Consider the following 144,179-nt stretch of genomic DNA (forward strand, 5'->3'; position numbering starts at 1 on the left):
TATTTATTTTTCACACAAATCTGAGAACTGACTGGACTCAGCTGGGCGGTTCTTGCTCAGGGTCTCTCATTAGTGACAGTCAAATGGAATCATCTCAGAAGCATCTCAGTCACAGGCCTGACAGTCGAAGCCAGCTGCCCTCTGACCTCTATTAGGACCAACAGTGGGAATATTTACGTGTGGCCTTTTCACACTCCTTGGCTTCCTCACAGCATAGCATCTGGGTTCCAAGAGCAAGTGACCAAAAAGAGACAGAGACAGAGAGAAAGAGGGACAGAGACCGGCAGAGAGAGGGGTCACGTGAAAGTTCTGTCATGTCACCTTTTATTGCGCAGCCTTGGAACTCAGGCAGCGTCACCCCAGCCACATTTGTTTGATCAGTTGCAAGCCATACAGGTCAATGGATGGTCAAGGGGAATGAGACTCTATCTCCTGAAGGGAGGAGTGTCAAAGAGTTGATATGCGTGCTTAAAGTCACAGCCACTCAGAATAATCCTGCAAGTTAAACATCATTATGCTCCATTGATAAATGAGGAGATTGAGGTTTAGTACAATTATGTAACTCACCCAAGAAAGTCTCAGTTTCCCTTTGAAGTTTTTACTTAAAAGTAGAGGAGTGATCTCTTTGTCAGAAAATTCTTCAGTCTGGTGAGGAAAAACAACCCCGCTTTGAGAAATATCCCCCATACTAGAGAGATACAGCTGTACCCAAGAAGGTCTCCAAGTCTTAGTGGAGACATAGCCTTGTCCTCAAGGAACCCCAGCCGGAGGGGAGATATAGCCCTGTCCTCAGGGAGCCCCAGTATGAGGGGGGACACAGCCCTTTCCTTGGGGACCCCCAGGCTGAGGGAAGACACAGCCCCATCCTCGGGGGGCCCCATTCTGAGGGGAGACACAGCCCTGACTCAGGGAGCCCCAGTCTGATGGAGGACTCTGAGTCATTTATCTTCAGGGATTCTATGGTCCTATCAGAATGGATTGACCCTTCATCATGAACTACCTGATTAGAACGCATTAAACTTGGTTTTTGTACCTAGTATTGGACTATGGAGATTGTGTCTACCAATTCTGTTTGTTGGAAAGTTTTAAATAATTTAATGAAGAAAAACTTTCATACATCGACCCCTCTAAAACTTTCCTACCAAGATTTTAGCTCTAATATACTGGAAAGAGACTTGGATTGGGAGCCAGGTGATGGAGTTTTACTCCTAGCCCTGCCAAAACTAAGCAGAATGTTTTATCTCTCCAGACCTCATCTTCTCCATCATACCATGGCCATGGTAATCCTGGCATGGTCATCAGTGACATCTTGAAGACACATTCCCTGTATGAAATGTATAGCTGAGTCAGGATTAGAACCCAGGCCCACAGCCCAGGGATGTTGAGGAATGTCCCTACAGGAGGGTCAGTTCAAATAGGTGGAAGACCCACTGGGTTTCTGAAGGATGGGCAAGTCAGGATGGGAGCTCGGTAAGGAAGAGCAAATTCACACCCCTCAGGGAGATGCCAGAACCCCATGTTTTCCTTCATTTCCTCCTACTCCTACTTGGACCCTAGGAGCTTCTGCACTTCTGTGGCAGGTAGAGAGGAGGGTCATATGGACTTTTAGACAGGCCTTTGAGGCTGGGAGCCATAAGGAGCTAGGAAGGAACCAGAGTTCTTTATAAGGCACTTATTAACTCAGTATTTCCACTCTCTCACTCTAAGCTGGAGACAAGTCTGCATTCCATGGAAGTCTCAAAGAGCTGTTACGAGAATAAAATAACTTGCATAGCTATATACTTACCCAGTAGGAAGAATTTTTTTTTTTAATATTGATAGCAAAATTTGGAGTATTATTTCCATTTTTCAGAGGGGAAAACTGAGAGTCTGGAAGATGCTGAGACCTGTGTAGTAGTATCAGAGAGCAATCAGGATTTTCATTGTTCATTTATTCAGCAGCTACATGTTGCAGGCATGATAGTGGACCATGGCACGAATTAGAGGCCTAGTTCTTGCTCTCTTGGGGTGACAGTTTGAAGTGAAAAGACACAGTTTAAACAGGTGGTCACAAGTGCACTAAGTATTTTACACAAGAACTGTAAAAGGAGCTGCAGAAGAGCACAAGAAAAGAGCCCACCGTGTCCAGAGGGTGAGGGAAGCTGCCTGGAAGAAGGATGTGCAGGCTTGTATTTCCAGGAAGAACTAGAATAATCCAACTCACTGACTTGGGAAAATATCCACTGTTTACCTGTGTACTCTAGACCTGGGGCCAGAGGCAATCTTCTCCCTTTGGGAACAGAGACATGTTAGGATGGGTGGGCCTGGGAAGCTGAACTCATCACAGGGGAGAGGCTGCTCTTAGGCCCTTGTGCAGAGTCTGGGCCCTGAAGGTGAGTCAGGACAGCAAAGCTTTCCAAATCATTGTGGATCAGTTAATGGAGATATTAACTGACACCTCCCCTTAGCCCTGTTCTGGGTGGGAAGGAACTCCCCTCACCTTCCAGACTAGCACACTCACCAGCAGCTCAGACATGGTTGGCATTTTCCCTAAGATCATTTATTCATTCCATGCTGTTCTCTCAGGGTCTTCCTATCAGTGCCTTAGCTTCTTTATCTATAAAATTAAAATAATGACAGTCCCTACATAATAGATTGTTCAAGGATTAAAAGGGTTAATATAGGTAAAGTGGTTAGAACAGCGCCTGGCATGTGGTAAATGCTCAGCAAAGATTATATGTTATCATCATCAGTAACAAGTTGTCCCACAGACAGGGGCAGGGTCACTCTCTCTGTTGAGACTTTTGCAAAAGTGCATGTGTAGTTTTTGGTAATAATGAAGACAGTGATGATGCTGTAAAAAGTGGTTGCAATGGTGATAATAGTCCCCACAGTGACAATGATGATGATGGTGATGATGATGGTAATAATTATGGTGATGGTGATGGTGAAGATGATGATGGTAATAGTGATGGTGATGATGACAGTGAAGATGACAATGGTAATGATGGTGATAGTGATGGTAAAGATGATAATGATGATGCTGGTAATAATTATACTGATGGTGATGGTGAAGATGATGATGATGATGGTAATTGTGATGGTGATGATGATGGTGAAGATGATGATGATGGCAATAGTGATGGTGATGGTGAAGATGACAATGATGATGGTTGTAGTGATGGTGAAGACGATGATGATGATGGTGATGGTGAAGATGATGGTAATAATTATGGTGATGGTGATGGTGAAGATGATGGTAGTAATAATGATGGTTACAGTGATGGTGAAGATAACAATGATGATGATGATGGTAATGTTGATGGTGATGGTGAAAATGACAATGATTGTTATAATGGTGATGTGATGGTGAAGATGATGATGATGATATAAGCAATGATGAAGACTCTCTGTGGTGATGATTGATACATAGCAAGGAGCAGGTTGTGGACAAGTAGTTTTCATCATTGTCTTTCTATGACAGCCATGGGGAAGGCAGAAATATCTACCACTCATTTCCAGAGAAGGATCAAATTGTAGGTATTTCTCCTTCCTTTTTTCTGCCTTTCTTTGTTTCAAATGAAGAGACATTAATGAAGAAATTTATGGAGGAATGGGCAGGATTAAGAGAATTACTAAGGAAGAGTGAAGTATCCAGGTACTGGCAACAACAGGAAGCGGTTACTACACCTATGTCCACACGGAAAAGGGAAGGGGGAAATAGCATTGCTGGAGGCATTGGGATATAGAGCCAGGAAAAAGAGCCTAGGGCCAGCCACTGCCAAAGATGCTCAGCTGAAGCAGGGAGGGAGCTGGGAAGAAATACCCCACCTCTGTCTCCCCTGCCCTTTGATTTCCTGCCAAGCTTCCCAATTGGACACCAAGGACAGGGAGGCCTGGATGGTACTTTTTGTACCAGGCTCAGAAAGTAAAGGGATTCCTGGTGCAGCTTGGAGGGGCATGTGCTTCCCTCCTGGGTTCCAGTTTTCTTGGTGAGTCCCCCAGGGACATGACCCATGTCTCATTCCTCTTGGTGCCCCCTACCCATCCCAGGCTGAATCTGATAACTAGCACACAGTGCATGTTTTCTGGATGCATACAAGACCTTGTTCCAGACAGGTAGCTCACAGAGCCTCATCTTCACAAGTAAAAGAAATGTCACCCTCTCTTCTAGTGGCTGGTTCTATTTCTTTCATGACTCAGTTTAGACATCTTGATTTTTTACCTGAATCACTCTAACTGAAATTGAAATTTCTCTACTCTCCCATTCTGTGGTGGAGATAAGGCAGTGGCACTCACCTTTCTCTGGAGCCCCTATGCTGGTGCAGGGGCTGGATTGAGGCATCACCCCTGCTCTGTCAATGTGTGACTGAGGATGCTGTGGCACTGTCTGAATATTAACTATCAGTGACTGGGAGATACTTGTTGGGAAAAAACAAACAAACAAACAAACTTCTGTTCCTGTAAAGCATTGAAGAATAAATAACCCTAAAGGGTCTACTTGAGCCATGCTTCCAGGGAAATTGAATTATTTCAGCAGAGCCAGTCCTACCTGAGTCCGCTACAAGAGAGCAGACCTTTCTCCAAAGCAGCCCTGCCCCTTTCACTGGGCAGTCTCCAAGTGCACAGATACCACACCCCCTTTCCTGCCCCTACCATGAAGAACAGACTGGGTCAGCGAGGTCTCAGACTGAAGGCAAACTGGGGCTGAAACTATTAGTGTCACTTAAAATTCACTCTCCCCCTTTCCCATTGTTCTAATACTTTTGCTCCTTAATTGGATACATGATCATCGTAAATTCAAAATAAAGACCATTTTTCCGGGCTGGGCGCCGTGGCTCACACCTGTAATCCCAGCACTTTGGGAGGCCCAGGCGGGTGGATCACCTGAGGTCAGGAGTTCAAGACCAGACTGGCCAACATAGTGAAATCCCATCTCTACTAAAAATACACACACAAAAAAATTAGCTGGGCGTGGTGGTGGGCACCTGTAATCTCAGCCACTGAGAAGGCTGAGGCAGGAGAATTACTTGAACCTGGGAGCTGGAGGTTGCAGTGAGCCAAGATAGCACCATTGCACTCCAGCCTGGGCCACAGAGCAAGACTCCATCTCAAAATCAATCAATCAATCAATCAATCAATCAAACAAACCATCTTTCCTGGCCTTCATTGCAACTAGGTATGAACTTTGTGATCAAGTTTTGGTCAATGGGATGTGAGTAGAAATAAAGTGTGCAACTTCTGGAAAATGTCTTTAAAAGAAAAAGAGCATGCTCTTCTTCTTCCCTTCCCTTGACTTGCTAGATAGAAGGTAGACATAATGGATGGGGCTCCAGCCACCATCTTGGATGAGGAGGTAATGTTGAAAATAGAGGCCACGGATGGTGGAGGAACAAGATAGATGGAGCTTGAATACCGCTGTAACACTGCAGCAGTCTAGAATTGACTCCTTCTGGATTTCTTACAAGTGAGAGAGAAATAAACTTATATCTTATTTAAGCCACAGCTATTTTGCTCATTTGTTTGTTTTCCATTACTACAGGCTAAACCTAATTCTAGTTGACATATTTATGGACTAAATCCAGTCGCCAGGTATATTTTGTTTGCCTACACAGTAACATTTAAATATTTTAAATTCAAGCCCAGCATTTTAAAATGAACAGGATTTTTTAAACATAAAAATTTGAATTATGACTTCTAAAATAATGGAAGATCTGACACCCTTGGGCCTCTAATTTCAGCCCAGAAAACCTGGAAGAAGCTGAATAGCACCTGCCCCTTTCAGCTGGGGCAAGGATCTTTCTGTTCAATAGTCTCTCCTGAGCCCACTTCATTCTGCATTCCTGCCTGGCCCCTGCTGGCCCTGAGTTTGAGTTCCTGGGACAGTTGTTCCTGTCATCCATACTCAGTTTCCTGGGAACCCCACAGCCCCCTGGAGAGCCCTTCTTTCTGCCTTCTCTGCATGAGCTATGGGGAGCCTGGCCTCCCTTACATCCCTTCTGGAACCATCCTGAGTCTCACTCTCTGGCACAGCCACGGAGTGGGAGTGTTCTCCCACAAGGAATTCTATCTGAAGACAAAAGCAAGGTGGAGGACAGACAGCATCCTGGAACCACAGAATTTACAAGTGAACCAAAGCCATGTCTGCACTGGGCAGTGATTTGTCCTAGGCCATGCAGCAAGTCTGCAGCAAAGCAGAAGAGAGAGTTGAGTTTCCTGAGTCCCTGGCCCAGTGCACCAAACTTCTTTGCAAGTTTGTGTAGAAAAACTTCCCTGGAAAAAGACAGTTTTTCTGTTATCCTCAAATTAAAAAAAATAAATAAATAAAAAGTCCTACTGTGTCCAAATCCAGGCTGTGGTGGGAGTGTGTGGGCAGAAACCTGCATATTTTGGTGAATACAGCCCATCTGCCTCCCTCTTCTGGACCCTAACCTCCAAAATGCCTGTGATAGGGACAGAGGCCTCCACCTCATGGTGAGAGCGGCTCTATTCCAGCATCAGGCTAGGAGTTTCTTCTCATAGAGGTCATAAGTCGTCATTCTTCTTTGTTTTGGTATCCCTGCTGCTAGCAAAGCACCTAGTACCTAAAAGAGGCTAAATAAATATTTGTTTAATGAATGAATGAATGAAATAGCAAAAGCTCAGGGCCATATGTGATGAGCTCCAGGTGGCTGGCACAGTCACAAAACCTCACCTTCCCCTCCCAGCTTCCTGTCCTTAGGAGTCAAATCACCAAACACTCCCATATGAGGGGTTCTGAGCCAGCTGGTTCCAACCCCTGTCCTTCCCTCCCCTCTGTGGACCGCTTCTATGCTTCAAGAGAGAGCCCAAAGGTAACTTCCTAAGTGGCTGTAGAAGCCTCCCCGCAGCATGCAGCCCCACAGCCCATGGTCTCTGCTGGGCCACAGGGGCTGACAGGCACGGTGCCTCAGTGCCACAGAGATCAGGAGGAAATTGTCCCACTATTAGGACCCATGATTTGTCTCTACAAGCAGCAAAGTTAACTAGAACAGCTACTTAATAAGAGAAATGTGCAGCATCTCTGTTATTTTTAATTCCTCGCCCACATGAATGCATTATTGGTTTACGTTAAAACTAATTCATACCCCAGTCCTGATGTCCTTATCTCAGGGTTGCCAGCTTCAGGCTGGAGGTGAAGGAACTTCTGCTGCTGATTTCCTAGCCCTTCAAATCATCTCTAAGTACATTAGAGTCACATAAAAAGGACATGTAATGAGACAGCCCTACTTTGCTTTGATACTTTTAATTACCAGCCTGAGAAAGGCAGGGGAGAGGGGAGAGGCCCAGGAGAGATGCCTGGAACCTGATAATGCATGCATTTTGCCTGGTGACATACACATGTTGCCTAGTGATACACACCTGTTGCCTGGTGATGCACACATGTGGCCTGGTGATACACACAGGTGGCCTGCTGCAGAAACAAAGTCAAAACCAGCCAACTCTTCCCTGGGAAACTTCCCTGCCTCATGAGCACTGATAGTTGGCATCAGCAGAGAGATAGGAGAGCACACAGAAGAGACATGGCATATGCCAACTCAAGGCACAAAGGAAAAGGTTACCTTTTTAGCATCAAGATTCCTTCTCCCCACAGCATGCTGTGGATTCCTTAATGGAACTTCCTTGGTGGCAAGATGCCAAACAGGGGCTTTCTTCTTCCTCGTGCAATCATTCAACATTTGTTGAATTAGTCATTCAACAAATACCTTTTGAGCACCTACTATATGCCAGGCAGTGTTCTAGTTATTGATGATACATCAGTGAACAAAAGCAGCATCAATCCTGGCCCTCATGGAGCATCCATTCCAGCAGAGAACGATGGACATAAACAATAAGCATAATAAATAAGTGCACTGCAGAGTTTGTTAATGTTCAGGGACAATTATCCATGGCCTTTTGAAATTCTGCACATCTCATTCTGATTTATCCTTTGCAGGATGTTTGCTACAAAAACACCCTTGAAAGCTAGAGATAGTATTGCCCTTTGCAGCAGAAGGCGAACGTACTTACTATCCAATTTATAAACCATTGTCTCTTCTGAAGCAAAGGGGAGGCATGCTTATTATCTGTCATGCAAGATTCAGACTCCCCAAGCTTGGGTTTCTTTCCTATAACCTAACCCACTGCAGATGGCACCCGATCTTTTTCACATCATCCTGTGGGGATTGAGGCTCATTTGAGGAATTGGTATGAGGACCATATTAGATAAGGTAGGATTAAATTTGTCCCTGACTTTAGTAAAGTATCTGATAAATAATGCTGCCTCTGCCCTCAGAATCATTCAGGTCAGCTTCAACTCATTGCCCAGGGTCATTTTAGATGATATGATTGCCCTAGACTTTGTCCTGGCAGGTGAAGGTAGAGTCTGTGCAATGGTTAATACTTCCTGTTGCACCAGGTGGGCCCCTGAAAGGAAGAGGCGGCATTTTGGCAGAACTTACATAGACAGGGCTAATATCTGAGTGTCCCTGAAGGTTTTCCTGACTGGGCTTCCTGAGGTGGCCGCTGATGACACTCATCTCCCATCACAATGACTCCACATCTCCCAGCCTTGTGCTTAAGATTTTTCTCACTTCCCTTGGGATGCTGCTTTCATCGCCCTAATTAGGTTGCAAGCCCAGGGCAGGTACCAGGTCTCTGAGGGTCTCCAGTCTGTCATACACCTGGCAGAGTGCTCTGCTCATCACAAACCATCAATAAATTCTCAGTGACAACAACAACAAGACTCCTACCCAATGCCAAGCATGGTGCCTGTCCTTAAGTCACATAACCTGTGGATGGGTTGGCGAGGAAGAGGGAGTCATGCTGGGGCTGGGCTGTTGGGGCCACAGTGTCCTTCTCTGTCCCCTCCAAGCTTTTCCTCCCTCTAGTTCAGCCTGCCCAGGCCATCCCACTCCCCAGGTGCAAGTCATACCCATTTCCCCCACCCTTTTTGGTGAATGGAGGAGCTATTTCCCCACCCAGAACTCAGCCCTCCTCCCCTACACCCAAGCATCCCAGGAGAGAAGGAGGTGGGGAAGCTGGTTAAGTACTTTCCACGTCTGCATCCTGCTCCCCCAGCCTCCGCGACTATTATTGGTAAGTGAACGAATTTTCTCTCCTGACATCTGTAGCTCTTAGCAGTGAATATATTTGAAAAACCCTTTATGATTGCTTGAAATCGTCCCTGCAATTTGATTCCTGATATTTCTCTTTACTCAGTGAATGATTCTTTTAACTCATTATACCTTATACTGCAGGCCTGCCCATCTCCCACACCGACACATACCACGGTGATATTTATCCGCCTTCTCTCACAACCTGCAGAGAAGTGTCCCTAGCAAGCCCCAGTGGAGGGCCTTCCTGCCCCACCTCCACCCTCCCCATCTGTCTCCACTGCTTCCCCAGCCTGCAGACACCCCCTTCTCTAAGCTTCACACCCCACCAGGGGCTTTGGGAACACGACCATTTCTCAGGGGAGAGGGGTCTTTTCCTCATCCACCTACGGCGAGCCTCGCATACCACCACCTGCTTGTTCTCATGATTATTTCCAATTCCTTCCAGAACACTTAGCGTTCCGGCCTCAGCATGTAAAACTTTTCCTCCAGGGGAAAAATAAGGTTCGGGGATTAGAAATAATACCAGCGACCATAACAATACAAATTAAAATGGGTCTCAGCATACTCAGTGGCTGGTGGTGGGTGGGGGTGCCGAATGTCACAGAGAGCCTCACTGGACCATAAAGATGTGGCTGCAATGGACCTTCCTGCAGTGGGAGGCAGGGCAGAGGAGGGAGAGGAGCAGGTGGGAAAGGCTCTAAAGGCACAAAAATGTGGTTGGATCTCAGGTGAATCCTGCAGATGTCTCATGACTCCAATGCAGCACGTGTCCAACCACAGTGTTGAGAGAGCAAATACACCCCCAGTGGGGCCTTTCCTGCTCTCTTCTCACCACCAGGCATCCAGGATCCCCCTGGATTAGACCCAGATAATATGCCTGTTCAGTGGCACCTATCACTATGCCTCCTATTTATTTATTTATTTATGTTGCAGATATGTGTCAGGAACTATGCCTGGGGCTAGGAGGACAAAGAGGAATACGCCGGGTCCCTGCACAGTCTAGCATGGGAGATAGAGACAGAAACAGCCATGCCAGAACACAGCCTCAGCTGCTGGAGATGGAGTAGCCTGGAGGTCAAGAGCCCAGATCCTGGAGTCAGGCTGTCTGGGTTTGAATCTCAGTCTTACTACTTATTAATCGTGGGACTTCAGGCTAGTCTTTTCTGTGCCTCAACTTCCCCTTCTATAAAATGGGGATATTAAGAGTATCTACCTCATACGGCTGATGTGAGTTAATATATGAAAAGCTTTTAGGACAATGCCTGGCAGATGGTAAGCGCTATATATGTCAGCTATCCCTATTAAAAGGAGGGATTTATTCCGTTTCCCAGTACCTTTCCTTGACAGAGGTTTTATTATATTGATCATTATTTGTCCTTAAAGCTTTTGGTTCTCAGGACAAAGGGAGACCAAATAATCTCCCTCCATTTCACAAAAGGAAGAGCTGAGACTGGCTCTGGAGAGGTTGGTAAAACGAGCCGGGGAGGAAAGAAGTATCCTCAAAGATAGATTGAATCAGAGAGGCAGGGAGTGCCTTCTGCTGAACACACAGGGCGATCAGTGCCCCTTGATCTTGAGCAACTCAAATTCAGGGAGCAAGGCTCTGTTTAGACCTATGGCTCAGGAAGGGCTGTGGGATCAGGTTTCCTCCAGAGAGGCTCCTGGGGTAAGTTGACAAGAGGCCAAGCCAGGCTAAGAACAGACCCTTTTCCAGGCAGCTGCTCTGCCCCTAAAGGTCCATTTGCTCTCACTGCCTGGTAGGTCTTTCCAGGTGCTTTGTTCACTGGACTGATGTGAGGGTCCATGCTGCACCTGGAGCCTCCCCACCTGGGCTGGAAGGTTCAGAGGCTGGGCCATAATTTCCAACCAAACTGGAAGGTCCCACGGCTAGAGCAGGATCTCCAGGTGTCTGTGGGTCTCTTTGCCCTCAAAATTGGCTCTGCCAAGAGGGCTCCTGTCAGACTGGGAGGGGGTGTGGGAAGTGATTCAGATGCTGTGAATCATGGGAACCTGCCCTGAGGCTAGGAGTGTCCTGTCTTCCCTGATGGGATGCAGATACACACTGTGTTCTCACAATGAAACCACGCAGCCCTGCCCTCCAGACCCCACCTCCACATCCACAGGACCCCCCCGGGCTCATCCACAAGAGAATGTGGGCACAGCTGAGATGATGTTCTTCTCAGAAAGGTCCACAGAAAGGAGCCAGAGGGTGCCCCATCTCTATCCATCATGCAGGGAGGGCTCTCTATGAAATGCAGTGAAAGCTCCAGATATTGATTGTTTGGTATGGCTCTTAAAGCAGTTTACATCTATGAAGCAGAAGCTTTTGCTTCTGTCCTACATGCTAGTCAGGATGGGTCTTACTTTCACCATTTCACGGGTAAGGAAACTGAGACTTAGACAGGTGGAGAGGCTTACCAAGTGCACACAGCCAGTAAGGGTAGCACAGACTCTCCAGCCATGGTCTCTCAACTCCAAATCTAGTGCTCTTCCACAGCCCTCACTGTGCTGTGTGTGTGATCCCTGCTTGCATTTGGGTTTTTATCTGGGAAAGAAGAGCTCTCAGCTCACAAGCGAAGAGCCGAGGGAGGCAGGCCCAATAGGAGGGGGCGTAGGGGCATCCATATCTCTAGAAGTCAGAGGCATTCAGGTATCCCTTTCCTGGTCTGGTTTGATCCCAGTCGAGCTGCCTGGGGGGCGGAGTTGTAGGGTGAGTGCACATGAGCTTTCTGGCAGACGGTGGTGAGTGAGCAGCAGCAGGAGGACACGGCCCAGTGCGGTGGGGCTGCCGGAACCATTACTACAGTGATTAATTAGGCTCCTTCCACGTGGAGCTGCTGGGTTCCCAGGGCTGCCTGTCAAAACTGCAGGGCTCAGCAAACTGCAGGATACCAAACTGGAACCACCATCCAGATCTGCTAGCCTGGGGAGGGAGAGTGGTCCCTGACATGCTGTAGTTCTGCTCCCAGGACGGGCTCAGGCCCACCCCTGCCTGGGTGTGGGAATGATGGGAGTGGGTCATTTATTGCTTACACCAGAGCGTTTAAGGACTTCACCAACTACTATTTATCGAAGACCTGCTATGTGCATCCACTAACTTTCATCACTTACCATGTGTGATGGTAAGAAGCTGCGATGAAGAAACTGAGGCTCAGAGGAGTGAAGAAGTTGCCTGAGGCCAGCAGTGTACACGAGGGGATAGGGTAGGGATCTGTCCTTCTAATAGTACTAAGACTCCCACAGCAGCTTTATCAAGCCTTGGATAGGGGAGAAGTACCCACAGCCTTCAACCTAGGGAGCCCTAAGACCAAGATCTCTTGCCCTCAGAATCCCTCTCTCTCCATTAGGTAAATCATTGAAGGGTCACCACAGACTCAATAATCTCACTCATCCTTATATTCTGCCATCCAAGGTGCATGTGCTTTTCCTCTCTGGGGCCAGAAGAGGGTGGGATAAGTGAAAGAGTTGTATTGGCACCTTCACCCAAGCACAGGCACATGGAAAGTCTCATTTGCAAGTGTCCACATTCATCTTCTCCAGATGCAAGCTTGAAATATCTAAGTAACAGATCGTCATCTTGGCTTTCATATCCCCATGCTCTACTTTAACAAACTGAGGTGCTCAGTGGTTTTAGGACCATGAATTAAAGTCAAGTTGAAAATAAAGGCTAAGAGTGTCCATGAAGTGTCACCACCAGTAGATCACTTGTCCTTCTTCATGGTGTCTGGGCTCATGCCAGCATCTACCAGTCAACCATGAGCATGAGTGTTGGGCGCCACTTGCAAGGGGCCAGCAAATGTGTATGAAATGCAAATATGTATGAGGTTGTCCCACCAAGCCCTCACATCTGTGGTGAAGTAGCTTCTACACCCCCAAAGATGAGCTGCAGGGATGTGATGTGGACCCCAAGTTTCTGAGGACAGAAAAAGGTGAAGAGAAATTGAACAGGAAGAAGGTTGTATTAGTGTTCTCAGGCAGCCATAACAAAATGCTATAGGGAGATGGTTTTCTGTTTAAAACACAGAAATTTATTTTCTTACAGTTCTGGAGGCTGAAAGTTCAAGATCAAGGTGCCAGCAGGGCTGGTTCCCTCTTAGGCCTCTCTCTTTGGCTTACACTGCTTCTTCACAGGGTTGTCTCACTGTGCACGTGGGCTCCTGGTATCTCTCTGTGTCCTCTTAAGCTCCTCTTCTTATAAGGAAATCAAATTGGATTAGGCCCCACACTAACAGCCTCAGTTTAACTTAATCACCTCTCTAAGGACCCTATTTGCTAGTCTAGTGACATTCTGATGTACTGGGGGTTAGGGCTTCAGCATATGAATTTTGGGGGGATATAATCCAGCTCAGTGTTCCACCCTCTGGAACTCCCAAATTCATGTCACATGCAAAATACATTTACCCCCATCCCAACAGTCCAAAAGTCTTAACCCATTCCAGTACCAACTCTAAGCTGCAGCCTTGTGACCAGGGCTCCAAATGGCTGAGGATGGGTAAAGATGGAGAAGCAGTCAAAGGGAGGTTGAGGGGTCTCACAAGGCTGAAGCTCCATAAAGTAGAGTCTAACCCTCGGGTGGGACTGGCAAGGATGTCCCCAAAGTAAATGGCCTGACCCCAAGATCTCACTGGGCTAGTACTATCCTCATCGAGGAGGACCAAGTTAGTGAGGATGGGGTAGGATGAGAAGCTATGAGGATGAGGATGGACAGGTTGTGCAAGGCTTTGGGTATAAGAGAACTGTCTGCTCTGCCTCCCTATGGGAGCAGTCTGTGTGTGTGTGTGTGTGTGTGTGTGTGTGTGTGTGTGTGTGTGTGTTTAAATGCTATAATCAGTTTGCATTCCCTGTGTGTGCAGCTCAAAGACCCAGGGGCCAGGGCAATAGATCTATTGATTAACATTTTCATTCAGTTCAAGATACGGAATGTGGGTCACTTTTGAGAAACATCTTGCTGGAGGCAGGTGCCTTTACCCCGAATGTTACTGGGCAGCTCTGTGCTGTGATCTCTGGAAGAAGGTATAGACCCAACTAGGAGGGCTGGGAGGGACCTGACCCTATGGATCTTTCCAGAATAGAGGGAGACACCCTAGGACTTTGAGCCCATAGACATATGGCTTCCAGGGTGGGGGATGTTTTTAATTTATCTCTGGAAAGCATTTAGAGTCCAGCTCTGCCAACCCTAGCCTTGAGTAAATGGTGACCGTGAAGGCCCTCAGAGTGGCAAGCCCCTCAATCTGTGGTTTTCAAACATAAGCACCACCAGAGGAATTTGTTGTAATGATAGACATCAAGGCTTTTGTCTTGAGATCTCCAGGAGTGAGGTCCAGGATTCTGCATTTTGACAAGCAGTTCAGGGAGATTTTATGCCCCACTCCCAACTGGCACTTGAGAAAAAGCCTGGGTCCTCCACAGGCTTGTTCCCTTAGCAGGGTGACCAGCTGGAGAAGCCGGGCCCTAGAACAGGTGCTGAGGCTGCCTAGCTGCACCATACTCTGGTCACCCCATATGTCCTTCCAGGAGAGAGAGACCCCTCTGGGGTAACATTAACCATTCCTGATACACCAGAGGTAACACCTTCCTACACCTCTGTCAGTGCCTTACAGCCAAAGCTCCCCAGGAACCTATAGTTAGACAAGTTGGGTGTATTACTTGATGCATTCAGAACATGAAAAATGGAGACTCATGAGACATCTCAGTTAAGAGGCTAGAGCTAGGAAGAAGCTATTATAGGATCTGGCTTTGGTTAGCTGACTTGGGGAGAGTCCAAGAAAGCAGACGTCTGCCCTGGATTGAGTGCTGTCAGAAAGCAGGGACAAGTCTGTGATTGGGTATCTCAATAAGTTTGATCTGTGGGGAGGACAGACTAGAGTGAGGCTAACACTGCAATTGGTAGAGAGGCGGCAGTCACTCACATTAGCTGGAGGAGGGGCTGGTTGGTATTTTACGGTTTAGATAATGTTCATGTTTTGCCTGTGTTCAGACATGATTATGGAATAGATTTGTTTCTGCCTTGATCCATTCTTGTCACAGGTTGCTTTGTCTGATGTTGATGTTTTACTATGAAATTGTTTATGTTCAACAGAAGAATGCCATGGCCAGCTCGTGGACATCAGGGGCTGCTTTTCTCTTCCTCACCACCCTATTTTTTCCCTGCCCGGGGAAATTGGGCTGTTAGTGCACTGTCCAGAAGAAAGACAACCGCCAATAAAACTTACCTTTTATCTCCCGCCTCCCATCTACTCTGATTCCCTGTGTAGCTCCAGGTGTTCCTCCACCAATACCAAGCATGAGGTCTGCTCCCTTCTCAGTGATGTATTCCCCTCCCACCTCTGTATTCACTGCTCTTCCCACTCAAAGACATGTCCTAGGGCCGGCAGGTGGCTCACACCTGTAATCCCAACACTTTGGGAGGCCAAGGCAGGTGGATCACCTGAGGTCAGGAGTTCGAGAGCAGCCTGGCCAACATGGCAAAACCCCACCTGTACTAAAAATACAAAAATTAGCCAGGAGTGGTGGCAGGTGCCTGCAATCCCAGCTACTCAGGAGGCTGAGGCAGGAGAATCACTTGAACCTGGCAGGTGGAGGTTGCAGTGAGCCAAGATCATGCCATTGCACTCCAGCCTGGGCAAAAAGAGTGAAACTCCATCTCAAAAAAAAAAAAAAAAGACACGTCCTGTACAAGGAGACAGCCCCTGTCTGTTCCTTTCATTCCTGATTTCACGTTGCTTCTCTGCTGCTGTACTCCCTATGTTGGTATGACTGTCTCCAATGACAGCCCCTATGTTGCTCTCATCCTGCAGTCCTTGGCCCAGCCAGAGCCTTCCAGAAGGGTAAGGAGGGCATTAGATGATGTGTAAGATGTTGAGGTTGATGGTGTTTTTAGTGTTGATTTCAGTGACAGTGGCCATAGCAGTAGCGATCACTTTAATAGTGGCAGTGATAGTGATGGGGGGGTGCATTAAGGATGATGGTGACAATGGTGATGGTGACGCCATTGCTGGTGGTTGTGGTGGCAGTGGGAGTGATGGCGGGGATGGTGGTAATAGAATTTGTGGCCACCACAGTGATGGGGATGGCAATAGTGATGGTTATCAAAAATTTCATTTATAGATTGAAATTCTTAAGATCCTTTCACAGTGTTCATGGAATAATCTCAGAGTTTATTAGGTTATTCTACTTCTTTCTTCAGGCAAGAAAATTCTAAATCAACTTTCTCACATTGCTCACAGGCAGACAGTAATGCAAAATTAAGCTGGTATGACAGATCTCCTGTGGAGTCTACTTCCACATCTGCAGCTCCACACTTGCCCCATTTCCAGGCCCATGAAAGGAGATGCAGGTGGCCACTGAATTTCTGGCAGTGCCTTCAGGCACTCACTGATGGGTGCTAATAACTGTGAGGCACCTGGGGAGACTCAAGAGGCCTGTCTGTGACAAGGCCTGTCATATGCAGCTATGGACAAGGATGAACACAAGATAAATGACCTGGAGCCCCACAGCTAAAGCTGACTCATTGGGTAGGTATACACTGTGCTGATAGGCTAGACCAGAGAACTCAGAAGCCAAGATGCAAGAAGTTTTGAGGAGCTGTATGCGAATGAGCAGCCAGGAGTGAAGGTAGGGCTGACAACCCGGGATGCACGAGACTGAGGCTTCCAGGGAAGTCGGTCATTAACACAACGCCTGAGGAAAAGGGCCCTGAAACCAGGTCAAAGCTGCCCCCGACAATGGACTGTTACACTTGCCCTACTACAGGAGCACCCTGTGACTGGCTTCTTGGGGCAGGAAAAGCCTGGGCCTGAAGCAAAGGCTGTTACACTCCGCCCTGGGGGAAGCCTGAATCATACCCCCCACAGTCTCCATGACTTCGTCCCTCCTTGAGACACTCAGGACTCAGAGCCACAGAGTTCAGGAGCTTGAGGTTTGCAGAGATCCCCAGGGAACTCTTGAATTCTATGGTGGCCTTTGAGATATTTACCATCCAGGGAATCTGTCACATAAATTCCCCAAATAGAGACTGTGTTCTGACCCAGTCATGAAAACATAAACCACTCTAGATATTTCCAACAGTAATAATTTAATATAGGAAATTGGTTACCCAAGCGGTGGAAGAGCTGAGAAGCCAAAAAAGGGTCAGCAAAGCAACCAGCTGTTAGCAAGAACAGAAAGCCAATGTGACCCTTAGGGCTGGCTGGAGGGACAAGAGGAGGTACTGTTTCCAGAAGCCAGATGCCAAGTCTGTTTGGCAGAAGCTGGAACTGTGTTGGGTACTCAGCCACCTTGAAAACACTCATTAAAGCAGGAAGACAGTGGGAGAAATACTCTAGCTTCTCACCTTTTCTTCCCTGCAATCTCCCATTATTTCTCTCATTATCTGACCCCAGCAAGAAGCCAGTTGGCAAGGAAGGCTGGGAAATGTAGTGCGCAGAAGGGCAGGTACTATGGTTTGAATGTTTTTGTTCTCTACAAAATTCCAGTTGAAACTTAATCTCCAGTGCAACATTATTGGGAGGTGTGGCCTTTGGGAGGGGTTGAGTCAGGAGGGCTTCACCTTTGTGAATGGCATTAGGTGCCCTTATAAAAGGACTTGACAAAGGAAGTTTATCTCTCTTGCCCTTCCACCTTCTGCCATGTGAGGATAGTGTTCCTACTCTCTGGAGGATACGGTGTTCAAGGAGCCATCTTGGAAACAGAAACCAAACCCTTACTAGACAATCAACCTACTGGTTCTTTGATCTTGGACTTCCCAACCTCCAGAACTGTGAGAAATAAATTTCTATTGGTCATAAATTACCCACTCTGTGGTATTCTGTTAGAGCAACACTCAGGGACTAAGACAGCAGGAAATAGATTCTTAAAGCAAAGAGGCATTGACTACCATATGTTCCAGCCTTGGGAAGTTGAACTATGTTGGGATCTCAGAGGGTCAATGACTAACACTCCTTTTTCCACACCTAGTTCAGGGCTTTCTAAGAAATGGATAGAGGAGTCAGGCAGATGGAGACCAAAATATTACCTTTAGTCTATTGAAACTGTGGAGAATCTGGCATTAGGGTCTCTCAGCAAGGTGGGCTTGCTAACACCTTATTCCTGAATTTGACAGGTTCATTAAGTCTCAGACAGGGCTAGAAGTCAGCAGTCCCAGCCCTGTGGTGGGGAGGAGCAGAAAATACGTGCCTTCTGTCAGCAGAGAGATCTCCAGAGTGGAGTACACTCAGGTCCTCTCCCAAATTTCCACTCAGACAAGTCACCTCCTCCCTAGGATGGCCATGAGGGAAGCAATGAAGGAGGATAAGTTTGTTGCTCTGATGGAGGCCCCTCCACTTGGAACCAGAGACAGGGTGACATGAAACCCTAGAGTCTCCTCTTGGGAGTGCAAAATCACCTCTACAGCATCTCTGCCAATTGGCTCCTCAGCCTCTCTTGAAGATCGTCAGTGATGGAGACTCAGCACCATCCAAAGTAGCCCTTTCTATCTTCATACAGTTCTGTTGGTTAAAATGTTCTTTATGTTAATCTAAATTGTTCCTACAATGTCTACTTCTCCCTCTGGGGCTTCACATAATACATCTGATCCTTCTTCAAGGAGGTTACTTAAAGAAGGCAAGTATATCATATTGAGATTTAACTTCTCCAAGTTAAATACTTCCAGTCCCTTTTATTTGATCCTATATGTCCAAGGTTTTCCAAATGTTCAGCACCTGCTCACCTCTTTCTGGGCAAATTAAATTGGCTGAGTCAATTTCAAGGCATGGCACCCAACCAGCCACACTAAGAAATCACCTCTGTCATCACTGCCATACAAGTGACTACTGTGGACACTTCCCTGAATGGGGATTTTATATTTACCATTGATAATATTACTCAGTGGCATAGGCACAATTGTCCCCCATTTGGAATTGGGGAAACTGAGGTTCGGAGAAGTTGTGACCTGCCCAGGACCACAGAATTAGCCAATGACTCACGACTGTCTCAGGCCATGTTTGTTCTGCTATGACCCACTGTTTTCAACACTAAGAGGTAAAGCAATGAGCAGCTGTCATGTTCACAACTACACCAAATGTCCTGCTTGTGGTCAGGTTCCAGGCCATGCTGAGGTTCAACGGGAGTGGGGGCTGGGCAGAGAGCTGAAAGAACACTCCAGCGGCTGTAAGCACGTGCAATGTAGTTTTATCCAGCAGCTCTCTCATCAGCAGCTTATGCTCACTAGCCCTCTCACACTGTCCACCTTGTCTCAACTGTCTGCTCCGGCTGTGCGGCTCCTCTCAGCAGCCAGCTCTGCGGCTCCTGCTGCCCCCACGCCTTCAGCTGCACTCCCTGGCTTGCGAGGCCAGCTCTGTCAGGGTCTGCAGCTTAACTCTTTCTATCTGGGCACAAGTGAGTTCCTGGCTACCCCCTGCCCCACCTTCAAGGCAACAGGCTCTCCCTTACAGGGGTTGGTAGTGTTACTCTCTCTCTGGGCACACACATGAGCCATGCCATGCCATACAGTGCCGAACCTAGCCCCGTGCGCAGCGTCAGCAGGGCAGTTATACCTTCTACAGACAGTAATGGCGTAGAGCCAAGGGATGGCCTTGCCGCGTTATGGCAACATGGCTGTGATAACAAGTGGAGTTCCATACCTGTGCTCTGAACTCGCTGAGTCACTCTGGATGTTTACCTTGGCCTATCCTTGATCAAAGCATAGCCATGTTCCTTACAGCGACCCACTTACAGACAGTGAAGTTGATGAGGCCCAGTAGAGAAGTGAGATCCTGTGGCTCTCCATCCACAGGGCTTGAGAGGAAGACAAGGGCAGGGGAGCCAGAGGGATCCTGAGCCCAAGGGCCCTTCTCCACCTAGACGTAGGCACTATGCCTTTTCGGCCCCGCAGTGACCCTGCCTTCTTGACTGGTGGAAATGACTCAGATCCAGGACACCTGGCCCAGCATCTTCCTCCCCCAACAAACCCAGAGGAGGGAGGCACACAGAGCAGCAGCATCTCCTGGCTTCTCACCAACCGGAAACCCCGAAACGCACAGCCATAGTTTTATCATGTTTATTTTAATATGTTTTAGGCAAATAGCTTCAATAGAAATGCTCATCTCTGAGTGCAGCTGAATAAAGCCCTCAGCTTTTCCCAGTGTTTGAGACAGAAAGGAAATCACATGTTAATAATTCATCAGAGGTCTTTGTGTGTGTCTGTGTGTGTGTGTCTGTGTGTGTCTAAGGCTACTGAGAACAAGTCTCATATTTCTCATTTATAGGTCTCCGATATCATCCGACAGAAATCCATTCTTAAGTGAAATATTGATAGGTTTATTCTGCCGTCTTAAGCGTGCCTCCTAAATTGTTGTAATTAAGGCTAGCAAAGAGGTGTGGCAGCAGAGAGGGCAGAGCAGGGATGCTGACGCTAGACCTGAGAATGCATACACACACACAAATCACACACGCTCACACAAACTGGCTGGAGATTAACAGTCAGCTACCCTGAACAGAGCTGATGGCTGGACTCCCAAAGAAGAATCACAAAAAGGCAGCTTAGACTCCTGCTCCCAAATTGAAGCCTCTTCTCCATCCAAATCCACTTTGGATCTAAACCCTGTCACCCAACCCATTATAGTGGTCGCATGATAATTTCAGTGGCCACAATCTGTTTGTCACTTGTGGACCAGCACTTCAGAAGACTCTGAGAACCGGGTCTTTAAGACAAGGAGATGCACATAGGGAAAAAGCTACAGTCCCTGTCCCCAGGAAAGCCACCCCAGGTGGTCTGCCCATGAGCCCTGCAGCCTTGGGGGTGAGAGTGTTGGTGACTGTGGTTGGAGTGAGTCTTGGAGGGCAGTAAGGGATGGGAGACAAGGGACTGGGGAATGGAGCCTCAAGGAGATGTGGGCAGGCCAGGAAAGACAGGAATTAGTAACACAGGAACACACAGCAGGGAGTAAAAGAGATTCCTGTTTTCAAACTCTGGTTTACTGCTCCGCAGCTCAGAGGGAAGAAAGGGCCTGAGAGCGTGTGTGAGTATTCCAGGGGGACTGGCTCTGCTTGTTTGGAGCCTGAAGAGTTGTTTCTTTCATGTTCCTCTTCTATCTCCTTCTGACTATGTGTTCCTCCTTCTCTCCCTCTTCCTTCCTTTCTCCTTCTCTCCATCCCTTTCTCCCCCCTCCTTCTTCTTCTTCCCATCATCCTACCTTCTTTTTTTATTATTTCTTTCCCAGGAAGAATCAGAAGCAACTGGTAAACATTTATCAGAGAGGCTTTAATTAAAACATGAAACACTCAGCTGCAGCCCAAGCTCCTTTCCTGCACTCTGTCCTCTCAGCAGTTAATTATTTAAAGTAAAGTAATGCGGGTCCTGTTCTGTATATGAGATACCATACTAATGGAAGGTAATCATGCTATAGCACTGGCTCAGGGGAAACCTCAGTGGGCTGTTCCCTGGAGGACTCATTTGATACACCTGCTCAGGTATCCCTTTCCTTCTAAGTCCCTAAGTGGAAGCAAGATGCCAGAGCACCCTTCTCCTAAAGACCCTTTCTCCCTACCTGAGAACTCTCCTTCTTAATTAGGAAATGCAAGAACTATAGAAGGAGTGGAGATAATTGGATCAAAGTGTGGTGATGGGGAAAGTATTCTTTCTAGATGACAGTGGCAAAAAGTGGGGAGAAATGGAACCTGCTTGTGGCGTGAAAATGGGGGCAGAATGTTATTATTGGTAAAATGTTTTCAGCAGCCAACACAACAGGACACACGCCAGAAGGGGAGGCTGTTGCTTTTCAGATTAGGGGGTTGGAATGAGAAATCGGCTCAGGGTAGTAAAAGAAATCAGACTTGGAGTAAAGTCTCCAGAGGAGCTGTGAGTGCTGATCATATGCATTCATTCATTCATCCATTTATTTATTCATTCATCAACTGTTTGTTATACATGAGCAATGTGCCAAGCACTGTGTAAGGCACTGGGGCCAAAGCTGCAAATGAACAGTCCCTGGCCTAAAGGAACAACCCAAGATCATAGCACCTGCATACAGCCTTGGTCTCTAGTCTATCTCCCTGAGACAGACACATGTCCTCAGCACTGCTATGGTGCAAAGGTCATCAGAGAATGACAGTTGTGGGAGACATAGGGGTGGGCAGGACAAGATGGTTCCTTAGAACCATTCATCCTAAGACAGAGAGGTGCACAGATGGCAGGGTGTCACACCTAGAAGGCCTTCAACACCACTGGGTTAGTCCAAATGTCTTGGAAGACTGAACTCAGAGACAGGATGACACAAAGCCACACAGCTGGTCTATGACCAAACCGAGATCAATCAGGACAAGCCCTACAGACAAGAATTAAGGGGCAACATCACACAGAAGATATTGTCCACAATAATATACCTCTCAGATGCCCAGGAAGACCAGGTTCCCATATGTGCCCAGCACCTGGCAGGATGCCAGGCACATAGCAGGTGCTCACTCAGAGCTTACAGGGCATAAGGAGAGTGTCTGAGCCAGGCCACCTCCCTGGCCAACCTAGCTACATGCTTGGAGGCAGACCTGGAACCAGAAACTGTGGCATAGAGAGCATAGAGACGTTAAAGAAAAATGCACGTACCTAGTCCTCAATCCTCTGCCTGTGCGCGCGCGCGCGTGTGTGTGTGTGTGTGTGATCTTTGAAAAATATGACTACGTTTTTGGGGGAGTGGGGTGGGAAAGATTGACCTTACTTATGGTGCAGAGCACATGGAAGCGTGGGAGATTTGGATCCAATTCTCATTTCAAACTCTTAGTTGCTGTGCAATCTTGTGCAAGTTACTAAACATTTTGAGCCTTGTTTGCCTCATTTGTAAAATGGGCATAATAAACTCTATTGTCTCCAGAAGGCACGAGGAGTAGGGTGTGTGAAGAGCTGTGGGTGTTGTGCTGACCCACACAAGGAGACTGATAAAAGGTATCATGGCAGTTATCACCTTGGGCTGCTAGGACAAGAGCCAAGCTTCTTCTGAATAGGCACCACTCGAGTTGTAACAGGTGACCCAGGAGTTTCACAGACAGTGGGCAGACTGTCTGCGTTTTTCTTTTGTTTCTTTTTTTTCTACCGAGAATTCACAAATGCAATCATTTGCTTGAGGATAACTGGGAGTGAACTCACATTTCCCAGCATGAGGCATAAAAAGTGAAAAATGCAAGAGGAAAAGAAACATCATACCCTTCAGTTTCCAATTTGCACAGCACATTCCCACCTCTATCATCTCTATACTCCAGCTTTCTAGCCTCCATCTCCCAAAGAGCCAAGAAGGCATGGTGCAGGGTCTGTGGATCCCCGAAAGGATATGTTGTCTTTCTGTTCATTTTTCTGAAGACAGTCTGTAGCTTTCCTGAAGACTCCCCATCCTCAAGGAATCCTCAGCCTGAACAAAGAAGACACAGCCCTGCATCAGGGAGCCCTAGCCTGAGGGGGAAGCACAGCCCTGCATCAGGGAGCCCCAGTCTGAGGGGGAAGCACAGCCCTGCCCTCAGGGAGCCCCAGTCTGAGGCCAAGCAATGTGTGCCCACTAGGCCGTGGGCACTGGAGAGAGATATGACAAAGGCAGGGTCCAAGCGGAGGACTCAGGGCCAGGCCTGCACCCGCGCTCCCCGCCCTCCTCTGCAGCCCTCCAAACCTGAAGGCATGTGCTAAATTCAGGCAGCACATAGTTGCAGACCCTCAGCAAGCAATTAGTATTCTAAACATGAAATTAATTTGTCCTACAAATATGAGAACCTAGTAATTTGTTTCACTTTTATTTTATTGTCAGATAGGATTCATTTTCTACATGATTTTATGGTTGGATAGGATTCATTAAAAATTTTTCTCCAACTACTTCTCTTTAAAAAAAAAAAACAATCCCTTTTCTGTGCAGCCAGAGGATGAGCTGGCCTTAGCTTATCCTTTTAATACTCCAAATAAGTGCCCATTTCCACGCAAGGTCCCTTGCTATAGCCCCAGGTTGTGCACCTCAGTTTCACTTTAATTTCCAACTCTGAAGAGCCCGCTACCAAAATGGAGATAAATCTTTCTGGAAGCTCCTGCAATGGGACCTTTGATAATGGAGCGGTCAGGACAGTTATGGCTCCGATGCTTCTCTGTGTTATTTACTGACAGCGTGATCCTCACTCAGTAACAACTATCATTTATTTAGCGCCCACCTGGGCTAGATGCTGGGCTGGGTCACTTAAATTCATTACCTGCTCTCCCTTCAACCTCTGCCTGTGCCCTCCTTACCATCAGATCACTGCAAACAGACCCCCGAAGGGTAGGCTCAGCCCCGTCTGAATAGAACCCAAAAATGCCAACCCTAGCCTATCTTCCAAAGCTGCTTCAGCTTTCACCATAGTCTCTGCTTTGTCTGGTGTCCTGCTCACTGACCTCAGCTGTACTCTCAGAACTAGGCCCCTGCATATCTCTACTTTTATTATATAAGCAGGCACTTGGGCTTGATCTCCCTCATCAGACTAGATAATGAGGCTGTACATCCTCCATCAGATCGGCACAGGCTAGCTCTCCCTCTCAGACTGGGTGAGGTGAGACTAGACTCTCCCTGAGGCCAGGGAGTGTCTCCCTGCTCAGACAAGGATCGTACTACCAAGACTGGCAGGATCAGAGTGTCAGGGTCACTCCTTCCCACACAGGGCAGTTCACCTTGTCACATTTTCTCACTGTATGACTTCTCTTTTTATAGCACAGACCCCAACCATAATTAATCATCTGCATAATTGTCTATTTAGCATCTATCTTCCCCTCTGGGCTATAAGGTTTGGGCAGACACAGACAAGACTGGCCTGCTCACTGCCATATCTCAGCACCTGTCACACTCTCTGGCACAAAGACGTCCCCAGTAACTGTCTGATAAATGGACAAATAAAAGAATGAAGTGCTCCAGACACACACACTGTCATAGAGGACCCAGGGCTCAGAACTCACATGTCTGTCAGGGCTAGATAAGTTTCCTAAAGAATGCTGGATTATCTCATAGGGTTCTCCCAACAGCTCTATGAGATGGGCACTCAAAGGCAAGGCAGTGGAAGGGTAAGAAGCAAGACCACCTGGATCTGGAGCTCACTTTTGCTCCTCACCAGCTTGTGATCTTGGGGAAGTTTTTAAATTGCTCCATCTGTACAAATGGGAATAATAATAATAGATGTGCCTTAATTTCATGGGCCAGACCCACTCTAGCCTCAGGGTCTTTGCATTCTTTAGGACAGGGACCCAGAGCACTCAAGTTATGACCATGATGTGTTATAAACACACCTTTGCCACCAGTCACTTCCACCGTGGACAACACCTAGACAGTGGGTGTTTCTACCTGATCCAGGGTTAAAGAATAAGGGACTAGCTTAGTCTATGTCCTTTGAGAAACAGATGCCAAGAATATAAGAGAGAATAACATAGACGTGGATTGCATAATACATGTAAAGCACTCAGAACAGTGCTTAGCACACAGTAGGCATTCAACTAGTGTTAGCTACTATTACTACCATTATTAGCATCACCTTTGTGCAGACGTGGAAACTAAGGCTTCAAGAGGCTAATTAACTTGCCCAAGGTTCCAGGGCTAATCGATGGGCAAGCAGGGCTATGAATTTTGAGTTTGGACTCCTGGTCTGGAACTCTAGTGGCCATCAGACTTCCTTCTCTTCTAGGACAGAGCAGTTGGGCAATGCTCATTAAGAAGCATTGGAAGGGGTCTTAGGAGGAAACAAGCCACTTCTGATGTTACAGCCTTGGAGAAATTAACCAACAAGGGCTAAATTCTGCTTCTGATGGGCAAGAGGAGGATCGATAAGAAGAAAACCATGAAAAGGCTGAGTCCTGGCCTCCAGGAAAGACTACTGTGCTTTAGGCTGAGAATGATGTCCCAGGATTGCCACAAGACCCTACAGGATCTGGCCCCCTCAACTCTCTGAACTCATCTACTATGACTCTCTGCCTTAATTCCATGGGCCAGACCCACTCCAGCCTCAGGGTCTTTGCATTCTTTAGGACAGGGACCTGGCAATCAAGTTACGATCATCATGAGTTATAAACACATGTTTGCTACCAGTCACTTCCATCTTGGACAATGCCTAGACAGTGAGCATCTCTGCCTGATCCAGGGGTTGGAGAATAAGGGACTGGATTAGTCTATGTCCCCTGAGAAATATATGCCAGGAATACAAGGCAGAAGATATGCCTGTGAGTAAAAACAGGGAAAAGGCTGGAAGACGCTGGGAGAACTGTCAAATTACAGTGCTGGTCTGACCCCTGTAGAGGAGAGTGGGAAGGAAGGAAGATTGAGTGAAAAAAATCTTAGTCTCAATGCAGTTTGAAGAAAGTTAGACTAGTGGGGTAAGGCCAGTGTGGGTTGTCAGGGGAGACAGTTAAACCAAAGCCAAAGTCTCCCCTTCCCCATCTGGCAGGAATGGGTCTGCCTTAAGGTTCTAGCCATTGTCCCATTCAGTCAGTGGCTGGAAGCAGCCAGGGAGAAGCATGGCCTTAGCTCCAACATGGCAGTGGGTTCAGAGCTCAGCAGCTGGGGCTGTCAGGCAGTTATGCTCCCTGCAGAAGATCTGGGAGGTGCAATTTCATGACTGCCACAGGCCAGACCCCTGCCTCTGAGAAGCCCATCTCAGAAGTTTTGTCATCCAACACACTCCCTGCCTCCAGTGCCCTGTCAAGCGAGGTGGCCTGAGATTCCCTCCCTGAGGCACCACCAGGCATCAATGCTAGAGATAGGATGAACACACTGGGCCATCTGTTTCTGGCCACAGGTCAGCCTCCAAGGGCCTCGCTAAAAAAACTCAGTGTCACCCCAGCGGATGGCTGGGGCTTCCGCCTCCAGAGACAATGGTCCCTAGGCCTGGGTTCTGTTTTCAAGTTTCCTTTAGGAGACCTTTCTGTCAGGTCTTCTGTGGCACAGGCCCAATCAGTTTACCACGATGGGGAAATATCAGGGTCCGGGTGCCGAGAACTCAGCAGGTCTCAGCGTCAGTCAGCATCTGCTGCGACCAGCCTATCCTCTCTCCACAGGGAGGTTTCAGTACCTCCTCACTGGTCACTGTGAGGCTTAAACAGGAGAAGGCGGCTGAAAATAATCAGCTAAGAGACAGGCTCCCCACAGACCCTCCTGCAAGGGGGCCTCCCTGCCTGCTTCTCTCACATCTCTGATCTGATGCTCTCCGGCAGACATGCTGCCTCTGATGCCAACGCAATTTGCTGGTTACATAACATGCGTCTTCACTGGTGGCAAGTCTCACTCACTGGAGAGGTTCCAAATTAATAATCTATTATTCATGCCATCCACAGTCTCTCTCCACAGACAACCTCAAAAGGAAAGAAAAGCTATATGCAAAGAAAAAGAGAGGGGAAGGCCATCCTTGGAACCAAGCAGGGCCCGAGAGCTAATATCTTCTGAAGGCATAGAGACCAGGACAGGTGCTCGGCAGGGGCCACTGACCTCACAGAGCCCTTCAAGTGTCTCAGAGGGGTTTCTGTTCTTTGTTTTTTTGAGACCCAACATCATCAGCAGAAGAATCAGGGAGGGAAGCAGCTCTTGGAGCCTGAGGAGCTCCTGGGGGATCTCAGAACCAGGCTAGGTCGATTAAGCCTCTCTGACCTGTGACATCACTACAGCTCCCACGTGAAGACCCCTTCCTAGATACTGAGGTGGGGCTGGTAGACAAGAAATATAAACAGGGAGGAGACAGACCCACAGACTCCCACAGTCTCCCAGTCTACCTGATTTCTACCATGGTCTGTGGAACTGTCTCCTCCCTGTTTATATTTCTTGTCCACCAGCTCCAATCTACGGTGCCCCGGTCCAAGGGGAGACACACTCCTGTCCTCAGAGAGACCCAGTCTGAGGTGAGACGCAACTCCGTCCTCAGGGAGCCCCAGTCTGAGGGGAGGCGCAGCCCCATCCTAAGGAAGCCCCAGTCTGAGGGAATGAAAAAGCCTTTGCAAAATTATAACTGAGGAAATGATGACAGTGAAAGAAATCATGCCTAACTGACTCCATCTTGCTTCTAGCCTTTAAGCTGTCCTTGTTCATTGCTGGGCGTAGGCCGAACTAACTTTGGGAAGGAGTTCAGTTCATGGTTTGACTCTGAAACAAAATTGAAAACAGCCCTTTCCCGAAAAGACCCCCTTTTGCCTGGGGACCACTTTTGCACCACTAAAAAATTAGCTACAAGATTAGAAATTATAATTTAGGGGTCCTTCAGCCTCTGGCTCCAAGAGTCTAAACCTCCCCACATTGCTCCTGGGGATAACATTGCTATTGTAAAACCTAAGATCAGTGCTTGAGATACTTTGCAGACCCTGCACTCAATGAATCAGTTGACAAGCAGTTCTGCCATCCCGCAGCAACAGAAGACAGCAGTAAAACTTCATTTCAACCCCTTATGATTCTATCTCCAACCTGACCAATCAGCACTCCCCACTTTCCAAGCCCCTACCCGCCAAATTATCTTTAAAGACTCCGATCCCTGAATGCTAGGGGAGACTTATTTGAGTAATAATATAACTCTGGCCTGCCGCACAGCCAGCTCTTTTTCCATTGCAATTCCCTTGTCTTGATAAATTGGTTCTGTCTGGGCAAGGTGAACCCCTTGGGCAGCTATAGGGAGATGCGGCCCTGTCATCAGGGAGCCCCAGTCTGAGGGAGACACAGCCCCGTCCTCAGGGGTCCCCAGTCTGAGGGAGATGCAGCTCTGTCCTCAGGGAGCCCCAGTCTGAGGGGAGACACAGCCCTGTCCTCAGGGATCCCCAGTCTGAGGGAGACACAGCCCCATCCTCAGGGGCCCCCAGTCTGAAGGAGACACAGTTCCATCCTCAGGAAGCCCCAGTTTTAGGGGACACACAGCCCCATCCTCAGGGAGCCCCAGTCTGAGGGAGACACAGCCTCATCCTCAGGGAGCCCCAGCCTGAGGGGACACACAGTCCCAACCTCAGGGATCCCCAGTCTGTTAAGAGATAAAACTCCTTCCCTCAGGAGGCTCCTATTCTAAAGAAAGAAACACAGAACCTATTCCCTCAGACTCTGAAGACACATTTTTCTGTGTGCAACAGGGAAAAGATTTCTATTAATCTTATGTTAGACTTTTATAAATCTTAGATTATATTTCTATCTAACCTTAGCTAGAAGAGAAGGGTGAAAAGCTGGAAAAGACATCTAGAATACTCCTTTTAAAGTTTCAGGGAAAATCTTAAGGACTCATTTGTAAGTATTACAGTTTCACATAGTGGAAAATGATGGAAAATGATGCTATAGTTTTCAGCTGAACATGGCAAATGGAACACATTCATTTTTTAGCTCTGATCTCTCTCAAAAGTCTAAAATGTGAGTAAAGGAAGACATAAATATAATAGAGATAATTATTAACTTTATGGAATTAAAAATAGTCCAAAAAAGAAAATGTTATCATCTATGGTTGTTTTCTAAACAGTATTTATGGAATCATAAATGCTAAAGTGAACATTAAATACTAATTTTTTTATCACAAAAATTGTGGTAAAGCCATATTGGGAGACTCTTGGGAAGCACACTTATGTTGTCAGAGGCATGATAGGAGGACGGATATAAGAATGCTAAAAGCTCAAATGCCATGGTAGGCAATCATCAGAGAAGGTCTGAAAGTAAAACACCAAGAAAGAGCCAATAACATGGAAATGAATACCAGAGGAAGGAGCTAAAGAGTGGAAGGGTTGCTCCTGAGGAGGAGAATTCTGGATGGGAAGGTTGCAGCTGAGCACTGGTCTTTTACATTTGAAAACCATTTGACTTAAATATATGTAAAACTGTGATTAAAATTAAAATGAATGTGTTCGTTCATGAAAGGAAGATGCTGTCAAGTCTTTGCTACCTGGAGGACAATAGGTGCCATGTTGTTAACCAATCAGTGGATAATATATCAGAACAGCGTCAGAGGAGGGAGACCAGCTGGGTGCTGTTGCCACTGTCCTAGTGAGAGGTAATGAGAATCTCATGGCTGGTCCTGCCTGAGCATGACAGAGCAGCGTCCAGAGAAGCTGACTCCAGCCTAGAAACGGGAGCCACAGACATTCTTAAAGTGAAAAATCCACTGGGTCCAGTATGACCTCCTGACAATCTAGGCTTTTAATATCATCAGGAAGCAAATTTCTTTTCTTTTGTTCAGCCCTTTACAGTTTACAAAGCCCTTTCACATACATCATGTGAAATGTCAGCTTTGGGCCCTGTCTTAGTCCTTTTGTGCTGCTATAACAAAATACCTAAGATTGGATAGTTAGTTTATCAACAAGAGAAGTTTATTGCTCACAGGTCTAGAGGCCGGGTAGTCCAAGATCAAAGTGTGAGCAGATTCAGTGTCTGGTGGGGGCTGGCTCTCTGCTCCACAGACGGCATCTTCTACCTGTCCTCACATGGTTGGAAGAGGGAAACAAGCTCCCTCAGGCCTTTTTCATGAGGGCACTCATCCCATTCATGAGGGCAGAGCCTTTCTGATCTAATCATCCCCTAAAGAAACCCCTCTTAATACTATGATACTGGGGATTAGATTTCAATATACGAATTTGGGAGGGACACATTCAGACCACTGCAGGCCCTGTCAGTCCTACAATATTCTCCTTTTTCAGCCTTAAAAATAGGGCTTAGAAAATAAACCAGTTAAAGGATAAAAATAGGTATGTCTATGGCTCTTAAACCTGGTGACATTTTGGGATCACCTAAACAGCTTAAAAAATATTCATGCCTGAACCCTACACAACTGAATTTGACATTTTGTGATGGTTTGAAGTCCCTTCAGATGATTCTTGTGTCCCGCATGAGGCTGCCTCTTTTACTCCTTAGCTAATCCAACCTCACATCCCAGTACTCAACACACATTTTTCCATAGACATCAGGGAAGGCTAGGTAATCTGCAAGAACAAGAACCACCAAGATTTCGTGGCTTAAAGACAAAGATTGATTCATCACTCACCCGAAGTCCACTGTGGGTCCAGCAACTTTCCAGGGCAGCTGTTCTCCACATGATGGCTCAATGTCCTTGATCCTTCCTCTCAACCTACACGTCCACGGTGGTCATGGATGCAGAAAAAAGCACTGAAGACACTTGCACTTCCAATCAAACGCTTCAGCCTGTAGGTGAAACACATCACTTCCAATTGGAACCTGTTGGCCACATGTAGTCATATCACCCCACATGATAGCAAGTGTGGGAGTGGGGGAAGTACTTCTCTCAAGTGCCCCAAAATAGAGGAAAGCTGGGTATAGATAAACACTAGTAACATCTACAAGCCTCTTCATGCCACCTGTGCTATGCTTGCTGCTCCCTACATGGCAATCGCCTGTCCTCTCCATTCTCCCTATCCTTACTACTCTTTAATGCCTGGCTGAAACCTCAGCCCCTCTTTGAAGTATTCAACCAAATCTTTCTGCACTGATCCCCTCGACCTGCCATTAACAGTTCTCATTATCTGTGGGGTACATTTTGGCACTTGTAGTTCATTAAGCATTTTCAGTCTTTACATTTCTTCTATTGATAATAACTTAATCTCATGCATTTGGGGCAAAGTAGCAAGAGGTACTGTTGTTCTCACCAAAAGAGACGAATGTATCAGAAAAGTGGGAGGGATGGGCACCTAGGGAGTGAGCTCTGTGACTTCTGAGCATTTGCATATCTCCAAAATGGAGAGCTAGAGGAGGTGAAAGTGGACCTGGGAACTTTGAAGATGTTGTTTTCGAAAGTTCGTTATCCTGAGAAGCTTAGGCTAAAAAATTGTACACCAGTAAAGAGAATTGGGCATTTCCACAGGAGAAGGATGACCTTAGAACTACTAATTGTCTTAATGAAGGAATAAGAAATATTTCAAAAAGCCACAGGTTGCATGGAAAGCCCATCACTTAGCCCAGGACTTAAAAATACATGCACAAAAGATGGGAGGTGAAGGACATTACTTCTCCTGAGCTCCCATTGCACCCGGAACAGATGGGGTCCCTGCAGTTTCCATAGACTCTTGTACCTTTCTGCTGACATTGCCACTTATTTATTTTTATTTAACAGACATATAACATTTACTATGTAGCAGGCACTATTACATGTTCCTTATAAACATTAACTCATTTAACCTCATTACAACCATATGTGGGTTATAGTCCCCCTTATTCCCTTTACAAATGAGAAAACCAAGTTTAAGTATATTGCACAAGATTACTGCTAGCAAAAGGCAGAGCCATGAACCCCTTCAGAACAAGGGCATATATTTATATGCCCAGAAACTAACAATAGCAAGCACATAGGAAACATTTAAGTGCCTTTCAAATAAATGAATGTGGTCTTGTTTCCCTCTGAAGCCAGACTACCTGGGTTCAAGTCCTTCTACCACTTGCTAACTGTTTGAACCTGGGCAGGTTATTCACTTCTCTGCACCTCTGCCTTCTCACCTGTATTACAGGGGATAATAAGAGGCCTCACCGGGTTGTTGTGAGGATTAAGAAAATTAAAAATATATATAGTACATCTAAAAGTTTAGCACCATCCTGGAACAAAGGAAACACTCAGGAAAATGTTAGTTATTATCATTTCACATGTTATATCTTAGCTCATCAAACTACAAACTTCTGTAAATCCATAGTAACCATTTACTTTCATACCTGAAACTAGAATGTGGTAGGCATCCTAAATATTATCCTAAAATTTGGATATTGCTATTACTGCTACATAACAAAATTCAGCAACTTAAAACAACACACATTTATTTTCCTACAGTTCTTGTGGGTCAGGAATGCAAGCCCAGCTTAACCTGGTCTTCTGCTCATGGTGTCTAACAAGTATGTAATCAAGATGTTAGCCAGGGCTGTTGTCTCATCTGAAGGCTCAATTGAGAAAGGACCTGATTCCAAGTTCACTCTGTGATTATTGGCAGGATTCTGTTTTTTCATGGCTGTTGGACTAAGAGTCTCAACTCCTTGCTGCCCATTGTGTGGTGGTGGCCCTCGGCTTCTTCCCACATGGGCCCTTATAGCTCATTCCATCATAGCAAGTTCATCAAGACCCAGGAAGAGTGAGAGAATGCAAACAAGAAGAAAGTCGTAATTATTTTGTAACCAAATCATGGAATTAACACCCCATCACTTTTCTCATATTCTATTAGTTAGAAGCAAGCCATTCTCTAGGTTCTGCTCACACTTAAGGGAGGGGTTTACACAAGGGCATGGATACCAGGAGGTGAAATTAGAGGCCTATGTCAGAAGCTGCTGACCACAGGGCTCAAATATCCAAGAGGCAGCTCTGCTTTAGATGACAGTGGGCAAGGTAGAGACGTTGATGTTTGGGGTTCTGATTCTACTTCTGCCTCTAGGGTCTTTTCAAATCCTCCTGGGGCCTCAGTTTTCACTCCTGTAAAATGAGCAGCCTAGACTAGGAGATGCCTCTGGTGCCTTTTATCCAGCACGCTGGAGTTCTAGGTTTAAAAAAAAAAATTACCAGATCTTAATTCAACTAAGCTCATGAAGTTAGATTGCTCTACACTCTTGGAAAGCTGCCAGGTACACAATTATCTGAGTCCCTTCTTGATGGAGGTGAAAGGTGAATCTCTGCCTTCCTCTCCACTAGCCATGCTGCCCAACCATACCAGCACTGGTGGAAGGAAGGAAGTAGGGCAGGCAGAGTCCTCGGGAAAGGGAAGGTCCCAAGTGTTTCCATTTACCTTCCTCCTACCTCCTGGCCCTGAATTGCTCTGGAGGCTATTTGATGCAGGCTGGCATCAAACCCTCGGTGAGATGAAAGGCCCTTTCGAGGTGCATAATTCAGAGCAGCAAGTCCTGCACAGAGCATGTGATTAGAATAAATGTGTGTCCCTGAGGCTGAAAACGGCTCTGCAGCATGGCAAGCTCCTGCACACTCCCCTTGTAATTCTTCTTATCTCCCCTCCCACCACTCATTTCCTTCCCTCTGATGGCTCAGCAGCAGCCCACCCAGTGAGCCCTCCTTTCAAATAGCACCCTCTGTTCCTTACAGAAAGAGTACAGGAAGCCAGAAAAACATGACGGGAGATCAGAAGTTTGGAGAGCCTAGTGTGGGTCCAGCCTGTGACCTTAATCTGTGCCATGGCCCTAAGTGAGTCCCTTCCCCTCTTGAGCCTCAGTTTCTTCATTTATTTTGTAAAGAATTTGGATTAGATGACTCTCAATATCTCATCCAGCTCTTAAATCCTGTGGTTCTTACATTCCCTAAACACTGAGCAGGGAAATTGGGGGTCACTAGATGAGTTATGGTATGTTTGACCATGAGTAACTGCTATGGTTGAAATGATGGTGTTCGCTCCAAAATTTATGTTAAAACTTTATCCCCAGTGCAACAGTATTAAAAGGTGTGGCCTGTAGGAGATGATTGGATCACAAGGGCTCTACTCTTATGAATGGGATTAGGTATATTTATACAAGAGCTTGATGGAGGGAGTTCATCCATTTTCACCCTTTCCATCCCTTCTGCCATGTGAAGACCAGTGTCCTTCCCCTCCAGAGGATATAGCAAAAAAAAGAGTCATCTTGGAAGTGGAGAGCAGTCCTCACCAGATACCCACACCTGCCACTGCCTTGATCAGAATTCCTCCAGAATTCTGAGAAAATAAATGTCTGTTCTCTATGAATTACTGAGCTTCAGCGTGTTTTGTTATATCAGCAAAAATGAACTAAGACAGTAATAGAATCCCGAATAAAAGGGGACTTCTGCACATTTATCCCACTTAATAAACAATACAGAGATAGGAAGTTGTAGTTTTGAGGTAATCATTCAGCAGTGTTACTTTTCCATTGTCCTTTGCTGCCAACCACTGTGAGAGCCACCTCTCTCAGCATCAGATCCTCGCACCATGGGGCAAACACAGGAGGCAGAGTGGTGGGCTCTCTTTGATGATGCTCCTTAACAGGGAGGAAAGCTTTTCCCAAACACTCTCATGTTCTATCATGGGTGGGATTTTGTCCCCCAAAAGGAAATGTGGAAGTGCATGACAATGTGACGTTATTTGGAAATAGGATCATTCATCACAGATATAATGAGGAGTTAAGAGGAAGCCATACTGGTGTAGGGTGGGTCCCTAATCCAATATGACTGGTGTCCTTATAAGAAGAAGAGAGAGACACAGAGAGGAGATGGCCATGTGAAGATGGAGAAATGCAGAGAACACCACGTGACAAAGAGGCAGAGGCTGCAGTTCTGCAGCAGCAAGCCAAGAGCTGCCAAGGATTGCCAGAGACACCAGAAGCAAAGAGAAAGCGATAGGACAGATTCTCCCCTGAAGCCTCCAAGAAAGAATGGCCTCGTGGACACCTTTTTCACACTTCTAGCATCTAGACCTGAGAGAATAAATTTCTGTTGCTTTAAGTCACCCAGGTTGTGCTACTTTCTTATGGCAGCCCTAGAAAACTAATCCACGCCCCTTCTGCTAAAACTGAGTTACATGTCCACAACTATCAGTAAATCACCCATTGGTATTGCCACGGTCAGTTGTGGCTCATCTTGTGAGGCTGAGCTCATTGCTTCCAGGACAAAACCAGATTCTACGGACTACAAAAAAAATTAGGGAGTGACTATCAGGTTGCTGAGTCTAATATACACATTTGAAAAGTGAAAAAAAAATAGGCTCAGAGAAGAGAAGCATCCTGCTTTAGCTTCTCCCCGTCTGTGATGCAGTGCCTCCTCACTGCATGTGTGCAGTTGTTCCATGTGTGGACTCTTGCCCACTCTTAGTCTATGCTATGTGATTCTGGCTTGCACAGATTAGAGTAAATTGCTAAACAATGATTGATGAGAGACAAAGTAAGAAAAGGGCATTTTCCAAGGCTTTCAGCAGCCCAGCTCACACAGGAGATTAAAAGTAGAGCTGCTGGGTCTGGGTATGACTCAGTCTGGATGAGAAATGGGACTGGAAAGAAACAGCCTGAATACTGCTTCCTTAGAGGCCAGGGGTCACAGCAAAGGCTGAGGTTGGACAGGGGGTTAAAATGGGAAGGGACAGAAGAAGAACATGACACCTGAGGAGGAAAGCATGCCCGGCCTAGCCTGCAGAAGGCATGCTCTTGGAGTCCTGAGCTGACGTGGAAGGCTTCCTCATAGAGACTCTATAGATAAACACAGGCATGTCTAGGGAAAAAAAAAAAAAACAACCAGATATATTGCTGCCAAGAATGTCTCACGAGCACCTAACACTCAGATCGACACGTATGTCCTCCAAATGCTCTTCACTGTGTGCTTTCTGTCTTATCAAAAAGTGTTTGCATCGGCTCAGTTCTCCAAGCCACAGTCATGGGAGTCATCCTTGCTGCTTCCCCCGCCCCCTCCTTAACCAATCACTCACAAGCTCTCCCTCCTAAATACTCCCCAAACCCATGCACCTCTCCCAGTCTCTCTACCTCCATCATCCTTGCTTGTAGAGATTACCGCAGTGGTCTCCTTATTCATCTGTTGCCTTTAATGTCCCTTCCTCCCTTGCCCATATCTATCCCTACAGCTGGAATGGTCTTCCTGAAACCCAGATCTGATCACCTCACTGCTTAATGACAGTCAGTGGCTCCCCATGTCTTTTGCATTAATGTCCAATCTTCCTGACTTGCATGCAAGGACCCTCATGACATTCCTCCTACTTCCCTCCAAGCCTTCTCTCTCACCTCATTTCCCCTGGACCCCAGCTTTAATTCTTCATGCTTCGTAAAATAACTCTCCCACTTCCTGCAGCAAACACACTCTCTTAAGCACCAGCGCCCATCTCCCCACCATTCCCACCCCCTCCATTCCCCGGGCCCAAGTCTAGATTGAGCCTCTTGGCCCTCAGATTCATTTTGCACTCTCCCTGGTCTGCTCTGTGTTGTGGCGGGTGGGAGGGCCTGGCTGACCCCTGTAGGTGGCAGTTCCCAGCCTCCTCTGTCACAGGGCTCCTGGCTGGGTTCAGCCGGTGGGAGGCACTGGCAGACAAGAGGCAGTGGCAGGAGAAAAGGAAAAGAGAGGATCTTTCCTCTTTCTCTGCCTCAGGGGATATCAGCAGCAGTGTCTCATCCAGCCTCCCACTGGACACGACCACTGTGGCTCTACTTTCCACTAGGGGACTCTATGATCTCATGACACTGCTTCCTGTCCTTGTGGCTCTAGCTGAGGTACAGTAACTGCTTCCTGGAGTTGTTAATTTCTAAGACAACCGGCCCCTTCCATCACCTGTGAGCCAATTTCCAGCATTAAGTCACTTCGGTTATAAATACACTATGTGACTTTTGTTTTCCTGGATTTTCCTAACTGACATGGGCCTTCTCTATCATCAGCTCCCTGTCCTTCCCCTAAGGCATCCCTGTTCATCCTGAATTGTAAGGGCTGGTTTGCTTGTGTCTACTCCCTTGTGATCTGAGTGTTCTATGAGGGCAAAGGCCATGTCTGCTGGCTTACCATGGAACCCCATCATACTCCTAAACTACCTGGACACAGTCAGTATCCAATGAACACTTGAATGAGTCAGTGAATAACAGAATGAATGAATCAACTTTGTAGCTAAGTTTCTTGCCTATTCCTCCAACTGCCCAAATCTACTTTGATTTTCTCCGTCTTTTAAACCTCCCTTCCCCAAGAAAATAACCTTCGCTGTTTTGTCCTTACCCTGTAGATTCCCCCTTTCCATTACTTTATTAAGTACAAGTAATACGGGGTAAACCATCCAAAGGTCTCTGCCCACACAGGCTTCCCATTTCCATGGCATATCTCCTGGGTAGGGGCCTCAGCCAGGGCTGCTGACCAGAAGAGAAAGAGAGTTACAAGGCACAAGGATCTGCACAAAGCTGCCTGACAGAATTCTAGCTGGGGCTTTGGCTGTGGTTCCCACATGGAGCTTCCTCCTGGCATCATGGGGTGTGAATCTGCAGACAGCTCCACGAGAAGGAAGGCCTTTGCACCATTTCCCCTTCCCAGTGTTCTGAGCCCCTAGTCGCTTCCCTGCAACCCAGCTTTGCTGGAGTGAGGTGAGAATATGAAGAAAAGAAGACACTTGGCTTTGTTCCCAAGTATGGGCTGGGTGGAAGGGTTATGTCTAGTTTGGCAGCCTAGCATGGGAGGGGACAGGGTGCCCGGTGGAGGGTGGGAAGCATAGGCAATGAACCAGGACAACTGCTGTGGTCTGAGTCGCTGTTTTCCCTCTCTCCTTCCGAAGCCCACACATCACATTTCAATTATCTCAGAGGATCTGTGCAGCAGCGGGAGACGGGCCGCAGGGATGCAGAGCATCCAGCCACGGCCTCCCCGGCACCACAAGCTGATTAGAAATCAACACGAGGGCAATACACAGCAGTGGCTTTCTCACCTTATGCAGCAGAATCTGTTTCTAGGTCCAGGCTAAAAGCCAGCAGGCAAGACAGAAGGGCACTGAGACACTTAGGCAAAGGCTCAGGGGCCGGGCACCTTGGGGTCATTTTGTCATCCCTCTGTCTCCAAGAAAAACTTCCAAGATTCCAGTCTGGGCACTCTTTTGACTCCATTTGCATAATGAGACACCCTAAACAGTAAAGTGCAGGTCACCACTTATCTCAATAACATAAGAGGATTAAATGGAAGAGGAATCTGGATTGGTGCAAGCGTTGGAAGAAACCTCTCCCCTGTGCCAGCCAGAAATCTGTCTTGGAGTCCCGGATCTTCACACGACATGATGACGAAAGGCTAGGACAGAGGGAGCTCTCAACAGTGTGGGTTGGGGATGGGTGGGATGAGGGGAACACAAGGTCAATGCTGCTGGGGATATAATAACAACGAACACTTACCCTTACTGAGAATGTCCTAGGCACCAGGCCCTATGCTAGGCACTTTTAGTCATTATGATGTTAAATCCTTATAATAAGCCTCTGAAGTAGCTACTATTGTCCTCGTATTGCAAAAGAGGGGAACCAAGGCTCAGAGAGGCTTGGTAGGCTCACACGGCTAGGTGTGAGTGGCCCAGTCAGACCTGGAAACCAAGATTCCAAAACCCATCACTCTTGCAGTAACATCTGTGCCCTGTCCCCCAATGCAGAGCCATCACCACGGTGCTGCGACCAGGTAAGGCTGGGGCCACAGCTCACCAATGGCAGGCGGAAGGGTGGCTCTAAAGTGGATGACGTTGGGTGGGGGGACCCCATGGCTCTGGTTCCATCTGCCTAGAGGCCTTTGCTTAAGGCAGCTGGAAGCCCAATCATCTCACCTCATGCTGCTAACACGTTTCTGGTTATTAACAGGGACAGCGGTCCAGTTTCCCCTCTGTCCCTGAAGTTTCACAGTGTCTAAGTGCCTGGGCACAGCCACTGCCTTAGCTCAAATCCTGGCCATCTTTCACGTGGCCCATCTGAGCAGCCTCCTGCCCCATAATTCTTCCCGAGGCAAAGCTCATCATGTCACCTCTCTTAAACTAACTCTTTCAGGACCACTTTTGCATGGGGAGTAAGTTCAGATTGCTTAATTTGACTTTTCCAAGCTGGCCCCAACCTGCCTCCCAGGGTCCTGTCTCTCCCACATCCTCTGCACTCCAGAGACCTCAGAGGCCTGGCTGTTATCCTGGGTGTGCCTTGCATTGCCACACTTCCTTGCCTATGCTGGTGCTCCAGCTTTCCTGCTCCTGATTATTCCCCTTGGCAAAATGTCACCTTTCCTGCCCAATTCAAACGTCATATGCCTTATGAAGCTTCTCCTCTGTGGCAACTCCTCCCCTAAAGACTTCTTCTGAGTTTGTGATGAAGATGAGGATAATGACAAAAGTAGGAAGAGCTAATACTGAGGAATGCTCACTCTGTGCCAGGCACTTTTCAAGTATTACCTTGTTTAATTCTCATAACAACCCGAGGAGATGAATGCCATCATTATCTTCATTTCATAGATAGAAAATGGAGGCCCAGAGAGGTTAAGTAACTTGCCCATAGTCATGCAGCTTATAAGTGGAGAGGATCAAGGATTCAACCACAGCCATGCAGTTCCAGAGCCTGTGCCCTTAAGCAATCCCTGAGGCTCCTACACACAAAGAACACCCATGGGGTGCAGATCCAAAGGTTCCTCTACAGAAGCATTGCTCATCTTATTTGAGAAGCCATGAGTCGCCTGTCTCCCCTGATCATCTGTGAGCTCCTTGAGGGCAAGGTCTGTCTTAGGAATCTGTCTTGTGTCTAGCACAGCACCAAGGACAACGATGAGCAAGGCCTTTGCAGGAGAGAACAAATGAATGACATGTGATGATAATCATTTAAAGCCTCATTCTAAGTCATCACAGCAGAGTGATAAAGGCCCCAAAATGATGACCCATTGGTGAGATGAGGCAATTCTATGCTGTCTCCCAGGCGGAAATGTGGGAAAAGAGTCCAGGAAACATGTCCTCTATGAAGGGCCCTTAATGAGACTCTGTGCACACAGGGAGAGGGAGGTCATGTGTCCTTTCACAGTCCTTTGGGCCAATGGTTTAGGGCAGGGGCAGAGCACACCTTTTCATTTTTCCTAAGTACCCAAGTCTCAGGTAATACCTCATGGACTGTACTGTTTATGGGCTCACCAAGTCCCATGAGACACGACCAGTCATCTGCCCCTTCTCTCACCCACACGCTTTACTGCAGAGATGGAGGCAGAGTTGGGATTTACATAAATCACAGGGAGAAGGTGATGGGTAACAGTGCCATTATCCACTGAGATTCAGCTTGCCCCACCCTGAGCCTGAAATCCACATACCCCACGAGACCTCCTATAGAGTCCCCATCTCAGTTCAGTTCACCACCCATCTGGCTATCCAAATGAGGAACCTCCTGCTCTCCAACACCACCCCCCTCCCTCTCGCCCCCACACGCAGCCAGTCCCCTGGTCCTGTCACTCCATTTCCCAAATATTGCTGAACCCATCCCTCTTCCTCACTGCCATGATCCCAGCTCAAATCTCACCACTTCTGGTCTAGAACTGGAAAGCCCTTTCCTTCTACTTATTATTTAGCTCCCACGGAGCACATTATAATTTAGAAATGGGATCATACCACTTCCTGTTTAAAAACTTCCAGTGGATGTCATATGTCACTGTCCTTTGGGCCAATGGTTTAGGACAGGGGCAGGGCACACCTGCTGGGCCCTCTCCTGTGTCTCTATCACATTTTTATATTAAAAACTGAAAAAAGAATCGAACCAAAGCACAGTCCTTTAAATGAAATACGTTTAGCTTCACAACAACCATGCCTGCAGCCTCTTCCCACCTCTCTCACCACCTTCCACCATCCCTGCAACAGCACACCATGCTGTTGTCAGGCCTGGGGCCTTTGCCAGGCTTTCTGCCCAAAGTACCTCCCATCTCCACCCTCACCCTTCCTCACTCGGCAGGCTCCCCTCCCTGTGGAAGACATGGATCAGCTCCTCCAGGAAGCCTTCCACAAGCCACTCTGTCTTCAAACTCCCCCTACCCTGAAATCTGGCCACCTGCCCCAACATACTCCCATATAAAAATTGCTCATGAGACTCGGCACATTTCACTGAAATCATTTCATTGCACATGTTTCCCCACTGAGCTGGTTCAGGGCAGAACCCTTCTCTTATTAATGTTCCCATGTTCTGTCCCTAGTACAGCACCTGGAATGGGACCTAATGGGGGCTCAGTGAATGTGTCTTGAATTGAACTGAAGTCATCTTTGAATCATCCATCTGTAAATAGTCTAACCCCTGAGCCTACTCACCGGGCTGCCATGAGACGAGAGAGATACTGCTTGTGAAGTGCTTAGCATGAGCTCAATGGATGTTCACTATTAACATAATCATTATTACTATAATCCAGTACCCTCCAGGCTGGGCATTAGGAGACACAGATTCTAGTCCCAGACCTGATGTTAACTATCAGGGTGACCCTGGGCAAGTCAATTATCTTTTCTGAATTCGTCCTCAATAAATTTTATTTTCCTTCCTTGCTTCACCTCCACTATTGAACAATTCTCTATAGAATCTCTACCTCTCCCTTACTTCAGCATAGACAATTCAGAACTTGCAGATAACTCACAGTATATCTGCACTTATGAACACTGCATTTATGAATATCCCAACACATAAGCAATCACGTTGAGACCCACCACATGGGGTAACCTCTTCCCTCCCGTTCCCTGCTGGGCCCTCTCCCGTGTCTCTATCACATTTTTATATTAAAAAGTAAAAAAAGAATTGAACAAAGGACGGTCCTTTAAATGAAATACGTTTAGCTTTACAACAAACAAGTTACATTTTTCTTATTTTCTCATTTCCTTGTGGACTGGTAAAGCTTCATTGTGAATGAATAACCACCAGCCTGGATCCATACTTGGAAACAAAGCACTGTGGTGCCCACTGTGGGATCTCCACAGGAAACAGAAGCACCTCTCAGTTACCAAATCCCACTGGCCCACCCAGCCTCAGCCCCACCCCTAACCGTGGGGAAACAGCGACTTTCATCAGGAGAGAGGGGGCAGGATCTTATCAAAAACAGCACTGCAGCCAGGCCCAGTGGCTCATGCCTTTAATCTCAGCACTTTGGGGGGCAAAGCAGGAGGATCACTTGAGCCTAGGAGTTCAAGACCAGCCTGGGCAACATAGTGACCCCGTCTTTACAGAGGAAATTTTTTTTTAATTAGCTGGACATGGTGGCATGGACCTGTAGTCCCAGCTACTTTGGAGGCTGAAGTGGGAGGATCACTTGAGCCCAGGAAGTCGAGGCTGCAGTGAGCTATGATCACATCACTGTACTTCAGCCTGGGTGACAGAGCAAGACCCAGTCTCAAAACAAAACAAAACAAAACAAAACAAAACAAAACACAGCATTGCAATTGCAGGTTGCAGGTCTGTATCAAAGCAACCTGCCCTTTCTGAAAATCTCTAAACTGTGTCAGTCTATAAAAAAGAAAACCACTGTTTCTGTAACTCCAATTATACTATTACTCCCTTCCCTTCTGAAGGGATCCCCCTCACAAAAGCTACTTTAAGATTTGAAGCCATTTCCTTCCAAAAGGAGCAGGAAGAAGGTAGGGAACTACATTACCCAGAAACCCTGTGGCAGAACCTGGGCTATCTCACGGCTTTCACTCCTACCGGCAGTAGCCTGAGCTGCTGAGTAGGCAGAGAGAATCTCCTGTGAGTTCTAAAGACCAATCAGAGCATGAAACTGAGGGTGATGTTCCCATCTGTCTCACCAAGAAACTCGGGGTGGGTGTGAGGAAGATAAGACAAAAGTGTTGAATTTTTCTAAGGCTGTTTTAGAAAAGAAGACTTGAGCAAAAAAACACAGTCTGCTGGTAACTAGTCCCTTAACCATAGCCTGGTGGAAGCAGTGTAGAGCCCAGACTAACACAGCCACCTCTTCCACCCACAGAGGGTACTGTTTGTCTTATTTCTTTATCCCTAAGGCTGAGAGAAAAACGATCTCTGTGATCAGAGAACCCTTGATCTGATGGGGGAGACGCAGCCCTTCTCCTCAGAGAACTCCCCATCTGACAGAATTATAACCCCTGACTTTCAAGAGCCTCCAGTCTAATGGGGGTGACAGAGCTCCTGCCCCCAGGGAGCTCCCATTCTGATGGGAGAGGCAGAGGGCCCATCTTCAAAGAGCACCCAACTGATGGGGGAGCTCAGAGTTCAGTTCTCTGCCACAGTGTCCTCTGCAGCCAGCTGGAGCCGGTTGTGCAGCTGTGAGAGACACAGGTGACTTGGCACTTGTCCTTGTCTTCGCCCTACTGAGCCTGAGGCTGGGCTGGCTCTGGAGATGAATGGGCGGTCCACACACCAGGGAGAAGAGCTTTGAGGATGCAGACAGACCCAAATATTGCAGAACTTTGCAGCCTGAGCAGGTGGCCCACCAAGGGCGAACTTCTCCAGAACTCTTATTGGCCAGAAACCTTTATTCTTAGCCCTCTTTCCACCCCAGAATGCTGTTCTCTATTTTCTTTCCTCTTTCAGAAACTGGCCCAGCTTGCCCTGTTCAGGCAGCTGTCAGGGGTTACTGTCCCACATCTGCCTGTCGCGTTCTGCATAAGGCTGCGTAGGGCTGCCACAGACACATACATTTCCTCTTTTGACATCCTTTCCTCTCTCAGGGGTTTGTTGGGTCCTTTAATTCTTTCAGAAGTCCCTGCACTCCTCAAAAGTTGGGCCTGTGTCTCTGCCTTTCAGTTTCTTTTGTTCCTATCTGACCAGGGGATCCCTAAATGCAGGATCTTTGGGGTCTCCACAAGGGTGGAGCTGTCACCTCCAGAGGATTTGAAATTAGAAAACCTGTATTTGAACCCCATCCCTGCCACCCAAAAGCTGTGTTACTTTAGCTAAGACACTTCACTTCTCTGAGCCGGTTTCCTCAAAAATGGGGACAATAACATTCTTCCCAACTCAAATGGTAGCAAAGTTGTTTAACTGATTAAGAGCTCTGCAAGCATTAATTACCATTAAGGTTGGGCACAATCAACACCTGGGAACATCATTTCTAACGTATAAAAAAAGATAAAAGTGAGACTTCTCAGTTGACAGTCAGGATGGGGTTCCTGGAAGCCCTTCCTTCTCAACTTCCCCCACCTCCTATCCTCCTAAAGACCTCACAGCCTCCAACACGCATAGTCATAAAGTTAGAACATCACTCAACAACAAAGCCCAATTCTGAAGCTCATATCATTAGAAATGCATTCAACTGCAATTAGCAGGAAACCCAATCAGATGATTTAAATTAAAAGATGGTTATTGTTCTTTGATAACAAGTAATCTGGAGGTAGGTGTTGCTGGTATTGATTTATCACTCAGTGATGCCAGAGACCTCAGCCTTTTCTACCATTCCATTCCATCACCACCCAAAAGCTGGCTTTCTTCCTTGTGCTTGGAGTATCATGGTCACAAGATGGTTTCTGTAGCTCCAGGTATCACATCACATTCAAGGAAGGAAGGAAGAGGTCAGGGGAAGGACAGGACCATCTGGTTGTCAGGGCAAACGCTGTAGGGCCATGACCTCTACAGCAGATAGACCTCATCTTTCTAGGAGTGTCAGATGGGACTGCAGAAATGTACTGTGCCTAGCCTTTTGGACAAGCAGCTTCACCCTCCTGCAACTTGCTGCTCACTCGGTTCAGGTTTCCAAAAGATCACCTGTGCAGATATGTGCTCATCAAGTATAGAATCTTTATCCCTCACCAGACGGAGAGGGTGGAGGGAAGGTGGAAGGACTCCACCTCCTGGTGGCATTCAAGCTTCGCTCAAACACTGGAGGTGGAATCTCTGGAAACAGAACTATGCCCATCAGAGGTTGCCAGCTTAGTTACTATAATGACTGTTTACCTCGCCTTCCTCTCACTGTTCTTCTCTACAGCAATATGACTAGAAGCACATGCTGTGCTAGGCAGAGATTATTAGAGATGCAAGACCATAAAAAGGCCCCCTCTGTGCCAACTGTCTCTTCCACAGAGGCTCCAGTGCACACATTTGAAAATGGCAGCACTAGGTTCTTAATATTTCACCTCCATTTGCTGCCTTTTATAGCAAGAACAGGAGGTGATTGGTGGTGAGATGAGCATCATGCTGGGAGTCCAGTCCCGGTCCTATGGCTGACCTCATTGTGTGGCTTTGGGCGAGTCACTCTCTCAGCCTCCTCTTCTATAAAGTGGAAATGATAATCATATGCACCCTGGAGAATTACATGCTTTAAAACGATCTCACTGGCTGCTGTGTAAGCAACAGACTCGAAAGGCAAGATTTGCCATGGAGTGGATATGGATTGTGAGAAAAAGATAATTAAGATTATGCCAATATTTTTTCCCTAAATATCTGGGTGAATAGAAAGGTATTTCCTCACTGTGATATACTCTCCGCAGGAGGAAAGAAAGGGGCAGAGAACTACTCATAAACCACGGTGTCAGGGTCCGGGAGCAGGTGGGGCATGTGACATTACTGGTCTCCAGTAGCACAGTAAGAACCACCACCACACCTCACATCCTTGAGACGGCCCTTATGTTCTGGCGAACCAAAGGCTGAAGGCCCCTGAATGTAAAAGCTGGGAGGGCCACCTTCCTCATTATCACCTGGGATGCTTGGCAAAGATGGAGTACCCAAGCCTATCTGTACACCTTCTGAATTAGAACATCACCCAAGCCCATCCGTACACCTGAATTAGAACATCAGTGTCTGGGGCTGGAAATCTACCTGTAACAAGTTCTCTGGATGAATCTTGTGTCTCCGAAGTCGATGTTCCCTGGCTCTAGCCTTCAATTTGCAGATAAAGAAACAGCTCTTAACCTCCAGGCCAGGTCTCTTCCATTATATCAAGCTTCTAGGGTCCTCAGTGGCTCAGCTGACATCACCCTTCACCATGGCTTCCCCAGCTCTCTATCTCTTCTCACAAATAGGGTATCAGTCACAAGGGGGCCCAGAGAGGACGCGTGGTCCTCCACCCCCACTGCTGGGAGATGTCCTCACAGGTGGTCAGTGTGTCACTCCCGGGGGTAAAGGATGAAGACAGCTGGACTGATGGGAGAGCCTGTGGCTGGATGGCTGTGAGGCAGTGTTCAGCTAGGCACAGAAATACAGTAGCAGATGTGAGATTGGGGTCCCCACACTCCTGACACTGCCTCTGCCAGGTGAGTTACTCAGACTGGAAGAAAGTGTTGCTGCTGGTTCCCTCCATAAAGCTACCCCATAGCACACTCAACATTAACCCAAATGGAGAAAGGCTGAGACCAGGCTCTGATGAAGCCATCTCACTGATTAAAGACTCAGTTTTGTGGCAAAACCACCAGCAGCTACCCCCCTGAATCCCAGCACTGGGGATGAATTGGCAACTTTCTTATAAGGCCTTAAGCCAAACATGGCAGCCAGCAGCGGGCAGCACATGGCAATTCCAGCAGCGGGCAGCACATGGCAATTCCAGCAGCGTTATGCTTGACTGACTCTCCCTTCCTAAAGCCCCAGTCTCCAAGGAACATTGATGACAGAGAGTGCTAGCAGAGGCCCTGCAGTCAGATGATTTAGCAAACCCACCTATTTTGTTAATGTCTAAGAATTATAGTGAGAAAAATCAGCCAGAGTTATACCTGGCCCCTTGGATTTTCATTAAACCCTATGAGTTTCATTATACTGACAGGCAAAACTTTCATCCTCTGCCTCTGAATTGTGGCCATCCAGTTACCCACCTGTCCTCCCCTATAAAGGCCCAGGTAAAGGAGGCCTCTGCAGCAATGGGAGGACTTTGTATCACTACCTAGCTCCAGGAGAGCTCTTCAACTAGAAGGTGTGGGTGTCACATTCCACCTGGGAAGGGATGAGTCCCCAACAGCCAGGAAGTTCCCTGTCTTTAATCACACTAAGGTTTCATGCACACCTTCACGTGGTTGCCCTTATGCACACACACAACTGAACACAGACTCAGATTAACACATACGTACGCATTCCAAACAGGAGCTCATATGAATAAATACATGAAACACATGAAATGAAAGTAGCCATCATCATAAGTGCTTACAATATGTTAGGCAACATATGAAAGGCAAGGTAAGTGTTAACTTCCTTTAACTCTCACAAGAACCCTTTAAGATAGGTGCCATTGTTATTGTTATCTCCATTTCACAGATGAGGAAGCCTATTGGGGGTTCCAGCTGTAAATGGTAGAGCCAAGATTCTAGTGTGTCTCTGCGGCCTGTACTCTCAACCTTCCAGGTTCCCACTAGGACACATGCCATTCCCTGCACATGTCCCACATGTATGGTGCTCCCACACCCAACTCTTCATGACCCCACACATGCATACCTGACTAAATGTACTGTGTTCTTTGGGGACATGCACCAAGTCAGCAGCGTTCAGTGTTTCTCTGACCCTCCCTGGAAGGGAATGGCAGTGCCTTCCAATGCTGTTTTAAGGCTCATTGGTTCCCCTCCAGTCCTCAGACCTCGAGAAATTGCCCATTTGTCTTATTCAAATGCAGGCAAATTGCTGAGATGGGATAAGTCCTTGTTGAAGCTTCTTGGTGATAGGCAGATCAGGAACAGAAGCATGAACTTTAAATCATCTTATCTAAGTCCACAACATTTAATAAATCTGTGGTCAGGAGCTTTTTCACTTGCTGCTGCCAGTTAAAGAAAAGGGCAGTTTTACAGCTAAGCCCTAATATGCTGGCTCATAAAGAAATCACTCCTTGTTCTGACTTATCAGCCTCCATTATCACTGCCTTAAGCAGAAACACACTGTTATGTTCTGCTGCTAACACCATTAGCTCAACGTGCACTAAAAATACCAAAAGCACCAAGGGACTTCCAGTCTCTAGCAAGTTCCTGGGGTGCAAAGTCCCTCCAGATAGGGTGAGAACCGCATGGAAAGAAGTGGGCACCGTGTGGGCAAGGGCAACTGCCTGGACATGTCAAGCACTTCTCTGGAGGGTAGACATTAGCTTCCTTACCTCCAGGCTACAGAGACGACTCTTGGGCTCAAGCCCGGGCAGGTGCAAGGAGCAGCGCTATTATTCACCCCTCTGGGGCCAAACATGGCTTCATGAGTATTAGGAACATAAACTTGGGTTTGAAATCTGATTCAGAATATGGTGACTGTGGCCTTAGACAAGTCAACTTTCTAGGCCTCAGTATCCCAATCTGTGAAATGTGGATGATAAAAAATAGCACCTGTTTTGAGTTACTGAAAGAATCAAATAAAAAATGAGTTTACTCTTAGGATTTTTGTTCTAGAAAACATTTCAGTGACATGAGTTGGTGCATGACCATCAGCTCCCTCCTTTCTTGCTTCAGCAGCCAGGAAGCCACCTGTTCTAGAGTCTGTATCTATAAGATGCAGCCTGGATCCCTGAGTCATTAGTTGGAAGAGAACTTCTCTGGAGAGTCAATAGACCAAGAACAGACTTTAAATGAACCCAAAAGAAACATTTATGTATTAAGCTACTGAAATTTCAGAGTTCATTACTGCAACCTAGCTTAGCTTAACTTGACTAATATACCATGTGTTCCAGACGACACTGTTACAAGTTGGAATAGGGTTATCCAACCCATACTGGACTACGGTGGAGTGAAGAATAAGCTATTATGGTGTTAAGTCACTGAGATTTTAAGCTTTAGTATCTTATTGTATCAGAGCCTCCTAACTTATTAATAAATCAACTGGAAATGCACCTTAAAACTGAGGATCCCTTACAAATAAGAAAATTGAATAGTGAAAGATAAAAACAGACACAAATATTATCAGTAAGTTTCTGTGTGAGTGCAAGTAACAGCAAATCAAACTAACAGTGACTAAAACCATGAGGACACTTAAAGTTTACTTCACAAGAAGTCAGAGTTAGGCAGTTCAACTATTAGGTCAGCAGGTCCATGATGTCGTCAGAGACCCAGACTCTCCCTCCTTCCTCTGTGAGTCCTCAGCTTCCTGGTTTTCATCCGTATTGTCTTATGATCAAATGATGGTGCCACAGCTCTAACTATCATATCCTTACATAACCACTTTTTTATCAGGAAGGGAGGCAGGAAAAAAGAGCATTTCTCCTTGAGTGGCTCTGTCTTACCAGAGAAGAAAGCCTTTCTTAGACAACCCCAGGGAACTTCCCCTTAGACATCTTACTGGCCACAACTGATTGGTAAACCAAAGAAAAGAGATTTACCATGTCATTGGGATCATTACCAAATGAGAAAAGTCAGGATTCTCTTAGCAAGAAATGAAGGTAACAGCCATTAGATTGGGCAGATTATCAATAGTGTCTGCCCCATATATAAATTTGTCTCATTGCCTAACACCATGGTATTAAAAAGGAAAAAAATTGGTAAGATAATGGTTAGAATACCACTGTCTCCCTCTGGCCAATCCATATTCTTCCTTTTCTTCGAGTCCCTTTTTTCCAGTTAACTGAGGCTCAGAGAGAAGGACTTGTCCGAGGTCTCCCTCCTGCTGATTGATAAGAGAGCTCAATCTTCAAGCCAGATCCCTTCACTCTCGGACCAAGGTTGGGTCCATGCTAATATTTCTCACTGTGAGTTTCAGAGAACATTTTTCACGATGTGCTCTGTAAATCAAAAAGGGTTGAGCAATCAAGTAACTTTTTAAAAATACTACCTACTTGATGTCTATCTTGGTGATTCATTATGCCCACTAGTATATTAAAGTCTCTGAGAAGTCCTGCAGCAAAGGACACATCTTATAACATTTAACCTTGTAGTTCCCAAAATGTATTTGAGCATGGAATTGTCACTTCACGGCACCTGTTAACATCTCATGGGACTAGTGTTTTGGAGAACACCTTTTGGAAATGCTGTCCTAAATAAGGCAGCTTCCAGCCACCCCACCTCATAGCGCAACCACTGTGCTGAACAAATCCATCTGTGGAGACAGGGGTAATTAGTTCAGCATATGCTGCTGTGCTTCTACTGCATTATGGTTCACGTTCCACTCAGGCGGTGGATTTTTTCCCTAGTTAATGAAGAGGTTTATTTTTGTGTGTTCATTTAGGGATTGTAATCACTTTCAAGAAAGAACAAGAGTGCATCGCTGGAAAGAATGAGCATAGCATTGGGAGGTTAGGGAGAAATCCACTTAGATGTATCTCTGGCCCAGAGAATGCTGGCAATGGCAGTCTGCAGAGCTTTACCATGATCATCGAGCACACAGCACCTCTGCAGACATCATCCCATCACTCTAAAAGCATTTGGGCAGGGCCTTAACTACCTCGTTCCATCTGGCCAAGATTCTCCCAACCACTGCCTATATGACCTTGGAAGATTCCCTTCTCTTGGGTCTAAGTTTCCTTGTCATCTATTGATAAGGACATTGATATACTTTAAATACTTGTCCCCTCCAGATTTCTGTTGAAATGTGATCCCTAATGTTAAGAGGTGGGGCTTAGTGGGAGGTGTTTGGGTCATGGGGACAGGTTCTTCATGAATGACTTGATGCCTTCCCCACAGTAATGAGTGAGTTCTACTAGTTCATGGGAGAGCTGGTTATTTAAAAGAGCCTGGCACCTCCACCCCTCTCTCTTGCTCCGTCTCTCATGATGTGACATGCTGGCTCCCCTTCTCCTTCGATTATGATTGGAAGCTCCCTGAAACCCACACCAGAAGCAGATGCCAGTGCCATGCTTCTCATACAGCCTGCAGAAATATGAGCCAAATAAATCTCTTTTTCTTTACAAATTACCCAGCCTCAACTATTCCTTTATAGCAGTGCAAAATCGACTGATATAGGCACTGAGACTTGGAATGCTTAAAGGTCCTGGGCTTGGGGTCTAGGTCTTGGATTGTGGACTTCTTTCCCTCCCACAAGGCTGCCTCCTCAGGAACAGTAGGAGGCATGAAGCGCCTGGTATTCCATGATCACTTAGATTTTATTTTTTTTAAGAGACAGGTTCTCATTCTGTCACCCATGCTGTAATGAACTGGCACAATTATAGCTCACTGCAGCCTTGAATTCTTGGGTTCAAGCAATCCTCACGCCTCAGCCTCCCTAGTAGCTAGGACTACAGGCATGTACCACCATGCCTGGCTAATTTTTTAGTTTTTTTGTAGAGACAAAATCTCACTATGTTGCCCAGGCTGATCTTGAACTCCTGGCCTCAAGCAATTCTCCTGCCTCAGCCTCTCAAAGTGCTGGGATTATAGGTGTGAGCCACTGCACTTGGCCAAGATTTTTAAATCTTTTGTTGAAGTAATCACACTGAGAAGTGCACACAACGGAAGTATTCATCTCAGTGAAAGTTTACAAACTGAACACGTCAGAGTAACTAGCACTTCTTAAGATAAGAACATACCTTACTAGCACCTTAGAAGGCCCCTTGGCCAGGCGTGGTGGTAATCCCAGCACTTTGGGAGGCCGAGGCAGGTGGATCACGAGGTCAGATTGAGATCATCCTGGCCAACATGGTGAAACCCCATCTCTACTAAAAATACAAAAATTAGCTGGTTGTGGTGGCGCGTGCCTGTAATCCCAGCTACTCAGCAGGAAAACGGCTTGAACCCAGGAGGCAGAGGTTGCAGTGAGCCAAAAAAGCCCCCTCGCGCTGCCTTCCAGTTACTACACTCCCGGGGGAGCCACCATCTGCCGTCTAATGCCACAGATTCATTTTGTCTGTTACTGAACTTTATATAAATGGAATCAAACAATGTATACATATTATTCATGTCTGGCTTCTTTTGCTCAAGTATGTTTATGTGATCCTTTCATGTTGTTGAGTGTAATTGCGGGTCATTAATTCTCATTGCTGTGTAGTATTCTTTTGTGTGAATATGCCACTTTTGATTTTTCTATTCTACTCTTGACAGACACGTTTATTCAGGTAGTTTCCAGTTTGGTGCTATTAAATATAGCGCTTCTATGAATATTCTAGCACCTGTCTTTCAGAGAATCATGTGGACACCCTTCTATTGGCGTGTTATACCTAGGAGTAGAAATATTGGACCATAGGATATACTTTGGTAATATTTCCAAACAGTTGTCCAAAGTGGCTTTATCAATGTATTAGCACAGTGGCTGTGTAGAAGAGTTCAGTTGTTCCACATCTTCCTCAGCACCCAGTATTTTTCATCTCCTTTACTTTGGTCTTCCTGGTGAGTGGGTAGCGGCATCCCACTGTGGTTTTAACAGGCATTTTCCTTCAGACTAATGATGTGAGCACCTTTTCATGTGTATTGGCCATTTGGTTATTCATTTTCAAGTAATGTACAAGGCTTTTCTTCATTTTTCTCTTGAATTGTCCTTTTCTTATTAATACTCTATAATATAAACACAGGGTCCTGGTAACCTCCTACCCACCCACCCCGACACACCCCACTCTATTTGACTAACAGAAACAAGATAGTATGAAATCAAGTCCTAGGTGAGCAAAGAATGCTCCCTAGATGTGGGGTGCTTCCAGCAGGAGCTGAAATCTACTCCTCAGCTCCTAACATCCCTCCTTTTCTCAGGGCCAGACTGACAGATGAGACAGAGTGAGATGTCGTTTTCACACAGTGAGTAACTGCTAAGTCTACACTATGTTCTGAGCACTGCTCTGGGGGTGGGAAATTCTGCAGTGGACAAGACAAGACAGACCAGTCCTTGGAAACTCAGATGGTCAATTAAGCACGAGAATAGCACTCCATCCTTTCGCCGTTGCAGCTGGGCTGAACTTCCTCACCCAAGACTCTCGGGGTGATGAGTGCCCTGGCTAGTAACAACAATAATAATAAGCTACTGACACTTACTGAGCACTTCCTATGTCCCAGGTGTTATGCTAAGTACTTCCATGTGTTAAGCCCATGGCTCTCAAATTTTAATGCACAACTGCATTGTCTAGGGGGTGTATTAAACACAGACTGCTGCTGGGCCCTGCCGGTTTCCGACTCAAGGGGCCTGGGAATTTTCCTTTCTAACAGATTCCCAGATAATGCTAATGGTGCAACCATTTAAGTCACTATGTCAGAGCAACCCTATGGGGCAGGGACTATTATAATCTCCATTACCCTGTGATGCCACTGAGGCACAAACAAGCTAGGCAATATCTATGCCTCTGGCCACACTGCTAATAATCAGTGGAACTGGTATTAGAATCAAGGCAGCATGACTTCACAGAGCACACACTTGTCTATTAACTACACCACACTATGCCCCAAGTAGCTTGCTTTTAAAGGCTCTCATAAACAGTTCAGCTTAACTGCTGAAATAAGAGCGGTGTAGCCTATAGCCTCTATTTCCATTAGATAAATCTGTCCTTCTCTGAGCACCCGTGGATGAGCTATATATCTGTTCTCATCCTGCAGAGAGGTACCAACTACTGTGACAGGTGGATAAGCAGTGGAGGACAGGGACATACGTTAGGGTTTGCAGCTTAAAAATCTATATTTGAATCCCAACTCCAGGCCTTACTTACTACCTTTGAAACCTTGGAAAGTCCTTAAGGTAACTGAGCTTCATTTTCTTCATTATTGTTGCAAGAAAAATATATAAAGTAATTGAAAACCCCAACTGATGATAGCTGTTTTATCCTACCAGCTGGAAGGGCATAATTCCCCTGCAGGCAAATGGCTCTTTGTTTAACAGAATCTCCTGGTGTAGCACAGCGAGTATGAATGGAGAGGCCCTGAAAGCTCAGACTACATCAAGTCAGAGGCAGGAGGGTTTAGGGGAAACTGTGCGAGGGAAGCAAAAGGCAGGACAGGAGACAAGGGCCGGGGCCAGGGATCTGGGAGAGGCAAAGAGAAGTAATTCAAAGGCACACTGGGAGGATGGGATGTTCCATGGGGGTGGTGGACAGGGAGACCAGACAGAGGCACTTAAGAAAACTGGTATTTAAAATCCAATTCTAAGTAATCTGCTTTCTGATGGTATGACGTCACCACCCCTTCCTCCCCCATTACCTCCAAATTCTGCTACTACACGGTCGTGTGTTTCTGTATTTAGCAAATAAGCGAATAAATGGGGTTAAACATAAAGACAATATGCCCACCACGAGGAATGCAAACAGACCTCCATGTGGATGACCCACCGTGGCAACAAGACAGCACACAACTTAAAAAAAAAATAGCATTTGTGCCTCAGACTGCGGAGCCCCTGAGAGCAGGATCCAAGCCAAAGACCCCTTTCTGCCCGAAACCTGAACTAGTGAGTTGGCGTGAAGGAGGATGGCGATTCCTGCCTTATGAGCAGGGTGGACATTGAGCCCCGGCCCATGGCTCTGTGCTGGAAACACGGGTGTGCTGGCTGAGTAGGTAGTCATGGAGGTTTCTAATATGTGTTATTCCATGGAGTCCACAAAGTAGATCTGGGAAGTTTCTCTAGATGGATGTTATCAGCTAAGAAATAAATAATCCACCTAATAAGTGAAGAAAGAATAATAAAATGAAAATAGCACCATCTGGCAACCCCTGTGAATTAATGAATTCAGACATTGCTCCTTGAGCTGCTAACATTACAAAAAGTGAAACAATCAGACTTTTGTGCCTTTTGACCTAAGAATACACCAACACCCATGAGAGAGTGAGTAGTTTTGCCAAGAGAGAATCAGGGGGAGAGAGGAATGAGACAGGAAGGGAGGGAGAGAGAAAAAGAAAGAAAAACAGAAAGAAGGACAGAGGGAGGGAGAAAGAGAGAGAGAGAAAGCTGAATCTACTCAAGCCTGTGGGTCCAGCTGCAATCTACAGGAAATACAGAGGACACACGAGTATGTTAAAGGACACCAAAGGAATGCAACCAGCAAAGACCAAAAAATGGAAAACTATGGCACAAACAGCCCAATTTCATCCATAAGTTGCAAGGAGGAAAAAAAATGATGGGAGGAACTATAGATTAATAAACACTTAAAGATATATCAACCACTCAAAATGTGTGGACCTTATTCAAATTCTGACTTAAACAAATAAATGATTTAAAAAAAAAAATGTCATGGAGGCTCTTCTTCTGCCTCAAAGTAGAACATTATCTAACCCACGTTGGATTAGGTTTAGGTCCAGAGAGCGGTAGAAAAAATTCTTCCTCAACTCCTGGGGTTGTGTTCATTCCTAGTCCTCGTGCTTGTGACGAATAAACACCTTGGTTGTAGGATTTGGCTCTGTTGTCTGATGAAGGTCTTATACACTTTCCCATCCATCCCTTCACTGGGCCTTCTCAGGCAACCAGATAGATTGAGGAAGAGAGAGTTGGGAAGGGAAAAGAATATGTCTTTAGGGGAAGAAGCCTATTTTAGGGGTGAGGAGAAAAGGATAACTTCCTAGAATGGTGGGGCTAAACTGAAATGCCTGACACCACCCCCTGCTCCCATGTCAGCAGGGAGATGTAGAAATCATTGAGACCTAAACTGTGGCAGCCACCTTGTCAGGAGCTGAGAGAGGCGCTGATAGCCACAGGTGATCTGCAGGATGTCAGTCAGGCTAATGATGGTATCAAGTGCTCCTTACCATCAGAACACAAAGCTCCTGGGTCAGAAGGAACAGAATCAAAGTCATGTTGCCAGGAGAAATGTTTTTTGTTCTTATGAGGCTGGACTTTGCTCTCCTGGGAGAAAACCGCTAACGTTTTCTTAGTGGGGTATGTTTGTATTTTTGATAGCTAGTGAGGAAATCAGCCATAGCACTCACTGGTGGGACTAACCTGGAATCCCAGAAGAAAAAGAGGTGGAGGGGGAGGTAGCTGAATCTGCTGAAGCCTATAGACCCAGATTCTAATTTGTAGAAATACAGAAGACAGAGAAATATGTTAAAGACTACCATACTATAAGGATGCAAGCAACAAAAAGCCAAGCACTGGAAAACTGCAAAGAACAGGAATTCAATTCATCGATAAGTTACAAGGGGAAAAAAAGGGTGGGAAGACATAGATTTTTTTTTTAATTAGCCAGGCCTGGTGGCATACCCCTGTAGTCCCAGCTACTGGGGAGGCTGAGGTGGGAGGATTGCTTGTGCCCAAGAGGTCAAGGTTGTAGTGAGCCATGATCATACCACTACACTCCAGCTTGGGTAACAGAGTGAGATCTCCATCTCTAAAAAGTAAGTAAAATAAAAATAAAAAAAAAAAAGACTTGGAAGACATGTCATCTTCTCTCACTGAACCAGACAGCACCCTTCCTGCTCTCAGCTGGCATAGCTTGAGCAGAGGAGATGTTCTGAGGACAGAGCTAAGTTAGCTAGACAGAAGGGGAGACTGAGACTGGGGATGGGATATCCTCTTCCTTCTGGAAGAAGGGAGACAGCTCTCCATGGAGGAGGTAGGAAAATGACCTGGGGGCTTAAAAGAGGAGGCCACTGCAGGAGGAGGTCAGGAAACTCAAGAGAGGCCTCTGGGGAGATGTGGCAACCATGTGAAGAAACTCCTTTTACAGATGTCAATTTGAAAAGAGCTTCTACCCCTTGAACAGAGAGAGCAGCTACTGAGTTGATGAATGAACAGCCTCTTTTCTTCTCACCTTCTCTGCTCTGACCCTTTAGGGAAAGACTTGTATCAATAGGAACCTAGTCAGGTTCTGCCCTCATGGGAAGTGAGTACTAAAATGTGCCACAGGCCTAAGGTCTGCACAGATCCCATTTGGGAGAAGGTGCTTAAAGATGTGGCTCCTGCCCCCACAGTGTCCTGTCTATACCTTCATAGTACTGCAGAGTGGACCTGATGAGGAACATGAGGAGGAGGAGGACACTCCAGACAAGGACACAAACCCCTCCCCATGATGTTGCCAAGCAGAGCATGGAGGTCCCTATGGCTGACCAAATGGGGTCACCACCGATTAATGGCAGCCCCAGAAAGACCTAGAGGAGGGAAGGCAGGAACTGAAATACATCCCCATGCTTGAGAGCTGGGAAAACTGAAGGCCATAATCTCTCCCCTAGAGATTATTAAGAAATAGTTCTGAGTGTCTTAGTCCATTTTGTGTCATTGTAACAGAATACCACAAATTAGGTAATTTATAAAGAACAGATTTATTTCTTACAGTTCTGCAGGCTGGGAAGTCCAAGGCTAAAGGATCTGTATCTGGTGAGGGCCTTCTTGCTGTGTCATCCTATAGTGGAAGGTGGAAAGGCAAGAGAGCAAGAGGGGGGCAAACCCACTTTTGTGACGAGCCTACTCTCATGATAATGGCATTAATCCACTCATGAGAATCAGATGGCCTGACCACCTCTTGCTAGGCCCTGCCTCCCAACACTGTTGTATTGGGAATTAAGTTTTCAATACATGAACTTTGGAAGACACATTCAAACCATAGCACTGAATAACAGAAAATGAGAGGATGCTGATTCTCCCAGATTAAACTAGTAACATGGTGATAGACTCTCAAAGCCCCTCAGTAGTGCTGCAAGCATGGTCTTGCATGTAGACCTGGTTCCCTGTCACTGATTTGTACAAGAGGTTTGCATGTAGTCTCTTGTGGAGGTACAAAGGTGCTCCTTCTTCCAGGTGGACCCAGTCTGGATCAAAGAAACCCCACTTTTACTTTCAGCTGATGCCTCTGTGCAGTTCAAAAGGCATATAACTGTATGTAGCCCTCTGGGTAAAGGTAATATGTATCTCCCATGGAGGAAGGTGGGGGTTAGAGAAAGGGCCCATGTACCTAAGGGATTAGAAGGCTAATCCCACAGGCTCTGGCCAGTGATCCTCCCTGTGAGTCCTCTGCCTTCAGGGGCTTCCTGACATTACTGTATTTCTTTTCTGAAGCTCAGTGATCTCGGATTTGTTTGAGCAGAAATGGAGACAATGAAGCCAAGCAAAAGATATAGGCATGTTTACTTGGGGAGTAAAGGGAATAAACTGGTACCAGGGATCTGGCAGGATCTGATGGGGCTTCCACCTAAAGCCATTTATCTGGATTTCTGTCCAGCCTCTCCTGCTGCCCTTCCCTCTACTCCCACTCCTGGGAATCTGGGCTGTGCAAATAAACCCAACCCTGACTGGGCTGGAAGCAAGTAAGTGACAGGGAATCAGTGAAAAGGGAAAGAGGCTTCCCGTCTGTCTCCTGGGGCCCTGTGGCTGGAGAAGCTGAGGGTGGGGAGATTGGATCACTTCCGCCATGAGGGCTTCAGCTGCATCCTGTTCTCACAGCCCCCTCCCTCCATCCTGCCCCTTCCAATTTATCTCCGAAGCTGTGTGCATGTCATCTCTAATGGCTAACATTTATTGAGCACCTGCTATGTGTGTTCTGGGCACCAGGCCAAATGCTTTACACACTCTAGCAGACCGGGCTCTGAGCTGCAAGCAACAGAAACCAACTCTGGCTGATTTAAACCTAAAAATAATTTACTAAAAACATCTTTGGTTTCTCATAGAATCTCTAAAGGGCCTAAATACCAGGTTCGGGGCTACACACTCAAGAATAACACCCAAAGTGATGCTGCTGCAAAGATGGTCCGCATTTGAACACCCCTGCTGCTGGGCTGGCCCTGGGCTTGGAGCTTGCCAGCTGGATGCTGGCCGCCAAATTAGCAGCACAGCCACTGCTGTCCTGGGAACTCTTAAAATGGTTGCAGCAGCCAGAGATAATTCTTTAGGATCCCCCTGAGTCTTGGGCAGGTGCATCCGAATGGCAGAGCCAAGTCTTCCACAGTAGAAGGTAGGCTCTGCCACACACTCTGATCCCAACATAGGGAGAAATCTCCAGACACAGGGAGACAGTGAAGTTGGCCACAAAGACAGACACCTGTCTACTGCACATGCTTGTTCTTGTTTCTCTCATTTAAATCCTGACGGTGGATATGTCATCCTCACTCATCAGAACAGGTACATGAGGGTCAGAAATATTAGCCAAGGATACACAGCTAGTCAGTAGCAGAAAGCCCAGGAGGATTGAGGGCTAACTGACTCCAGAGAGACCATCTCCTAACCCTAACTCTCTTAAGCCTCCCATCTGCAGCACTGCCAGACAGAAAGGAGTAGTCTGCAGGAGAAAAATAAAGCAAGACAGAGAGCGAGAGACAGAAGGTGTGTGTGTGTGTGTGTGTGTGTGTGTGTGTGTGTGTCTGTGAATGTGTGCATGTATGTGTGTGTGAATTATATGTGTGTCTACGTGAGTCTGTGCATATATGGCTTCCCTGCATTCCCCTGTTTACATTTGCAACCCATGCCCCTGAGTGAGTGTATAAGTGTATGTGAATTGTATATGTGTGTTTGCATATGTCAGTAGGAGTGTGTGTGTGTAAATTGTGTGTGCGTGTTTGGGGAGAAGGGGTGGGTTCAGGACCTCCCCCTGACCCTGTCCATTTAGGATATCAGGAGCTGACTGTAACAGCCATGCCATATCTACCCATTCCAGGGATAAGAGCACGTCTGTACCTAAAGGGACTCCCTAACTCCGGACTTTACGAAGTTGACCAAAAGGATCTATAAAGAGAACTGAATGCAGGGCTGGCATTCTAAATCCTTAATACCCTAGTTGCTACTGGCTCTCACCACAACCACACAGCTCCACTCCACATGCTGCTCTGATGCCCATTCTCTCATCAGCAGCCCTGACAGTGTGCAGTATGGGCTGGATATATAGAAACCACACAAACTCTGAAGGAAACATGGGGTCTTTGAAATCAGTCCATTGGACCGTGAGTTTCATGTCTCTCTTGTTCATCCAAAGGCCCAGGGCTGCCCCGTGCTGGCACGTGGCAGGTGCTCAGTTGAATGAATAAATGAGTGGGCGAGTCAGTGAATGAATGAATTAATAGGCCTTCTCACTGACAAAGTCACAGTGCCCTGGACCAGCATCACCAGGTGGGTCACCTCCATGATCCTGGTCTGCCTTGACCCCTCTGTTTTCCAGTCCCCACACGATCCAACGGAGGCTTTGTTCATCTCTTGCTTCCTCTAGCTTTTTCCCACGTCCTGGTATTTGCTTATTCATTTGCTTAAAGCACTCTTCCAGAGTATGAAATCTGTCCCCATTAGTTTCTACAGGAAGGCTTTGATTCCCTCCAACATGTTCTGGAAATGCTGGATGAGTAGTAGAGCAACTCACCACACCTCAAGGAAGATTCCCTGGATGTGCAGCCAGGGAGCAGAGATAGGAGACAGAAAGAGGCTGGATCTGTGGATAGCACAGTGCAGCCCCCCAAAGCCTGGACTCAGGGGACTGCAAAGCCCACACAACAACAGGACTGGGCCATAACTAAGCTGCCATTTTCCTGACTGCACAGTATTTGCACACACAGCAGTCAAGATAGCTAGAAGACTAATATTATGTTTGATGCTCAGATGACCTGCTGCAGAACCCAGGATCTCAACTCAAGACCTGGAGGAGAATCCAGTCTTTCAATGAAAGAAGTTACCTGCTTATTGCATCCCATAATGAGGCAGAGTCCTTGCTCTCTGTTGCCCAGGCATCTCAACCCAGGGCTCTGAGGCTTCGGTTTGTGCATCTGGCCCCCTGCACGTCTGGAGTGTTGGAATTCACAAAGTGCAGCGGCAGCTTCTGCGGGCCCTGCCTGGAGGAAGCCTCAAGAGGGAAGCACTGTTCCAGCCTCAGAGCCTGCATGTCTGAGCTCAGTGCAGTTCGAAGGCACCAGCACATGCTGGGTTCATCTCCCCTCTGCCCGGTCCCTCTCTGGTTATTCTTTCTCTTCTCTTTGCCAGCCCAAGCCTCCTCTGGCAGGAGAGAGGGAGAACTGTGTTGCCGGCAGGGAATTGAAAGGGAGAGGATGTCCCAGAGGAGCTGACAGCTCAAGACTGTCGCTCACCACAGCAGGGAAGGTTGCCTTCTCCTGGCCAGTTTTGTTTTCTCCTCTTCCAGCCCTCATGCCTGTTCGCCGGGTGGGCGGGGGGAAGTGTTAGTGTCAAGGCTCAGGCGTGTCATGTCCCTTGCTGCCAGCAGGCCTCCCAGTTCCTACCAAAGGGCTGCTGGCGGGGAAAGGCCACCTCAGCTGAGGCGTGCCTAGGTGAGGGATCCCTGTGAAGAGCCAGTGACATCCTCCTGGCCTGACTTCAAGTCCTCAGGGAGCCACAGCACAGCTCCCTCTCCTCCCACGGATGCTGGCTTCCCTGCATTGCCCTGTTTACATTTGCAACCCATGCCTCTGAGCTCCCGGCCCTCCCAGAGGTTACAGGACTCCGCAATAAAGGTGGTGACAAAAGAAGAATAAAGCAGGCCGAGGGAGCCAGAGCTACAGAAAGTGCCGCTTTACCCAGGGCTGTCAGGGAAGCCTCTCTGTGGAGGTGACACTTCAGCCTGGAGACCTGCAGGAGGGGAGGGGTGAGCTGGGCGGACACCTGGGAAAGCTCACTCCACAGGGAACGGTGTGTATCACCCCTGCAGGGAGGGGTCCAGCTGGTTGGAAGAGAGCAAGGAGGCTGTGTGGAGTAGCGGGGACAAGGGAGAAGCTGAGGAAATGAGAGCAGAGCAGGGCTGAGCAGGTCAGTTGCAGTTTCCAAAAAATCCCTTTTAGGCATTTAAGTATCATTAAATTCTCACTCAGACACTCTGAGATAAGTATAATTATTATCCCCATTTTCCAGATGAGGAAACTGAGGAGGCGAGAGGTTACATGATTTCCCACAGATCACAGAGCCAGGATTCAAGCAGTTCTTGCCTGTGGTCTGCACACCAAACTGCTTTGCTACGTCACCCGTAGTAGTAACTCATCCACCTGAGAGTTGGGCAGACACGAATCCCAGTGCCGGACAGCAGCGCAGGATCTCTATGGCCCCGGCAGGTGAATTCTCCTCCGTGTGCTTCTGTCTCCTCACACCCTGCACCTCACAGGGTCATAGTGAAGGAGGAAGCAGAGATGAGCAGACATGGCTTCATGCGGTCTGGGGGTCATCCTTCCCTTCCCCACCCCGTTTCAGGCAGATGGGGGCAGATTCCAGAAACCAGGAGTAAGGAAGTTCAGTCTGAAATCTGACGGGGAGTGGGCAGCTCAGCTACAGAAACCACAGGGCATGAAGGTGAGGGTTCTGGTGGAGGGTGTGACTTCCCAGGGTGCCGAGGGGGTGGGTTCCAGAAGGCCTTAGGCCTGGTTCTTCATGGGAAAGGCTTAGCTCTGAAAGGCAGAACACCCACAGATAAGAGGAAGGAAGAGTGGGTCAAGTAAAGGATTTTCAAATGAAAGGAGACTTGAAGCAGTGGAGAGAGTGGGAGGGAGATGGGGAGTGTTAGAGACGGTGATAGCAGGTGGGTGCTCTCAGGGCCAGTGTTTGAAATAACCAGGCATGGCCCTTGGTTGGCTGTCCATGCCCCAGGTGCAACTACACTCACTGTTTGCAGAGCTTGGCCCTGTGTGTCATTATTTGCAGAGCTTGGAGCTGTTTGCAAAGCTTGTCATTGCCTGTGTCACCATTTGTAGACCATGGCACTGTTTGTCATTCTGTGGAGTTTAGTTGTATTTGCAGAGCTTGGTATTATTGGGAGAGGCTAGTACTGTTTGTGTCACTGTTTGCAGTACTTGTCGCTGTGTCTGTTGGTGTTACGATGTCGACAGAGCCCATTCCTCCCTATTTCTCTGTTTGCTGAGCCCGTCAGTGCTGATGTTACTGTCTCTGTGGATGTTCGGGGTCTGTCACTGTCAGAGGTATGGTCTGCAGTGCCCTTCACTTCCTGGGTCCCTGTGTGCAGAGCCTGTCATGGCTGGAGTTATGGTGTCTGTGCTGTCAGTGTTACGAATGCAGAGGCAGTCTCTCTGTGCAACTCTGTGCTGAGGCTTCTCACTGTTAGTGTCGCTGTCTGCGTCATGATTTGCAGAACCCATTGCTGCCTGTGCCTCTGTTGGCAGGGTCTCTCACTGTCTATGACACAATAGTGAAACATGATATCACAGGAGAATATTCTTCACAACCATATCTGAAGCCTATCTCTGATCCCCAGCAGTCACTGCACCCCCCAACTGGGACACATACACCACCTTGCCCCATGCTCCCCTGCCCTCTGACCATTTTTGAATACTGGCCTCTGGGGTCTCATAAGACCTAACACCCTGCCTCTGCTCCCTGCCACACTTAATGGGCCTCACACCCTGCTTCCTGGAGCTTGATTTCACTGCGGAGTCCAGGCCTCATGGATGGCTCTAGACCAAGAGCACAAGCAGATTTACAAAACGATCGGTGTTGGCAGGAAGGGGAAAAAATGACACAGAAAGAGAGAAGCCATCAGGAAAGAGGAAAGGGTTTTGCTTCTTCATCTGACGGGTCTTGAAGGCTGTCTTCGGGAGGGAGGTGGCTTCTTATGGCAGAGGGTGTAATTAATTAAGGGCGAGGTGCAGTGAGCTCAGGCAGCTGGTGCAAGTGATAAAGTGGCATTGTGCAGCGAGTCCCCGGTGGTGACAGAGATAAGGGCCCTATCACAGGCATGAGGCTTGCTGGTCGCAGTGTGGGGAAGGGGCAGGGGTGCTTCTGGAGGGAAGGGCAGGAACTGGCCAAAACACATTTATGGGTGAAGCTCTGCCTCCTTCAGACCACAGCACCTTGAAGTTTAATCCCCTGGTGGGAAAGCCGAAAATACCCATTATGCTGCTGCTCATTTCTTGTAGAGAGAAATATAGAAAATGAGAGCATGTGTTGAAGAAAAAAAATCAAAAGGAATGGTTAAAAGAAAGTTTTAAATAACATTTTTAAAAGCATAAGAAACCCATAGACTATTTTAAAAAAATAAAGAAAATCCTCATTGAAAGCCAGGAAAAAATGTGTGCTGAGGATCAAAAAGACTGGTTTCTGGAAGGGAAAAAAAAAAAAACCTTCTGCATGGCTAACTAGCAGAGAAAAAGAAGCCGTGTAAAGATGTGAAGGGAAAGGCATCCTGTAAGTGTATATAATCTATATTATATATTCATATTTTATTATTCATTATTTATTACAAGAAAAGAGTGCATGGCAGGTCAGATGTACATTTGAAGTCAAACATCCAGGAAAAGCATCTGAGAATCCCCTTGCGAGGAACTCCAAAGCCAGTAATAACAGTTCCTTTAAATAACTTCAAAGTCAGGGAACCAGGTGAAGAATAAGTGGGAGCCCTCAGTGATCACAGTGCAAAAGGTGCACAAAGAATGAAAAGAGGCTGGTGTACAGGCTCAGCCAAATCTGCCAGGGAAGATGGCCCTGAAATCTCCACTCCCAAAATGCCTTTTGATGATGAGAGTTGAATGTACAAGATCAAATATTGATGATAACGGTAACTCCTTACATGTACATATTGATTTATGGTTTGCTTTTTTGTTGTTATTGTTTTACTCACATTATCTCATTTAATCTCATCATAACATAGTCTCTAAGATGGGTAGGAAAGGAATTTTTAGTAGCCCCATTTCATAGATGCGAAAATTATGATCAAAATTGGTTATGAAGTACTATGGTTTGAATGTCTCCTCCAAAACTCACATTGAAATTTAATTGCCTGGCTGGGTGTGGTGGCTCACACCTGTAATCCCAGCACTATGGGATGCCAAGGCAGGTGGATCACCTGAGGTCAGGAGTTCGATACCAGCCTGGCCAACATGGTGAAACCCCCATCTCTACTAAAAATACAAAATTAGCTGGGCATGGTGGCATATGCCTGTAATCCCAGCTACTTGGGAGGCTGAGGCAGGAGAATTGCTTGAACCCAGGAGGCAGAGGTTGCAGTGAACTGAGAAAATGCCACTGCACTCCAGCCTGGGCAACAAGAGCAAAACTCCATCTCAAAAAAAAAAAAAAAAAAAGAAAGAAAGAAAAGAAATTTAATTGCCATTGTGACAGAATTAAGAGGTGAGTCACTTAAGAGGTGATTGGGCCATGAGGGATCCACCCTCATGAATGTATCAGTGCCATTATTGTGACAGTGAGTTACTAATAAAAAGGGTGGGTTTACTATTCTAATGTCCTCCCTCTATTTGATACACTCTCACACTTTCTTGCCATGTGATGTCTTCCACAATGTTATGACACAGCACTAAGGCCTTTACCAGATGCCAGTGCCATGCTTTTGGACTTTCCAGCCTCCAGAACCAGGAGCCAAATAAATTTCTGTTTTAGTTACCCAGTCTGTGGTATTCTGTTATGGCAGCAGAAAATAGACTAAGAAATAAGGCAAGAACCTTCAGCTAAATCATGTCAGCATTGGAACAGGATCCTAAAACCCGGAGTCTTTATGCAATATCATGCTATCTCAATTTGGATTCCTGCAGAAGCTGAGCCTGAGGCAATGATGTGGGTGCAATATTATTTATTTGGGAGGTGAAGAAAGCACTGAAAGAGGAATGGGACAGTGGGACAGGGAAAGGGAGAAACCAAAACAGAGTGAGTGATCAGGCTGGCTAACACCTGGTTCCTAAGGCTTAGTCCTGCAGAGACCTTGGAGCAACAGCATAGCACTGACTGTATGAGTTTTCCTCCTTGAGGGGAACCCAAATTCTGAATTTCATCCAGAAATCAGCATACATAGGTCACCAGGACCTGTTGGAATTCACTTGAACCTCCTGAATAAACTCAAGGGTGAACTGTGAAACTGATATCCATGATAAGTTACTTGTTGTTCCAAATACCACTATGGTTTTTGGGCTGGTAGACTGCCAACCATGCCTGCTCCTAGTAAGTGGATCCTTGAAATAGGTATAATCTGTAAGATAGATATAATAATTATTCTGTAAGATGGGGATTATTGAGCCCACATTTGACAGATAGAGAAACTGAGGTTCCAGGACATTAAATAAGTTGCCCAAGATCACAAAGTTATTAAGCAGGGAAAGCTAGATTTGAGCTCTGAACTTCTAACTCTAAAATCTATCCCACCTGTGTTAGTGAAGGTTCTCCGGAGAAACAGAATCAATAGGAAGTATAGATAGGTATAGATATAGAGAGATTAATTACAGGAATTGGCTCACACAATTATGGAGTCTGAGAAGTGCCACAGTCTGCCCATCTGCAAGCTGGAGAACCAGGCAAGCCAGTGGTGTAATGCATTGGCTTAAAGTGAGTGGCTTAAAGTCTGAAGGCCTGAGAACCGAGGGAGACAATGATATAAATCCTGGTCTGAGTCCTGAGGCCCAAGAGCCAGGAGCACTGAAGTCCAAGGACAGGAAAAGATGGATGTTCCATCTCAAACAGGGAGCAAACTTTCCCTTCCTCCACCTTTTCTTGTTTGTCTGTTTGTTTGTTTGTTTGTTTGTTTTCCTCTCTGGACTGTCAATAGATTGGTTGATGCCCATCCGCATTGGGGAGGGCAGATCTTCTTTACTTGGTCTATCATTTCAAATGCTGATCTCTTCCAGACTTATCCTCACTGACATACCCAGAAAGAACATTTTATCAGCTATCTGGGCATTCCTTAGCCCAGTCATGTTGACACATAATGTTAACCATCACACTGGCTTTTCCTATAACTTGCAGAGGTGGTCTTTGGAAACACGAAACAGTACATTTTACCCCATCCTCTATCAATCCACTACCCACTGAAGAAGAGAAAGTGGGAAAGAATAGAAATTGGTTAAAATGCAATTTAGGTCTGTTCCGGGGAGACAGATGCCCATTGAATTTGAGGGGATTTCAAAGAGGGAAGTAAGAAGGGAATGTGAAGCCTGTCTCAAGCCTTTAAGGATGGCTTCCCTGATACCTGTTCATGACAGAGCTGTGGCCTGGAGAACTGTGGGCCTGCAATAGAGTGGGGACTCTAATGGCGTAAGTGTGCGTCTGGGGGTGAGGTCCCGGTGGGCATGAGCATCATTTACATGCAGTGGGGCCAGTGGAGCTGGCCCATACAGCAGCTCAGATGGAGAGAAGGCTTGGAATCTGAAGCCAGATAAGAGAGGTAGAAACAATTCTTGGAGTGTCTTGGGGCTGAGTCCTCTCACGCCCACTACTGCCTGCTATACCTCCAGCTCCACAGCCCCACCAAGGCCCTTCTGCCTCTCCTACTTTGAATTCCTCTTTTTTTAGAGCAGTAAGCCCGGCACTGAGACGCAATAATTGGGGATCTTTTGCTCCACACAGTCTCTGCCACGCTTGCTCCCAGGGGTGCACAATTGCTTTCTACTGCCAGGCACATGGGGTTTGACCTTTTTCATTTATTTGAACATTTACCTTCCAAATAGGAGAATGGGGTGGAGTGTGGGGGGAGAAAGAGAGAGACAGAGACAGGCTGATAGAGCAGGAGACCTACAGGGAGAGGAACTGAAAGTAAGATCAGAGCACTTAGAAAGAAAGAGGCAGGCAGGCTCTGGGAAGAAAAACAGGAAGCGGGAAAAAAAAACACTTAACCATGTAAGACTGAGGCATCTGGAGCCCAGAGGAGCTGGAAGGAGACACAGAGCCAGGGAGAGATCGAGAGGATAGACAAGGAGATAACAGAGAGGAGAGCAGACAGATGCAGAAAGAGAGCACACATGGGAATCCAAGCAAACTGGGGAGAGAGAATGAAGAGGTGGGAATGCAGAGTGAGATGCTCTCCCAGCTCTCAGAGTCCTGCAGTACCTGCACACCTACCAGCCCAGAATGTTAATTACACGCTGTCTTTAACAGCCTCCACTGCTGAGTCCCTGAAAGGGGGAGCTGGGATGCAAACCTGCAGGTAGCACTTAGCAGCCCCTTAGCCAACCCAGGGGCAGGAAGCAGAACCTTTCGGTATGATCACAGAGAGAGAGGCGTAGGACAGACAGTCTTGTGTGTCCCGCAGGAGTGCCCAGTGTCCCTCATAGACCTCAAGAGCCAGAAGAGAGGCTGACCAGCTGGGCTGGGGAATGCCTGGATAGAGAAAGCACGGAGAAAAAGGACCCTGGGGAAGAGGAAACTTGGGAGGAAGAGAGGGAGGGAGGGAGGGAAGAGGTACTAAGAGATGAAAGATCCCTCAGGCCTCCCCACCCCCACCTCACTTTTTGCAGACAATAATCCCCTTCTGCCCCTTCTGTCCTGAGATGAGGCAACCCCTCCCCCAACTCCACCCACAGCATCCTTTCAAGTTCATCAGCACCATCTATCACCACAGCCGAAAAGGTCTCAGTGCCTATTCCTGCTCCCTGAACCCTGACCCAGCCCTGGCTTTCCAGCCAGCTACAAGTGAGAAAAACTTGCTCTTCTCTTCAAGAGCATTATAAAAACTGAGAATGCAACTTTCTCCTGAGTAATGCGATCTGTCTCTTTATGTCTAGCCCTTTCACCCACCCCACCATCTCTGTGCTTTGCCTCTCCAGATCCTCCAGCCAAGATCCATCTTCAGATCAGGCATCCAAGTCAGATGGAGGAGGCCAGGCCTTGGCTGTGTGATCCAGGAGCTCCAACCTCAGCTGTTTGCTTCCCTCTTGGGAAAGTACTGAATGGGCAAGCTCCTATTTCCCTCAGCCTCCACCCCCGCCCACATTACCCAGGAAAGTCCTCATATCCATGCCCTCCTCCTCCCTCTCCAGCCAGCCACCCTGCCAGCCACTGCTCAGATGGGAAAAGGAGGTTGGGACGTTCCTGAGTAGTTAATAATAAGGGGCTGTGATGGGAAATCCTTTGCCTAGATCCAGGTCACAGAGAGGCACTAGGCTCTTGAGGTCCCCAGAGACCTCTAGTGAGGTGACAGCTCAGTGGACGTGAGCTTTTCTGGCCCTCCATTCACTGGGGCCCAGGCTTCAGTGGCTTCTCTGAGATGCTGATGTGTTCTCAGCACTTTAGCAAGAAATGCTCCACGCACAGGCTTTCTGCGGCTCTCTTCTTCCCACCCCACCGCTGCATCCATTTGTGTCTTCACATAAGCGCACTCCACCCGGAATCACTAGGCTAGGCCTGCACATGTGGGCACATGGACATATGCCAAACACATAATACACAGGCATGCATGAGTGCCTGCAGACAGAAATGCCTGCGAAAGGGAGTATTCAAGCACACAGGCCCCCACATAGGCAGACAGCGCAGCGCTCCATAAATACGAATCAAATTAAATATGCACAAGCACACCCATGGCAAGTCATCAGGCCTCTCTGCTCTGCCCAAGGCAAGGGTGTTTGGGCTGAGCAGCCTCTGCACAGCTAAGGAGCCTTTGATTTGACAAAGAAATTGCATTTCTTTCACATTAAAAAAGGCTTTGAAGATTCAAAGCCTCAGGCCAGAAAGCAGTGACCACCTGGGGAACAGGGACAACAGGTCAAGCTTTCCTCTCCCTGCTCCTGTCACTGAGAGACCATCTTCCTCCCTGGGGCCCTGAAGGGCATTGAAAGTCATGATTTCATGAGGCTGAAACAGGATCAGTTGTTCCACAAGCCCTGCTGCCAGGCAGTGGAGAGGCTGCCCGGAGGCCCCCCAGAGCTACAGCATGGCGTCAAGCCTGTCTGGGGTCCTTCCATCTCCCTTTTGGGCACCTCGTCATTCTTTCCTTTCAGTGGCCTCCCAAGAGGCCATCGGGCTAACACCCTGGTGTGTTAATGATGTGACCTTTCTTGTCTTCTTGGGATTTTCCTGTAGTCAAAAAAAGGAACGTGTCACTGGGACAGGAAAGACATCCAGGCAGCCTCCTGCTCTGCCAGTAAGTAGACAGGGCCGTACAGGAGAGGCTGGAGACCCAGGAGAGTCAGGATAAGCTGTTTTTCTGCCCCTCTCATCACCTTCCTCTCCTGCATGACAATAATGCTTCTTAAAGGACAGAACTTGTGAGAACAGTTGCTGCTCGGGTCTTAATCCTGTTCTCTCAGCTCAGAGCATTCCTCAGGCAGGGGAGGCCTCAGTGTGTAATCCAGGCGTTCTGACCTCAGCTGTTTGCTCCCCTCTTGGGAAAGGTGCTGAATGGGCAAAGTCCTATTTCCCTCAGCCTTTGTTGGTCTCCAAGACACACCACAGCCCATCCTTACACTCCATGATACCTGCGGATCCCTGCTTAAAAGCCTCCCACGTTAACTTTAAATGCAGTTAAATCTTTTGAAATGAGCAATTTTCTGCAAAGGTCACCGTAATGCTCAGAGTTCTATGCTGCCAGGAGACCCTGGGAAGGCAATGAGGCAGTCCCAGAGTGGGGAGGGAGGGAAGTGGGGAGAAATGAGAAGACAGGTCTCTGGACCACAGCCCCTGCAACACCCCCACCTGGGCCTCCTCCCCTCAGATGAACATCCTACACAAAAAAACCCATGGGTTGTCAGGCTTGAGAACAACCCCAGAGATTGCCCAAGCCTCTGTTTCACAGATGAGAAAACAGAAGTCCAGAGAGGTGACATAACTTGTCTGGGGATGCACAACCAGTCAGGGTCAGAGCTGAGGCCTAAACCTCCTTGCCCCTATCCCAGTGTTCTTTAAATATTAACTTTCAAAACACAGCAATACTGCTCCTTAATTCTGGAAGGTGATTATTTATACACAGCTCATGTCCAGGCTGTTGCCTCTGCTTGGAATGCCCTCTCCTCAACACTGTCCCCAACATTTTTCTCTGGCAAGCTTCTATTCGTATTCCAAAGTCCAACTGGCATGTCACCTGCTCCCTGATTTCTCTCTCCACCCACCCCCTCAACTTCAACAGACTGAATTACTCCTTGCCTGGGTCTCCACACCCTTCATATGCTTCTGCTGGGCACATAACGACTTACATGTCTGTTTCTTTCCTTGGTCCATGGCCTCCTTCCAAGAGGGTAATTATAGCAGAGTCTAGCCCAGTGTGTAGTCCAATTGACATTGCTAATTGGGGATCAGTTGCCTATGTCCATGAATGTGTGGAGGAAGGCAATAGGTGGAGAAGGGGCCTCAGGACTCAAGGTCAACTTGCTAGAAATACGGCTTGGGCTGGAGATGGTAATCCTGGGTATGCGGCTTTCTCTCCAGATATATTTGTGTCTATGAAGACCCCAAGTGCTACCCACGAGGGCAGAACAGATCCAAGGAAGGGGCATGTTCCACAGGAGGTATCAGGTGACCTGAAGGGGCCCCCACTTCACTGTTCTTTGTCGGGATGGGGTTGAGGCAAAAGCAGCTCCTAGCCTGAGCCCCTGACCCATGCCTGGCCAATATGGGAGGTCAAGCAGGCCTGCTCCACTCCTCTTTCTTTCCCCAGATGGGCCATCGATTTCTCACACACCCCAAGTGAGTGTTGAGGTGGCTCTGCCCCTTTGACAACAGGTGCAGCCCAGCTCCTGAAGCAAGAAACCTAGGCCAAACATCAGGCTTGGGATTTGGGTTTGGGATAGGGTTTGAGTAGGGTTTGAGAGATGAGGTTAAGGGTGAGATTTGAGAGGCTGGGTACTACTACTTGTAGGGAGCTTTCAGATTGGTGAAGAAGAAAGAACCCTGCCCTAAGGGAGCTCAAGGGAAAAAATACATGAATGCAGGCCGTTAGGGCCCACTGGGACACAGGGCTGAGCTATGCCTGGAGAGGAATGGGTAGGGAAGGAGAAACAGAGGGTGGGGAAAGAGGAGGAGGTGACTGGTGATGCTCTGGCCTGCCCGCTGCAGCTGGATGTGAGTCCAGCAATGTGAATTCTCTCTCCAAAAGCTCCTGGAGACACTGAGTTGTATGGCTCTCTGTGTGTCCCTGTATGTGAGTGTTTCTGTTTGGCAGAAGTCGGGGAGGTAGGATGGAAATGGGACAGGACATTCAGAGATGAGCGACTAATTTCCTGTTAATGGCTGGTTGCTTGGCAACCCAGCTTCTCTCTGCCTGTTGCCCTCAAAATTGGACTGCAGGAATTTTTAGTGTTAAAGCGCCTCCCATGGAAACTCAATTCTGTGAGAGGCGGGTCCTGTCGTCACTGCCCTGCCCTGCCCTGCCCTGCCCCGCTGGGTAGGAGAGCAGGGCACCGGACACACAAAAACCAAAGCCTGCCACAGCCTCTCATTCTGTCTTTTGTGCCATCCTCTCCATGAACAATCACGCATACACATGTGCTTACACACACACATGTTTATATAAGCACATGTGCACACACACAAACACACTAATCTGTGGCTCACACACATAATAGTAAACTGTTACTATCTCTGAGGGCCTACCATATGACAAATACTTTGCTTCAAGTTTTATATTCTCTTCATATTCTCTGTTCTTCTTCCCTGCGGCCTTATGAACTATAAAATCATAACACTTATAAAAAGAAACCAGGAAATCATGTCCAGGGACCAGCGTACTCATGTGCAGTTGTTACAGAAATTCAAGTGTGAGGGGGGACCATCTTTCCAAGGATGGCCTCCCTTCAAGTCCTTCATTCTTACCCCCAACAAATCCACTGAGAATAATTCCATCTGGAGAGAGAGAGAGAGAGAGAGAGAGAGAGCTAAGCATAGGAGTCCCTTTCTTCTTTCCAACCAACCAGGACCTCTAGGGATGCCTGTTCTCTGCCGTCCCCCACCTGAGTTTGGGGACCTCAGACAGGAGCCTGAGCTGGTCTGAGCTTTGGCATAAGTGGCAGAGATTTAATACCACATATCCAGCATCTGGTCTTTCAGAATGACAATTTCTTCAGAGTGGAAATATGCCACCTAAACAAACAAAAAAGTATTTCTCAGCCTTCCCTGAAGATGGCGGTGACCAGTGAAATATAAGGGGAAGTCACTGGGTGGGGATTTTGGAAAGGATTTGTAAAGGGAGGTTTCTCAGCTGATAGATACCCTTTTGCCTTCCCCAATGTGTCCTGCTTTCTGTCTAGAAGGTCAACAAGATGGCTGGAATTCTAGTGGCCATCTTAAGTCATGGGGTGACCTTGAGATACAGAAAGACACATAGAGGCTGGGACGTGGATGGTACCAAGGAGCCCTCTTGACAGGCCTGGATTGCCAACCCAGACTTCTTTTACATGAGAGAAGAGCAAACTTGAATTATATTGGCCAGGAGCCTACTCAATATTTGGCCTTTCTGTCCTGCAACTGAACCTAATACTAACAGATACAGCAGGTGTCCAAAAACAGAAAGTATTGAGGCCCCCGGTGCTCAGAGATCCCTGGAAAGAGTGACTGAGCTGAGATAACCCACAGCCCCACCTTGAATCCAAGACCTTCCATCGGAAGCCAGGGCCTGCCTGTCACTATCTTCCAGGAAAGCTGTCTCGGTCACTTCCCCGGGCCTCAGGCTTTCTCAACACAAATATCACCATCTCCGTAACACCCTCTCCCAAAATAATGCTTGTAGCTCCCCACCTCCCTCCCTCGTGAGACCTGAAGCCTGAAGAAGCCTCCCTAGACAGTTTGTAAAGGCAAAGAATGGCACAAGTGCGAATGATGATTTCATCAAGAGTCTGCAGGGCACAAGGCTGTGCCAGTCCTTTTCTGGAAGGTCAAGGATAGGAAGAGAGGTTAAGGAAATGCCAGAGGCTCTGAGTCTGGCTGAGCCAGGGAACGAGAACCAGGATCAGTCCATAAACAAGCAGGAAGTAGCCCCTTTTGTTTTGAGCTCAGGCCTGTACCAGGGAAGCTGAGTCACTTAGGGGTAGGGAATGGAGGCAGGGAGAGGGCAGAGCCCCCAGACTCGTGGTTAGGACCCCTAAGTGCAAAATCCCAGTTCTGGCTCCAACTTGCCCAGAAAATAAGTGTTTTTGGCTAGGTGAGCTATGAAGCCGCTTTCACCCCACGGGTCTGGCGCCATGGTCCCTAGTTTAAAGAGTTTGTTATCCGGTACACAGACCCCGTCTCACTCACTGTTCTCCACACCCTCTTCGGTGTTCCCCAAACCTCTAAATGAGCCCTTGTGTCCACACTTTAGCATAAGCTGGACCCTCCTCCTGGATTCCTGCCCCTCCAGCACACCTTATTCCCTCCCCTTACGAAGGTCTCTGTCTAAATGTTACCCTCTCAAAGACACCTTTCCTGGTCACCCTGTCGTAGGTAGCACCCTGATCACTCATCTTCATTGGTTTTCTTCACTTAATATTTGCTTGTTTGTCGGTTTGGATATGGTGTTTCTCTCTGATATGGTTTAGATCTGTGTCCCCATCAAATTTCGTGTTGAATTGCAATCCCCAATGTTGGAGGTGGGGCCTGGTGGGAGGTGATTGGATCATGAGGGCAGAGTTCTCATTAACAGCTTAGCACCATCCCCTTGGTGCTGTCCTGGAGATAGTGAGTGAGTTCCTGTGAGGTCTGGTTGTTTAAAAGGTGTGTAGCACCTCCCTGCTCTCTCTTGCCCCTGCTCCCACCGTGTGAGATACCTGCTCCCCATTCACCTTCCCCCATGATTGCAAGGTTCCTGGGGCCTCCCCAGAAACCAAGCAGATTCCGGCACCGTGCTTCCTGTACAGCCTGCACAACTGTGAGCCAATTAAACCTCTTCTCTTTATAAATTACCCAGTCTCAGGTATCCTTTTATAGCAATGCAAGAATGGCCTAATACCCTCTCCCACGAGAATATTAACTCCATAAAGACAGAGATTTTGTCTGTTTTGGTGCACTGCTGAATCCTCAGCATGTAAAATAGCACATAGTAGACATTTTAATAAATAGTTAACTGACAAACAGAATGAGTGACTACACGTGCAAGTGTATGTACATTTCTTCATTCACATGCATATACATATATACATACTTCCATGCACGCATCCCACACCTACACACACACACACACACACACACATATAGCTTTTTGCATATGTGGAAATTCTAATACACTGTTTCAGGACCTCTTAGAATTACACAAGCTAGAAAGGCAATGCCAGAGTCTCATTCCTAGCAGACGTCAGTCTGCATAAAAAAGCATGTGGGGTATGGCAATGAAATTTAATGTTCAAATCGCATAATCAAATATTTTTATTTATATGCCTTTTATACTCCCTATATAATAAAAGTATTTTCATGGGTGCTTTTCTAATTCAGTGTGTAGCTCCCTCCTACTTCTGGTTTTACATGAGGCTCTTTTAACAATACTCTGGGGAAACACCCAGCAAGAGAGGGATGGGCGATTTACTCTTGAGTGGTTTATAACACCATGTAACCAATGGCAACCCTCATGGGCTACTCCCCATCTCCCCCTAGTTGTTGGAGATGGGAGGGAGCATGCGCTGGGCTAGAGTAGTCAAAAGAGTTGAACAAAACATGCTGTTAGCACGTAAATCACCTTCATCTCCCCCTCCCTTTCTTATTTATGCTACATAATAGAGTAATTAGTTCATATTTACTAACAGTAAAAGAGAACCAGCTCAAAATGGTGAAGTTTCTTAGAGGTACAACTTTTCTGTTTCATGGGTAAATATTGGTATTGTGTACAGAATGTAGTAATTTATCTATCTCGAATGCTCATTAACAGCTGTTAAACTTTATTATTTATTAATAGGTGAATAATTTATTTAATTTTAAAAAATCAAATATAGAACTACTAATGGATTAAATTTAAATAATTAAGTCTGATATAAGCAGACAGGGATTCCAGTAGAGAACTGTGTTCTGCAAAGTGTTCTGTATAAGATACAAGAATCCTGTGTATGGACAGACTTCTAGCTGTACATGGAATATACACTTATGTATTCATGAATGAGAATCAGGGCAGCAGTAGACACAACAAGCAGAGGTAAGGTTAGTCTGATTCCACTTAGAGAGTGACTTCAAACCCTGTAGATCAACACTTGCATCTCTCCTGGACAGGCACATTTGCACGCCTGGCTACCCCCAAAGAGGGAAGCCTAGGGCAGTTCACACACAGAAAGTAAGAGAGAGAGAGATACAAGCGACCTTCGTCATGGGATCACATTCAGTTCTGCTTGCAGCTCCAACCTTCCCACAGCTGGCACTAACCCCTGGGATTTAGCATATTAACTTCTCAGAGCTGACCTTTATGAACTTGACCTTTTGCCTGCTAAACCTGTGGAGCCAGCCAGTTCCACAAAGAGTTTTAGAGCCATCTCAGCCATTCTGATGATAGCTCCTGATACCAGTCATCTTGGTCTGTTCAAGCTACTATAACAAAATACCTTAGACTGGGTGATTTATAAACAGTAAATTTATTTATCACAGTTCTGGAGGCTGGGAAGTCCAAGATCAAGGAGCTGGCAGATTTGGTGTCTGGTGAGGGTCTGCCGCTTGGTTCATAGACGACGCCTTTTGGCTGTGCCCTTACAGGATAGAAGAGATGAGGGAGTTCTCTGGGGTCTCTTTTATAAGTGCACTTATCTCATTTATAAGAGCTCCAACCCCATGACCTAATCGCTTCCCAAAGGCCTCACCACCACTTTGGGGGATAGTGTTTGAACATATGAATTTGGGATGTGGGACACAAACTGAGGCCATAGCACCAGTGCGTCTCACATTTCCATGTGCACACAAGTTACTTGAGGATCTTGTTAAAATGCATATTCAGATTAGCAAGACTGGGTTGGGTCCGAATCTGCATTACTGACAAGCGGATGCTGTTAGAAATGACCCAGGGCCTTACTTATAACAGAAGGGCCTTAGGCTACAGAAGCCCTTTCTTTTCCCTGGAGTTTCCACTCTCCCTGCTACACATTCTCCAACCCCAGGTCCTCTTGCAGCTCTAGCCATTGGGCTTGGAGCTCATGTGGCTGGTTGTGGTGGGATGAGCTGAACTGTCTCAATCTCTCAATTGATGCTGAGTGCCAGAGCCTTTACCAACGGCTGAGTATGCAGCTGGGCAACCTGGGTGGGATCCTGCCCCATGGAACACGCATGATCTTAGGGAGGAAGCCATGGACCAGTCCCCATATGATTCCTGTTAAGGAAGAAGATGTGCAGGGGTCTGGGGGTTAACACTTTAATACTCCTAGCATCATGCTAAGCACTCATCAGGGGCTCACTAAATAGTTACAGAATATAGAACATGATTAAAACATGTTCTAGAGCCAGAGTGCCCAGGTTCAAACCCTCTAATTCCCAGCTGTGTGACAATGAGTCACTTACTTAACATCTCTTGGTGGCCATGTCTTCATCTGTCAACCTGGGAAAATATCCGCCTCAAAAGTTGATAAACTTTGAATGAGATACTATGTTAAATATAGGTGTGTGTCTAGAAACTGCTTAGCATACAAATTCAGTGGTACCTACTATTATTCATTATTATAGGCTATCTGGTGAGTGGGATCAAACCGTCTTCACATCTAAACAGTTCTCTATGAGCTTCACCCATCCCTGACTCTAAAATCCAATCACCATTTTCATAAGAAGATAAACTAAGACAGTGCAGGAAGCCTTTCCATTACCTAGCTCTCCGTCCCTGGAAGCCTTAGCAGTTGACTAGCTCTGCCCATCTTCAGTGCAATCAACACAGCAGCCGTGGTCCTGAATTCCTGAATGAGCACAATATGCTTCCTTGAATCTCTAAGAGACATTAAATTGCATCCGACAGGGTTTTGATGTTCTCTGGGTTTTGCTGAATCATATTTATTTGAAAACTCATTGCGTGATACCTACAGTGAGTCTCTGCTAAACAGCATGAACAGGGTTGAGGAGTCAGAAAGACCCAAGGCCAAATCCTGGTTTCATCCCTCCCATGAGGATCACACCTACAGCAGAGCATGGTCCCTCCCATGAGGATCACACCTACAGCAGAGCATGGTCCCTCCCATGAGGATCACACCTACAGCAGAGGATGGCACGCTGCTCTCGGGAGTCAGAACCCCTGACTCCAATTCCAGATCTACCGTTAGCAAAGTTCATGTCTCTGGCAGATTGGCGAACCTTTCTGAGCTTCAGCTTCCTGATTTCGGTTGAGTGAATAATGGTATCTGCTCCCAGGGTTCTTGAGAATAAAATGAGATGATGCAGGGAAAGCATTTGGTTAGCCAATGGGGACTGGCATCCAATATGCTGTTATACAGTCCCTCTACTGCCTCCTCCAGTTCAGGACAACACTGGTCTGGGGGACTTCAGGACCTGGAGGAGGGGGATGGAGGTGTTACGGGAAAGGGCAATCAAGCAGGCCTTTACCCTGACCCCTGTTGCTCTAAGCATTTGCTGCAGGTATGAAAAAGTTTAAAGAGGTAGAAAGTGCCAGCCCTTGAGAGGTGTTGATGGACTATGAGAGAGGCCCTGTTAAATGAGCCCCTTGAGGAATAGCCTTGGGGAGACCCTTTGCAGCAGGAAATTCACCACTCCTAGTCCCAGCACCTACTAATGGGAGATTGTCAGGGACTGGGAAGAGGAAGATTTATTCTGGGTTGAAAATTACATCCCTCACTGTTGCACTATTTCTTTACCTCCCTTGAAATGTGAAAGCCAGATTCAACAAACTCTGTGGCCTCAGGAACTCAGACGTCCAATTTACAATAAATGGAGACCAAGAGCTTCAGAAGGAAAAAAATGTTGGGAAAATTGTCACTTAAGGATAAAGCCTTAGGGACAATCCAGAGGAGACATATCCCTGACAGAGAAGAACTGAAAGGATTCAGAGGCTGACTCCTATGTGTCTGCTCAAGGGGTCCCCTACATCCAAGTGACTAGAAGCTAAGGGGCCTCCAACACTGTTCCCTTCATACTGATAATTGTGACAGGTAACATGGATGTGGAGCCTATGATATGCCAGGCACTGTACTGAGTGCTTTACACTCACCACCCCATGTACTCCTCAAACAATCTTGGCAGGGTTGGCATTACCACCGTCGCCATTATACAGGTGAGGAAACTGATTCCCAGAGTAATGTGCCCACCTAGGAGGTGACAAGCGCAGCTGGTTGCTCTGAAGCACAGCAATGCTGCCTCCTGGGGCTGGCCCCACTTCGCTGTGAACTTCAGGAGAGCCCCAGGCTGGGGCCGGAGGAAGCCCCTCCAAGCACTGCCAGCCTGGCTGCTGTTATTCGCACAAGCTGCCTTCCGTTTCAACCATAGTTTACACAAATCCCTCCCATGAAGCTTTGAATTTACCAAATTAGTAAATTAGAGAAGAGATATGGCCTTCATTTCACTGATTATATAATCTAAAAACAAACAAACAAAAAACCATCCAAAACCCTTACAGCCAACAAATATATGTCTTCTACTTAGGCAAAAATAAAGGGAGTAGTAAGACAGTCCCCAATTCCATCAATTGGGTAAATAAAGAGAATCATTAATTGACTGTTAAGAAGTTGGTTAAAGGAAAATTGAACACAGAGGTGCCTGAGTAACTGGGTATGCAGTTATTTTGTCTTTGCTTTTTCAAGAACATTAACATCTTTCCTATCAATTATTTTTAAATTTAGGTCTGATTGAGACTCTTTGAGTTGTGATACATCTAATAGTTCCCTTGGGCCTCTGTCCTCCCACCCCAAGTCTCAAAACATAAGATCATATAAAAGTGCTTAATAAATGCTTGCTGATCTAACAGTCAATTCGGCTTGAAAATGTGTCTCCCAGCTATGGTCCAGCATTCATCAGGGACCCAAGAAACCTGCAAGCACAGAATATTTGAACTGGAAGAGACCTTAGAAATTGCTTTGCCCCACTCCTTGATTTTACTCCAAAGGGTCTGCACAAGAGGAATGAGAGAAACCTGCCTGGAGCACGTGGTTGGTTAAGACTGAGACAGGCCAGGAACCCAGGCCCTCTCCCTCCCAGGCCACGTTGGCTTAGGGCCTCCTGTATGCCCGGTGTTTTTCCCTCCTTTAGTCTTCACAGCAAATCTGTGAGGTAGGTCCTTTTTTTTTTCCTTCCCTTCCCTTTTTTTAGATGAGTAAACAAAAGCTCAGAGAAGTTAGGTGGCTTGCCCCCAATCACACAGCAAGTAAGTGGCTGAGCTGGGATCTGATGCCTCCTTTGAAGCCCCTCCTGCTAGCTCAAGGATCTTGACGAAACATGGAATCTAAAGCTTTCTTCTGAGAAGGTGAGTTTAGTAGGAAGAGCTTTGGATTTGCTAGTCAGGGGACCTAGACTGTGACTTTCCAGAGGCAGACCTCAGGCTGTCTAGTTTAGCACATTGCCTGGTATTAGCAGTTGTTCAATTAACATTTGATGGTTAAAATAATTACTGTATATATCTGGCAAAGGACTTATATGCAGGACACACACACACATACAACCCCTAAAACTTAACAATAAGGAGATAAATAATTCTCTTTTTTAAAAGTAGACAAAAGATTTTAACAGATAGTTCACCAAAAGCCAGTGCAAATGGCCCATAAGCATATGGAAAAAGTTCTCAGCATCAACTGACCACCAGAGAAATGCAAATTAAATTGATAATGAACTATCGTTACACACTCACCAATTTAAAAATGTAAAAGGCTGATGACAGACGGTACTGATGAGTATGTGGAACAACTGGAATTCTACCGTGTTCATGAGAATAGAAAATGGTATAGCCACTTTGGAGAAGAGTCTGCAAGTTGCTTATAAAACTAAATACACATCAACCTTATGACCCAACAATTCCGTTCCTGGGTATTTACCCAAGAGAAATGAAAACACACATCCTCAGAAAGACTTGTACAAAACTGTTCATAGCAGTGTTATTCTTAATCACCCCAAACTGGAAACAACCCAAATATGTATTAGCAGTAGAATGGATGACCAAATTTTAACACATACATACAAGAGATGCTATTCTACAACAAAAAGGGAGGAACTCTTGAAACATACAATACGAATTAATCTCTAAAACATTATGTTGAGTTAAACAAGCATTTCCCAAAAAGGGATATAATGAATCATTCCATTTATATGAAGTTCTAGGATAAGTAAATTTAATTTATGGTGCAAAACATCAGAACAGTGGTTGCCTGAAAGTTGAAGGCAGGAATTAACTGAGAAGGGACACAAAGGAACTTTCTGGAGTGATGGAATGTTTGGTATCTTGATAAGGATCTGGGCTGCACAGCAGTATGCTTTTGCCAGTGATATGATATGCAGGCCAAAGTGTTTGAGGCTGAACCGCGCTGATGTCATAACTTACTTTGAAGAGCATGAAAAATAAGATAGATTAATAGATGAATAAGGGATGGATTGATGGAAAGATCTGCGATAAAACAAAGAGAGCAAAATGCAAATTGTAATGGGTATATGAGTGTTCACTGTGCAACTCTTCTGTACTTTAAAATTTTTATAGACAATTTTGGGCAGAAAAAAATGAATAAAACTTGGATTCCACAGCTGGCTTAGCACGCATGCCTTCCAAGGACCTATGTGGACCCTCCTGCCCACCTCTGCAGCCTCATTTCTCATCAGCCCACACCTTGCGCTCCATACTCTGGCCACAAGGACGTTCTTTCACTTCCTCAAACCCACCATGTATGTACTACCTCAGGCCACTACCTTTGCATATCCTATCTCCTCTGGGAGGCTCTCCCTTCCTTTTCTCCCAGATAATGCCTCCGACTTCAGAGTTCAGTTCAAATAGTCTTTCTCGGAGTACCTTCTCTCTCCATTCCCCACCACCACAAGCTTAGGTCCATGGCTTTAGTTCTTGAAGAAACATGTTCCTTTCTGTCACAGCACTTGCTGTTCAACCCTTAGTGTGACTGTTCTGTTTAGAGCCACAGCCTCCACAAGACTGACAGCTTCATGGTGGCAGAACTGTGACCATTTGGGCTCAGCAAGGCACACCCCCACCCAGCACAGTGCTTGGTCATGACTGTGCCCACGTAGTAACTGCAGAATGAATGGATATTCCTAACTAGCCTGTAGCCCTGGGGACACAGTCCTCCCTGCTCCATTTTCTCAGCTATCAAATGAGAAAATTAGTGAGGAGCAGCCTTCCTCTTTATTTATTAATTTATTTTTTTTTGGCACAAGACCAATTCAGAACAAATATTCAGAAACAGCATGTTTAATTCAAAATGAAAACAACTTTACTGCATCTTACAGAAAATATAATGTATATTCCTTCCACTAAGATTATCCACTTTGTCGAATAAAAGAATTTCAATGAGAAAATTGGTGCTGCCTTTTAGCCATTAAAATGTTCCCATTTGGGCATTTCGAAAAGCAGCAACAAGAATAAGAGGCAGCTTTCTAATCTTTCACCCCTTAAGATTCAGAAAGTGTTAGAATCACAAAGCTCATTCACACCTGTTATCTCATTTCATCTTCTAAGTAGGTGATGTATTTGTAGATGGTGAAAGTGTGGCTCAGAGAGGTAAAGTGACTTGCCCAAAATCACACAGCAAGTTGATGAGAGAATACATTTTAATTAATTAACTCAATCTAATGGAATAATTTCTGGGCACGTATCCACCTGTTCTGTGTGTGGTACTATGCCAGGTGCTGGGACTACAGTGACAATAAGACGCAGCTACCTGCTCTTTCCCAGTTTGGAGTCCTCTGCCTTGATGGTCAGATCTTCTCTCTGGAGACAGTAAGGAGAACCAATCAACCCAGGTTTCTTGGTCTCAGTTCATCAGAAGTAGAGTCAGAGACAATGATGTCAGGACAACTAGTTGATTTGGGAAGTCACCCCCAAGAAGTACCTATAGGGATGAAAGAAAATAAGAAAGGGAAAAAAGCCAGTACAGGGAGCAGATTACTGTTGTGGGTAACTGGGGCTCAGTCCCACTGGGAATCTCTCAGAGACTGCGTAGAACACATTCCAGAGCTGGCTATTTATGCACCAACTGCCATTTAGTATTGTTCGGGAGCCACTCCTCAGGGTAATTCCCTGGTACTTCTGTCATGTGGGAGGGCACAGGCATGCTCCAGTAACCAGAGAAAGCCCTCAGGCAGTGTGCACAGGAGCTTTCACAAACAAAGGAGCCATCATTTTGTTTGGAAACAGAATTTAAAAGGGCACACTAAGAGGACAGAGGAGGGCACCAAATGCAACTGCTGGGTCAGGACAGGGTGAACCCCCCGGAGTCCTAGAGGGGCCCCCTATGGGTGCCACGACTGCATGGTACTCAGCCCCTGCTGCCGCGGCACAGGCTCTAGGCACCAGCCCTGGTGGACTGAGGGTCTCTCAGCCTGGCTCCTGAGGGACCCCATCACCAACCTCATTTTTAGGAAGCATCAAAAAGTCTACATGAGGCCGGGCGCGGTGGCTCACGCTTGTAATCCCAGCACTTTGGGAGGCCGAGGCGGGCGGATCACGAGGTCAGGAGATCGAGACCACGGTGAAACCCCGTCTCTACTAAAAATACAAAAAATTAGCCGGGCGTGGTGGCGGGCGCCTGGAGTCCCAGCTACTCGGAGAGGCTGAGGCAGGAGAATGGCGTGAACCCGGGAGGCGGAGCTTGCAGTGAGCTGAGATTGCGCCACTGCACTCCAGCCCGGGCAACAGAGCGAGACTCCGTCTCAAAAAAAAAAAAAAAAAGTCTACATGAAAGCAATTCAAAAAGTCTTCTTCCTGCCTCGAAGCTGGTTGCTCTGGGGGCTTTTCTCTCAAATCCTGCTATTCCTTGGGAAGAGAAAGGCTGCTGAGGTGTTTGGGGGAAATAAAGTTGCCGTGGATCTTTGGCAGTGTTGAGGTGATCCCTGTGACACAAACCGTGAATGATGCCCAGTGTCCATTCTCTCCTTGTTTTTAGTATCACTCAAGCTTTAGCAGAGCTTATAGCTTCCCTGATGCAGACTACATTTCCAAGATGCCCCGACAATGAGAACTGGCCATGTGACTAAGTTCTGGCCAATGGGATGTGAGTGAAAGTGTGGGCAGAAGCAATCTCCAGGCCATATCCTTAAAAAAAGAAAAAGGAGAATACTCTTCATTCTTTCCTGACCTCCCACCAGCTGGAGATTGGCCACCACTGGAGCAGCCCTCGTGCAGCCTGCAACGGAAGGCCTGTGCTGACAGTGGCAGAGCAGCACCCCCAGTCTGGGGTGGATAACCCAGACTACCCACCTGCCTCTAGCTTATCACAAAAGAGAGTGGTAAACTCCCCTGTGTGTCAGCTGCTGTCTTTTGAGCCTCTATTACAGCAGCTTCACCTGTTCCCTAACTCAGCTATCCTAAAGGACACTACCTGCTCTAAAGGCAGCTATACCCCACATGGGACCACTTCACTCAGACTAGCCCTTGCCCCCACCTCCCAGGGCAGGCCCAGCAGGTGGGACCAGGTGGGACCACTTCACCCAGACCTGCCTCCGCCCCTGCCTCCCAGGGCAGGCCCAGCAGGTCCTAAGGCTATTGCTCCGATTCCCAAAGTGTGCCCTTGATTTACCCCCTACCCCAGCCCCCAAACTCCCCATGGGGTGGCGCACCTTTGCCCTGGGAAGATCTTGATTCTGGGCTCATAGAAACCTATCATCTTATCATCTTCAGGGACTTTCAGTGAGCAGAAACCACAGAGATGGCTGGGCTAGTGTGCTGTAGGGAAGCCAGGAAGGCAGAGGAGGTTGGAGGGCAGGGAGAGTGAAGAGCTCCTCCGTGGCGCCCCCACATGAAAAAGGGATGAGTTTGCAGCAAGAAGGATAGAGGAAGGCTGATCAGACCTAAACAGAGATCTCCTAAGAGTGGGGATCAGGTGGCCGGGCGTGGTGGCTCACACCTGCAATCCCAGCACTTTGGGAGGCCGAGGCGGGCGGATCACGAGGTCAGGAGATTGAGACCATCTGGCTAACATTGTGAAACCCCGTCTCTACTAAAGATACAAAAACAAAATTAGCCGGGTGTGGTGGTGCACACCTGTAGTCCCAGCTACTCGGGAGGCTGATACGGAAAATGGCGTGAACCCGGGAGGCGGAGCTTGCAGTGAGCCGAGATAGCGCCACAGCACTCCAGTGTGGGCGACAGAGCGAGACTCTGTCTCAAAAAAAAAAAAGGTGGTGGCGGGGGGCGCGGATCAGGTAAGTGCAGTTGGATTTGCCTGGATGTAGAGTGCTCCTCTCTGAGCACTGTGCCAGGTGCTGGGACTCGGTCTGTCCACACAACCTTGTGTCTCGAGTTGGGGGACAGAACCAGAGGGCCTCCAAGTGGCTTTTGCTCTAAAGTTCTGGAATATGCCAATGAAGAATTGCTGAAGATTCCACAGGTCAATGAGCTGCTGAAGAGGAGGAGTCATGCCTACCCCCCTTCTATCCCTACATTTGTCATAGTACTGGAATCTAGAGGGCCTCCAAAAGTATTTACTGAATAAATCCATAAATGAATGAGTGAAAAACATCCTTTAGAGAGGTTCCGATATTCCACATTCAACACTTGTTTTCTTCCTGTTCCATCTTTTTGGAAGACTCCACAGCAAAATGGAGACATTGGGCCATGCCCATCTCTCTCCCCAGACCTGTGGGTTCCTCTCTGTTAGAGCACTTATTACAATTTACAGTGAAAACTGTTACCTACCTGTCTCCCAAATAAGGCTGGTGGTCTTGAGCGAAAAAGACTGTCTTATTTTTTTCAGGTGAATCCCTCAGTATTGTGACTACTTGGTACAGAATTAAATCTGTATTCAATAAATATTTGTTGAATGAATAAATAAGTAAATCAGTCAATTCCATTGCCCATTGAAAAATGACACTATCAAACACATCTCCCAATCAGAAAGTCACTGAGCTTGAGAACACCATCTCAAAAATGGAATAGAATCTCCTTTCTTACAGGAAGTCCCAAGAGAGGCTGGGTTTCTCTTCCCTCAGAGTGGGGCTCCCTGAGGACGGGGCTGCTTCTCCCCTCAGACCGAGGGTCCCTGAGGACAGTGCTGTGTCTCCCTCAGACTGGGGCTTTCTGAGGACGGGGCTGTGTCTCCCTCAGACTAGGGCTTTCTGACTATGGGGCTGCATCTCCCCTCAGGCTGGGGCTCCCTGGGGATGGGGCTACATCTCCTCTCTGACTGCAGCTCCCTGAAGACAGCGGCTCTGCCTACTCCCACCCTGGACTGGGTGCCCTCGTGCGCAACCCTCACGTCTCTGAGGTCCCTCCTCCTCATCATAAGCTTCTTCCGTTGATGAGCTCAGAAATGCCCTGCCCATGTCATGCTCCTGAGCATTTTTAATGTTTCAGTTTCTCAAATGTGTTGAGGAATCATAAACTCATGGAGGAAAAAATGAGAAAGAAAAAATAAAACAAGGAAATAAAAGCCAAGTTGTGGCTAAGTTCATTCCAGCAGGCAGCCCTCAGCCTCGAGGGAAAACTCTAATGCATGCACAAAAACCTCATGAATAATTATTTCTGAGTGGCTCAATACTTTAAATGCTGGATTTTTTTTTCCTCTTCAGAAGCACTCCGCAACTATTTATCGCAATGCAGAAGCCAGACAGAAGGTGATTAATTTTGATTTCTGAGGGATGAGCAGACAGAAAGCAGGGTGGAGATCATGAGCAGAGGTGGGTGGGTTTCACAGGGCAGCAGGCAGATGGGGCCCCTAGGCCAGCATCTTATGGCAGAAAAGAAAGGCCACCATCCAGCAAAGAGGGTTGTGTGGGTTGCATTATCTTCTTCGCTAAGGAGCTTCGAGTTTAGTCCTTCTTTACCAGCTGTGATATCCATGGGCAAGCAGCGTGGTGCAGGAAGGCTACGAGGTCAGCTATTTACCCCATAGTTGATGTCAGCACTCTGAGGAGATTAAAACTAAAAACAGAAGATCTTTAGGTCTATGAGATGAGACAGCTGTCCTCTCACCAAATCAGGGGTGAAAGTACCCCAACTTCTCCTTCAGAGGGTGGTTCATTTGAGTTATCTTCCCAATAGTCCATGGGCTGGTGGTTCATGCATTGGCTAATTCATCTGAAGATGCTAACCACCTACTTGGTACTTTCTTCTTGGTTTATTTTACCATGCGACCACCCTGAGAAATTGGAAGGACAGGTGCTATGATTCCCATTTTACGTTTACGGAAATGGAGGCTCAAGGCAGCAAGTGACTTGTCCACAGTCTTCTGTTCTCGGAAAGGTGAGGCAAATACAAAGGCCACTGGTGTCTGGACTCCTGTTACACTGTCACTGGCTTGGCTACTAGGCGCCTCCATAGTGAGGAACTTTGGTGGGGAGACACAGAGCGTGTGAAATTGGATAGCACACCTGGCCCGTCCTGCAAGGGCACCTAGGCACCATCACCTCAGTCACCCACCTCCTCCTACTCTGCTCCTCTGCTCCCAGTGCCATCTTTTATGTGCACTTCCCCTGGGTCCTTGGTTCTATTAGCCTCACTCTGGCCCATATGCCAGCCTAAGCATGGTTTCTGCAGGGATGAACATCTGGCCTCCTCAACGAACTGCTTGAGGCCAGATGTCACGTCTTATGCTTCTCATATATTCTTCACAGGACCTAGAGCAATGCTGGGCACAGGGCAGGAGTGAAATGGAATGGCAGCTATCATCATCATATCAATGGCTAACATTTACAGAGCACTCATTTTGGGCCAGGCACTGCTATAAGCGGTTTATGTACATTAACTCATTTAATCCTCACAGCAACCCCATTAGATGGGTATCATTATTCCCATTCTCATTGTATATGCAGGGGTGCGGAGGCCTGGAGAGATTTAGTAACTTTTCCATATAGCAAGTAAGTGACCAAGGCCACATTTAAGCCCAGGTCACTTGGCTTCGGAGCCCTCACACCTAAACACAACATTATACTGCCTGTCAGTGTGAGACCCCTACCTGTGTGTTTATCTCTGCAATGGCCCTTTCATTCATTCATTTATTCATCCTTAAATTTGCTACCATTTACCAAGAACCTGCCATGCCCAGGGCATTGTGCTAGTATTCTACACGCACCTCACTCTCACATCCAAATTGCAGTTAACTTTGTTGTGATCTCCATTTTATGGTTGAGAGAGGTGAAGTTGCTTTCCCAGGCTCACATTGCAGATAAGCAAGAAGGCTGGGATTTCCACCCAGGTCTGGTCTGGGAGTGTCCAAAGCCTTAGCTCTCTCCGCCTGAGTTACATTGCATCCACCTTCCTTCACCAAACTCGGTTCAACTCAGAACCCAGCATGGAGGGAGGTGCTAGCAGGAGGAGCCCAAGGCCTCTGGAGCCACTAGAAGTGGAAATGGTGATAATGAAGATAATTCTGGGCACGCCACCATGGCCTCTGCTATTCCCTACCATATGGCCACTCTAAACTGACCCCCAGCAATGGCCGTTTTCCAGCACATATGGGAATCAAACAAGATAATATATGTGTGGCAAGGTCACAGATGTACTTACAGCACACTCAGATGTGCAGAGAAGGCACTTTTCTTTATTTCCTGCTAACTGATTAGAGTGTGTGCCCCTAGTCTGTGGGAATCGGGGAGGGGCAACTAAATTTTAGCCCAATACGGTCATCTAAGTTCAATTCAGTGATTTAAACAGTCTTTTAAAAAACCACTTAGTTTCTTATGGATAAAATGCTGATCTTTCTTTCCATCCTGCCCTCCAGGGTAGAACCATTGTGGATGGTGAGAGGCTCCTATGGCACCAGACGGAAGGGTACACGTGGCCTCAAGCAGTCCTTGGGTAAGTGTGGGTTGGTGCCCAGCAAGACGAGGGTGGGTGGTCTATTCCTGAGTGTTCAGCAGCCCTCCACTGCTGATAGGCAAGGCTGATAACCTTCTGGAATGTTCTTTTCCAGCTCTGTCAGGGCAGGGCTGCCCCTGGTACTCCCGTATGGAACAGGTCCCATTCTGCCTCTTGATGATGCTGAAGACCCTCTGAGGTCCTGTCCTGCAGCCTTCTCTGAACTCTGGGAAACTCTCAAACTAGAATTACCTCACTGCAGGCAAGCAGAAATTTCTGGGCTCCATCATAGGCACGCAGAAACCAAGAGGTACTTGGAGACCCAAACTCAAGCCTTCTCCCCACTAACCATACCACACTGCCCAGTCAGCTTCAGTGCGGCCACCTCACACTGCAGCAGGAGTGACCTGGGAGGCCAATGACCTGCCTGAATCCTAAAAGAGATTGGGGCAGAATCCTCTCTACTCTGGTGTCTTCTCCATTAATACAGGAGAGTTTAGCCTGGAGAAAGACCAGTTTTCAGGTCTTATTGCTTCTCTCCTCATCTCCAGCTCCTTCCTTTCCCCTATAAGCCTCAAGACTGGAATGAATGGGTGATGGGTGTTCCCTATGGAAAGCCCCATGAGCAAGTCCTCTAGGCCTGATAGCACGTGTGCAACACTTACTGTGTTCCTATCTCAAAACTCCTTTATAAGGAAGGTCTGATATATCCTCTGGCTGCAGACGAAAAGGCTAAGGAATAGAGAAGTTATTTGTCCAGCGAATGAGCCAGGATTTGAGCCCTACTAGATTCACCAGAGTCCTCTAGGCCGACTCTGTGGAGTCTTTGCTCCAAGCAGGACCACTCTACCCTCACTGGAGTGACAAATCTCATGGCTCAGCCTTGGAGAGAGAAGACTGGATAAGAACACACTTTAGAGGGGAAATTAAAATGCATTGATTTCATACTTGCAAAATATTATCCCCATCACAAATGAGATCGGTATTTGTAAACTGCAAAGCCTAAAAAAAAGGTAAAGGATAATTGCTCTTATTGAAATATCCATCTGTACTGGAAAATTTGAGAAGATTGTCTCTGCCCAGTACAAAAAAAGATAGCGCAGAATAAGGAAACTTGAGTTCGAATTCCAGCTCAGGGACTGTGGGCAAGTCATTCCCCCTCTTTTGGCCAGTTGCCTCCTCTGTGTTATGATAGGAATGAGTCTCTAATGCCCATGAGCTCTAAATTCCACATGTGTCTGCAGATCAGAGGAGCTGAAGGTCCCTTGCCAACGCCCACGGACTGAAGCTCTTACATGATTCATCCCATGCCTGGACCAGGGATGCACATGCTAAAGGATCAGGAAGTTTGGTCCCATGGGATGACTTCTGTCGAGTCTGGCACAGATTCCTGCATGGCCCACACAGCACCATGGGCTCCAGGCAATCCTCTCCCTGCTCCTCTGGCCACTCAGCCACAGAAGACCTTATCTTCCCCACAGACAACCCATATCTCTGATGTGCCAACCCCAGGAGGGCTGAGGCTGGCACCTACTCTCTGCCCCCAGAGTCTTCCAGGCTCTTTGATTTTATAAGCTTGCAAAGGGAAAGGTGATTGTACAAGGGGATAATGAGGTGACAAGGGGCATTTTCAATGAGAGCACTCTACATGGGCTCTCAATTCGGTTTGGTTACCCACAGAGACACCCTTTCACACAGGGCACACACAGCTGCCCCCAGAAATGGACATCTCCCCTTCCCCGATGCACACTCACATCTGCAGAGATTTATCAGTTCCATTCACTAGTAATAACACACACACACAGTTTATTAACATACATAGTTCACCGACACACACAGTTCACTAATAATAGCACCACCCATTTACTGAACACCTGCCACCTGCCAGGTGCCGTGCTCTATGCTTTACAAGGGTTGAATCGTATGATCCCCATAACCACTTTTTGAGGCATATTCTAATGTTACCCCCATTTTACAGATCTGCATCCAGAGGGGTTATATGGCAATGGCATATGAATCAGGCAGGTCCAAGCCAGTAAACAGAAACCACTCAGAGTACAGAACCAGAGGGAATTTAATGCAGAAAGTTGATTGCTTAGATGATGCAGGGAGCTGGGAAGTCAACAGAGGAGAGTAAGACAACAGCAAGACTAGCGATAGCAGGAAGCCACTGTCATCCCTAGGGCTGGAGGTGAAAGAAGGAGATCACCAAACCCTAGCAGTAGGGGTCACCTTGAACATTATGAGCCTGTTAGAAGGAAACTAGACAGACAAACTAACCAACCAACTCAGTGACAACAAAACAGGTCTACCCTGGAGTCATACTCTAATTTTTTCTATTTTCCTCCCTTTCTGATCCTTTATCCCACTTTCTTTTTCTTCCTCTTCCTTCTCCCTCTTCTTTGTCAAATAGAGGATTGAGTTATTATCCCTGATCCATATAAAGTCCCTCTCTCATTTATTTTAACTCCCACCCCCCATTTCTATTCCCCGACTTCCCATGTGCAACCTTCCTAATATGTTTGATACGCATCTTTTTGTTTGTATGTATTTTTAGAAAATGTTTATTGTTTTTTGTGTGCAAAAAAAAAATTTAAAAAAAAAAAAAAAAAAAGAAGGAAACTAGAACCAGAGGAAAGGCAGGCACTGCTGGAAATAAAAAGGAGAAACACTCTCCCTTCCTCCCACCCTCCAGTTTCCATCAGGGCATCCTATCGGCGGATCCAGAAGCCAGTCAAGCTGATGAAGGAGCCTGAGAAACACAGCCAGTAGGGGTTGGGCCCCCTATTATAGAACAGAACAGGGGAAGGGGGAGAAATGGTGCCGAGGGCAATGGCGTCTGTGACTGCACAGGCCATGAGAGGCGTCTGTGACTGCACAGGCCATGAGATGAATCCAACCTAGATTCTGCTCTCAAATGTCCTCCCGAAGACAAGACATGTATCTTTAACCATAGCAGAGAGCGGAGAGTGGATAAAGACTTTAGAGACAGAGAAGTGAGACTGGGGTTCAAAGGGCTCAGAGGTTAGAGCTGCAGGTGGAGGGTGCAAGTGGGGGCTTCTGGGGGTACACCATGCTTCTGGGTACCAGTGCATCACGTGGGCAAGTGGACATGAGTTGAGACTGCTTTCTAGACCAAGGCCGAAAGGGAGTAGATGGCCAGGGGTGAGCCAGTGGTGAGATGACCTCCAGTGGCAGCGGCAAAAGCTGAAAAGGAGGCCACAGTGTGGTCACGCCCCCCGGAGGCTCAGCACCAATCAGATGAGAGATAAAAACACGTGAGACCAGGAAGATGATGCAGGAGCTGCAGTGTTTCAGTCCAAGCTTATGAGAAAGTTGAGGAGGAAAATAATAAGAGCCGCCCCCGTTCTTTGAAGATTCTTTATTCTTAAGCATCTTGACTTGCATCTTCCAAAGGAAATTCTGAAGCAAGGATTTGAATGCAAGTGGTTTCTTTGGGCCATGAGCACAGGGAGCATGGAACTGGGCAGGGAAGGGAGGCAGCCACTTCAGGGTGCAGTATTGAGTAGACGACGGCTGTGGGCCACTGGGGTTCTGTCCTGCTGGGGAGGCCTAGGGCCCTGTGTGGAACACACCTCACGCTTGAACAATGAGCATGTTTGGGGACATGTGTGAGGCACCAAGAGCCCCAGCCCCACTGGGAGTAGCAGAGTGTCTTCTAGCTATCCCACTGGGGAACGAGCTGAAGGTGCCCCTAGAAGGGACTCAGACTCTTGGAAGTGTAGAATCTGGGAGAGAACTAACCTGAAAATCTGAAAGAATTAGAGAAAACTAACTAGTTTCCCTTTCCCCTGCCCTCTTACCCAGGCTTAAGAAGCTGCCATCTCTGACGATTGCATTTCCTACCCCAACCTGGAGGAAATTATGGGCACTGGGAGCTGTTGGTCTTTCTAAATGGAGTAAAAATTGAATTCCCTTTACTTTCTTTGCCCGCCAACCCGCCCACTCTCCTCACACCCATGTTGCTTGGCCCCTGAGTACACTTGACACTCATTTTCCAGGGAGATGGTCTGAGTTTAAGTCTGGTGGGAAGAGGAGGTCCCTGGAGGGAAGACCAGGGCTCAAGGGCTGGGCTCCAGCCTCCTTGTCTGTACACGGAAGGATTTTATCATGGCTTGGGACCGGTTCCTTCACCGTTTCCTTTTTGCTCTCCCCACCCCCAGTGTGTTGTTTCAGAGAACTGGAGGTGCTTCCTTTTATCTCTACCTTGAGTATTCCAAGTTCTAATTAAGTTCATTTCAGCCCTCTGATTTGAGAAGCCTTATCAGGAATACTTAACCTGTGCAAATAATACGTGGAGCCAGCCAGCACTGGCCCTGCATGCTAATTGAACCTCACACAGGATCTCGACACAGCCAAGTTGCCAGGTCACCAATAAGCTCCTGAGAGGTCAGAGGAAGGCACTCATCTAAGAGTGAGAGAATCCAGCCTGGGCTTTTCACAACCCAAAGTGCTGGGCCTGGATTGTTGGCAACTGGATTGCTCAGCCACTGGGGTCTAACAAGCTGGGGGTATAACCAGGAGGTGCTTCTGAGGTTTGTTCCAATCCCAGATGTCCAGCACTCCCCATAGGCCCAGCACAGCTTCATGGGCTATGCTTTGTTCCCCCACAGACCTGGTTTCTTGGTCTAGAGGGAGGGGAGAGAGCTGGGCCACGAATGACCAAGGCAAACAACCTTCATAAGAGGCTAGGTGAGAAAGAAAGGACATCAGCCTGGGAATGCTGAGGCCAGGGTTCCAGTTCTTCCTCTGCCAGTAACCAGCTAAGACAAGTTACCTTCCTTTGTGGCCTCAATGTTCACGCTGGGGCTGCTCAGAGATTTGGCCTTGTGCCACATGGAGCCCTTGGCTGTCAGACCTGAAGACCAGCAGAGGCTGAGTGGAGTTCTGGCTCTTAAACCTCCTTAATCAAAGAAGCTGCCATTTCTCTGTTAGCTAATGGAATCCACAAAATGTTTAATTTGTGGGAAATAAAAGATTCTGTAGCTAAAAATTAGTGTAAACTATTGGGTTAAGTGATCTCTCTGCTGCTTTCCAATTCTAACAATCTCAGTTTTCAAAATTCAGAATTAGAACTTGGTTCAATGGTCTCTCTCTGTTCCCAGAGCCATGGAACCCTGAATATATTACATTTTACCCTCAGCATTGTGTCTCTGGCGTCAGGTTAGATGATTGTACAGAACACCGTGCCTCCCCTGCAACCTCACATTTCCCAGAGATGTTGGCTCAGCTGGTGCAAATGGTGAAAAGTTGGGGACATTCCAAAGAGATGCTCCACGAAAGCAATCACAGTCCAGTGGGCTTAGAACCCACATTTCCAGAACCATATGCAGGAGCAACAGGAACCTGTGAATGATGATTGCCGATGGTGCAGAGAAGTGAGCAGATACTGGTGGGGTAATCAGGGAATACTTCCTAGAAGGAAGAGATAGAGACGGACAGTCTGTATGGAGTCAGGAGTGAGAAAAGGGTAGCACATCCAGATTATGCTCCACGCTGATGGATTCTCAGGTCTGCAAAAGATGAGAGTCAAAACAAGGAGGCAGGCTTGGCACACCTGGGTCAGGTAGATTCTCCTGTTCCTCAGAAGAGGTGTGTCCAAACTCCCCTGAAGTCCAAAGCAGGGCCTAAAAGGTGAGTGTTGCTTTTGTTTTTCTATGAGTGGGAACATGAAGGGGAAACACATCTAAACCAGGTTCTATGTGTCAGACTAGTTCCACTTGTCTAATAAGCCCTGAGAGACAAATACACATTGGTAAAGGTAAGGAAAGGAGGGAAGGGTATGGAGACATGACTGGCAAGCCTGGGTGTGCAGGAAGCTGGAAGGCCAGGCTTAGACAGCAATGACTGAGGCTGAAGCTTGTCCTCCTCCCCCACCCACACATTGCTTTTCTCCACAGCCCACAGCCAGAGAAGCCAGGAGGATGACTGCAGAGAGCTGTGCTGGGTCCTCTATATATGCTCCTCCCCCCAACCCCTCCCCCTCAAGACCCCTATCCAGCCTATGGGATCCCTCACTGGGCCTTCTGCCCCCAGGCTTCCATTTGGGTTTTGCCAATGAAGAACACCAACAGGAGATGGGGGAAGGAAGGAGAATGAGACTGGGGTGCTCATTCCCAGCTCCCACCCTGCAGGATCCTCAGCTGGAGGCCGCAGCTCCTGTGCAGTGGTCCTGTCCATACAACTTGTTCTGCCTCTGGGTTCTGGCCATTGTTCTTCTGTTCCATCCCCTTGGCCCTTCAGATCTAGGAGTGGGAATGGCCCCTGTGTTACTAGCCCTGGACACCACATTATTCCTGTGATTTCTCTGTACCCTGCCCTCTTTAAATGGTCCCTTTATTAAACCATCTACAAACTCCCCACTTGCAATGTGGCATCTGTTTCCTGTCTGAACCCTAACTATGATTTGAGCAGTCTCTGCTTGGGCCTGGGGCACAGTATCCAGTCATACTTCCCTCCTGACTCCACCCCCAAGTCCACGCCCCTTTCCATCTCTCCTGGACCTCATTTTCAAGATCCAGACTCTTTGAATTCAGTATCTGGTAACCACTTCATGGTATGCCTGTCGCTCTCATTACAGACAGGCACATTTTGATCACATTAAAGAATAAACACAATGCCAGTGCTTAACACCTGAAAACACAGCTTTTATTCTGAGTTTTCTAGGTGCAGGCTGTTTTGAGCTGAACCAGGTTGATCAAGGAATTACATAAGGATTAAGCAAGTTGGAAGGCGCCTGTTAATCCAGCAATCAGACAAACCTGTACAAAATCATCTTGCTTCCTTTCCTAAAATAAGAATTAAAAAAACAAGCAATTGGCTTTTTTGTTAATTAGAGGATAGCAAAAACTGGGCCAGTCAGGTAACCACATCAAGGAGTGGGAGGAGGAAAGAAAAAGGAGGTAGACGGTGCACAGAGATCCATTTTAATGGGGACTCACATGCCTGGGGAGCCTGCCAGGATGAACTCTCAACTTCCAAACCTAGACTGAACCCCTCATTCTCTGTCAGCCTGGATGTTAAGCTGTTTCCAAGACTGTTCTCTTTGGTTGGGCTCCCTGTAATTGGAAGTCAGTGTCAAAGGCCTATATTATATTCTCCACCCAAACTCACTCCCAGGGAAGATACACATTGAATACGAGAAAGCATAGGGTTTGAAATTAACCCCCAAATCCTGGAATCAACCCTCAACACCTCCATTGAAAGTCTGTGTGATCTCAGGCAAGCAACCTTGTTTCTCTTGAGCCTCAGTTTTCTTCTCTATAAAATTAATCTTACATCATGGAATTGTTGTGAAAATAAGGAAAATGACCCAATTCAATACCTGGCACACAGCAACTTCATCCATGCTAGTCCCTTTCCTTTCCATTCTCCTTCAAACCATTCTCTGGGGTCTGTTTCTCCCCATCTAGATTGTTGCCATCGCTTCTGCATTAAACATCTATTTTCCCCTCTGTCTGTGCATGTCCCTTCTGTCATTTTCGGGCAGCAGAATCCCCCAAGTCCTTCACCCCTTCCTTTAGGGAGGTGCTCTTCCCAGGCTCCCTCTGGTTTTGGTGGCTGTCAGTCCCAGTACTCCTGCCCCACTGTATCTCCCATCCCATTAGACCCTGAGGCCAAGCATGAGGCTCGATCAGAGTCCTTTCGCAGAATATTCTCTTTTTTTCTGGGCAATGAATGTAAAGATGTGACCCCCAAAGCAGCTGGCAGCCATATCCTCAGCATGTGGAGAGACCCGAGAACATGACGCAAAGGAGAAAGAGAGTCTTAGGGGACTTAAACCCAAACCAATCACCAAGGTCCCCAGAGCCTTCTCTTCAGTTCTGTGAGTCCCCTAACTAGTTCCAGTCAATCCTTTTGTGGCCGAGATAATCAGGGTTAGTTTCCATGTCTTACAGCCAAAGCTTCTTAACTGACCTCCCAGGATTGTCTTTGGACCCACTCCTATTCTTTCTTCAGATTTCAAGCAGAGTAGATTTCTAAGATCCCAAACCACATCATGCTCGTCCCTGCTCCCTTGGCTTCCTACTGTTTTTAGAGTTAAGACCAAAATTTTCACTATGGCCTGCCAGGCCCTGCAGGGCCTCCTTTGCCTTCCCAGCCTCCTCTCTCACCAAGACCCTCCCCACCTGCTTGCTCTTTCTGAGTCCTAGCTATTTCTAGGCCTTTGTTCTCACAACTTGGAATGTCCTTCCACTTGCTGTACACCTAGAACACTTCTACTCAGACTTTGCATCCCAGGGAAACCTCTTTTCCTCAGGGAAGCCTTCCCTGACCCACTTCCACCCTCTTTCCAATTTTATCAAGTTGCTGTAACAGGCTCATCTTGTCATATGTGATCCCCTATTGATTTGCGCATCACTGCATTAATGTCTGTCCCCCTTAACAGACTGTAAGCTTCCAGAGGGCAGGAACCACACCTGTCTCATTCACTCTAAATCACCTGGGCTTTGAACAGTGCCTGGCAGAGTAAGGCTCTCAGAAGTTTTTTGAATGAATGAATAGGTGACCCACATACAACCTATTACCTAGTCTTGGTTACTCTTCATTCATGCAGTCTCTCCTTCTGGATGATTTTCCAGGCCCTCTGAGTCTACAATGCCCTCTTGCTTACTTCTCACCATCCCCCTCCCCAACTCATTCATCAGATCATTTCTGCCTTCCTAAAACCACCTGGTGAATAACCTCCAATGGCTCCCTATTGCCCAGTATACAAAATCAACATCCACTCACTGGAGTTCTCCAAACTTATCCCCACTAGACAGCAGCCACAGTAATCCCCTGCCACCCCAGCTGCCCCCTCTGCATTCACACACCCATATACATTCTTCACAGGGTTGGTTGCCTCTGCTATTCCCCTACTTGGAGGGTCTTCTCTCTCTTGCCATCAATATCCTATATCTTCTACAAATCTCTGTGCAGAACGACTGCCTCTGTAGAGCTCCATTCATTAAACTCTCCCCACAGTAAGTCTCCCGTCTCTGAGTTCTTCTCACAGTAATCCATTGATTATATTTAAACTTAGAACTTTTTTCCAGATATTTCATAATTGGTATAGTTCCTTGCAGGTCACTGAGCCCTTTCATACACATGAGCTAATTTGATCCTAAAAACTTTGTAGGGAATTCGGGGCAAGTATTTTAGGGAATAATTCAACTCCCAGGATCAGAAACCCACGGGGTTCACATAAGGAGAAGGTATTTATTAGAAAGGAACTGGTGCAGAGCATGCTTCCTAATATCAGGGAGTGCAGGCTGGTCTCCAGGGGCCTAGAAAGGCATCCTGCAGGCTTCTTTCTCTCTTTCTCCTCTCCTTCTCATCTCTGGTCTCTCTTCACTCTATCTGTTCCATTCTCCTCTCTGCAAACCAGCCTCCTCTGAAAAGCTCCCCATAAATTCAGTGTCAACATAACTTTGAGTTCTTATGGTGCCAAATCTGGCTCCAGCTCTGGAATTATCACTCTGGGTCTCAACGTCATCCAAAGTTTCAATGTCTCTTCTCAATATCTCAGTTCAAGTTCTCAAGAGAAACACTGATTGGTTACTAGCCATCTAGTTCAGTGGCTAGTTTGAGCCACTTGCCCACCCCTGGCACAGTGAGCTGTAGAAATAAGTCACATCGCCCATAGCCCATTCGGCAAGACCTGAGGGAGGGCAGGGCAGTGAGCTGAATAAGCAAAGGGATAGTGTAGTGTAACAAATACACAATGTGAGTGCTCAAGTCACGATGTCTGTGTACAAATCCTGGCTATTGTAATTACTAGCTGGTAGCCTTGAAAAGCCACTTCACCTCTCTAAGCCTTATTAGGATTAAAACAGCATCTTTGGTACAGGATTGTTGTGACACTAAAATGCGACAATCTCTGTAAAGCACTTGACACAAGGCCTGGCACATGATAGATGCTCAATAAATAATATCTGCTAACATATGCTACCGTACGTATCATGATTCTCATCTTGTTGTTGAAGGTGGCCCAGAGTCCTCAATACCAGCTGGAGGCCACACAGAATTGCTGAATCAGAATCCTCAGGAGTCCGTATTTTGAGAGTTTCCCCAGGTGTTCCTGGTTCATCCAACCCAGCTCCCTCATTTATAGATGGGAAACTGAGGCCCCAGAGGCAAAGGGACTTAGACCAGGTCACATTTTGAGCTAGTGTCTGAGCCTGGGACCCTGACTCCCTGTGGTAAAAAATGAAGACACGGTTCCCAGTGGTGGGGTCTGAACACACTCCTGACAGTGGGGCTTGAAGGTCCTCAGGGAGGACAGGGGGTGCCCAGCAGGAATCGGCCCCACACTTCAGAGCATCTGGGTTTGCACCCAGGTGGGCTTCTAACCTGCTTATGTGACATCCAGGGAGTTAGGTTTTGTGCCTCAGTTTCCTCTTGTGTGATATAGGTTGGGAATATCCATCAAACTGAATTGTTGTAAGAATTACATGACTCGGCCAGGCGCAGTGGCTCACGCCTGTAATCCCAGCACCTTAGGAATCTGAGGGGGGTGGATCACGAAGTCAAGAGATCGAGACAAGCCTGACCAACATGGTGAAACCCCGTCTCTACTAAAAATACAAAAATTAGCTGGGCGTGATGGCACGCACCTATAGTCCCAGCTACTCAGGAGGCTGAGGCAGGAGAATCACTTGAACCCAGGAGGCAGAGGTTCTAGTGAGCTGAGATCGCACCACTGCACGCCAGCCTGGCGACAGAGCAAGACTCTATCTCAAAAAAAAAAAAAAAAAAAAAAAGTATTACATGACTTATGATGCATGAAGTTTTGAAAACAGTTCTTAGCACGAAGCTGTATCAGCTTTTATTATTATTGGTAAACATATACCTTCTGGGTCTCCTTTTGGCTACTAGCTGGTAGGAAGAGACTAAAAAAAAAAGGTATTTTTGACAAAGTGTTACTAAATCACAAATGTGAAAAGGACAGCAGACAAATCCAGCTAAAACTCTGGGATTCAGCCTCCACACACAAAGCTTCCAGTGAGAACATGAACAACCACATACACTTCTACTGGTACCTTCACTCCAAATAAACTTAAGGTTCACACATGTGAATGTGGACACATTCAACACAATACTCCCTGAGGACAGGGCTGTGTCTCCCTCAGACTGGGGCTCCCTGAGTCAGGGCTGTGTCTCCCTCAGCCTGGGGCTCCCTGAGGATGGGGCTGTGTCTCTGTCAGACTGTGGCTTTCTAAGGATGGGGCTATATCTCCCCTCAGACTGGGGGAGCTCCCTGAGGATGGAGCTGTGTCTTCCCTCAGCCTGGGGCTCCATGTGGTTAGAGACCATCTCTCAACATTCAACTTGGAAAAGCAGGGACCTCTGGACACTCTCTTCCCTCTTCACTACTGACCTTCAGAGCCTTGGGCAAGGCCCTGCCTGGTATTTGGTCTCTTCCCAGTCTAAACACTCAGAGCTTACAAACTTTCTCGAAGCCACTTCCTGCCACTCTAATTGCTCCATGCTCTATTTTATGTATTTTAATTCATGCTTTAAATCTTACAGGTACATCTCAATTCACTCTGGCAAAAGTCCCCTCTTTAGAAACTGGAATAAATAAATAAATTCTTCCCAGGCAGATGGCAGCCGGAAACCTTAATGTAATTCATATCAGCCTGTCACTCTGCCACCTTGGTTCTGTCATCTGAGAGAGGCCTGTGTGTGGGGTCACCCCAGCAGCCCTCTGTACCTTCCACTCCTGCCTTCTGAGGGGCACCACTACTCCCAGATGTGCAGTCTTGATGGCAGTCACACTCCCCAGATTCTTTAGTTGAAGACACACATCTGGCTTGCTTTGTTCAATGTGCTCTTGTAGCAGCTGTACAACAGTAGTTCTCACCCTTGTGGTCAATTTCCATCACCTGGAGAGTTTTTGAAACACATTGATGCCCAGAGTCCGCCCCTAGAGATTTGGGTTTTGTTGGTCTGGGGTGAGACCCTGGTATTGTTTGTTTCTGTAACTCCCCAGGTGATCTTATTTTGCAGCCAGGGTGGTGAACCATCACTGTAGGAAATTCAGAGGTGAACAAAACCCACGCCCGATTTCCACTATGTCTCATGGAAGGCACAGGCACCTGCCCCATTAGACTGTGAGCTCCATGAGGGCTGAGACCCCTTCTCTCTTGTTTACTGTGGTAAACTCTTTGCACTGCCTGGTACATAGTAGGTATCCTATAAATATACACTGAGTGAAACCTAAGCCACTCTTTTTCCATAGGTACCGACTTGTCTCACATTGCCAATATAGGCCCCACTACTTACCAACTGGGAGGTCTGGAGCAAGTCAACCTACCTTTCTAAGTCTCAATTTGCACATCTTTAAAATGGGGGTTCCCTAGGCTGAAGGCTCACCCAGAAAGGAAAAATATGGAGTTCAGCAGGAGCTCTGAGGAGCAGAGGCCCACACTGGGAGCCTAGAAATGCAAAGTTGTGGTTTTGCTTGGGCTGAATTACTGTGTGACCTTGAGCATGTCTCCTGACCTCTCTGAGCCTCTAACCTCCACCAGCCACCCTCTCCCCACCTTTCAGCATATCGGGTGGCTCTCTGGATTAGGAGTCCACTTTGCTGACCATGGCAGCTGCCCTGAGACTGCCAGGCAGTGTCTGACCAGCCTGAATACTCTCAGGCTGGAAGTGTGGAAGTGAAGCACAGAAATGCAGCTGTGGAGAGAAAAATCTCTTGATGCGACAGCCCCTGGAAAATCCCTACTCTAACAGGCAAAGTTCTGTCCCCAAGACACAGCCGCAGTGCGGGTCAGATTCCAGGGCCCTCTCCCTGTATTGTCTGCTCTGGGAGGGGGAGTCAGGGCATGAAGGTCACTTCTGCTCCAGCATGGCATGACAGGGTACTCATCAGTGATGCGGCATTCCACATAGATGGGAAAATGGCACATTGGTTGGAGCTTCCTTCCCCAGGTCCCAGGAGCTAATTGGGTCACTTTCTCCCATCATAGAAGAAATGTGAATTCCCAGGATGCTGGAGAGAGGGAGGAAGAAATCTGTGCTGATCCTGGAGGTGGGAAAATGAGGAAGGAAGTCTCCATGCTTTTTAATAACCCACTCAAGGCAGGAGTTGCTTCCTGACTGCTTAAGCCTGCTGCAATCCTGCTTGGAACTTCCAAGTATCGTATACTGTCTGCAGAGAATTACACATGCATGAATACGACTTGGGGCTATTTCCATCACTGGGTTTGTGACTTTTTTTTAAAAGGGCAGCTAATAGGGTGGGCAGTATAACAGCTCAGGGTCAGAGAGAACAAGAATCAAAGCCTAATTTTGCTGATTCTTAGCTGTGCAATCATGGACAATTTAGTTTTACCTCTTTGACCCCCCATATCCTCATCAATGAAATGGGGACAAGAAAACCCACCCCATAGAATTGCTGACAACGTGGAATTAAATAGCCTGTAATATTCATAGCACAGTGCCTTGCCCATTGGACTTGCTCAGTAAATAAATGATGATGATGATGATGATGATGATGATAACGATGATGATAACGATGATGATAGTAGTGTTAGTAATAGTAACAGTTATGTCCCAGGGCCTTGAGGGTAGGAGCATGTCTTAGAACCCAGTGGAAGGTCAAATACACCAAAGGAGAAGCAGCAAGATGGAAGATTTGGGAAGTGAGTGGGAGGAACCAGACTCACTGCTGACAAGAGTACAGCACATGCCATGCATCTGTTTATCGCTGCCCCTGCAGATTACTCCTCCAAAACGCCATAATTAATACTGCGCCTCTTCCGCCCCAGCCCCCAGGCGCCTATTAGGCAGGGAAGGAACGTGCTTGCCTTCTGTCCCGAAAAGCACCAGAGAGAGGCCAAGGCTCAGCAGCCGTGGCGGCTGGCGGACGAGCTGCTGACGCGGGGCTGCCCTGCGCTGCGGGGGTTCTTCCCGTTCCCTTGGCAGAAAGGGGCATAATTAATCCGCAGCGCTGTCCTTTCATTAAGCCTTCGCGTTTATACCTGAATTAACTTTTCACATCCAGTGAAGACGCATGGGAGGCCCTGTCCGCCGCAGGCGTGACAAGGGCGGCTGGGAGTGTTGGTTGGAAGTGGGGGCTGCGATGATCTACCACCCAAGAGCTGAGGAGCCTGAGCTTCCAGGTGTCTGGGGGCGGGGAGGAGTCGAGCTTCCAAGCTCCGCCTAGGCACCCCGGGCAGATGTCAGAAAGGGGAGAAGGGCGTTGCGCTCCAGCCGAGGAGCTGCGGAGGAAGGCGCGGGCCCGAGCAGCAGTGGTGCGAGTGTGTGGGCTCCTTCCCATCTCTCCTGCTGGAAGAGATTGGAGCCTCCTTTGGGGGCTCTGGCTTTGCCAGCCCGAGCGGGGAGTGGGAGGTGGGGGCTGTTCCAAGAGGGAGGCGAAGTGCGCTCAGCTCTTTAGGTGTCCTCTTCACGCTCCTGTTTGGACTTAACGAAGTCGCAGAAACACACAGGGGCGCGCGCCCTAGTGCGCACAGGCGGGTGTTTGTGGAAGCAACCCCAGGCTCTGGTTTGCTGTAAAGGAGACCTAATCTTGCTTTAGCTCCTTGGATCCGGAGCCCGTGAAACTGCCAGCGTCTCCTTGACACCCTTCGGGGATATAAACAGGGGCCTGCTGGTGCCCTCCGCTTCGGGAAATGGGCTATGTCAAGGCATCTTTCCCCAGACGCCAGGAGGAGGAGGCTGCCCTGCTTCTCTCCTGGCAGCCTCCTTGTGACTCATCAGAGCGAAATGTTTTCTAGGAACTACTCAGCCTGCAGTGTTGTAACAGGGGAGGGTATGTAAATGTGCCCTCCCCCTCCCCACCCTCAGTAGTCTCCACGGGCCGTCCCTCCTCCTCCCCCTCCACCTGCCTCCTCCGTGCAGTTCAAGACATTTGGGTCTTCTCAATCAATACTCCTGCTCCCCCACACCACCCCCAGCCCTAAGCTGGACACCTAAAGGTGTTTAGTCAAAGGAGAGAAGGGAAGGAGCCGACCAAGCTGCCTGCAAGTTCTCAAGAAATTATTTGCTTCATGATCTTTGTCCTCTAGTGGTTTAAAATCTAGTGGGGGTCCGGGGGGACAAGACAAGCCTGGTAGGCACGGCTAGCATGTGGGGAAACGATGAACGCTAGAGTGGTGAGTGACTAAATGCCGGAATAAGTGCTTGGGACCAGACTCACACCCTTCGGAGGAAGGAAACTCTTGTGGGCTGGCTCTGAGTCACCCAAGATTTGTCAGGGGCGGTGGGATTTGGACTAAGCCTTGGTAACAGTCTCTGTTCAGTGCATGCTGTCAAGATGCCAGGCTGTGAGTTCAGTGCTTGACACCATTATCTCATTTAATCCTTATAACAACCCCATGATCTGGGCATTATAATTACCACCCTATCTCCTAGATGAGGAAACAGGCCCAGAGGAGTCAGGGAGCTGCCAAGGTCACAGGCTGGTGCATAGCTTTTAAGCTGGGCCTGTCTGACTCCTAAGCCCTGGCTCTGAAACTTAATGCTTTACGGCCTCATCCAACCTTGGAAATATGCAAAATTTCCTAAGCAGAAGAACTGAAAGGAGGGCATTGCCACAGAGCCAGAGCATTAAGAAGATACAAGGGTGTCAGGAAGATCTAAGTCTCGCAGGAGGGAGGTTTCCATGCCAGCAGTAAGAACTTGACTGTCTTTTCTACGATGTGTGTGTGTTACTGTCCCCAACCCTAAGATCTCCTCATTGTAGGGGAGGGGATTTGGGGTTCTATGATTTCCCAGGACTCCCTCTGGGAAACCCAAACCACCTCTGAGTAAGGGCAGAAAGGTCTCCTTGTAAATCCTACCCCCAAGAACTTCAGGATATCAAGAATTTAGAGATTCTGTGACCCAGTTGAGCCAATATCTTCTGTTCAATTTGGATCAATAAACACGTGCCAGACACTAAGTGCTAGAAATGATTAAGGGACAGTCCTTCTCACTAGAAAGATTATAGTCTAGTGAAGAAAATAGACACATAGAAAAAAATCAATATGAATGATAAATGCAAAGATAAAATTCATGGTCCTTCTCCATACCTGGGACATCAGCTCAGGAGGAAAGGACACACTAGCTGAGCCTTGAAGGCTGAGCAGGTGATCAGTGAGGAAAGCGGGGAGCAGCACTCGGGTTAGAGAAGATCGCGTACGCAAGGTCATGGAGGTGTGGAACAGCAGTTTGTGTTTGATTATTAGAGCACATCCTTGGAGACAGGCAGTGGTAGGAGATGAGGCTGAAGAGATGAGCAGGACCTCACCATAGGAGGCTTTGTAGAATGAGCTGAGGGGCTTAGGCTCAATTCTTCACAGGACTGAAGGGCTTTCAGCAGGATCTAACCTGGTTGCTTTGCATTTTAGAAGCACCCCTTTGGCAACAAAGAGGGCGAGGGTTTCCACTGGGCAAGACTGAAACCTAGGAGGCTGACAAGGGAAAGTCTGCTATACTTCACCCAAGATATGATGAAGGCCCAGATCCAGGCACTAGTAGTAGGTTAGAGAATAGAGGACTGGGCTAAGAAACACTGAAAAAGGGGAAGAGATGAGAAAAGGCCAGAGATGGAGAAGGAGGCACCTGGGCGACTGTAGACTTCTATCTTGGGTGACTGAATGAGTGTGTTGCCTTTAAGATTTAGAACACAGGAAGAGAAGCAGGTTGGTGGGAGGGGATGATGGGTCGTTCTGGATTTGGTTAAGTTCATGATAATCAAGTAACATTTAGGTGGATGCTTTCAGTAGGTACCTGGAATTAAGCTCAGAGGAGAGGCTGGAGATGCAGAATTGGGGAACATCAGCAAAAAGATACGTTTAAAAACAGAGAGTGAGTGGGCCCAGCTACAGAGATCATACAGAGAAAAAAGAGAGAAAATCCATAAACAGACTCCAGAGAGCAGCCATGCTCAGGAGGTGGACAGAAGGGGAGACAACCGTGGAGGAGACTAAGCAGAAACAACCAGAGAGTTAGAAGCCAAGGGAGCATAGGGTGTCACGGAAGGAGGAGCCCCAATGTTAAATGCAGCCAAGAGGCAGAGGAAGATCCGGACTGAAAAGTGTCCACTGGCTTTGGCAGAATGGAGGTCACTGTGGCTGTCTTATCAGGGTCCTGGCAGGAAAGAGATGGGGTTCTTAGGTTGGGAAGTTTCTAGAGAGTTGAATAAAGGGAGTCTTGATAACAGCACGGCCTGGTGCAGGGGAAGCCCCGAGGAGAGTGTAGTGCACTGGGAGAGATCACAGAGGGACAGCATGGGCAGCTGCTACCCTGGACCAGAGCACCAAGAAGAGAGAAGAGCACCAAAGCCAGGGCCAGGGAGGGCTGAATGCAGAGAGCTGTCAGGGCTTGTGAAGCCGGTGAAGGTGAACTGCCAGCAGAGTGAGAACCCAAGGGTAGGGAGTTGTGGAGATCGATTCTCTGACCTCTCTCTCTCTCCCCCTTCCAGTCTCCAGCAGAGGCTCCCTATGGGCCTTACCCACTAGGAAGCCACAAGGCTAGTGAGACAACAGGTAAATGCAAGATCCCCAGGTCAGCCTCTGGGAGCAGAGAGCAGGGTGGAAAAGGGTGGAGAGTAGACATGGAGGGACAAAGAGGACATGCCTAACATAGTTGTCCCCCTAGAGCACTTCAGTGGAGCCATGGTGGGGGCAGGCTCAAGACCCACGGGTAATGGGTGGGTCATGCAGCAAATGCTTGTCACACCTGCCAGCATCCCCTGAATGCCCTTCCTGGGCATGGTAAATCTCTCATATATGAGTCTCTCTTCCCCAAGGAAAAATCCTCTTTCCCAGCCTTCCTTGCAGCTGGGGCAGGCATGTGACCTGGGCTCCACCAATAAGCTCTACCAGTGAGAAGTGTAGATTTGCAAGAGAGCAAGGTGAGCAGACAGCTGCTGGGCGGAATCTGCTTCCTGATTAGGGTGATAGGCAGCTATCAGCTTTGGGGTCAGCAATTCCAGGCTCTTTGGCATCCAGAATCAATCGTCAGCAGTGCCAGCCACAGCTCTGGAGTCAGTAGTCAAGGCTAGTAGGGCCTCCAGGGTAGGAGACTTGGAGCACCAGTCCCCATGTAGAGACCCCAAGGCTCCTCTTGGAAGAGTTTCTGGAAGATTCCTGAAACCTTTTTATTAATTTTATTTCTGTTTATATTACTTAGAGTAGGTTCTGTTGCTTGTCACTAGGACACTTACTGATGTGAGCGCTGACTAGGAAGTGAAGACATGGGTATAGGAAAGCAGATTATGCTTTTTTTTTTTGAGACTTGTGTCTTGCTCTGTTGCCCCGGCTAGAGTACAGTGGCACAATCATGGCTCACTGCAACTTTGACCTGCCAGGGTCAAGTGATCCTCCAGCCTCAGCCTCCCAAATAGCAGGAACTATAGGTGTATGCCACCATGCCCTGCTAATGTTTTAATGTTTTGTAGAGACAGGGTCTCACTATGTTACCCAGGCTGGTCTCAAACTCCTGGGCTCAAGCCATCCTCCCACCTCAGCCTCCCAAAGTGGTAGGATTACAGGAATGAGCCACCAGGTCGGACCCAGAATAACCTTTTAAGAGACAGAGGAGAAGGAAAGGAAAATGGAAGAGCTTTGGGTCAACAGAAGGATATGTTTAGGGAAAGAGAGCACCGAGAAGGTTAATGAGCTGGAGGAGAGAACTATGAGAAATGGAGAGCTCTAATTATGCCCATCAAGAAGCTAAGAAAACTGAGGTTCAGAGAGGTTGACAACCTGCCCAGAGTCATGCTGACAGTAAGTAGGAGTACAAGAATTCCAGTCCAGGCCTGCTGGCTTGAAAACCTCCTCCTGCAAGCATCCCCTGAAACAGCCAGCCCAGGCCGCCTCATGGAGGGTAGTTTTCATTAGAAATTTTGAAGTCATAGCTAAAGCCCAATTCAAAAAGACAGAATAACTCCTAGGGACAGGGTGAAGAATGAGCTGATCAGCCTCAGTATAACAGAGAGACACAACTTCATGTCAAGTGAGTCGAGCTGGTTTAAAACATGAGACTCTATATGTAGTGCTAGCTCATCCCACCAGACTGTGTTATCCTGGAGGAAAATCATTGCTCCTCAAACAACTGACTGAACTCTATGAAGTACCACATGAAAAGGCCACCGCGGGGAATAAAAAAGCTATGGAATATGCCCCACGACCCCAGTACCACCAATCCCTTGACAAGTGGACATTCAGGAACACCAAAGAACCTCCTAAGACTGCCTAGCTTGTTTCATCAAAGCCAGATCTTCTGATGTGGCATGTCAATGTGTGTTCAAGGAGAAGAAATGCAGGAAAGTTTTCAGGGAGAAATGCATAGAGAGATTCTGAATTTTCACAGAGTATCCACAGAGTCAGCTGAGTTTGCATAGTGTGTGTGTTTCAGTTGTGTTTGTGCCTTTATGTGTCAAGGGCTTGTTGCGACATTTGCAGAGTTAATTCATCCTGACAGTCTGGGTCTCTGTGCAGGGTCTGCACACAGGTATGTGCAGAGTTGACCCATATACATGAAGCCCCTGTCTCATGAGAGTAGTGTCTGTCCACCACAAGCCTCAAAGAGACCAGCCCTATGTAGAAAGTCTTTTACTGTGTTACAATTAAGAGGCTAATTTCCCAGGTGCTTTTTCAATTGACCATATCGACAAAGTCTTGAAATTTGGTTATTTTAGTAGCACATAAAGCATTTTCCTTGGTTAACACATTTGAGTTTAATTTCAGTAATATTCCCATTAACAACATGTAATTAAAGCATCCAGCAAAGATCAGTAATTTACTTAGCTGGATTTGTGTTATAAAAAAAAAAACAGAAAAGAGAAAAAAATGCATTTCTGGAACTCAAATTCCATTCCACTGTTAAATGAATATTACGATTTTTCTGGGTCTCTTAATTGAAACTCATTTTTTAGCAGGAATATTAAACAAATTAAATTAAGCAAGTAATTTCCCTTTTTAGGATTAAAAAAAAGACTTCAAGTGGAAAAGCTCCTCTAAAACACCCATTAGTGGGATGGGGTGGGACAGTAATGTGGGCAAATGTGCTGCTTCCGCTTAAGCAGCAGGAAGCTGCTGAGCTGCCATCCTGAGTGGGACCCCACACGCTTAAAGAGCTCAGGCCCTGGAGGAGCCCACAGTCTTCCTGACCTGCTTGGCTGAGATTCCATAGGCTCCGGCCCTAAGGAGGGTAGGCTGAGACTGGTGGCAGCAGCAACCCAAGTGGCGAGAGGAGCCGGGTCTGGGCAGGTCACTAGGGCCAACCCAAATCACGGGCAGGTGGAATCAGCTGAGGCAAGGCAGTCAGTACAAAACAAGCTTAGGAGTGAAAAGTATCAGCAAGCCACTTCGACCCACGTATTTAATCCTCCCATCCGCCCAGTGGGGGTGGGTAGAGATTATTTGCTCTGATTTACATATGCAGAAACTACAGCTCTCAGAAGTCACAATTTGAAACTGAGTCTGCCTGGCCCCAAAGGCAGAAGTGTTAGTCTGGGTCCTCCAAGAAACAGACTCCCGGATAAGACTAAATGTGCACAAGATTTGGGAGGGGCAACACCTGTGAGGGAAAAAGCATGGCGGAAGCTAGGGGTGGCTGGGAGAGCTGTGAGACCCAGATGTAGGTCTGACCCCCGGGTGAAGAAAAGAGAGAAGGAAGTTGGCCGGGCGCGGTGGCTCACACCTGTGATCCCAGCACTTTGGGAGGCCAAGGCAGGCGGATCACGAGGTCAGGAGCTCAAGACCATCCTGGCTAACGCGGTGAAACCCCGTCTCTACTAAAAAGACAAAAAATTAGCCGGGCGTGGTGGCAGGCGCCTGTAGTCCCAGCCACTTGGGAGGCTGAGGCAGGAGAATGGCATGAACCTGGTAGGTGGAGCTTGCAGTGAGCCAAGATAGCGCCACTGCACTCCAGCCCGGGCGACAGAGCAAGACTCCGTCTCAAAAAAAAAAAAAAAAAAAAAAAGAGGGAAGGAATTTTGCATGGGAGCAGTTTACATTGCAGAACCAGTGATGAGATAGCTCCTTGAAGCTATCAGAATCCTCCAGTCAAAATGTCCCATCAGAGGGGTCCTGAGTCTCGGGAGCGGGCCTCTCTTAGCAGCTCTGCCATACACAGGCACTGGCTGGGAGCACAGCAGCAGTGAGAGACTTCAGAGCACTCAGCTGGAGGTGTGAGGCCATTGTGCTCCCCACAAGCAAATATCTGGGAAGTGAATTTTCAGTGCCACCACATCAATGCTCGCACTCTCTCTCTCTCTCAATCCCTACCATGTCAGATGGCCGCCCATTATTCAGACAGATTTGGTACCAGTGGCTAACAAGGATAGGGCAGGTGAGGGAAAACAATTCTAATATTAAGTGATTTTCAGGCAGCATTTGGGAGTTGCCCACATGAGGCAAATACCCTATGGGTGAACAGGACAGAGGGAGGTAGGACCCATCCAGGGTTGGGGAGAAGATGGGGCAGATGGACAGGGTTGGCCAGAGTTTGCATCCCCAGTCACTGGGTGGGATGGAAGACTTCCCCAAAAATGTATTGAATGGCGGGGCGCGGTGGCTCACGCCTGTAATCCCAGCATTTTGGGAGACCAAGGCAGGTGGATCACCTGAGGTCAGGAGTTCGAGACCAGCCTGACCAACATGGAGAAACCCCGTCTCTACTAAAAATACAAAAATTAGCCAGGCATGGTTGCGGGCGCCTGTAATCCCAGCTTCTCGGGAGGCAGAGGTTGCAGTGAGCCAAGATTGTGGCACTGTACTCCAGCCTGGGCGACAGAGCAAGACTCGTCTCAAAGAAAAAACAAAATGTATCAAATGCTAGACAGGGCAGCATAAAACCAGGAGAAAGAAACTAGGCAGTGATGTAGGCCTTAGAACTGGCTCACCCAAGGTCAAGAGGGCTCAGGGAGGTTGGGGGTCCCCTGAGCCGTACCCTTACCACATTAGGTCCATAGACTGGTGGGCAGCATCAACTCAAGGAGAGAAAGCACACAGGGAACCATTTGCCACGGCTGGACTTCCAGACCCCAGGCCTGTGAGGACCCTTGTCTCACTTCGCTCCACTCTCAGGCTGCAGTTCAAGAAGTGTTTGGTCAAGGGCACGACCAAGGGACATGGTGTAATCAAAAAGGGGATCCTCCTCCTGAAAATTCCCCAAGTGGGGAAGGCACACTCTCTGCCTCAGGGCAGCCTCCCATCTAATGGAGAAAACAAGCTTTTGGCCCTCAAAGAGTTAGTTCTTCAGCCAATGGAAAAACACAACCCCTGTTTCATGTGAGGGACCCGGTGGGAGATAATTGAATCATGTTGTTCTCATGATGGTGAGTCTCACAAGATCTGATGATTTTACAAGCATCTGGCATTTCCCCGCTGGCACTCATTCTGTCTCTCTTGCCACCCTGTGAAGAGGTACCTTCCGCAATGATTGTAAGTTTCCTGAGGCCTTCCCAGCCATGTGGAACCATGAGTCAATTAAACCTCTTTTTTTTTTTTAATAAATCACCCAGTCTCAGGTATTTCTTCATAGCGGCATGAGAACAGACTAATACACACCCCCACACACAGCAACAACACTGCCCCTGAAGGTATGACTCAGAGGCAGAAGAACCTCAAATCCTCCACCCGCTCCCCAGGCCCCATCCCAGGAAAAATATCTTGGTGAGATTCCATCCTGATCCCTACATCCAGAGATACCTCGCTAGGGCAACACTGCCTTCGGTCACGTGAACAGCCCCCAGGAAAGTGCAGTAACTCAGTTCAACCATGTGGCTCCATAATCTTGTGTCAACCTCACAGCTGATGATTACTGTTTTATCACAGGCTCATAAAGTCTCCACATTGCCACGAATCACGGACGCTCTGCCAGCAAGAGCCCAGAAACCCAGTCAACTCTGAGGGTGTCTGCTTGATTAGCAGCTTCTGCGATTCATCTGAGGTCACCTTTCATGATTGCAAGGGTCCTTTCACCTGCTTGTCCTGGAAATCAGGGACCAAGTTACTCTCCTCCTGATGGTGGAGTCTCCAGCTCCCTTATACTGGACAGATACTAAATGGCTAGGGGTCTCCCATGCAACAGATTAAATGACAACATGGGGCAGAGGGAAACATCAAGGATTTTGAGTTCAAAGACATTCAACTCTTGGGTCTGCCATTTACTAATTGTATGGCCTTGGGCAAGTATTTTTAAGCCATTCTAACCTCAACAACCTTGGCTATAAAATGAGTATTGTGAAGCTTACATAAGATAATGTCTGCAACACACTTTGAAAACAGTAAATCAGTAGACAAGTTAAAATTTCACCTGTTATTAAGCCAGGACCCAGGCAACCAAGACCCAAACCAGGCAGACAACTGGAACCAGGAAGGAGGCTGCATCCAAAGGTTAGAGTGTAATAAAAGGCTAGAGGGAGTACAGAGAAGCCAGAGTTTGAGGCAAGGCAGTGGGCTAAAGGCAGGACAAGAACACTTAGCATTATAAACTAGTGGAACTGGAAAGAACCTCAGGATCTTCTAGCCTGGTAGTTTATAAAGTTCTGTTTAGTAGGTGAATCTTTGTTCGATGAAATCAGGGTTCTCTAGAAAAGCAGAACCAATAGGATGTGTATATCTAAAGAGAGAGATTTATTGCAAGGAACTGGTTCATGCAGTTATGGAGGCTGGCAAGTTCAGATCTGCAGGGTAGGCTGTCAAGCTGGAGGCTCAGGGAAGAGGCAATGTTGTCTGTAGTCAGTCTGAAGACCATCTGCTGGCTGAATTCCTTCTTGCTTGGAAAAGGTCAGTGTTTGTTCTATTAAGGCCTTCAACTTATTGGATGAGTCCCACCCACATTAGGAGGGCAACTGGCTTTACTCAAAGTCCACCAATTTAAATGTTAATCTTATCCATAAAATCTCTTCACAGAAACATCCAGAATAATGTTTGACTGAATATCTGGGTACCATGGCACAGCCAAGACGATCAATAAAATTAACCATCACAAGATCTTTCACAGAACTCCAGTATATGAAATAGATACAAGAGACCCTGCCATCATTGAACAGGGAGTAGGGGAACAGGGCCCACTCATACTACAGTCTCTTGTCCCCTGCAGTGGCTGCAGAGGCTACAAAGAATCCAGTTTGAAAAACCACTGGTCTAGTTTCCATTGAGTTTGACCTTCACTCAAGAGGTAAGATAATCCATGCTGGTCACACAGCTAATGCAGTAGAACTGAACTCACCACACTCTCTCCTCTGCTGGTTCACTACATCATAGCTCCTTCTAGACTTTAAGTCCTTGAGTAGAGGCTGCACTCACTTCTGCATGCCCAGCTCAAAGCAATGGGCAGACACATAGTAGGTAAACCGTATATTTGCTGAATGAATGAGTGAATAAATGAATTCAAGAACAAAGACCATTCAATAACTGGAAATCCGAACTGAGAAAAATGCAACGCAAGAGGGCAGAAGCAGTGCCAGTGCCTCAGAACTGAAGCCTCGCATCTGCCCTGCAGCCGTAACGAGATGGGCCAAGGACAGAATTTCAGAGGAGGCCTCAGGATGTTGAGCGGCTGCTGTTTGCCACACTTGATAGTAAATGCAAACAAAACTTCTCTTTGGCTTTAGAATGCACTCTACAACTGTCCCTGCAGCAAATTCAGTGCAGGCTGGTAGTAAAATGAGTCTGCATTCCGGGAACATGTTCAGAGTGGCAAGAGGAGGCAAACAGCTCCAAGACCCTGTGGCAGAAGGAGAAAAGGAATGTGGTCCTGCGATGGCAGAGTGTAATGAGTAGGGCACCACAAATGGGAGACCCTGTAAGTATCTGGTGGCTAAGTGAGCAAATCCAGAGTAAGCAGTATTGGTCAGAGTCTTGCAAAGATGCTCTCTACCATCAGCACATCGGAGGGGATCTGGGGAGTGAGGCAGGATGTTCTGCGTGAAAGAGGAGGTTGTTTGTACACCTAGTGAGGCCTAGGAGCCGACAGGCCTCCCTACACCTGGTAGTTAACTGGGAATAGAGGTGAGCATCTGCCCTGCTCTGTCTCAGGAGCCTCCCAAGGCTGGGAAATTTCCTGCCAGCTGTCAGTACAGCTGCTCTCCAGACCCTAGAGTACTACAGCTAAGGGAGAAGGGGGACTTCCCATGCAGAGAAGGAACAATAAGTGAAGGAAAAAGTAATGACAAAGAAACATTTTGGCAACTCTTTTCTCCCTGCACCTGATCCTGAAGGGCTTCCTTTTAGGGAGTCTGAAACTCGTGAGGGAGAAGGAGGGGCACGTTTCTACAGTGCTCCATTGCAATTTCAGCAGGACAAACAAGACTCTTCACAGCCTGTCCCCGACCTCCCTCTGGATCAGTGATGCCCAGCCCTGGTTGCCCATTAGAATCATATGGGAGCTTTTTTAAAGTATTGATACCCAGCCCCAGTCCAGAGAATCTTATTGTATGGGTTTGGAGGGGAGCCCGAGCATTGGTATTTTGTTAAAAGCTACTCAAGCAATTCTAATGTGCAGCTGAGATGGAGAACTTCTGCCTTAGATGCTCTGCCCCCACTCCTAAGATTGGCCCCTCCATACCCTCTTCCTGCCCTCCACACACAGAGGCCAGGCCTTTTCACAATGTCATGCATTTACACATGTACTTTGGGGTCCCCATTCTTCCTTCTCACCTTCTATCTCTGATTGCAAATTCTTCACCCTTCAAGACCCTAGCCACATGTTGTCTCCTCTCTGAAGCCTTTCTGGATTTCTTTGAGCCAAGCTGAGCCCTACCCACAGCATTGTACTGCTGCCTCTGCCACATGGTACTCCAGTCATGTAGTCATCTGACTCCCAGCTAGATGCAAAGATTCTTTTGTTTTTAATTTAACTTTTATTTTAAGTTCAGGGGTGCATGTGCAGGTTGTTATATAGATAAACTTGTGTCATGGGGGTTTGTTATGCAGATTATTTCATCACTCAGATATTAAGCCTAGTACCTATTAGTTATTTAGTTATTTTTCCTGATTCTCTCCCTCCTCACACCCTGCACTCTCCAACAGACCCCAGTGTGTGCTGTTGTCTCCCATGTATCCATGTGTTCTCATTGTTCAGCTCCCACTTATAAGTGAGAACGTGTAATATTTGGTTTTCTCTTCCTGTATTGGTTTGCTAAGGATGATGGCCTCCAGCTCCATCCAAGTCCTTGCAAAGGACATGGTCTCATTCTTTTTTATGGCTGCGTAGTATTCCACGGTGTATATGTACCACATTTTCTTTATCCAGTCTACCACTGATGGGCATTTAGGTTGATTTCATGTCTTTGCTATTGTGAATAGTGCTGCAATGAACATATGTGTGCATGTGTCTTTACAATAGAACAATTTATATTCCTTTAGGTATATACCCAGTAATGGGATTGCTGGGTTGAATGGTATTTCTGTTTTTAGGTTTTTGAGGAATTGCCACACTCTTTTCCACCATGGCTGAACTAATTTACACTCCCACCAACAGTGTATAAACATTCCTTTTGCTCCCCAACCTCACTAGCATCTGTTATTTTTTTACTTTTTGATAATAGCCATTCTGACTGATGTGAGATGGCATCTCATTGTAGTTTTGATTTGCATTTCTCTAATTATCAGTGATGTTGAGCTTTTTTCATATGATTCTTGGCTGTATGTATGTCTTCCTTTGAAAAGTATCTGTTCATGTCCTTTGCCCATTTTTTAATGAAGTTATTTGTTTTTTTCTTGTAAATTTGTTTAAGTTCCTTATAGATGTTGGATATCAGACCTTTGTCAGATGCAGAGTTTGCAAAAATTTTCTCTCATTTTGTAGTTGTCCATTCACTCTGTTGATAGTTTCCTTTGATGTGCAGAAGCTCATCATTGGTTTAATGAGATCCCATTTGTCAATTTTTGCTTTTGCTGCAATTAATTTTGGGTACTTGTCATGAAATCTTTGCCTGTTCCTATGTCCAGGATGGTATTGCCTAGGTTTTCTTCCAGGGTTTTTATAGTTTTAGATTGTACATTTAAGTCTTTAATCCATCTTGAGTTAGGTTTTGTATATAATATAAGGATGGGGTCCAGTTTCAATCTTCTGCATATGGCTAGCCAGTTGCCCCAGCACCATTCATTGAATAGGGAGTCCTTTCCCCATTGCTTGTTCTTGTCTTGAGGGTAGACATAATTCATGGATTAATATAGATACACACACATATTTTGATATATATATATGTTTATTTAGTAATGTATTTAGTGTCTCCTATGTGTCAGATGCTCTGAGGACCAGGGATATGATGATATATAAGATAGTCAAGTCTTCCCTTTTATATTCCCTGTAGCTCACCTGTCATAAGGAAGTTTAACAAATATCTGTTGAATTGGTGAAAGACTTTCTGATGGAAGAGAGATAGTCAAGGTAGCGTGCCTGTTAGGAAGTATGGCAGAGACAGTGCTTTAATAGGCCACTGGGAGATTTCATCTCTCAGGCCACCATGATGTCAGATAGGGTCTGGCACTTGCGATGTGAGCAGAAGTGAAGTCAGCTACTTCCAGGTTTGACCTTAAACACAACTCATGCAATCCCGCTTTTCTCTTCCTTTGCCTCAATGACCTTGGAGGCCACATTGACATAGCCACAAGATGGAGGAGGGCTGTCCAGCTCTCCAGGCTTTAAGGGAATGAGAAAGAAACATTTTGTGCGTAACCACTGAGATTTGTAAACCAATGTCTTACAGCACGGAAGTCTGCCTTATCTTGACTAGTACAGAATGCCTTTGCTATAAGTAAGAGCACATGAGTGAAAGTGGGGAAAGATAGAAGTTTGCATCTCTGATGATAAAACTTGCAGAGGTAGGTGGTGTCTGGGGTTGAACAGCAACTCTTTCACATTAAGAAGGGCCCAGGCCCTCTCCATCCACCAATTCTGCCACCTTCAGTGTGTCAGCATGTCTCTACTCTGCTCAAAAAGCGCAGTTCCTAGCATAATTCCCACATCACGTGAGTGTCCAAACACAGTGAAGAAGCTGGGAGGCAAAGGCACCCTCTCCTCATCTTTCCCATTTTAGGAAAGAGCAAAGTCCTTTCCAGGAGCCCCAGCAACTGCCCCTTATATTTCAGGGGCCAGAATTGGGTCACGTGGCCAATTCTGGCTGCAGGTCAGGTGAGAAGACCATGTGCAGGGTCTCCCTGCTTCTTTATCTTGGGAAGTGCGTTGTGTCTGCTGCAAACGGCTGGCATCTCAGCCTGCCCACCAAGGCTGGAGAGAGGGACGCTGCCTGAAACAGCCAGGCCAAAGGTGGGAGGTCCACCTGCTTCACATTAACAACGGCACTTCCTATGCAAGATCCTGGTTACCAATTATAATTTATACCTGAGTTTGTTATTTGGGGAAAGCACTGGGAAACTCACTGCTGCCTCAGAAAGGAAAGGTACAAAGGCGGGATCATTTGTTTTATTTCTTCCTTCAAAAGATTCTTATGAGGCATGTCTTTATAGCTGCATACTCATTATATTTCAAATGCATTCAAATATCCTTGATGTATTGCTAAGAGTCTGAATGGGTTTTTTTCCAGCAAAGCTGTTGTGAAAAAAATACTTATAGGTGAAATTGGGTGAGCCTATGGAGTAAGCTTTGTTGTCTTCTGTGAAAGCTGTGTTGTGGGGGCTGCTGCTCAGAGATGGGACCTTTCTTGGCTGTATCAGTATTGGAAAGACCAGGTAAGACAGGCCTTCAGCAAGGGTAAAGGAGATGGTTGCCTGGACATTGTGATTTGGGCCATGCTGTGCCTGGAAAATGTTTCCCCTAACCCCAGATCCCTAACTCACATACAGTCACCTCTTAGGTCAAAGCAATGTTTCTCCGAGTTTCCCTCAACATTGGCTTAATGAAGATGAAAGCCAGTGGATTCCCTGAGGCTGGTAGGAGGATAGCCAGGACAGATATCCAGCTGGTTAAAATACTGAAATACTTCCCTACCAGTTGGTAAATGGATGCAGTCCAGAGCCCCCCAGCTCCTTCCTTGGCTGCTCTCCCAGCTCCTCCCTTGGGGCTCCAGTACTCCCCTCAGTCCATCTACTAAAGGGTTAATCTCTAGTGTTGCAAGGGTCCTCCGAGACCCTGCTCCAGTTGTTATTGGTTGCTGCTCCTATTGGTGGTTAAATATTTTGACTATCACTTCCTTCAGATTGCAGCCCAAAATGATCCATCTAAAGGCTCTCCTGTTTTAGCTGAGAAATGATAGCAAATTGTATTCTATGCCATAATTTACCCATATTTGTTTTCATATGAAAGCAATGTTTTAAAATAGTACCTATGAAATAAAAATGTTGCTCCAAGAGATGTACAAAGACCTTTGGTCTTTCCAGCACTTTGCTGGGTACCCCCCACCCCAGGTAGTTGGGCAATTCAGTCTGAGAATCAAAGATCTAAAGTGCTGTCATCAAAACATCATGGCACAGTTTTGCATATGACACTTAAAGGGCAAAAGCCAACCCTCAGTCTGGGGTCTGTACCCAAACTTTTGTTTTGGCGAAACCCAACCCCTACTCTCTGCCAGCTGCTCTGCTTCCTAGTCCCACTGCCCTGACCTAATGGGGCATTTTCTAACCCTCAAATCTTCTTCTGTCTTTCTATCTCTAGGCCTTTGCTCCTGCTGTCTTTGTCCATGGGGTTGCTCAGCTTTCAAAGTCATGCTCAAAGCTACATCATCCCCCTCCAGAGCAGACCCCCAGGCTGCTGTAATCTCTTGCTCTTCCTTGTTTTTTTTCTTACCTATCCTGTGATTCACATGCCTTTCTAACCAGCATTATAATTACTTACATTCATCTCGACTACGGCCTTCTTGAGGGAGGGACCTTATGTCATTGATCTTTTTACTCTGCACAGTATCTAGACATGGAGCAAGCAAGCAGAAAATGTTTATTCAATAACTGAAGTATGACAGTGACTTTTTAATTTTTTAATTTTTATATATTTAGGGGTTACAAGTGCAGATTTCTTACATGCATGTATTGTATAGTGGTGAAGTTTGGGCTTTTAGTGTACTCATCGCCTGAATTGTGAACATTGTACCCAATAGGTAATTTTTCAACACTCACCCCCTCCCACCTTCCCATATTTTGGGGTCTCCAACATCTAGCATCCCACTCTGTATGTCCATGTGTGCCCATTGTTTAGCTCCCACTCATAAGTGAGAACATGCAGTATTTGACTTTCCGTTTCTCAGTTATTTCACTAGGATAATGGCTTCCAGTTCCATCCATATTGCTGCAAAATACATGATTTCATTCATTCTTATGGATGAGTAACACCCCATGTTATATATATATACCACATTTTCTTCATCTAAACCTCTGTTAATTCATACTTAAGTTGATTCCACATCTTTGCTACTGTGAATACCACTGCAATAAACATACAAGTGAAGGTATCTTTTTGATACAATTATTTCTTTTACTTTGGGTATATACCCAGTAGTGAGATGCTGGATTGAATGGTAGTTCCATTTTTAGTTCTTTGAGAAATCTCCACACTGTTTCCCATAAAGGTTGTACTAATTTATGCTTCTACCAACAGTGTATAAATAAGCATTCCCTTTTCTCTGAATTTTCACCAACATCTGCTGTTTTTTGTCTTTTTAGTAATAGCCATTCTGACTTGTATATCACGGTACCTTTTGGTTTTAATTTGCATTTCTTTGATGATTAGTGATGTTGAGCATTTGTCATGTTTGTTGGTCACTTATATATCTTTTGAAAAATGTTCATGTCCTTTGCCTACTTTTTAATGGGGTTCTTTGTTTTTATCTTGTTGAGATTTTTGAGTTCCTTGTAGATTCTGGATATTAGCCCTTTGTTGGATGCATACTTTGCAAATATTTTTTCCCATTCTGTAGGTTACTTGTTTACTCTGTTGATTGTTTATTTTTCTGTGCAGAAGCTTTTAACGATACTCATTTTTATACCTTGATATTGCTTAATTACATTTCCATCTGATGAAACAGGAGGAATAGAACATGGGATAGGCCACTTTGATGGAAAATATAGGATAAGGTTTAGACAAAGGCAGGACTCTAAACCACCATAAGCCAGTACATAGTTGAGGATGTAAAGGACAAATTCCATGCATATTATAGGTTTCAAAGGGCCACATAGTCATAAGTACAGGCCCTAGAGTCACACTGGCTTCAAAACCTGGCTGTGCTACTCTGTGACCTAGAGATAGTTCTTAACTCTCTGTGGTTCGGTTTTCTCGCCTGTAAAATGGGACTGATAATTGTGCCTACCACACTAATTTCTTTGAGAGGATTAATGAGTTAATACATACAAATCGTTGAGGATAGTGGCTGGCTGTTGTGATCCAAATCCCAATACAGCCTAGATAAGTCGGGTGTCCCATGTTTTAGTCCCTTTTTCCTTCATGATACAGAGACTATGACAGTCACACAATTCCATTTTCTTCCACCTCCAGACCAGTGTGTATGTCAACTTTAGCATATTTTTAACATTCTCAGGTTAAGCACGTTGGACCTGTAGCCTTGGGAAGCCAGGTTTATACACTGTGTAAGAGGTTAACAAAAAAACAGCCACACAAAAGACAAAGTTGAATACATGTTCCAATGCCTACCTCCTCTGAAATTTCTTTTGCTCTGCTAGAAAATGGTCTTTTCACTTTTGTAATGATACTCAACATTTTTGACAATTAGAGACCAATTCAATTAAGTAAACTTTCTGTTGTAAAGGGAAGAAAAGAAGGAAGGGGGTGAAGGAGTAGGGGAAAAGAAATAAATGAAAGAAAAAGGTGGTTTTAGCAAAAAGCTGGCAGTCATTCATAATTCAGTGTGAATTTGTTAAGTCAGATTTCCTTTCTGACATGTATCTGATATTGATCCACTTTGGAAAACAGAGATGTGGGTGGATTAGGGTTTTAAATGGGAAAAGGCCATTTCAGAGCATGTGGAGGAAGGATGGGGCTGGGTGGAATAACCAGAGCAGAATGACAGGGTGGGAATGGATGAGGGGTGCACCCAGCATCCAAAAAGCAACCTCAGCAAGCTGAGTCCAAGAAGTAGGTAAGGGCAGGGGAACAAAAGAAAGATCAGAAAGAAACTCTGAAGAAATATTTCACATCTTGAAATGTAGCCTAGTGGAGGCTTTGGAAACAAATGTGAGGCAGATGTTCCGCCTAAAGCAATCTAGCACTTCTAGCTGCAGTTAGTTGGTGATGCTGTTCCATCTCCAGGATGCTTTATCAGGAGGGATCAGAAAGCTGGCTCTTGGATGTCTGCCCTTCCCACTCCTGCCCTTACCCTATTATGAAGGGAACAGCATTCTCTCTGTGGTCCCCAGAGCTTGTTCACCATGCAAGCATTGTGGGAATTTGCCTCAAATTCCACTATCTCTTCATCACCCCTCTCCCTCTTCTCTATGAAAATGGGACAGTTCTAAATCCTTCTCCATTTCAGCAGAGAAAACATTTTTCTCAGCCAATCTTGGTGGCACAAAGGCAGTCACTAGACTAAATTTATCATTTGTTACCCCCAACTTCAGCCATCACCATCCATTTTATTTTTTTAGTAAAGGCAGCTTAATGGGTTTAGACAGATGATAATTCATCAGAAAATCAAAGAACTGAAAGAGCCCTAAAAGAATATCTAGTCGCACCCACTCACTTGACAGATAATGAAGCCAAGACTCAGAGAAGGGCATGACTCCCCCAAGGTCAACAGCAAGTTGAGGGTGGAGCTACATCAAGAGCCCAAGACTGCTGGCTACCAGCTCTCTTCCCCCAGCCCCTGTGTATTAGTCCGTTTTCACACTGCTGATAAAGACATACCTGAGACTGGGCAATTTACAAAAGAAAGAGGTTTAACTGGACTTACAGTTCCACGTGGCTGGGGAAGCCTCACAAGCATGGTGGAAGGCAAGGAGGAGCAAGTCACATCTTATGTGGATGGTGGCAGGCAAAGAGAGAGAGCTTGTGCAGGGGAACTCCTCTTTTTAAAACCATCAGATCTCGTGAGACTTATTCACTATCAGGAAAGACCTGTCACCATGATTCAATTATGTCCCACTGGGTCCCTTCCACCACATGTGGGAATTCAAGATGAGATTGGGGTGGGGACAAGGCCAAACCATATCACCCTCAATCACTGACTTTTGTCGTAGGGTGGTGAGCCCTATCTAGGACTGGATTGGAATATCTACCTGTGATCTGTGATTTATGGGGATCCTGAAGGGTCCTGTCTCCCCAGCTGCTGCTATGTGGGTATAAGACACCATGCTAGACTCTGTGAGGAAACCCCCTAGTGGCCTATGTCCTTAAGCATCAGAGGATGCTTTGGGCTGCAAGTAACAGAGACCTTCACCTTAGCTGGCTTCAACCAGGAAGATTAATGATCTGGCACCACAGGGTGCCCAGAGTAGGGGGACTGCCAAAGTTGGTACACTCAGTGGCTCAATCTGTTATCCCAGGCTCTCTGTGTCTTTTTGATCCACATCATCAGCATGTTGGTGAGCTCCCCTCCTAATCATAAGACAACTGCTGCAGTTCAAGGGCTCACTTCAAGACATAACGTCACACCATAGAAGATGAGCCATTTCCTCCTCGTTGTCCTTTTTGTTAGTGAAGAACATTTTTTCCAAAGCCTCCCAGAAGAATTCTCTCCTCTCATTGGTCAGGATTAGGCCACATGTCCCTTTCTTAACCAATGACTGGCAAGGGAAATGGGGTTACCAGAATTGACTTAAATAAATTGAGATTTACCCTAGAGTCTTGTGGGGAGAGGTGGACACTCAAACAAACTCAGGGTTCTGCCAGCAAGAAGAAGAGAATGGCAGGGGGCAGGCATTCAACAGTACCCGCCACATCTCATCATCATCATCTGAGAAGAAGTGTAGTGTTCAGAGCAGAATTCTGGAACTAGTCTGGCTAAGTTCAAATCCTTGCTCTGCTGCTTTCTAGCGCATGACCTAAGAAAATTATTTTGTCTCTCTGTGACTCAAATTATTTGAAGAATATAATATAATCTACCTCTTGGTGCTATAAAAACTATGTAAGGTAATAGATACAAACCATGCAAATATATGTAATATGTAAGAGGCCAGCCCACATAAATGTTATATAGAGGTAGCTGTTGTTGGCTGCTTCCTAACTCCCTTCCCATCCTACATGCACGCACACACTCATGCTCACAACCCATATGCCCAACATCACTGCTACAGGAGCCTCATCATTATTCCAGAACTGACCTGCATTTTTCAAATCTTGAGACTTCACATATGCTGGCCTTCCACTTGTAAAGATAAACTTCCCACCATCTTTCCCATTGACATTTAAGAGCCAGCTCAACACCACCTCCTCCATAAACTTTTCCTGATCCCTTCTAGTTGGCATCAATCTCTTTCCACTCCACCCTCAAACTCCCCAAACCCTCAGTGTCTCCACTTGGGCTCCTGTGCATCCTGCCTTGCTTTGTGGTTCCAAGTGAGTGTGTTGGTCTCCTAGGCTGGGATCCCCTTCAGGGCAGGAGGTTAAAGACTAGATCAAGAGTCTCTTTAGGAAAGAACTCAGTACCCTGCATACAACATCATCTTAGTAAAAGCTTATCAAATCACATGGAATTGAATAAAAATATACAGTCTCCGCCTTCAAGGAGTCTAGTTGAGGAACAGGACAGATACATGTAAGACAATTGGCCATGTAAGCATTAGAACATCAGCACCCCCTACAGACCTGGTTCTCCAGCCACACCAAGCTTCCTGCCATTCCCTTACACCCACTTGCCTTTGTACATGCTGTTCCTTCTGCCTCCAAGTTCCCTCTTTGATCCCAGAATCTTTTTATAGCTGACACAGTCCTACTCACCCTTTCAGCCTCTACTCCATCATTGCCTCCTCTGTGAAGCCCCTTGTAGTGATGCTGCTGCCCACTGTGATTCTTCTGTTTATTATACCACTCACATGCTCCACTTCTGCCTCCTCCAGCCTGGGTGCTCCTGGAGAGTTAGGACTAGGTCTTTCCATCTCAGCATCCCCCAGCCCAGCGCAGAGCTTGGCATGTAGCAGATGCTCCGTGCCAACATTCCATGTTTGCCGAGTGAATAAGCGGATGAGTTTGCAGGCAGCCTGTGAGCACTCCTGGGGATTTATATTAGCTCTCTTTTGTCCCTTTCTCAGAACAGAACTCCTGGGACCTTGGTAACAATTTAACAACAGGCTGTGTCTTCAGGAGGAAAGCCAGACTGGAAAGCCAAAGAGTGGGAGCCACACTGGTTGAAGATGCCTGGCATCGCAGCCTAGGAGATAAAAATATAATTAGCGTAATCCCTGAGAGCAGTGTGACAACACCTGCCCGGTACTTGCCTCTGGGAGGAAAGCTGCAGAGAGAATAGGCACAGCAGAGTGGGGCTTACACTCCTCTATGTCAAGTGGCCAGGCTGGAATGCCAAGAACGCAACATTCTTCTAAGAAGGGTCCACCCACAGGCACAGCCATGCAAGCACTGCATATCCCCCAGGATTCTGGCATGTGTTCCCAAGAACAATGGCTGCAGTGCACTCTTGCATTTGTCACTGTTGGCTTTCCATTTTAATACAGTGCCATACCTTACAGTTTCCTGAGCCCTTTCCCATGTTACTTCAGCTAAGCCTTATATCAGCTCTGCAGGGACAATCCTACCTATATTCCAGATGGGGAAACCTACTCTCAGACAGGTCAAAGGCCGTACCCAATGGCACACTGCTAGTAAGAGCAGGGGCTCTGGTTCCAAGCCCAGCTCTTGCATGATCTGGTTTGGCTGGAAGGAAATTTGACAATGGGGGATTTCTTTCTGTTTTCGGGTGAGATACTGCTTTGCCCCCAGTATCCATGGTCTTGTGGGCCACTATTCTTCTGTGGGTCTTTATGTGTTGAGGTTGGGGGGAGTGGAGAATAGGAACATAGGGAATAGGGATGGAGGAGAGGTTGTGTTGTGTATGCATATGTGTATGTCTGATGTGTATATATGTGTGTATGTGTATATATAATGTGTGTATATGTGCATGTGTATATCTGTGCATGTATCTGTATGTGTCTGTGTGTTTGTGTATGTGCGTATATGGATATGTATGTTTGTGTGTGTATATGTGTATGTGTATATGTATGCATGTGAATGTATGTGTCTGTGTCTGCATGTGCATGTGTGCCTTTCTGCATATGTGTCTGTGAGTTTCTGTGTATATGTGTATACATGTGTATGTGTATATATATTCCTGTGTATGTATATGTCTGTGTGTGTGTGTATTTGTGTGTGTGTAATTGTGTACATTTGTATGTGTGTCTGTATGTGTATATGTCTGTGTGTGTATGTGTCTGTGTCTGTGTGTGTCTGTGTATATGTCTGTATATGTGTGTCTGTGGGTATCCGTGTGTGTGTGTGTGTCGTATGTGTCTGTGGGTGTGTCAGTGTCCGTGTCTATTGTCTGTGTGTATGTCTATATATGTGTGTCTGTGGGTGACCATGTGTGTGTGTGTTTGTATATGTATGTTTGTATGTGTCTGAGCGTGTGTGTGTTGGGCCCAGAGAGAGCTGAGAGCATCTCTCATGCAGTGGGCATGTTCCCTGAGACAGTGATGGATTCCCTCCAATTGCCCTGAGTGTCATAATTCCTCCAAGTGCATGCTTAGGGCAGTGGTATTTTTAAAACCCATTCATATGTCTGTTCTGCACATTGCCTGGCCCTCTCCAAATGGAAAGGTGGGGCTGGAGCTACAGCTGTGCTGAGATTTTCCATCACCCTGTCACCCAAGTTGTCTTCCCTACTGGGAAATAGGGGGCTACTCCTTGTTTCCCCAGACACCACAGTTTCAGCAGAAGTCCCCACAACCCACCCCTTTTACCTTCCTGTTCTCTTCCTTGTTCAGAGGGGGACGTCAATGCACAGGACTTCTCAGTGTCCCCCAACCAGCTTCCGAACTGGTTCAGGCGACAGAAATGTGGTTTCTGGGTGGCTCCCATTGGATCGGTGTCTCCTGAATCAAGTCACCTGGCACCAAGGACTGTCATATCCTCATCTGTAAAGTCAGCATCATGGTGCCTCCTGAAAGGATGAAGTGTGGGAATGCTTTGGAGATTGTAGCAGGCCCTGTACCTTGGCCATTATTACCACAGCAGCCTCTGGCAGCCATCAGCACCATCCAGAAGCCAGAGGCCCCACTTCCACCTCCCTGCCTCTACTCTGCTTTCCTTCCAGATCTAACGACAAGCCCTCTGGCCCATCAGGGTCTCCTCTGTGGTGTCTCTACCAGCCTCTGTTGGCCTTCACCACTTCTGTCCAAACTACCAAGTGCTCCAGCCCTTCCTGAGCCAAAAGGTTGTCTTCTGTTTAGAAGCATTTTGATTTAGAAAGTGCCTTGGACTCAAAGCGTGGTCTTGTGAGCCACCAGGCCTTATTCTTTTGTGTTTCTGTGTGTGTGTATGTGTGTGCATGCGTGCACACGCATGCATGTGTAGGGGCACGTAGAGGTGTTAAGGATGTTGTAGCATGTATGAGGGGGTATGTAGGGATGTTGGGCATGTTGCAGTATATATGCTGTAGTGGGGGTATGCAGGTGAGCAGTGGCCTCTTTGCCCTAAAAGAAGCCAGGGGCTCCTGAGTCTCCCCTGGTGCAGGTGGAACAGTCCTGCTTTCCAAGGTTTTCTACCCGGGGATGATTCCTTGAACTCCCTGAGATAGCCATGTGAGTTGGGCTCAAAAGGTGCTCCTGGGATGGGTACTTTAGACCCCTGCTACTCAAAATCTTGCTCCAGGAGCAGAAGCATAGATTCCACTGGAAGGTTTGTTAGAAAAGCAGTCTCATACCCTAGCCTGGAACTAGTAAATCTGTCTGCATTTTAACCAGATCCCCAGGTGATCAGATGCATAGGAAAGTGTGAGAAGGCCTGGGCGGGGATAGGAAGATGAACCAGCAACAGGAAGGATATTGGCTCAGCATGGGGAGGAGTTCTTGCCCACTGAGTGTGTGAGGTAATGGGTTGGGTGACTAAGAGAGGCAGGAGGGGAGGTCAAAGGAGACATTTTTCAGTAAAGGCTGGGACTGGCCAGTGACTTGGGAGGGGACAGAGCTGGTTGTCCCAGAGCCCGATCCAGCCCAGGATCTCCACTTCATTGTGTTGGGTGGGCTGGAAACTGGGCCCCCAGCAGGCCATGGGCTTGTGCTTCTCCACCAGTGAGACACCATTGGCTGTGTGTGGCTTCGTATCAGGGTGATACTGGCCTCACAGGATGAGTTAGGAATTGTTTCTCCTCTGTAATGTTTTTGGAAGAATTTGAAAAGGATTGGTGTTCATTCTTCAAATGTTCGGTAGAATTCATCAATGAAGCTGTCTGGTCATGCACTTTTGTTTGTTGGAAGGTTTTTTATTACTAATTTAGTCTCTTTATTTGTATAGATCTGTTCAGTTTTTTATTTAATCTCAAGGCAGTTTTAGTAATTTGTGACTTTCTAGGAATTTGTCTGCCGTAAGCATTATGGCCTGGGAACCAAGCTTGCCTTCCCTAAGCAGATCGTTATGGGTGGGTACTATCTAGGGTTCCTGCTGCCAGGTTGGGCAGTTCTCAGGAGTTCACCTGTGCCTGGTCCTATCCTCAGATCCCTGAGTCTGGTCTCTTCATTTGACCCAAGTGCAACTGTGCTGACCAACCTGCTCTGGCCGCAAGAGTTTCCTGCCTAGATCCACACTCCTGTTATCTTGCTGTGGATTAGAGCCAGCTTGCAGGTGAGGTAGAAACCTCAGCAAAGTCAACTGCAATCTCTCAAGTCCTGCTCTGCACCCTGGATCCTGAATCCTGCCCTTGAATGTGGACTGAACATTTCTGATCATTCTGTAAGTAATCAAATAAGAACTTTCCCAGGTGTTCAAAAACTGAGGATATTTTCAGGAGACTCCTCATGACCCAGGTTGTCATAGTAAAAGCTTTTTTGGTTAAGATTAAAAGAAATCCACTATATTAGGCAGGAGACTCAGCTTGAGGACAAATAAACCTGAAATCTCAGTGGCCAAATGCAAAAAGCTTGATTTCTCTCTCACGTGAAGCCCCAGGAGGGTGGCACAGTCCTCCTCAGCAGCTCTCCCTCCACTGAGATTGGGGATCTGGGTTGTGCATTCCTGAGTTCCTCACTCACAGCCACAGGATGAGGGGGGAGTGCGTGAAGCAGTCACTGGGTGTTAGCTGCCTGGGACTGGAAGTGACACATCCCATCTTCTCATGTCATTGGGGAGCATCCAGTTACCTGGGCTCACTCTAATGACAAAGTGCGATCTTCCTGGAAGTTAAACTTCCAGACCACTTTAGACAAAAGAGAATTAGGAAGTTACAGGGAAGTCCACATGAGAGTCAGGACAAGAAATCCAGGCAGCCTCCTCCCAGGACTAGGAATAGGGACTGGGGAGAATCCGGATTCAAGGAAGTTCCTCTTGGGCATCACAGGTCACTCTTCTCTACTTTGGGTGACCAGCTGATTCTGGTTTGCCTGAGATGTTCTGATCTTAGCACTGAAAGTCTTGCGTCTTGAGCAAGCTACAAGAGTTGGTTGTTCTATCATCACTTCTCTTTACCTATTGGCTTCAGTTTTGTTTTTTTTTTTTTCCTCCCTCCTGGCTGAATTCCTTTATCTCTATGTGTGTGGCATAAAGTCTCTATCCCAGCCTGGGAAGCTGCCAACCTCAGTACCTCCAACCACCTAACTAATGCACTTCGTCAATACTAGCTCTGAATTTTCAGGAGGGACAAATTGATTATTCTGTCTCAGGTCTCACACCCACTCAAGTAGAATAATCATGGCCACCTGGGCCTATCCCTTTAAGTGAAGAGGAAGAAGCAGAAAAAGTGGAGAGGGCCAACAGACACCCCAAATGCATGTTATTGCATGGCCTATCAGGAACTTTCCATTTTAACTACACAGAAGACAAAAATAGAAGAGGACTATATTTATCCCACCAAAGGACAGTGAACCTGGGATAAGAGCTGAGCTTCAGCCCCTCCCCTGAAGCACCACACACACAGAATTTGTACATATCGTCAGCTACGGTGGTAGGCAGAAATGTAAGATGTTCCCCCCAGGTTCCCACCCCTGTGTTCACCCCTCCTCCCCTTGAATGTTGACAGGACCTGGGAATATGCTGGGATGGTCCCTCTAGTGATTAGATTACATTATATGGCAAAAGTGGTCACTTACTTTCACAATTACTGTATAAGACACTTGTTGCCAACTGGAGAGAGATTCTCCTGCCGGCCTTGAAGGAGCAAGCTGCCATATCGTGAGAGGCTCACTGGCCAGGACCTGGGGTCAGCCTCCAGGAGCTGAGAGTGGCCCACAACTAACAGCCAAGAGGAAAATGGTACCTTCAGTCATAAGAACACCAGGAACTGAATTATGCCAACAACATGAAAAGGCTTGGCAGAGGACCTGAGTCTCAGATGGGATTGCAGCCCCAACTGACATCTTGATTTCAGCCTAATGAAACCCTAAACAGAAAATGGAGCTATGCTGTTCTTGGACTTCTGACTTACAGAAGCTGTGAGATAATAAGTTCATGTTGGTTCTAGCCACTAAATTTGTGATAATGTGTTACATGTGCATAGAAAACTAATACATCTAACAGGAAAAAATCATAGGGGCATTAGGCAAGCCCAGGAAAATAAGTTTCAAATGTTCAATCTTAAATCCAGTGTCCACATGCACAAAATATTAAATCAGCTTTACTCTGGAGTCCAGCTTTCCTGAGCCACCCACATTTCTCACCACCCAATATTCACCGGTTGGGGCTGGGGCAAGGAGATCTGTCCCCCTCCATGGGGGCTGGCCTGTGTCATCAAAAAGGAAGCAGCAGCCATCCCCCAAGAAAAAGGGAGAGTGTAATGCTGGTTTCCCTTTAAATATTTGGACTTATGAAAAGGATTAATAACATCTCATTTGACAAGGGTGACAGACATCCAGCACTCCCATACATAGTTAATGTGAGGATAAATTAGCTTTTCAGAGTACAGTTTAGCAAGATCTATTAAATTGTGAACTACACATATCCTTTAATCTAGCAATTTCTCTTTTAAGAATTTACCCTACAGAAATATTAACACAGGGACAAATCATATATGCTCAAGGATGTTCACTGCAACATTGCAGTGAAAAAAAAAAAACAAAAAACAAAAAAAATGGTGGTAACCTACATGCCTGTCAGTAAGTGATTGGCTAAATAAACTGTGGTATACTCATACTGAAATACTACTCAACTACTGAAAAAAAATAAGGTTTATTTCTATGTGGTGACATGTCTATGCTGTATCTGTGATATACTGTTAAGGGGGAAAAGCAAGTTGCAGAGCACGACGTACTGTATATCATTTTTGTTAAAAGTAATTACATATTTATATGTTAAAATATGCATAGTAAAAATGGAAAAATATGAACTAAATTTTTAGAAACAGTTATTTCTTGAATTATGGGGAACTTTCTGTTTTACATATACTTCTAGATTATGTTATATGATAAGGACTTTCTATATTATACATTTCTGTATTGTTAAAAATATCTACTATGTGCATTTGTTAATTTTCTAATAAAACAGAGCAATAAATTTTGTGGGGTTTTTTTGTTTTTTGGTTTTTTTTCGAGATGGAGTCTTGCCCTGTCACCCAGGCTGACGTGCAGTGGCGCGATCTCGGCTCACTGCAACCTCTGCCTCCTGGGTTCAAGCAATTCTCCTGCCTCAGCCTCCCAAGTAGCAGGTTTTTTTAATTAGATTAAACACCCCTAGATCTTTTCATCTACTGTCTGAGAAACTGATGCAAGCCAGCCAGGCTTAGAGCTCACCGTCTAAGTAAAGCTTTCCATAGGCCTGCAGAACTGTCAACAGATACATAGTGGTTTTCTACAAAGGGCTGATGTGTAGTGAAGAATTAATTTCACCCAAGGAGAGGCCTGGCCTTTGCCTTCAGCTACTGGGAGGTATCTCTAGACACTTGGAACGCCGTGCCTAATAGGAGTGTCTTTGTTTGCCTGGGGCTCTGGTTACCTGAACAGTCTAACAGTGTGATTTGTGATCAGAGATCTAGGCCACGTGGTATCAGTTCCACCTCCAAATGTCAGCCACATGGGCAGCATGTGATGGAGTCCCAGTAAAAACTCTGGCTCACCAAAGGCTTGGGTGAGCTTCCCTGGTTGGCAGTACCCCATGTGTACTGTCACTTGTCAGTGTCAGCAAAGTAATGCTGCCCATGACTTCCTCAGGAGTATTTTCCTCTCTAGTTTATCCCCACTCAAATTCATCCCTCTGCTCAGACCACGTTTCTTGGTTCATGTCCCCATCTCCACCCCTAGGCACAAAATTTAAAGGGTACAAAATTTAAAGAGGCCTCACTTTCAGGGCTGACCCCACATTTGCATGACCCTGAGAATGAGCACCTCCTTATCGTCTGTGTCCTCAGCCCTTCCTTGCCTCGCCCTGGTCCCAGCCCTGAATTCCAGTCTCCTGGCCCCTCCCCTCCTCTCCCTGCTGATCCTCAGGACTTTTAGCTATAATCACATCTTGCCTTTTTAGAAACGCTCCATTCACACTCATGGCCTCCTAGTCTTCTTCCCATGAACAGCAGTTTCTTCCAGCCTTCAGGGTTTCAAACATATTATTCTGTCTGTCTGGAGTACCACCCCACCTCTCACCAACCTAAAATCCTCATGACTAATTCCTCCTCAGCCCTCTGTGCTCAGCTTAAATATCACCTGTGCTGATACTTACTCCTAATTCCCCCAGAGTAAGTCAGATGCCCTGTTAGATACTCTTGAAAAGCATTGTATCACAGTTGCAACTAATTATTTGTGCCATTATTTGGTAGATGACCATCAGGCTACATGTTATGTAAAGCTAGGTATACCAGTCAGACTGGAAGGAAACACATGGTGTATTTTAATGGGGTAATTGATTTGAGAGTTCGAGGCACCCCAGGGGCAGCAAGAGTGTGAAGCCATTACTTCTCCAAGGCTTGAAGGGGAAAGAAGAGAGAGTGGTTCCTAGAAACTGGGGAGATCTGTGGGTATTCTAGGAGAAATAGCAGCTTTGGCCTTGGGAACAGGAACGCAGACCCTGCCAGCCTACAGAGCTGCAGGGAAGAAACGAGGGGGATAAATGTCTCAGCCTCTATGGCTAAACCCAACTGGATACGAGAAGGCAGGAAGCTCAGGTGATGAAGTTCATCATCCTTCAGGGCACAGGGCAGGGTGGAGGAAGATGGAGAAAAACCCTGGAGGGATAAATTAAGATATCTATCCCGGCAGGTACCATGTCCATCTTGCTCACCCCTGAATCTCTGGTGTGTAGCTCAGTTCCTACCATGGAGAAGGCTCTTAAGAAATATTGGTGCTGAACAAAGGAATGAATCTCTCCCTCACCTACATCCCATGGATACAGTAAGATCAAATGAGATCAAGTGCATGAAAGTATCCTGTGAATCATAAAAGAGTAAACAAATAGAAAAAAGTATTATTCTGATTCTTCTTCCTATTGTGGAGTCAGTTTCTAAAAGAGAACCACAGCTTCTAGAAGAAACCACCTGGCTACATTTAATTTCTTAGCTGGCTAGAGCACCAGCCACCAAGGTCCCTGTTGGCTTGAGCATCTGACCTGAAGGTCTTTTTGGAGGGGTAGCTCTTAGTAAGGGTGCATCTATATCACAAAGGCACTTTATTTTTAATTTATTGAGTTAAAAATAAAATAATGACATTTTCTGGTGGCAAAATTCTCTCTGTCATACCTTGGGACTAAAGGTTTATTGCAACTCTATTAAAACATATTAGATACATTGAAGAGTCATGCTCTCCAGCCAGCTGATAGAGCCACTGCCTCCCAGTAGATGTTTTGGGTTTGTATTAAGAAAGTTGTCACAAGTAATTTGGACTGGAGCGTGTAGTCATAGACTGCCAAATGTTGATTAATTAAGTTGATGTTTGGATTAGTTCAGCGTGATCATTTCATTAGGGGAGATGACTGAAAATGTGGAATAAAATATCAAGGGGGAATGAGAAAGCATCATGCCATAAGTAAGACCTAAGACAAGAACGCACACCCTGTATTCATTAGGATTTGCATGTTCGTGTGTGTGTGTGTATGTGTGTTTTCAAGTATTCCAGCAATGGATGGATCCGTGGCTGTAAGAATAATAAATAGTTAATGTGAATTATTCTCCTGGTATCCGCTCCTTTTCTGACCTCACCTTTGGGCTTGATGTCTCTCTGCAATGACTTCCCCAAGTCAAATTTCCAAATGTTCATTGAGCTTTTAGCCTTGATTTGGAGGACCCCCAGCCACACTGGGGTGACCATTTATGGGACCTTGAGGAACAGCCAGGTAAAGACTGACAGGGAAAGCTGGGGGTTGACTTCATTCAGCCACCCAGAACCTCACAGAAATGCCAGATGAAAGGCAAGATTCTCAGAGAGGCAGGAAGATGCTTTTCCCAACCTCAAGGGAGCCAATATTGATGAAAATGTGAGTCTACCTCAAATGCGATGTGCTTTTAAGAAATTGTATTTTTGCTAATACATAACTCAAATAATGAGAGGCTTGGACATTTTTAGGAGTTTGTATAGATGCATATGGTTTTTACCTTCATAAATTCATTCAAACATTAAACATTAATGTTCAGCCCTGAGCTGTTCAATTCACAAGAGGGACAAAAGACACAGCCTTTGCTCTTAAAAGATTTAGGATGTATATGGGAAGGTGAGTTTCCTGTGTTATGTCTTTCTAGCCCCACATGTCCAGCCAGCATGCCTTGTATCTTTCAATCATATTGTATTTGTTAAAAATTCCTTAATTGCATCATGTCCTCTCCCATTGCCAAGATATTGCCATGCTGTTCGTGCTGCCTAGAATATTTTTCTCTCAACCCCATCATCCCATCGCCAATTCTTCAGATAATTCCTACTCGTCATTCAGGTTTCAACTTAGCTTAAATGTCATTTCTTCCAGGAAGCCTTCATTAATCATGGACACTCAGACTAGGTAAGAAGCCCTCATTCTATGCTCCAGAGTATCCTGTGCTTCCCTAATCATAGGACCCATCACATCATATTGTTACTTCTTCTTTAATTGCCCATCTTCCCCTCTTTATCATAAGCATGGGGAAGAGAGGGCATTTATCTAGCTTGTGACATCCTCAGTGCTTAGTACAACATGTAATAGGCTTAATAAATGAAGAGAAAGAATAGAAAGAACATGAGCCAAGAATCTAGATGATTTCTACCAATGAGAGTGATGGGAACCCTGGCAAGCCACCGCCCATCCTCAACACCCATTCTCTCATCTGCAGAAAGGTAATAATAGATTTGATGGCCATCTGGCACCCACTAGTGTCCAAGATTGATGTCTGGGCTGATGTAGTTAGCCAAGTGGGAGTCCCATCCCCACTCACTGTTCCCAGTGAAGCATCGGGCTGGAGCAGAAAGAACGATATCCCCAGGAGAGGTCAAGAGCACTAAGTAGGCCAGTGCAGTGGCTCACGTCTGTAATCCCAGCACTTTGGGAGGCCAAGGAGGGCAGATCACCTGAGGTCAGGAGTTCAAGACCAGCCTGGCCAACACAGTGAAACCCTGACTCTACTAAAAATACAGAAATTAGCCACGCGTGATGGTGGGTGCCTATAATCCCAGCTACTTGGGAGGCTGAGGCAGGAGAATTGCTTGAACGCGGGAGGTAGAGGTTGCAGTGAGCTGAGATCATGCCACTGCACTCCAGCCTGGGCAACAGAGCAAGACTCTGTCTCAACACAAACAAACAAAAAAAGAGCATTGAGTAAATGGGGATGACAAAATTGATCCCTCTCTCCCTCTTAGACCTCTTGGGGGCCCAAATGAGGATGGCCTCTATCAATCAACTATCAAGCAATACCAGGAGAGAATGGTTATTACATTAGTGAGACAACTGATGGATACATATTTCGATGGCTTACAACAATCAATGGCCAGATGAATAAAATTCTGCTCTGGCCTGAAGAGGATTTACTCTGACATGTGGTATAGCTAGCCAGCTAAGTAGAGGGAGAGACACAGATAGTCCTTGACCTATTATAGTTTGACTTAGAATTTTTTTATTTTACAGTGGGTTTATTGGGACATAAACCCATCCTAAGCCGAGGAGCATCTGAATAGATATAGATTTAGGCTAAGGGAATCTGCAAAACTTGTTAGCAGCATGTAGGAAGTTAGTTGGATATGGCTTTCCTGGGTATGAAACTTGTACTTCAGTCTCACACATGCACAAAAAAGCTAATCATCTTCCCTTCTTTCCCTGCCCCAGTTATTTTCATTTTTTCCCATCCAAGAGGACTTTGATGACACCTCTGCGGAGGCCTTCCCTTGAGGGAGATAGAACCCCTTGCCTTGAGAGTGGGTTCCTTCACATCTCACTTGTCTCCCTTGCTGGTCTCTGGACCACTCTTCCTCACTCACATTCTAACAACTGCCTATTCCTTCCTTCATCTCCCAGTGAAGTCCAGTTGGCTTATTCCTGTCCCAGAGTGCAATCTTCTGCAGGGTTTTGTCAGGAGAACTGGGAGGAATGGGGTGGTTAAGGACTGGAACTTCTACCCAGCCTCACTAGCTGTAAAAGCAGTCAGAGAACAGTGCCCTCCCCCTCCACATTCTCCTTCCATGATTCCTCAGGAACCCCACCTCCCTCTACAGTTTTCAATAGGAAAAAAATCCACCCATTGAAGCTGGTTGATAACATAGCAAATTCTGATTGAAAGGAAAAATAAAGACATAATAGAAGTGGAACATAGTATAAATTCCCTGCAAGGTCTAAAAGTCCCCCAGGCACAAAAGCTGACCAAAAAAGCTTATGCAGAAAGCCAGCCCCTTTACCTATTCTCCCTTGAACTTGCCTCCTCTGCAAGAGGAGCAACCAAACACTGCTTACTACTTTTCTCTGCATGATTTTACTTCCATTTCATACAAATTTAATAAAGCTGCTTAATATGCCTGGAGGTAAGTAGACATCCTTCTGGCCCATCTACCCTTGACAAAGGCTAGCAGGGGAGAGAAGCTTCCTTCTGCACCCTGGAAAGTGACTCTGGCTTGGTGAGATGGGAGACTTGGTTAAACTCGGATAGTTCATGAGCATGCTATAAACTAATACCTGGAAGGACCCACACTGCAAAAGGTAAATGAGGGCCCCTGAGTTTGCTGCAACTTCATCAAGTGCCTTCTGAATAATGGAAGAAAGAACAGATTTGGTACAACGCATGTCTATCTATAACAAAAGGTAAGCATAGATGTGGGGATAGCTTTACTAGCTATGTAGCAATGTAGGATGAAGATAGGTGCATGGGCTTTGGAGTCAGACAGAACAGGATTTGAATTCTGACTCCCTTACCTTGCAAAGTGACTATCTTAGATTGAGTTTGATTCAATCCTTGATAGAATTTGATTCAAGGATCTGAGGATTATATGGAAATGATCCTAGAGAGAACCCATAGCAGAGTGGGAAAGTGAGACAAGGAAGGGAAGAAACCCATAGAAGGTAGGTTAAAGAGCAGGTTACCACTGTGGGATCAATGTCAGGAGAACCTTTTGGAGACTGTGTAACTCCTGCCTCAGAGCTGTCTTCCAGCGAGGTGAGGAAGTTGTGATATTTATCTACCAATCCCCACTGTTTATTGGTTGTAGGCTGCTCCCAAGTATGCTACCTGCACCCAGGTTAAGCAGGCTTTCTCAAAAAACATTTACAGTAGAAAGCTGTCAGTGCATAAAAGAGAGGCATGATGGCATTCAATATACCTTTGCATAACTTAAAAATGCAGATACCTTTAAATAAAGTAGAAAAAGCAGAGAATCATCATGCACATTGTGATTGGAAAGTCTTAAGCTTACTGCAGAGTGTTTCTTTAAGAGGGGACAGATTCAGGATCTGGTTTCCACAACCCATATCCCTCAATAGACAACCCAAAGCCTGAGCATCTTGGGACCTCCTCAAGCCCTTGCCTCAAGCAAGGACTTGGAATTCATTAGGAGATTTCATCTCAGCAGGCCCAATATACAAAGTCAGTTCATTGGTACCCAGTCTTAGCATCTCCCTTCCCAAAAAACTACATGCACTTTGACTAGGAAAGAAGCAGTAAGGCAGAGACGGATCTGGGTCTACCAGATGACCCACCAGCTGTGTGGTCTCAGAGGTGTCATTTAACTTCTTTGAGTCTCATTTCTAGTTCTATAATAATTGACCCAGACTTCCCAGAGGCACAGGGAGGATTAACTTAAGGAGATAATCCATGTGAATGAAGATCAGCCTGTCTTCCCTCTCTGCACCTCCAACTTACCCCTCCAGGGCCCAGAGCACACCGCCGTTCTTAGCAACCTTCAACTTCTACGTAGATTTGTGACACCCTCAAGGACAGGGAAATTCCAGCCCTGGCCCTGGGCCAAGACACGTCACCATTGCCCAAAGTTGGTGTATCCCTTCTCTCTGTGAAGCTAAGATGTGGTCCTAAAAGCTAGCCAATGTGGTAGGCAGGGGCAGGCCGTGTTGTGAGGAGGCCCTCAGACACTCAGGCTGGGTTTTATTGCCTCATTCAGATACCCTGGTCCTATCCTGCCAAGAATCATGCATCACTCTTTTCCACGGCTGTTAAAATTGGCTCTGTTGCATTTGTGATTCTACAGCAGGAAACTATAACCAAATCAAGGAGGAAAACTCCAAAAGAGAATGGTCTCTCCCTCTCCCTTTCTCTTTCTTTACACACACACTCACACACACACACACACACACACACACACACACACCACTCAGGGAGAATCAGAAAGAAAGGCAATGGCAGATATAAAAAGGCAGAGAGAAAAAAAAATGGAGATAAAAGGAAATAGAAAGAAACAAAAAGAGACACACAGGCTCTCTGCAGTGCGGAGGCCTGGTAGGACAGGAAGTCGAGGAGGGGAGGTGTGGAGGTGTGAGATCCTCAGAGGGAGAGAGTGGAGGAGGTGGCCAGCCATGCATGAAAGAGAAGCAGCCATGAAGGGATTGTGTTCAGGCTGCAATTTTTAAGATCCTAAATAATAGTAATGACATAGTGTGCACGTGCATGTGTGCATGCGTGTGTGTGTGTGTGTGTGTGTGTGTGTACACCTCTGGGTGTGTGCTCATGAGCATTAACGGCACAGAAACAGAGCACAGGCACAAAGGCAGGAAGCAGATGGCCTGGGAACAATCCAGAGGGCTTTTGAGGGTGCTTATTATCCCAGGCAGAGCCTTGCCTGCTTCTCTGAAGGCACATAATCAATACTTCCTGAATAATGTTGAATGGTGCAACCCAGTCCTTTCCCAACAGGGTGGATCACAGGTGGGACAGTAAATGCAGACATGGCCCTCCTACCCACTTTTCCTGCTTTACTGCCACACCTGCAAAGCCAATCAATAATGAAAAAGTGCCAAGTTGCTGGCCTGGAGCCCTGGGGCTCAGATCCACACATCTCACTTGGAAGTGCGACTTTCTTTCCTTTCTCTGAGTTAAAATGATGTGTTCAGATCTTCACACCCCTGCTAGACTGAAGGCACCCTGAGGGCATTCCCCATTTATTATTTATCTTTGTTTCACCACAGTGCCCAGCACAGTACCAGGTGCTCAATACATGCTTGTTAAATAAATGAACTCTGTGGTGGTAGCTGTCACATGTCCCAGGGTACAAAAATGGTCTACAGAGCAACATTTGACAGGGTGCCACACACACCCAACAACATGCTGTGCTTGTTTTTCCTCCCTCTCTCCCTCACTTCTCTCCCTTTCTTCCTCCCTTCACCAAGATTGATCAAGCCCCGATTCCAGACCAAGAACTGTGCCAGATGACACCTAGCTAAAAGAGACCGAGGCTGAAAGAAATGCGTGCCCTTGGGTCCCTTGATGTTCTCTGTCCACTTAGGGACATCATGCCTTTGGAGGGCACGAAAGAGCATGGATGAGTCCAGTACGTATCTAGGGACAGATGAAAGAGGTTACATCTCCTACAGGTTGAGTATCCCTTTTCCAAAATGATTGAGATAGCAGCGTTTCAGATTTCAGATTTTTTCAGATGCTGGAATATTTGCATTATACTTACCAGTGAGTGTCTGTAATCTGACAATCTGAAATTAAAAATGCTCTACTGAGTATTTTCTTTGAACATCATGTCAGTGCTCCAAAAATATAGAATTTTGGAGCATTTCAGATTTTCAGATTAGGGATACTCAACCTGAAATATGTAAAAGACAAGGCTGGGTACGAAGCTTCAAGTTCCTGAGTAATCTTGGGGTAAAAGTTACTAACTGGATGTTTTCAATTTTCCTGAAAGAAGAAAGATTGAAGGAAGAAAGCAAGGAAAGGAGAAAGGGAGAGAGGATGGACGCAAGAAGAAACTGATATTACCAAAGAGGGTCAAGGGTAAGTTTGGAAGAACTCCCCAAGAGCAAGGACACTGATTACCCAACACTTCCACCTTCCAGGCCTTTTGTGCCCTATCCCATTCACCCTCCACAACAGCAGTGAGGGAGGTACTGTTATGAGGAGGCCCTTTTGCTAATACAGAAACAGGTCTAGGCGGTTACAGGAGGGTCCTTGGGTGTGGATCTGAGAGTCCGATTTGGGATTCCTCAACAAAGAGGGATGGGGTGCACACCACCAGGGGCACCAAGTGGTAATGATGATTCAGTCCTGTAGATTGTCCCAGCCTGGTGGGTCTCCTTTCATCCCAGAGGGGAAGGAGTCTGCAGTGGCCTGTAAGATGCAACAGACGCTAAGAATTTTCCTTTTGCAGCTTAAGAGAGCCACTCCCTCCTGCCTTCCTCCCACCCAGCCAGCTCCCAGGTCACATAGCCAATTCATCTAAGATGTCACTGCTGGTAACCAAGCGGGAAGCTGATGGAAGCCTACTGCTGGGGCATTTAATCTTGCAAAGTAGTGTCAGGCAGGCATGTCTCAGGATGCTGTGACTCAGCATGAGTTCTGCCCTTCAGATTTTCATCCTTGGAAAGTCTCAGCCTGTGGGGCCAGGTAGAGCAGAGCAGAGACAAGCAGAAAACCAGCATCTGCCACCTGGTCTCCAAGCCCTGTCCCTCACTCACAGTGGCCCTCAGCTGAGTTATCTCCCCAAAACCAAACCACCTATCGTCACTTCATTTTCTGTGTCCAGAATGGGTTGTCCTAAACATCCCAGTGGCTTGGCTTGTCATCCAGGTCTCACACCATCCAGCCCCACCTTACAGGACAGGATTATCCTCCCTACTGACAGCTATCGCTTCTCAAGACCAACTCATCTATTCTGATTCCTAAAAGTACAGGCCCTGGCGTCTGAGAAACCTGATTCTGCCACTAACTACATAGGACCCTAAACATGTCACTTACCCATCAGTTTCTCATCTTTAAAATGAGCTCATCATCATCATAACTATCTCACATGGTGGATGTAAGGACAAAATAAGATACAGCCTTGAACTGCCTACTCAGTGCTTAGGTTAGACACCGATAGATTTGTGTGGTCAGCTAAATAATGCCCCCCAAAGATGCCCACATCCTGATCCTTAGGACCTGCAAAGAGACTTTGCAGATGTGATTAAATTAAGGGTCTTGAGATGGGGAGATGATCCTGGATTGTCTGAGAGGCCCAATGTAATCACAAGCATCTTTATAAGAATGAGGCAGAAGGATCCATTGGAGAAGGAGATGTGATGATGGAAGCAGACGTCAGAGTGATGTGAAGAAGGGTCCAGGAGCCACAGCATAATCTTCCTCTAGAAACTTGAAAAGCCAGAGAAAGCCAGTTTCTTTCAGAGACTCCAGAAGGAACAAAAACAGCAGACACCTGAATTTCAGACATCTACCTTCTAGAGCTGTCAGGTAATAAACTGTGCTCTTTGAAGTCACCAAGTTTGTGGTGACTGCACCAGTAGGAAACTAACATGGTGCTCTAATACAGACATTTGGCTTCCCTCCTTCATATCAGTACTACTAGACTGTAGGGCTCATGTCTCACAGTTCTCCGAAACTCTTACAGTTCTACCACAATGCCCCACACAGAATATCCTACTAGAGATCGCCTAAAAGGCAGAAGAGCAAGTTGCGTGCTCTCAGTTTGGAGGTAGATGATCTAGTTTTGATCCTGGGTCTTCTATGCACTCAATGTGATCTTGGGTAAATCATACCAACTACTTGAGCCCCAGTTTCTTTTTCAATAAATGGGATAATGATACCTAACAGTATGATGAGTTCTCCAAAATGCATGTTATTCTTGTTCATTTTCCTTTTAATTTCAGAAAGCACATCCACCTTCAGGTGTGTCTCCAAGTGTGTTTTCACTTTTCACAGTAACTTGACGATGGGCCCGACTCAGTATGAATATAAAAATCCTGCTTTTTCTCCCAGTTGGCTGCTGAGGATATTGAGTCTTCATATGACACCTGGGACCCTATTTACTCATTCACAAAGCAAGGGGAAAAATAAAAACCGAAGAGATGGATGTGAATGTTTTCTAAGGGCTCCATCATTCATTTGTTTAATCGCTGAAGGCTTACGAAGCATTGAAGCTATAGAATAAACCCCCAGTGGCCCTACTCTCAAGATGCTTACTGTCCAGTTGAGACAGGGAAACATCTCTACAGTTCCATGGGGTTCATGGTGTGACATACATGGAACACACCAGGTTCATAGTGCACATAGCAGTGAATATTCTGCAAAGAAATAAAAACATCAGGCTCTTGGGGATGGAGGGTGAGGAGGGAAAGGCCTTCTAGCATTCATCTCGTGCTTTCCCCGGCACCGTAGAAAGATAAGAGAGTTCTCCCTTCTCTGCAGATCCCTAGGAAAAGGTTGCATGGTGGATCCATGAGTAGTTTTCTAATGACAAACTCCCAGAACATTCCTAGGGTCTGACCAAAGTTTCTTGATGACAAAACTCCTTTTCTGTATGAAGTTGTCTATTCTGTTCAGAAAGTTATTTTGGAAGGTCAGATTAAAAAGCAGATGGAGCAGGGAGTGCTGAGCAGTCACAGACAGGGAAACTAGGTGGGGTTTCAGGGAGTAAATGGCATCTGGAACTTAGCTCTTAGGACCACTCTGAGCACACCCAGGTATGCCCCAACAGAGGCATCATGGTCAGAACCACCCTCTGGTTGCCTCCCAGAAAGAACCTACGTTTCAAAAAATGGCCTTCATTCCCTGCCTTCCTGTTCTTGGCTCCGGAGTCCATGAAGAGTGCAGCAAAGGCTCCCCAGGGCAAGGCGTCCTAGAGGACCCAGCCCTCTCCCACTCCAGTTGACGGAGAAGTTTCCCAGGGTACAGCCAGAGAGAGACAGTAGTAGGCTTGCCTTTAATCATTTTCCAATTTGCAGGCAGTGACAATTCTAGCTAGGGATGAGAAGGCACATTAAAGAGGAAAACACTCTGGTTCCTTAACAAGAGGGTAATGTACCTGTTTTCTATTTCTAACGAACAGCACCACAAGATAAAGCATTTGTCATGAATTAGGAGGCAAGAGGCCAGAGTTCTTGATCAACTCAAGAGTTAAGCCATTCCACATACCCAGTTGTGCCCCTCCAAGTATGCCAGGCACTGTGGTGGGCATGGGGGGTATGCAGATAGTAAGGCATAGTCCCTGCCTTCAATGTGCAGCATAATGCAATCATCTCTTTCTCCAACATTCCTGCCAAGTACAGGGATATAAACACAAGGAAAACATGATCCCTGCCTTTGAAGAGCTTATAACCTGCTTCATTCATTTAATAAACATTATTTGTGAGGTGCTAGGCTAGGCTTTTGGAATCACAGCTAAATTAGACAGTTACTACCTTCAAGGAAGCTACATTCCCTTAATGCTACCTGAAGTGCCCTTGCTGGGTTCCTGGATAGAATTTTGGCATCCTGGAATGCGAGAATCATCTGGTCCACCCTTCCATTCAGTGTGGGACGAGGGTGGCCATGGAACTCTTCCGGCCAATGAGATAAAACTGGAAGCTGTTGGATGGCTCTTCTGGGAAAGCTTGTGCAAAAGGGACAGACTCCATGGGCATGCCATCTGTCTGGCTTTAGACATTCGTCCTGTTTAGAAAGAGGTGTGACATTTGGAAATGTAGCAGCCCTGGTATAACAATGAGAATGAAAGCCTCAAGCTAAGGAAGAGGGATGGAAAGACAGCAGAGCCTGGGTTCCAGTGGTGTCCCTACTGAGGCAGTGTGGAGCCACCATACAAGTCCTTGATGGCCTCTGCATCCATTACCTATTGCTGCATAATAAAGCACTCCAAATCTTAGTGGTTCAAAACAGCAAACATTTATTAATCACCACTTCTGTAGTTAAGAACTCTGGGCACAGCTTAGCTGGATGCCTCTAGCTCAGGGTCTCTCTCGAGGCTGCAGTCATGCTGTCTGTCAAGGCTGCAGTCATCTCAAGGCTTGACTGAGACTAAAGAATCTGCTGCCAAACTCACTCTGGTGGTTTCTTTCTGGCAGCCTGTTTCCCATGACACGGGCCTCTCTGTGAGCTGCCCGAGCATGTTCACAGCATAGCAGCTGATGACCTAGGAGACAGCTAGGGAGCACCCAGGTTAGAAGTCACAGTCTAATCCCAGAAATGACAGGCTGGTATCAATAAGAGAGGCTGGGGATCACTGAGAGTCATCACAGAGGCTGCCTACCACAGCCTCTGACCCCCAGGTTTCTTGTTGCACAGCACAAAGAAATGCCTCTTTTATTTTAATCACTATTAACTGAGTGTTCTGCTACTTATAGTCAAATGTGTATCTGGTAAAGTCATAACAATAGTTTACACATACACTATACAGCATTTACTATGTACCAAGCAATCTTCTAAATGCCTTTTATATATAAACTCATATAGTCCTTGAAATAACCTTACCAGGAAGGTATTTTGTTATCCTCATCTTGCAGATGAGAAAACAGAGGCACAAAGAGGGTATGTAACAGAGAGCCAGAAAGTGGCAGGTCCTTATGCACACCAAGGCAGTCTAGCTCCAGAGTCCACACTCTTCATTAACCACTGTGGTTCTCCTGCCAATAAGTGCCCACGATCCTGACCTTCTCTTCCTGTTTCAAAAATCACCTCCTTGGTGGAGATTTTCCTGATCCCACCAGCCCTATGGTTGCCACAAACAGGATTCATTGCTCTCTCCTTCCCATAATGGCTTGTGTACCTCCATTATCATGCTGCATCATACTGCAACTAGCTATTTACGCGGCTGAATCTCCTTCTGGACTGATTCTGAACTGAGAGCTGCTTCCTCGAGGTCAGGACATGAGTGAAAGTGAATGTGTGCAGACAAGAGTGTCCACATTTTTGTGTGGGTGTGAGTGTGAGCACGCAGAAACAATGGTCATGCAGTAGCCTGCATTCCCATGGCTCAAAGGTACCCAACAGATGTCTGCTGAATGAATGAATGAATGAATGAATGAATGAATGAATGAATGAATGAGTAAATAGCAAATAGATGGTATATTCACCTGAATGCTTTCCAAGACCCTTCCTGGAGTAGGCTGAGGACAGGAACTTTATCGTCATCATTGAGAGTCAGTATAACAGTGGTTCTCCAGCTTCCATGAGGACCACCTTGAGGAACTGATTATTAGAAACACAGATGAAAATCATCGCTAACATTTTTCACTCCTTCC

Source organism: Hylobates moloch, unplaced genomic scaffold (assembly GCF_009828535.3).
Source record: "Hylobates moloch isolate HMO894 unplaced genomic scaffold, HMol_V3 SCAFFOLD_20, whole genome shotgun sequence".
Classification (NCBI taxonomy): domain Eukaryota; kingdom Metazoa; phylum Chordata; class Mammalia; order Primates; family Hylobatidae; genus Hylobates; species Hylobates moloch.